The sequence below is a fragment of the Sorex fumeus genome, unplaced genomic scaffold, assembly GCF_029834395.1.
Source record: "Sorex fumeus unplaced genomic scaffold, SorFum_2.1 ptg000141l, whole genome shotgun sequence".
Taxonomy (NCBI): Eukaryota; Metazoa; Chordata; class Mammalia; order Eulipotyphla; family Soricidae; genus Sorex; species Sorex fumeus.
This window is the reverse complement of record NW_026606198.1, coordinates 1,500,229-1,644,407: the sequence shown is the minus strand read 5'-3', so window position 1 is coordinate 1,644,407 and position 144,179 is coordinate 1,500,229. Positions and strand designations below refer to the sequence as shown.

Sequence of the window (144,179 nt, the reverse complement as noted above, 5' to 3'; positions counted from 1 at the left end):
TTCAAAAATCATGTTGGACAAACTGGATGGTCACATGTAGAGGAAACTAGATATTCATACAGAGGATGAAGCTGGACTCAGATATTATATTACACTAAAAATAACTGGAACTTGAGTAAAGACCTGAAACCCTGAGACTCTTATGTGAAAAAGTAAGGAGAGACAGGGGTTTTATAAAACATGATGCACAAGATGGCACAGGAAGAAAGGAAAGGAATAGAAGGAGAGTGAATGTATAAATAAGGGAAAGATCCATGGCACTAATCTTGGTGATGAATTTTTTTGCACAGTCAGCTGATGAAAAACTCAGAAAAGATCTCTAGTTCACACCATACACAAAGATTGATTCAAAATGGATTAAAAACCTCATTAGATCCCAGTCCAGAGAAGGCACTGAAGAGAGTTGGGTCAGAACACTCCATGATCTGACTTTGGAGTTGTTTTTAATGATTCAGCTCCACTGACAAAGAAAAGCAAGACAAGTGCACCATAAGGACAGTGGTGGAGGGTCTTCATCTCTTTGCTGTTTAAATTTGTAAATGCTAATGATATTACAACTATGTTCCCTAAACTATCACCATTAAAAAGTAAAGATATTCATTATAACTGAATGAATGAAAAAAGGACTGTAAAAACACAAAAGGTTTTGGACTAAAAAAAACCCACCCAAACCAACAAACAAACAAAAAATCCCCAAAATAACAGAAACGACAAAAAAACAGCTAAAAAAAAAAAAGGCTCCCAGTTGTGAATGGGAAAAAAAATTTGCACATCATGATTTAAGAGAGCTTAAATCAAGATATAGAGAAACTCACAGATAAATCTCAGAAGAGATCAACAAGCTTAAAAGATGCCTCCAATCATGTTAGGCCGAGTCTCATCCAGGGCATCCCAGAGGGAGGTGGGTGAGCCCACCACCCACCCAAACAGAGCTCCAGCAGCTGAAAACATCCAGAACCCAATCACCACCATGCTCGTGGCCTATCTCCACAGGCTCAGGGTAAGCCTCATCCATGAGCAGGTTTTGTGACTGCAGTCTCCAGGCTCTCACAGAGTTGTGGATGGGTGGCCTTCCCCCATCTCCCTGTTCTTCTGGGAGCTTGGCTATCACACCTATGAACGCCTCTGGTGCCATATAACTCATTAACGGCCATGATCCAGAGATGCACAAGTAAATCTCGAAAGAGATCAACAAGCCGCAGAGATCCCTCTGGACTTCAAAGATTCCATCCAGTTAAAGATGTAATTACGACTGTATCACCCTATTTAAAATTTTGGAAATACTTTAGTGCAAGGCTGCAAATGCAGCTGCTTGACATTTCATACTCTGCTGATGTACCAGGAGTAGCACATCACATTGGATGAGATGTAACGTAGAAGGCAGCCAATCTCAATTAAAACAAAACAAAACAAAATAAAACAAAACAAAACAACTATATATTAGCACACAAGGCTTAACCTGTAACATGTTAGTAATCTCTTATGCAAAGGACTTAATGGATCCAGGGTAAGATATACCAGTCTTCACACACTTTTTTTTAAATTTTTTTTTATTTTTTTTTATTAGTGAAACACCATGAGGTACAGTTGTAGATTTACAATTTTTTGTGCTTGGGTTGATTATACAATGATCAGATACCCATCCCTCCACCAGTGCCCATTTTCTACCACCATGGATAATGTCCCCCCCACCCCCATCCCCCCATCCCCCCCTGCCTCTGTGGCAGGGCAATCCCCTGTGTTCTCTCTCTCCTTTTGGGTGTTGTGGTCTGCAAAAGAGGCATTGAGTGGCAAACATGTTCAGTCCATAGTCCATTTTCGACATGCATCTCCCCTCCTGGGAGGGTCCTCCAAACACCCTTTATTTGGTGTTCCCTTCTCTGTCTGAGCTGCCCTTTCCTCTAGAATGCCCGACTGGCCACTAAGCTATGGAGTAATCCTCCTGGTGCTGATCTCAGCTATTCTTGGGTATTAATCTCATATTTTGTTGCTTTATATCCCCCAGATGAATGCAATCTTTCTATGTCTATCCCTCTCTTTCTGACTCATTTCGCTTAGCATGATACTTTCCATGTTGTACCACTTGTATGTAAATTTCATGACTTCATCTTTTCTAAGAGCTACATAGTACTCCATTGCTTCACACACTTTCTTTTAAGGAAACTTTTTCTTTTATGATTTTTAGCAAATATTTCATAACAAGAAAATAAATTATTTAGGGCTCTGCTATTGAGGGCCGGCTTGGGTGGTGGTTGTGGAAATTGGAAATAATGGTGGTGGGGAGGTGTAATGGTGGTGGGATGGTATTAGAATATTGAATGTTATCAATTATTGTGAACAACTTTATAAAAATAACATTTATAAAACAATCCAAGCTATGTAAAGCACAGAACCTCAGCAGCAACAAAATGGGAAGGGGAGATGAATAGACATTCCCTCAAAAATGAGTACAAACGTAAACATGTTCGTTGTCCTTGATTATCATGGCAGTGCAAATCTAGGCAATAGGGCACTATTGCACATGGGGAGAATGCCCTATTTCAAAAATGCTAATTAAGAACAAGTGCTGGTAGGAATGTGGTGAAAAAGGAACATGTGGTGAGAATTTTAAAGTAGAACTTTCATATGATACGCTTATTGGCATTTATCCCAAGTACACAAAAGCATTAATCTGTGAAGACACAGCATGCCTAGTTCATTGAAGCTCTATCTATAACAGCCAAGGTCTGCAAACAACTCAGATGCCCTATGACAGATAAGTGGATAAAGTCATTGCATATATTTACACTTTGGAACACTATTCAACTTTAAGAAAAAATGAGACCATTCATTTTGCCGCAACTTGATTAAAGTAGAGGGTGTCATGCTCAGTGAATGGAGTTAGCAGGAGAGCAAGGAATAACAGATGATGTCACTTCTATATGGAGTATGTAGAAGAAGTGAGAGAGTTGCAGTGACCAGTGAGATCAGACTCTGAAACTGTCTCTGGACCAGAAGTGACAAAGGCAGGGACAGGCACGAAAAGGGATATTAACTAGTGATGGGTGTGGTGCATTATCTTTGTAAATCTAGAACATGGCTGTGAATTGTTGTAAATCATGATTGTCTCGTTAAAAATAATAAAAATATCTAGAAAACAAAGAGCATAATATACTTCAGAAAAATGAAATTAGAAACTTAATAGAAATCAAAATCGAAAAAAAAAGCTATAGAGAAAGTTAACGAACTCAAACCATTGTTTGAAATACCAGCACGGTTGCTGAAGCTCTTAACAAGAATAAAAAAAGGATTAAAAGATATGAGACAAGTTATCAGTCTACAGAATTGAAATGGAAGATCTCACTATTAACCTCTCTCCTGAAGAAGGTCATAAGAAACTTCTATAAATTTAAAAATCTGAGTGAAATGAACCTTATCCTTGAAAATGAAAAACTATTAAAACATAGCCCAAATAAAAGAGGTAACTGAAGAGTCCTAAACTTTTTAACAGAAAATAAAATCTTATTTACTGTGGCCACACCCATCAGTACTCAGGGCTTACTCCTGGCTATGTTCAGGAATCACTCCTGTGGGCTCAGGGGACCATTTGTGGTGGTGTAAATTGAACTGAGTCATCTACGTGTAAGACAAGTACATTACCTGCTGTACCATCTCTCCAGTCCCAGAAAAATAAGATTTATTTTAGGTGAACTAAATACAGAAGGAAATGAAAAACTAGACTAGAAGTAACAAAAGGACATTGGTGACGTGTCTTTAGTACTATATCAAATCCATTAACATGAACACTACTGTAAACATATGACTGTAACAAATACATTTTTACAGAAAAACTAAATATAAATTTTGGAATGAAAATATGTACTATTTGAAATTTAAGCTTTTAAAAATTTAACATAATGCAGATAACAAGGAACTGAAGTGATAACTGCCTTGCATGCGGTCGACAGAACCTTCCCGGGTTCGATTCTTCCATTCCTCTCGGAGAGCCCAGCAAGATATCAAGAGTATCTTGCCTGCACGGCAAAGCCTGGCAAGCTACCCATGATGTATTTGATATGCAAAACACACTAACAACTAGTCTCACAATGGAGACATTACTGGGCCCGCTCGAGCAAATCGATGAACAACAGGAGGACAGTGACAGTGACAGTGACAGCAGATAACAAGGAAAGAATCAGCATGAAGGAATCCTCATTATTCTCCCTTTTCCCCACTCTTGAAAAAATTAAAAAATAGGGGAGCAATGGCAGGTGGGCCAATGGTGGAGCATTTGCCTTGTATGCATAAGGCCCTGGGTTCCATTCCAGGATCCCACCTCCCCCCAACACACACACACACACACACACTCATATGCCCACGTGCACAAAGGGAAACAGACTGATGCATCACTCAATAGGTTAAGTGTGTGCTTTGCATGCAGGAGGCTTTTGATTGGGTCTCTGGTACCACGTGATCCCCTGAGTCCAGAGCCAAGAGTGACCCCCAGGCAGCCCTGGCTGCGCCCTGCGTACCACCATCACCCTACAAATGAAAAAAAGATAGAAAATTATTGATGAACACAGCACAAGAGTGGTTGCAAAGGAGAATTGTTGGGTAAATGGGGTAAATGGGCAGATTGATTGGTCAGAGATACATAGTTTATATGATGCATATGCCCTGAAGGTAGAATGGACAGAACTGGAACTGTCATTAATATGGTAGTTTTAGGAAGCAGATCTTAGATGCTGAATATCTTAATTTATTTGCTTGTAGTCACACAGTCAAATCATTGCATTGTATGTTTTAAATCATACAGATTTGTCAGTTATATCCCAGTGAAGCTGGAAGAATGCAAAGTCAGTGTTTTGGCTTCCAAGAAGAGCAGTGGGTTAGAGAGGCTGATGGTTAAATCAGCATGCAGATTTGTCCTTTTGGGACCTTGGAACTTGGAGCTGTGTTGTGTTGGGCAAGTTCTGGAACCTTCTGTGGCCTCCCTTTTTCTTGGCAGCTTCACCACCCAGAGTGGTGATGAGATACGGAAGGTCCTCTGTATCTATCTCACTGGACCCACGCTCTGAAGGGAACTGTCAGTGCACAGTGACCCGGGAGGGAACCGTCAGATGGCTCCTCTGAGGGAGAAGATCTGGAGCCCTTTATGGGCGCAGTAGCGGCTGAGAGTGGGGACCATGAAAACGTGGATCCTCCAGCAGGTGTCTGCATGTGGGTGCTTTGGTCTTTAGCTGTTTTCTTTTCTGTTAGTGTCATGTTATAGTAGCTGGGATACCATCTGTCGATGAGCCTGGCTTATTTAAGAGAGTGAACGCACATATTACTTTGAGATGAGTAGTCAGGCTGTTTCCAGAATGTGTTTGACTACACTGACCTGTGTGGAAGAGCAGGCTAGGGAGCTTCCTGGTGGAGGAGGTGACTCCTGTCTTAAATCTTAAAGGAAAAAGGCAGCCTGACACAGAAGTGTGGGTAGAACTTTCAAGGGTCAGACAGAGCATGACTGAAGTGGGTTCAGATTCAGGGATTTGGAGCTGCTGGCCCAGGCCATGAAGGATGTCAGGTCCATGACAAAGAGTCCAGACTTCCTGCTGCATGTGTTAGGATTGGGATCCGTGTCTGGACACTGTTTGCCAACTGTAGCGTTGATGTTGTGTCAGAAGCATGCAGCAGAGTGAAATCAGGGCCTGAGTTGTAGGCAGTGAAAGCCCAGCACAGGGACTATGACTTGACCCACTCACCTTCACAGTTTCTTCTTCTTGAGGTTTTTACAAGGATCAAATGCAGAACACACATTTGACCAGGATCTTGCCACAGTGGCCGGATGGCTTATGTGAATTCGTAGTTAATCATAATATGTCTAATGAACCAGCTTACCCAGACTGTCTGTCAGTTCCAGACCACGGCTGGCCTACTGTGCATTACTCACAGAGTACTTTCATGGACCGGAGTACTTTTTAGGATGAGTTGGCTATGATAGTAATTATCTGTGTTGTATAATAAATGATTCCTCAAATTAGAGGCTCAACAAGAACAATAGCTTCTATTATTTCTCATGGTTGTTGTGTTGGGAATTGAGGTGTTAAGGGACACTGGGCACTTCTGTCTCAGAACTGAAGGCTTGTCTGTGAAGTGGCAGCTTTATGTGGCTGCAAGTTGGTGCTGCTGGTGGCAGTCTCTTCCCCTAGCTCCTCAGAGGGGATCCGAGACATCAGGGCAGAAATCCACACCTTGCCCTCGCCACTCTGTGTTGTCAAACTGAGCCGCTCTGAGCAGCTCTGTGGGCAAAAGTGCCAGGAGGATTAATGATGACGTACTTCACTTTGCAGTCTGGCTTGCCCAATTAAGAGGGTTCAGTGTAATGCTCCTTTACCCGAAGGGCGTTTCTCCCCTGCCCTCTCCTGTCGCAGTCTTTCTGGCTGGCCTCTGGCCGAGACTGTTTTTCTGTGTGTTCTTAAATTGGCATACAAAACCTTTATATTTTTTTCTTTTTCAGTTTTTGGGCCACATCTGGCAGTCCACAGGACTTACTCCTGGCTCTGTGATCCAGGGGCTCTACTGATAGTGCTTAGAGGGATCATATGGGTGCTGGAGATAGAACCTGGGTGGGCTGTTTGCCAGGCAAGTGCTCCTTGCTGTCTTGCTGTCTTGTCGCTGACTCAAGAAGCCTTTGTTTTGCCTTCTATTTTTATTCCAAAGGCAGGCCCCTCTTGCTCACCAACCCACAGGCTGTCTTTAGAGTACATATTTGTCTTTGCGAGGAACCTCACAAACCTCAGAGGCATAGAGAGAAAACTCAGAAAATAAATCTTGAAAAAGATAGCAGTACTAGCTGTTCTCTTTTTGAGTTGCAGTGACTCTGCCTGCTACTTGCCAGTCTGTAGCCACAGATGAGCCACAGGCTGGTTGTCCATCCAAGGGCGTCCTCTTGGCACTGCACTAACCCCCAGGAGAGACAGGAGACTGGGAGCCGTTTTGGCGTCTGTACCAGGGAAGCCCAGCTGGGGACAGACCCAGGCCGCCTTCATGTCACTTGTCCCCAAGCCCAAGCTTTTCCCCTCATGACACAGCTGACCCCTAGGTTCATCTTGGGAAAGCATATCGGATGCCCTGTTGAAGACTCAGGGGAGCCCACCATGGGGGTTTGGTGCCTTTGCTTCATTTTCCAACATCTTCCTGCATTGCCTCCTGTCACCATTGTGGGAAGAAGCACAGCTGCAGCCTCGGGTGTGACAGTCCTGTGAAATCGCATTGGTTCTGGCACTCAGTAGGCATTGTCAGGGCAGGGGACCTGCACATGCTTCTTGCAGTTACACAGTGCGCCCAGTTGGAAGATCCCCCATAGGAATTTAGACGTAGATTTATCTTGACAGCCATTCAGATTGTCCGGAAACGGAAGAAGGACAACACACAATTTAGAGACATCGATTCTGATTCTCATGGGGACATTGTCTAGCTTCTTTTCTTTCAGGAAAAACTATAATTTCAGGCACATGCTGATGCTTTTTGCTGTTGAAGACCATCACATTTATGGTTTAGTCAGTTGGCTGTATGTACCCTGGAGAAATTGATCTTTGTGAGTCTGCTTTCTGGAACAACCCCCTGCCCCATCAGTGGGATAGGTGTGGAATGGGGGTAGCTGGATTCCTGTCACCGTGTCCATGCTACAGTCTGTCATAACTTAGCTTTGTGTTACAAATAAATAACCCCCGACCCCTGCCCAAGTCTGGACTTATGCAGGGATTGAGAGAGTTTGATGACGCAGAAACTCTTGTTGTGGAGACAGGCCAACTTTCACATTCTCTCTTGTTTTCTCCTCTTTTCCAGCCTGCAAGTATTCCTGCCACAAGAAATGTGAAGCTAAGGTAAGGGTCAAGTTACTTTCCCATGGGGCTTTTTATAGTTGAATTGGTCTTTGATGAGTGATACACACAGAAGAGGGACAGTCTTTAGCCACAACCCCAGAAATGAAACTTCTTGAGAAATGGCTACTAAATTCTTTCCCTTAGGACGTATATGTTTCATCTAGGGAATGAGTGGAGGGGCTTAAACATCCATGTTTTTCATTACAGAAAATAACTCTTAAGAATTTGGTTTCAGATGAGAAAGAACAATTTCGTTTGGCCGCGTCTCTGTGTTCTCTCTGTGAGAGATGACCCTTTGTTTCCAATTACTCGACAGGCTGCTTCTTGGGTGCCTTCGGGAGTGAGGGGTCGAAATAGAGGTTCAGGCCATGAATCTGGCCCTGAGACTCTAGTTTCTTTCAGAAGGTGTTTGTGGGTTGGTTGGATTTCAGCCTGTGGTAAGCATCTGGGGACCCAGACTCAGGGTTTGGTTCTTCTGCTTGCAAATTCTCCTGCGAAGTTCTCTTCCCTTTGGAAGCAGTGGGGCCTGCTGGGCGTGGCTGCACATAGGTTTCTGCTGAGGAGGCCTGCAAACACCCTGCACGTGTTAAGTGGGGAGGAAGTGCAGGCTTACCGGGGTTGAGCCCTGGGTCTGCGTCTCTCACACTTTCTAACTTTTTTTTTCTTTTTGAGTCACACCTGACGATGCACAGGGGTTGCTCATGCAGTCAGGAATTACTTCTGGAAGTGCTCGGGGAACTATATGGGATGCTGGGAATTGAACCTGGGTCAGCCATGTGCAAGGCAAATGCCCTACCCACTGTACTATCGCTCCAGCCCCATCTCCCACACTTTCTATGCATGAAGTCTCCTTCAATGCCCAGTGGAGCCAGAGTGCACCATCCTGAGTGCTAGCTGGGAGCCTGTCAGTGGTCCTGAGTGATTTCTTCATGACTGGAGCTTCAGGAAGATGGAGTTTTAGAGCAGTGGTTCTTAAATCACTGGCCTGGGCACTGAGTGTGAACTTGTCATCCTTAGAATTGTGTGGAGGTGAGTCTCCTGGGTTTGATGTGTGGAAAGTTCCCAGCAGGTTCTCTGGGTATCAGATAAAAGGAGCTGGGCAGACAGACCCCTGTGGCTGTGAGCTGGCTTCATGTGGTACATTCTGGACCTGGGAGCTGGGGTCTGCTTTCTCCACCATCCCACCACCCCGGGAGACACATGCAGACATGCATGCAGACGTACGCACATTCATGCAGATGCATGCACTTCACATACATTCATACTTGTGCATGTGCATAAGTCACAGTTGGAGACATACATACTCACGTGTGCATACAGCCATTCACACATGCATTCACGGGAAAACTGCAGGCTCTCCAGGCCTGATTCTGTTTTCTTTTTATAGTAAAGATAGAATGAATTCAGAATTTTATTATGAAGAACATGGAACATGTAGACGTCATGTCTGGCATGGAGTTACTAGTGTTACCCTGCAGCCAGCCTCCAGGCCTTCTCCCAACCCTTTCTGTCGCATTTGTGTTTGGTCCTTGCTTATTGATGTTGCATGGGAGATGGTGTGGTTCTGTAGTCGTTGGTTGGCTGATGGATTTCTCTAGTTAACCAGAGTGTGTGAGTGGATGATCTTGCCTGGACGGGAATTGACCCAAGCCTCCCACATGCAGTGTGAGTGCTCACACCTTTGAGGTATCTCCTGGCTCCCATTTCCTTAGTGACATCACAGTCTTCTTGCTCTCCTGCACTCTCGGATATGGCTTATTTCTAGACCATTCTTTAGTTCTGTCTTGTCCTCAGACACACTCTGCTCTCAGGTATGCTGTGTACTTTTAGTCTAAGTGATTTTGTTGGGGGCTGGAGCGATAGCACAGCGGTAGGGCGTTTGCCTTATAAGCGGCCAACATGGCCGACCCGAGTTCGATTCCTCCGTCCCTCTTGGAGAGCTTGGCAAGCTACCGAGAGTATCTCGCCCGCACGGCAGAGCCTGGCAAGCTACCTGTGACGTATTCAATATGCCAAACACAGTAACAACAAGTCTCACGTTGGAGACGTTACTGGGCCCGCTCGAGCAATCGATGAACAACGGGAGGAGCGTGATCACCGTGATTTTGTTAGAGTAAGAGCCCTTTGTAGTTCCCACATCTGAGGGAATGTTTCAGGTTACAGTAGTTTTTCATACTCTCTGAGCTTTTAGAAATGTCCCTCCAGTCCTGAGCATGGCCTTCCCATGCACACAAGGTGCTTAGACACATGAACAATGTGGCATTTTCTGCATAGCTGGTGTCTCATCCCCACAGTGGGCAGAAAAAGGAGAAGCATCTCAGTATCTGGATGTCATGTGCCATTTCTGCACATATGTGTGTGTATGCACACACACCTATATGCAGAGTGTGTGCATGTAGATAAAATGTGTACATGTGAGTGTATGTGAGTATGCATGTATATATGCACCTTGTACACATCAGTTGTGCATTTGTGCAAGCACCTTGAGTGCGTGAATGTGTGTAAGCACTTTGTGTGTGAGTGTGCCTGTGTCTAAGCCTGTGTTTACATGAGTGTGCATGTGTGCATCTTGTGTATGTGGGTGTGCATTGTATGCACCTTGTGTATAAGAGTGTACATGTATGTGCACCTTGTATATATGAGTGTGTGCACCTTGTGTACATGTGTATGCATTTGTGTGCACTTTGTGTACACGAGTGTGCATGTATGTACCTTGTGTGCGTAAATGTGCTTGTGTGTGCACCCTGTGTACATGAGTGTGTGCACCTGTGTACTTGAGTGTACATGTGTGCACCTTACGTACATTGGTGTGTGTGCACCTTGTGTACATGAGTGTGCGTGTGTGAACCTTGTTTCTCTGAGTGTGTGTGTGTCTGCATGAGTGTCTGTGTGTAAGCACCTCGTGTGTACATGTGTGCCTGTGTGTGCACCTGCGTCTATGAATGTGTGTGTGTATTTGCACCTTGTGTATGTGACAGAGCCTCTTGCTGTGACTGTATGGCTGGCTCAGTTATTTCTGACCTCATGCTTTTAAAAAGTTACTAGTTTGTCAAGGGGTCCCAGCCCCAGTTACTCATGGCGTTGAATTTCTTGGTTTAGAGGTTATTCCCAGAGACTTTACTGTTACTGACTCTGACATTTGTCTTTAATAACTGGTGATTTGCTGGTAGCTAGAAGAAGTTTTATTTTCATTAGACACTGGCAGGAGGGCACTGGTTGCAGCCCTATGGCTCAGTGGCAGGAAGGCCAGGAGCAAGGATGACCATGCCCCTTTTTACTCTGAAGCAACAGTGGCAGTCCCCTTGCCCCCCAAGATGAGCTGAGATGTGGCTCTCAGGTGGTAGGGTCTTTGGTTACCACAGCGTGGGGGTCCTAAATGCAGGTTTGACTGGTTTTCCTGGAACTAGGAAGTGTGAGTATTGCAGACAAATCTAATGTTCTTGCTGGATAGGTGGCCTGACCTGCTGATGGGGTGAACCATGTTCAGCAGGTGCCCTCTGAGTGGGACCCACAGACCTCGTGGACAGACAGTTGAGGAGTGTTTGCAAGGCCTTAGGACTCTGCGAGAAATGTTGCAGCTAGTGGTGGACTCACGATCATCACAGTGGCTCTGTCAGAGGCTCCTCGCCGGGCCTCAGGTACCTCTTGGATAGACCAGAAGCTGTGGCGAAACTGTCTGCAGAATGGGGGCTGAACCTTCGTGGAGAAGGTGGACAGTGAAAGGGAGACGTCAGCCTGGCCCTGATGCCCCAGGGTCATGCTCCCTGGGTTTGGAGCAGCATGAGGCTCTGCAGGTGAGGTCAGGTAGAGCACAGACGTGCCTGGGATCCCAGTGCAGTCTGCTGAAGCGAGGTCAGTCCCCAGAGCCTCCGTTTCTTTATGTGGACAGTGGGTGAATATTCCCATGACCGTGACACTCCTTTGCTGTTAATTTGATAATATTATCTAGGTCTTAGGAAAGCCAAATAATGTATAATTACTGAACGTTTGGGATTCCAGATTGTGGGACTGTGTATGCTCAGGGAGACGCAATGTCTGGGTGCTGTGATTTGGATTATTCCCGACTTGACTCATTGGCAAGGGGAAAAAGGAAGTTTCAGAAATAAAGCTGATTCAGAAGCAGACAATGGTGAGCTGCGCACAGTGGGGGAGGGAGATAGGCCCCCCTCTGTTCCCAGAAGCATGCACTCCCTGTCACTCCTGGTGACAGAAACTCCAGCTTTGCTACTGACGCCCCAGTCATGGCCCTTCCATACCTGCCCTCCCTGGGTAACAGCTCAGGCGTCCTGACCACTGTGTGCCCACCCCACCGCAGGACCCAGGGCTGTCTGGGTGAGCATTCTGGGGAGCCAAGCGGACCAGGCTGTGGGGCTGCTCTGGCCTCAGTTCGTTGGACCCTGCTCTCAGAACTCAAGTGAGGCTTGTGATTTGTCCAGAGCCGCAGTAGCTTCACGGGCCAGTCTCCCTGCCGTGTCTTGTGTGGACACAGCTCTAGATCTTAACTCTGCCATGAAGTTCAGAGTCCAGAGCTGAACTTCTTGGTTCTGGGGGCAGATGCAGCTGCCCGGCTTCTGCAGGTCGCCCTGTTGACTTAATCATTAACTGAAGTCTGGCCATGGGCGTTCATCTCCAGACTGTTTCTTTCTCCAACTCCAAGCCATAACTTGCTGTTGGAGGCTGCTGTGCCCTGGCTGTTTTCAGTGGGTGAGAAATGAATGTCTCTTGTCACAGAGCTCCCACGTGCCACCGGTCGAGGGTTGCTCCGTGCCGCGGTCAAGTTTTTGCTGTTCTCAGTGTTCTTTGTGTGGGTTCTTATTTCCTGGGGTCCCTGGTTGTGCCACCTTGGTGCCACTGTCCGTGGACCCTCCGGTGACCTCTAGCCCTGATAGTGCATCTGGTACAAGGACATGAAGAGGGTGCCCTCACAAAAACGTCTGCTTCTAGGGCCCCCACCCTGCTCCATGTCTCCCCACAAGTTCACTGTCCACCAGTCCCCCCAAGCTTTGTTCAGGTCCTATTCACACCCAGAGTGCACTCTTTGTTGCTCATGTCTCTGATATTTTTGGGGGCGGGAACACTCAGCAATGCTCAGAGCTGACTCCTGGTTCTGCACTTGGAGATCAGTTGTGGCGTTGCTTCGGGACCATGTCAGGTATGGGGATGAAACTCCTATAGGCTGTGTGTGAAGCAGGCACATCTCCTCTGAGACCCCAGCCCTTCTCGTGGGCAGGGACACTTCTCCCCTGAGTCCTTTCCCCTTATGAGCATGAGCTGTCTCCTGTGCAGGTTTAGTCATGAGTACTGGCTTCACCCCCAGACTCTAGCTACAGTGTTGTGAAATGGAGGTGGCTGGGTGCCCCCCAGCCTGAACAATATGAGAATTCTGTGCTGGCTTTTCTTCGTGTCTTTCTTTTACTATTCCCCAAGGTCCCCAGATATACACTCCTAGGAGCATTGTGGCTGGTGTCCCTCTGTGGGGTGCAGCACCCTGTTGTTCCAGCCCCCTGGGGAACGGCTCTGGTGAAAGAACAGATGCAGTTTCCAACCTTGTGTTCCTGATGCTGCAGACGCCCTTTGCTGGCTTCTATTCTGAGGGGCGGTGCCTGCAGGGGGCCTGTGGGTGGAAGGGGTGAGATCTTCTCCACCCCAGACAGTGGCAGGGGAGGCACCTTATGCCTCCTTGCACTGAGGAACCAATTACATTTTAGGTTGAAACATATCTTAGTTTATCTAGCGTAGCACTGAATCGTGGGGCCCAGGTATATAACTCCCTGAGTGTAATTCCCTTCTGTCTAGAGTGCGGCTTCTCAGGGACCAGCAGAGAGTTAAGTCTTCCTGGGGATCTGTTTGCTCTCCTGCCAGATGCTTGCTTGTGCCATAGTGTTGACTGCTGCTTGTTTGTTTTTAAAACCCAGTAGAGCAGTCTTAGGTCATAGCAAAATTGAGAAAATTCGCAGGTACAGATACAGAGAACCCCTTTTAACATCAACTCTCTGCATCTGCAAAGATGCTGCATTTGCTACAGTTGAACCAGTACTGATAGATACTGGCTAAAGTCCATAGGATACATGATGGCTCACTTTCACGTACATCCTGTGGATTTGAATTGTGGCTACTGTTACACTATCATACAGAGTGTGTTTCTGCCCTGAAAATTCTCAATTCCACCTCTCTGTCCCATTGTGGACACCATCCCACTCCAGCCCCACCTGGCAATCTCTGTCTCCATAGATTTGATTTTCTAGAATGAGAGAGAATTAGAATCCTATGCTGGATAGACCTTTCAGATTCATTTGTTTTACTTAGTAATAGGAATCTCTGTCTTTTCATGACCCAAAAGCCTTTTTGTGATGATAGAATTCAATTGTCTTGACAGAGAAGCTTGGTTGTCTGCTAACTAAAGGGCAGCTGGGGAGTTTCCATGCTTTTCATGAATTGAAAAAACTAGTAGGCATTTTGCAGTTCAGTTTTTTGGGGGCATTCTTCCAATCCCTGTTTCCCTAAAGTTCCTTTCCTGGTAGACCGTCCTTACCAATATCTTTCAGACTCATTGCAATCAGAAGAAAAGCCACTTTCCACCCTTCTTACTTTAAGGTCTGTTTTAGGGTTGGAGAGAGAAAACAGAGGGTAAAGAACTTACCTTGCATGTGGCTGACTCAGGTCCAGAAGTGACTCCTAAGTGCAGAGCCAGGAGTAACCCCAGGCACTGCCGGATGTGGCCCTCCCACCCCGTCATGGTTTTTACTTACTAGGAGCTACTGAGGCCAGAATTTGGGGATAAGCCTCATATAGGGAAGCCCTGTCTGGCTCTGGGGGTGCTCTTGTCAGCAAGCATTGTTCTGGAGTGCTATTAAAGGTATTACTATTGGATGTGACTGGGTTTCGGAGGTCTTCAGCTGCTGGGGCTCTGCTTGGGGCGAGGAGGGAAACTCAACCCGCCCCCCCCCACTCCAAGGAGCCCCGGGAGGGGGGACAGCCAGGCACGGGGGTAGGAGACTTTGCGTTGTTCTCTTTTGGGTGCTTGGTTTTATAGTCTCTGGGTCTTGGCTGTTGATGGGATAACATGGGCATCTAGCAGCTGAAGACCTCCGAAACCCAACCACAGCCATGCTTAAGACCACTCTCCACATGCTCGGATGCGCCTCACGCATGAAGGAACCGGCAGAGGAACCCAGGTGTGTGGGACCTGGGGCTGAGATCTCCAAGCCTGCTTGGATCAGGACTGGGCTTCCTCCACCCAGATCCCCCATGTTCCAGTAGCTAGGCAGTTACACCCACCACCTGCCACCCCCCACCCCCGGCGCCATGTAATCCCATCAACGGCCAAGACCCAAAGACTATAAAATCAAGCTCCTGACCTTATTGTCTAGTTTTCGCTCTCGGAGAACCCGGCAGGCTACTGAGAGTATACTGTCTGCATGGCAGAGTTTGGCAAGCTCCCTGTGGTGTATTAGATGTGCCAAAACCCATTAACAATGATGGGTCTCATTCCCATGACCCTGAAAGAGCCTCCAGTGTGGCACTTGCCAAAATATCAGGGCTAAGACGAATGGAGACGTTATTGGTGACTGCTCAAGGAAATTGATGAACAATGGGATGACAGTGGCAGTGACTGTTTGATGTAAGCCTGGTTCTTTCCTTGAACAGGAAATGCCCCAATGGTCTTGACTGTGAATGAGGGCATTGGTTGTGGTTCTTGGAGATTTCTCGGGTTTGTGAGTGGCAAGGATCATCTCAGGGCCATGCATGCAGTGCCTGGTTTACAGCATGGTCTCTTTGCCAGGCTGAATCAGAACCGACAACAGCTCAAAATGATTGTTTTTATTAGTGGCAAAAAATAATTGGCATTGGGGGGATGGGGGTGGGAGGGATATTATCCATGGTGGTGGAATATGGGCACTGGTGGAGGGATGGGTATCTGATCATTGTATGATTGAAACCAAAGCACAAAAAATTGTAAATCTACAACTTTAAAAAAAATAAAATAAAATAAAGGGGAAAAAAATAATTGGCATGTGTGCTTCTTAGTACTATAAAATGATGTTTTGGGGAGTTCACATCTGTCTGTGCTCAGGGCTTACTCCTGACTCTTTGCTCAGGAATCATCCTTGTGGGGCTGAAGGGAACCTATGTAGTGTGGGGGCTTGAATTTAGTCAGCTGCTTGGGAGGCAAGTCCCTTACCCATTGTGCTATCTCTTTGACACTATAAAGTAACACTTTTGAAGTGTTTCAGTTACTTAAATGTGTGCATTATTCTTTAAGAATAGCAGGTGTTGCTTGACCATATTCTGAGAGGCTGACATGACAGATGCTCCGTGTTCTCACATTCATAGAACATGGGACTGGAGGAATGGTTATACTCCACTCCTCCGAGGGACACATGCCCTGGAAGGAAGGCAGATCTGCAGTTCCCAGAGAGATGCTGTGACAGACCTTTGCCAGAACATCCTGGAAGTTGCAGGGCAGACAAACACCACATGCGGGAGGGGCCTCTGGTGTAGGCCAGAGCAACACACAACCAGATGGCAGGCACAGAGGTGGCTGCCACACTGACCCCAGCCTCAGGTGCAGTGTGAGAAGGAAGCTGTCTAAGGCTCTAGGAAGTGTGCAGCTTGTTGGCAGACCGGTGGGGGCAGAACTGCCAGCTGCCAGCCACTTGGTGTCTTGGGATCTTGGCACATGACCTTGGGAGCTCCTTCATTTTCACTGGTGGTATATTCCATTGTTTCTTTGAGCTCCTTATGCATCCTTATCGGTTCCTTTCTAAATTCGTTGTCTGAGACGGTCAATATTACTGCTCTGGTCAACAGGGCAAGCTCTTCACTAACTAAACCTTATGGGTTTCTGTGACCTTTATGACCTTTGTAGTTTGTTGTTGTTTCTTGCATGTTTTTGTGTGATTATGTTCTAATGTTTATGTTTGTTTATGTATGTATGTTTATGCTAAGTTATGGGGCGATGAAGAAATGTGCAACTGTGGAGCAAAGCTGTGCTTCTCGTGTATCAAGGAGGCGAGTTAATGTGACCTCTAAGAAGTGAACAGACATGTCTCAGAGGAAGACAGGCAGGTGGCCACTTGGGTCGTGAGAAAGTACTCACTGTCACTGTATCCTTTGGGAAATCTAGATTGAGATGACAATAAGATCCCATCTCACACACTGAGAATAGCATGTGTCAGAATTAGTGGGGACAGTCTGTGTTGGTGGGGATGTGGTGAAAAAGGAGCTCTCATCCACTGCTGGTGGAAATGCTGTCTGACTTAGCTTCTGTGGAAAACAGGATGGAGTAGAATTGAGTTGCCATATGACCCATCAATTACACTTTTTTTTAAAACTTAGGAGTATTGCTTTTTATTCAGCCATTGGTTAGGCTGATTGAATTGGACATGAACTCCACCTTACTTTTATAAATTTATTTATTGAATCACCATGAGAGCAGTTACAAAGCTTTCGGGTTTAAGTCTCAGTCATACAATGATGAAACACCTGTCCCTTCACCAGTGCCCATTTTCCACCACCATAAACCCCAGTATACCCCCCATCCCGCACCCTCCCCCTACCTGTGGGGCAGATGATTTCCACATTACGCTCTCTCTACTTTGATTACATTCAATATTTCAACACCAGACCCACTATTGTTATTTGAGATTTTACCCCAAACTCAGATCTGCCGAAAAGGCAACAGTAGACAATTTGTTTTCAATTGCTGATCATGAATAACATATGATGTCACACAGCTGCAGTAGTGGCCACATCATTTTGGAATTCCGAAATTTTAACAATTAAATCTGGAGGGATTTCTGCTAAAACCTGCTGGGTTCCGAGATTTGTTCCTGAGTCTCTGAGATCATGGCCATTAAGCAGCTTGATCAGGAGCCAGAGGGGCCGTTTGTGGGTGGTAACTCGGGGTCTCATTGGGGCAGGGAGGAAAGGGCTGGTTCCACCCCTATCCCATGAGGCCCTGCATGTCTCGTCACTGTGGGCCCAAACCTGACTGTCCAATGGCCTCTGGAGAATGGCGGCCACTGAGCTGCCAGGGGGAACAGGATGAGGCACGAAACCTATTCCCACATGGGGTGGCCCGGAGCCGGTAACCTACTGCGAGGACCAGACACATTTCTTCCAAAAGCTGCTGGGTTCCGAGATTTGTTTCTGAGTCTCTTGGATCATGACTGTTAAGCAGCTTGATCAGGAGCCAGAGAGGCCGTTTGTGGGCAGCATCTCAGGGTCTCATTAGGGCGGGGAGGAAAGGGCTGGCTCCACCCCCATCCCGTGAGTCTCAGTGTGTCTCATCACTGCGGGCCCAAACTTGACTGTTTGATGGCCTCTGGAGGATGGTTGACACCGAGCCGCCAGGGGCAATAGCCCAGGGCACGAAATCTATTCCCACCTGGGATGGCCTGGCACCATTAACCTACTGCGGGGACCAGACACATTTCTGCCAAAAGCCGCTGGGTTCTGAGTCTCTAGGATCATTGCCATTAAGCAGTTTGATCAGGAACCAGAAAGGCTTTCCAATTATATAGCTGAGCCGGAGGTGGTTTGTGGGTGTGTCTCCCATATACCTAACTTTTGGCCATTTACTTTCTTGGTACACTTGGCACCAAATTGTTGGGGTCTGGCCAAAGGCACAGTGTCAATTTTAGGGTATCTAGAAGTCTGAAGGCACCATCAGGCTGCTGATGCACTCGCCTCAGAGGTACAGATTGGCCTGCTGGCAGCACCATACCCCTGGCAGCAATTCCACTTTTGGGCATTTCCCCCAAGAAAAAAACAGTCATTCCAAGGGACATATGCCTGTCATTATTCACTGAAGTACCTAGTACAGTAGCTAAGATCAACCTAGGGGTCCAGTGACGATGATTTTGTAGCTTGTTACTTTGCTGTACTAGTTTATTTTCTATGAGATTTTCAGTGGAGTTCTGAGGCCTACTGTATGTAAAATTATGGCATCTACAAATTTTTTTCTTGCCCAATTGTTATGGCATCTACAATTTTTTTTTCTTGCCCAATTATTATGGCAATAATTTCCAAAACTATCTTAAGTTTGAAGTGGACATTCTTGTTTGGTATGTGATCTAAGAGGAAAGATCTCTCTCTCTCTCTCTCTCTCTCTCTCTCTCTCTCTCTCTCTCTCTCTGCCATTGAGAGTTTGTTGTAAATGGTCATTGCTACTTTGAGGCATGATCCTTTTATTACTATTTTCTGAGAATTTTTATCATTAATAATGTCTTTATTGATGGCTATTTGTTATTACTGGTTGGGTCAACTGGGCAAGCTTCTTCTCTAACTGAGCCTCATGAGTTTCTCCATTGCTTTACCATAGTGACCTTTGCAGCATGGAGTTGGTGCTTGTGTGTTTAGGAGCCTATGGTAGAATGTCTTTGTTTATGATGAGTTTTGGAGTGGTGAAGAAATGTACAGCCGTGGAACAAAGCAAAATGTTCTGTATCAGTTGGCATGATTATATAATATTTCTCCCTGGTTTGTGGTATTCTAGCTGTGTCTAGGGCTTCCTCCTGGTTTTGTTCTCAGGGATCGTTCTGGTCTGTGTTCAGAGGACATTATGCAGTGCTGGAAATTGATTGAAGGTAGACCATATGCAAGCAAAGGCCTATAACACGTGTAGTGTTTCTGGCTCATGAGCATAGTGTCTCTGTCTGTCTGAATCATCCCTGTGAGTTTTGTCTTTCCTTTTGTTGATGTGGTGTATTACATTTACTGATTTTCATATATTGAACCATCTTTGCATGTCAGGAATGATTCTCTCTACCTTGCTATGTCATCATTTTTTATATTCTTGGATTTGTTTTGCTAAGATCTTACTAAGAATGGTTGTATTGATGTTTATCAGAGATACCTTTCTGTAATTTTCATTTTAAGTTGTTAATCCTTTCTGCTTTTAGGAAGGGTTTTCATTATAAAACGTTTGGGAAAGCTCGAATATAGACAGTAAAATCTTTCTTGGGAGAAGAAGGATTAGTAGAACTCGCTAATGAACTGTGTGGATCTAGGCCTTTGTTCTTGGGGAGATTTTAAATTACTTTTCCAGTTTCCTTACTTGTGATTGGTTTCTTTAGGTTTTCTAACCCATCCTGATTTCAATCTTTGGAGATCATATGATTGTAAAAATTCATCCATTTCTTCGAGGTTCCTGAGTTATTCTGAATAGAGTTATTCATAATAACCTATGATGCTTTATATTTTTGATGTATTTCCTGTAATTCCTGCTTTTTCATCTTCAATCTGATTTATTTGAATTTTATCATTTTTCTTATGAGTCTAGCTAAGGGCCTGTCAGTCTTCAAAAAATATCAGATCCTGGTTTGACTTTTGCATTTTCTTCTTTGTCATTGATTAATGTTAACCTTGTACTATTTCTTCCTTCTACTTGGTTTGTATTCAGTCTTTCTTATTCTTCTAGTTTCTCAAAGAGTGAGGTTTTGAGCATTTGAACATCTTCCTATTTCCTGGTGAAGGCTGTACACTTTTCCCTTCACAGTGCTTGCTGTGTCTCATAGGTTCTGATACTTTGTATCTTCCTTCTTCAGAGGAATCTTTTTTATTTCTTCCTCACTTTTTGGCCAAATGTTTAACAGTACGTTGTTACAGTTTGCAAGTGTTTGAACTTTCCCTAGTTTTGCTTTATATGGTTAATGCCTATCTTCATCCTGTTATGAAAAGATAACTGCTATGATATTTAGTTTCCTGACTTTGATAACTGCTATGATATTTGATAACTGCTTTGATAACTGCTATGATATTTAGTTTCCTGATTTTAGTTCTCTTCCATGTGGTCGATCTTGAGAATATTCCATGTGCATGGAGAGGAATGAGGGTTCAGCTGGTGAGTGTGGAGGGCCCTATACCTGTCTATCAATTCCAGTTCATCTAGTTCCTCATGTAGGGCTCTTGTTTCTTTACCAATGTTGTGTCTGGTTAATTTACCCAGTGACCCCATGTGACGTTAATGTCCTCCTCTATTGAGTTGCCCTGTATGCTTTGATACACTTTCTTCCCTGCATTTTGTACCTATATGTTAATCAAAGTTGAATCCTGTTGATCTGTTGGCCCCTTAACCAATGCCCACCCCTATCTCTTATTACTCTCTTTAGGTTGAATATTATCGGTCTGATACAAATTATGGGTGGCCCTGTCTTTTTTCAATTTACTACTGGCTTGTGTATTTTCCATCCTTTCATTCTGAGCCTGTGTTATTTTGTGGCTTGTTTAAGGTTATCTGTTGGAAACAGCAGAAAGGTGGATTTTGTTTTCTGATCTATCCAGTTACTCTGTGCCTCTTGATAGAGGAATTTAGCTCACTGACACTTAGATTATTGATATGAAGGAATTTGCTGTCATTTTTCTAGGAGGATTTAGCATTTTGCTGTTTGCATTGAATGTTTTGTTTCTTGAATAGGAAGCCACTCAGTATTCTCTTTGCAGAGCTGGCTTGGATCTAACAAATGCCATCATCTGTTAATTACCAGGTAACGTTTTATATGGCCCTTTAATCTGAGTGACAGCTTTGCAGAGTAGAGGAACTTTTGGTTGAAAAGTTTCTCTACTTTGAATCTGTTATTCCATTTCCTTCTTGCTTATAAACTTTCATTTGATAGACCTAATGTGAATTTTATGTTAAAGGCTTTACCTCTATTGTCACTTTGAGTAATCTGTATTTCTCTTTGGTTCTTGTCATTTTGATTACAGTGTGTCTTGGTGGTATTCTGTTAGAGTTGATTTTGTTGGCATTCTGGTTCTCCTAGATCATTGTAAGAATATTCCTCAGACTGGAGCAGTTCTTAGCTATTACTCTCTCAGACAGACATTATTCTGTTTTCTCTTTACTCTCTTGGAATTTTTATGATTTGGAGATTGTTCCTCTTGCTGTTGGCTATTACGTCTCTCTCTGTGTTTCTGTCTCTGTCTCTCTCCCTCTTTCTCTCTCCCCTTCCTTACATTAATCACGGCAGGCTGGAGCCAGAAAGTGTGATTTTTTTGTAGCACTGTAGCACTGTCATCCAGTTGTTCATCAAGTTGCTTGAGTGGGACTAGTAACGTCTCACAACAAATTGTGAGACTTGTTGTTACTGTATTTGGCATATCGAATACGTCATGGGTAGCTTGCCAGGCTTTGCAGAGTACTGTATTTTCTCCGGGTAATCAGAGAGACTTAATTGTTTTCAGAGTTCAGTGGGAGAATGGAATTTCCTGGAGAATGTGAACCTAATTTGGGATTCCAGGGTCAAGCCTGATATAGAGCACTCAGAAGAAATATTAAAGTAAAACTCTGGCAGGAAGAAAATTATTTAAATAAGTCTTCAATTAATTAAATTTTGTTGACAACATTGACGAGAAATATGACCGACTGGTTCACCACCTCCATGATTATGCGAGGAACACCAAGAGAGAGATAGCCACAAAAAAAAACCCTGTCTTCGAAAATTCTTGAGTTTATTTGCCAACGTGGCTTGGCGCAAGTCTTAGGCAACCGCAAGCGAACGTCTGAGCTCACAAAGCAGTGCTGAGATGCGATAAAGGAAGACCTCAAAGAGAGAAGAGCAGCAGTGCTGGCAGATGTGGCAGAAGCTGGGAAAAGCATTCGCAACCCCTGCCTGTCCTTCGCCAACTACAAGACCAAGATGACTGCCCTCCAATGTCCTGATGGATCTATCACATCTTCCAGAAGGGCAATGAAGAAGATTATCCACGACTTCTACTCAGATCTCTTTGATAGCCACGTCCACCTGCCCACATACCAAATTCCGCATGATGGATATGTCATTCTCAATGTTCTCCCTTCCAAAATCCGACATGCCATTTCATCGGTAAAGAATTGAACAGCACCCGACCCAGACAAGGTCAGACCCGAACACCTGAAGAACCTGCCATCAGTACTCATCAATACACTGGCTTGGCTCTTCACATGTTACCTGTCTGAATGTAAGGTTCCGTCCCAATGGAAAACCAGCTGGACTGTTCTACTGTACAAGAAGGGAGACATCCACGACTTTGGCAACTATTGAGCTGCCTTTGTCTGTCATTTACAAGCTGTTCATTCGAGTCATCCTGAATAGGATTGGCAGAACACTAGATGAAGGACAACCATGCAAGCAAGATGGGTTCCGAAAAGGATTCAGCACGATTGACCATATCCACCACGATAACCAAGCTCATTGAGGTTTTTCGGGAGTTCAAGATGCTGCTCTGCCTAATGTTCATTGATTTAAAGAAGGCCTTTGTTTCTGTTGAGACGGTAGTGGTCATCGAAGCGCTAGCCGAACAGAGCATTCAAATTCAATATATCAAGATCCTTTGTGAGCTGTATTATGGATTCACTACCAGGATCTCACCATTCTACAAAGAAGTGATCATCCATGTCAAGAGAGGGGTTCGACAGGGTGATACCATTTCACTGAAACTCTTCAGTGCCACCCTCGAGAACATCCTGCGACAACTGGAATGGGAAGAATGGTAGTGAAGATAGACGGTTGGCAACTGCACCACCTCTGCTTTGCTGATGATATCATTCTAATAACACCAAACATTAGCCAAGCAGCACAAATACTGGTCAGCTTCGACCGTGAGTGTGGAAAGGTCGGACTACAGCTGAATCTCATGAAGACAGTGTTTATGAGAAACGGTCTCGCTCCTGATGCTCCATTCACTCTCAATGGAATGACCATCTCCGAATGCAACAGTTATGTGTAATGTGTACCTAGGTCAAGAAGTCAACATGACGAATGACCTGGCATCTGAGTTGCCCAGGAGGAAGAGAGCTGTTTGGATCGCCTTCAAGAGTGTCGAAGAAATAGCTAAGAGGACGAAGAACTTCCTGCTCCGGGCACATTTCTTTGATTCCACTGTTCTTCCTGCATTAACATAGAATGTTGATGACCTGGGCCTCAAAGACCTGGGCCCTACGAAAACAGGATGAGAATGCTATTTGGGTCTCCCAAAGTGGAATCGAAAGAACTATGCTTGGAGTATCACGCTTCATTCAAATGAGAGAAAGAATCTGGAGTTCCAACCTCCGTCCATGGTCAAGACTCAGGGATGCTGTCTTATTTGCCAAGTCGTTGAAAATCAGATGGGCTGGATACGTAATGAGATTTGGAGACGACTACTGGACTAGAGCCATTACCGACTGGATTCCACGGGATGTCAAAAGATCACGTGGCCGCCCACCTACAAGATGATCAGACTTCTTTGTCAAGACCCTAAACGATTGGTTTGAGGATCTTCGTGTTCCTAGAACGAGCAGATGCCATTGGAGTACACTAGCACGCAACAGGGATGAATGGAGATGTTATTGGTGCCCGCTTGAGCAAATCAGTGAGTAACGGAATGTCAAGTGATCAAGTGATCAAGTGAAGTCTTCAATGTCTGCATTTTGTATAGTGGTATTGCTGGGTCAGTGACTTTAGGGTCTGGAGGGATCTCTGCAGCTTGCTGATCTCTTTTGAGATTTATTTTTGAGTCTCTGTATCATGGTTAGTTTATTGAGTTTATTTAGCACCAGAGGCAGTTCATGGGCTTGATGCCAGGCACCCGGAAGAATAGGGAGACGGGGGATCTTTTTGTGAGATCCTGGAGATTCAGTTACAAAATCTGCATGCCTGCAGCTAATGTTCTTTATCTGGGACTTGATATCTCTAAAGGTAAGGTAAAGGTAAAGGCCCTCCCATTGATCGTCGATTTGCTCGAGCAGGCCCAGTAACGTCTCCATTGGAGACTTTGTTGTTACTGTGTCTGGCATATCGAATACTCTTGGTAGCTTGCCGGGCTCTCCGAGAGGGGCGGAGGAATCGAACTCAGGTCGGCCATGTTGGCCGCTTGTAAGGCGAACGCCCTACCCGCTGTGCTATATCTGTAACACTGAGAAAGTATATTCTTGTAGAGTTTGGCAAGGTCTGTGGTATTTTGTTTTTGGGCTGAACCTGGAAGTGTTCAGGGTAGACTTTTCACTCTGCACTCAGGGATATTTTTCTCATAATTATAATAAATTATAATAATGGCAATATAGATAGTTGGACAGGTTATCTTTCTCAATAAAGGGCAGATGCAGACATCTTCCGGGCTGGGGTGATAGTACTGAGGGTAGGGCACTTGCCTGGCATGCAGCCAACTTGGGTTCAATCCCAGCATCCGGTATTGTGTGAGCACCACCAGGAATGTATTCTAAGTGCAGAGCCAGGAGTACGCCCTCCCTGAGCATCACTGGGTATGTCACAACCAACCAGCCAAACAAAAATGATCCCCCCCCAAAAAAATCCCAGATATCTTCCCATTTTATTGTTCAGTAATGTAAAAGAAGTGAAAGCTCTGAAATGACGGAAGTGCGCCTTAAGCACTCCGAGATAATGGGGCGGGGAAGCCCACACTCTTCAGAGGACTGGTATCAGAATGTGGTATACTTGAAACCCTGTCATTAATGTTGACAGTGCTGTAAGTTCGGTGTGCATCAGAAGAGTGCCCTGGAGAAATTCCCTGCAGTGAATTGCTGCTCCTAGCAGACAATGGCCCAGTTACCCACACCCTCCCTCCTTATACAGCCCAAAGCCTGGGTGCTTTACAGTTTATCTGCTTCTTCAGTACCCTGATCTAAGCATGAGAGGGAGAGCATCATAGTTGTGATTGTGGTTATTATTTGGGAAAATGAGTGCTAGAATCTTGACTCTGTTATCAGTTTCCTTAGTGCGTATAAAGCGATCTGTTTATTGGACTTAACTCAGCAAATTCTCTTTTGACCTCACTGTGTAGTTGTGTGACTCACCTTTCTTCTCTCCCATGTTTGTGCTTATTTTGCATCTGTGTGATGGTGGGTGGGCTTATTTCTGGCTTGTGTATACTCTTTTAATGTGTTTTAATCACTGGTGATTGGCACTGATGAGGTAAACCACCCTTCCAAGATTCTGCTGTGAACAAGAGTCTTTTTTTTTTAAATGTAGGAGTATTGCTAATTATTCAGCCACTGATTAGGCTGGTTGAATTGGGCATGAGCTCCATCTTATTTTTTTTTTATTGTATGACCGAGACTTAACCCCAAAAGCTTTGTAACTGCTCTCACGGTGATTCAATGAACAAGAGTCTTGATGCCAAAATGGGAGGATTCACTTGTGTACACCTGGGAAATAATAAGAAAAAAAGAAAGGGCAGGTACAGGGATGGAGCTCCCAGTTGTCATTGTGTCTGAACATGCCATGTCTGCCAGGGGTGATTTCTGTGGGATTCCTTGGAGTTCATTCATGGTGAGGATTTGTGGCTACTAAGAAATGTCCAAACCAGAACTTAATTTTCACTGTAAGATGGCAGTCATGTTCAGACCGTTTTACACTATTTTTACGAGATGATTGTGGGAACTGTGGGAAAATGTGCTTTGTTCAAAGTAAAACTTTGTAAGAAACGAGTTTATTGTTGGGGGAACAGTGTGAAACAGGCTATGTAGTACTACTGGAGAACTAAGTTAGAGTTGTGCTTTCATTTGTAGTCACTTTTAATCAAGCTTCCATCTCCAGTAAAAGAGGACCCTCAGCTTTAGAAGTGATTTCTTCCTGGAGAAAAAGCCCTATTCAGTACTGGGGTGTTGCTGTCTAGGGTCTTGACACTTGGTGCAAATACCTTTCCAGATGGAAGTGAAACACCCTAGTTTACATTAGGGCATAAAGCTTTAGGGTGGGCTTATTGTGTGTGTGTGTGTGTGTGTGTGTGTGTGTTTGTACTTGCATGTACGTACACGTACTCACTCCTGCTCCCACTAACTCAGACACACTTGTGCATTAAGTTGCAGCCACCTGTTCAGATCCACCTCCCCTCACTCATTCTCTCTCTCGCGCGCACACACACAGACACACAACTCATGTTTGTACACATGCTTGTGTATTTACTCATATTTTTTCTCACAACCACTTACACATGAATTCACAGTCCTGTGCCTACCTGCACAGACTCTTGGATATTCACAGTTCAGTTACACAGCCAGACACAGACATGCTCGGCAGTCACATAACGTAAAACACGGACACACTCTTAGACTCATGCCACACACTTCTATTTGTACAACCCACTCATGCATACCTGCTCTTATCCACATGCACGCTACACTCACATACGCACACTTGTGCACTCACTCATGCACATATGCTCTCACCACTCACACAGTTGTCACATGTCACATTTGCCTGTTTTTACACATTCATATGTACTCATGCCCACCCCAACACAATCACTCTCGCACCCTCACACTCCCCAGTGTCAGTGTCACATACTCATGTTCTCATCCGCTTACCCCAGGACAACATTCGTAGTCACACTCACTCTTCTGGGGTGTGATCACCTCAGGTGGAGTTGACCTCTGCCCCACTTCCGTTCTCCCTCTGTCTATTCATCTGTCCACCTGTTGGCTCAAACAAGTTGTTAGAACCAGCCCGCTGCAGTGCCACGTAGCCAGGTATGACTGGGTGCAGCACTGTTTGTTTGTGGTTGTCCTGGTAACAGTGATTTGGCTGTGAGCCATGACAAAGCCAGAAAGTATTTCTGGATTGTGCTTCTTTGGGCCTCTTGGAGCTTTTGTTGGCCACGAGTGGGCACTAACTCCTTTCCCTGTTCTTTGTGCTTCAACCTTCCCAGTGCTCCCAACTGAGAAAGAGAGCTTCTTTTGGAGAAAGTGTGCCTTTCTCTGTAGGAATCTCCACATTTCTGGGATTCCGAAACACAGAGCTTCATGTAGCCATGGGCTGCCCACTAGTTTTCCGGGGCCAGATTTAGGGAAACAGTGCTTGACTCTGCTGTGACTTGGATGGCTATGGGCTGGGCATCATTTCTGAACATTCTTGGGCCACTTCCTGGAGCGAAGAAGATTTTTGTTGAGAGTGGTGGCTGCCCAGACCACAGGACACTGCTTCTCTCTCATACCTGGTCGGGTTCTTGAAGGTTCTGAGTCAGGGCTGTGTTGGGCAGGAGAAGCACGCGACCCGCCCACAGCCCACACTGTAGTTCGTGTGCCTGTGATTTTCAGTTTCATCGGAGGGCAGGACTGGGGCCTAGAGAACTGGGAAACGAAGGCTGTGTCAGCTTCTTCCTGGTTAGGAAAGCCGGGCGCCCCAGGGAATGACCAGGAGCCTCGCATTTCCTCCTGTCAAATGAAAGTAGTGGGAGAAGCAGATGGCCATGAGTGTCCACGTGGCCCTGGAGATGGGACAAAGCAGGTGAGCATGCCCTATTGTTACTGACTGACTGAATCCCTGGATAGCCACCTGCAGAGCGGGGATGCGCCACAGATGCGCTGGCCGAGAGCAGGGGTGTGTGATGGATGGGGTGTGAAGCCAGGTGGAAGTGGAACTGCTGCGTGGGCCCCAATGTCCGAGGAAGCTGTCCTGTCCTTTGATCTGACAGGCGTCTCTTGGAAGCCTCTTGGAAAAGTCACTTGCCACTTGATGACGGTGTTTTTTTTTTTTTTATAGTCAGGGTTAATGGAAATATGAATTTTTTCTTACCCATGGGAGACTTTTCTCTCGATTTTCTAAGTTGGTGTTTGTGCGTTTTCCATTGCAGATTCTACTAGGGTTTATTAGAGGTCATCTTTTGTCAGATATTTACTGCATTCAGTAACACTCTGACTGTGGGAATCCAGTAGACTCTCTGAGGGCAGGCTAGAGCAGAGATGAATTTGCAGACTGAGGTGTCTTGCTCAGATGACCGTACCCCGGCTCACTTTTTCAGGAGAAGGACCATTCTGTGGACATATCTGTTGTGTTTACTAAGTGTATCACTTTGGAGAATAGACCCAGTGCCGACGGGATAGAGTGCCAACTGTTAGGCAAGATCCTGAGTGCAAGTTGTAAGCTTTGTATTGCTGTCTCTGAAGGGGGCTTGCTGCCGGGAGTCCAGTCTGTGGCATGTCCTCTGCTTTCCTGGAGGTACCTACCCCTGGGCCAGGTGGGGTAGGGTGGTCTCTCTGTATTCTGGGCTGCAGGAGGTGTGAGCGTCTTTAGCTTCTGACTAGAGCCCTCTATGGCTGGTGTTTCTTTGTCATGGGGGCCTCTCCTTAGTCCTCTCGTGGAGTGTGCATGCTTCTAGACAATGCTTGTTTAAGAAACCATGAACATATTTTATGTTTTAGGACATTACTGCGTTTACAAAGAATTTAAACAGACGGCACAGAGGATTCCCTGTATCCACTGTCTTTTCTTTTGGGGTTTAGGACCATCTTGGTTTGGTACTGTACTTTTGCTACAGTTATAAGGGAATATCGATGCATTCTTGATACATCACATCAGCTATGTAATATTATATCTCAATTTGATAAGATTGAAGTGAGGCTCATAGTGTACATCAGCATTCATTCCCAGTGTTACTCTGGGGATATATATGGCAATATATAATGGCATGTATCTGCCATTACAGTATCACATCAAAATTTTCACTGCCTTGGGGCTGGAGAGATAGCACAGTGGGTAGGGTGTTTGCCTTACATGCAACCAACCCCGGGGGTTTGATTTCCAGCATTCCATATGGTCCCCTGAGCACTAACTCCAGAGTAACTCCTGAGTGCAGAGCCAAGAGTAACCCCTGTGCATGGCCGGGTGTGACCCAAAAAGCAAAAAAAAAAATTTTTCCCTGCCTTAAACATCTGTGTTCCACCAACTCATCATTCCTTACCCCCTCAACACACACACACACACACACACACACACACACACACACACACCACCAACAATAACGACAATAACGACAAAGCAAGCTCTGGCATCCAGTGATCTTTCCCACTTAGGGACGTGCTTTTTATCTGTAAGATGTAGGTTCTTCCATGTCTTTTCATGGCCTGATGGCTCATTTCCCTTTATGAGCTTGGTAATGCTTCATAGTTTTCAAGGACAGGAGCTTGGATTTCTGGCACTTTTTCTATTAGTGTGTCAAACTTAATGCTGCCCCAGGAGTCATGTGTGTGCCCAGTGGTCTGGAAGAATGTCACAGATTTCTTTGGTTGCCGCCATTGTAATTTCTAACTCATTCAAAATTGGTGCATGTTGGTTTTACATGTGTTTGTTCACTTATTCCTTCGTCATTCATCAAATATGACCACATAGATATAAATATAAATACATATCTATTTATGTTCAAGAGGAGGTAAAAGATTGTGTTTCTACTTTCCAGGATTCTTCGGGGTAGAGGCAGTCAACCATCAAACCGGTGGTTCTGGGCTAAGAGGGCTATTATATGTGTTGGATGGGGTTGCTCAGTGGGAGAGATGGGGTGTCAGGAGAGAGGGCCCCTGTCCAGACGGGGTCATGAGTCAGACCCGATGATTTACATGTCCTAGACAAGTGAAAGGCTGTGTATCATGGAACTTTTTACTAAGAGAAGTGAGAGACATATAATTGGTCACCAGGACAGAGACCAAGGTCACCAGCTATCCATGCCAGATTACAGGGAATTAGTCAGATGTCCCGAGATTTCTCCTTTCTCTGCATTTCCAGACAGGAACAACACAAGGCAAGTGAAGGGAACTAAGCATTGGCAGACACAAGGTACTGGCCTGCTCATGACGCAGGTCTGATCCTCCCTTGCACTGAGAGCTTGATATAAAAATGTGGGCACACCTGGCCATGCTCAGGGCTGACTCTTGGCTTAGGGATCACTTTTGACAGGTTCAGGGGACCATAGGGGATGTCAGGGTTCTAGTGCCCTCTCTGCTGTGCTCCCCACTCTGGCACCATTGCAGGTCTTGTGAGGTGGTGACTCACCTCTGTGTCCATGGCTGTGAAGAACAGAACTCCTTGGCATTTCGTTGGAGCCACTCTCCTGTCCTGTCGTACTCAGTTTCTTTCCTTTGGCTGCGACCTCTTTGGGATACTTTCAGCTCCCTTGAGGGTTTGCTCCCTCTGTCAGAGCAGTAGCTTCGACTCACAGAGCTCTTTGGGGGAGCCATGGCTTCTTTGTGCCAGTCCTTTACCTGCTTTCCTTATCAGGAGTGACTTGCACTAGGTTGTAAGAACTTCCTTTTGATTAGCTACCAGCAGGGATTCATTTCCTGGACTCCAGGTTTGCTTTGCTTTAAAGTCCATGTATTCTAGTGATAAACATGTGGGAAAGTGGTCGTGGCATGGTCTCTATTTGGAACACACAATGCAGTGGCTCTAGGTACCAAAAACTCAGATAAATGCTTTGTTTCACTTTAAAGGTAAACATAATGAGAGCGTGTTTTCTTTTTTTTTTCTTGTTTCTGTGAACCACCATTTATTTTTTTCTTTCTCTTTTTTTTTAAAAAACTTTTTATTAGTGAAACACCACGAGGTACAGTTGTAGACTTGCAAATTTTTGTGCTTGGATTTCAGTTATACAATAATCGAATACCCATCCCTCCACCAGTGCCCATTCTCCACCACCACTGATCCCAGTATCTCTCCCTCCCCCCCATCCCCCCCATCCCACCCTGACTCTGTGGCAGGGCATACCCTTTTGTTCTCTGAGAGCCTGTTTTCTTTACCTTGATTTGCAAATATAAGTTTCTATCTGCTTTGTGAATGAAATTTCCTAGTGACCCAGCAGCCACTCACCATTGCAGGCTGCAGGTGAGTTGTTCAGCTTTGATTCTGATGACTTTCTGATTGCTACGTGTCTGCCTTCTCAGTGCACTTCCAAGATAAGAGGGTCCTGAGTACCTTCTTCTACTTATTTTTTTTTTCTTGCAGGTGTGGGGAACACCCGATAGTGCTGGAGGGCTCTGCCCAGTTCTGTGCTTTGGGCTCACTTTTGGTGGTGCTTGGGAGACCGTGTAGCTCCAGGGATCAAGCCAGACTCCCAAGGGCAGAGCATTGCCTAGAGGACCTCTGGCCCAGAGGACCTTCTTATCACAAATCAAAAGTGACTCATTGTGGGATTCATTGCTGCACTTGGTACAGTAGCTAAGATATGAAATCAAACTAGGTGTCCAATGACAGATGAATGGATTTTGAAGATGTAGTATATATACACAGTTTAATACTATGCACCTGCAAGGACCAATGAAATCATGCAGTTGACTGTGATGTGGTTGGAATGTGAAGATACCATGTTGAGTGTACTAAGCCAGAAGAAGAAAAACAACACAGGACGGTCTACCTCACTTATCAGTGGTATATAGAATACTGCGACCACGGTTGACTCCAATGTTTAAAGAGGAGAAGGGCAGAGAAGAAAAAAAAAATCAACGGGGTCAAGAAGAGAATGGGAAGTAATGGGTGAACAGGCTTCAGGGCTTCAGTTATCCCAGTGATATGAGTAAGGGATATACCATATACCCCAAACACAAACTCAACAGAACTCAAAACATGAGCTCTTAAACGACTGGAACTTTGTAAAGTGACTGTCAAATTGACAAGCCGGGATGGGGTGACGGTTGGGGTGGGAGGGAATAAGAGAACCCTGGTGGAGGGAAGCTGACGCTGATGATGGGATTAGTATGCCTAAGGTGGGATATATGCCTAAGATTCATCTACCAATAACTTTGTAAATCACAGTTCTTTAGTAGAACTAAATTTTTAAAAAAGTGACTCCTGGAGATCTAGCAGACACCTCTCCAGCCTCACCTGTGAGAGGAGGCAGGTGTGCATCCCCTCCACACACAGTGCACACTGTGCCCGTGGCGGTGCTGTGCAAAGGTTCCAGAGTTCTGCTAGGAAGTTTCGTGCCTTCTTTCTCCCAGTGTGTCTGATGGTAGAGCAACGGTGGCCTCTAAGCCCAGCACTAAGCCCTTCCCCGTTGCAGCAGGGGATGAGGGGCTTGCTCTGATGGCTGTCCTACCTGTGACTTTCTTCCTGAAATGGGACGTGGGCTAGTACGGGCAGCCCAGCTTGCCTCCTTTGAGCTTCCATGGGCAGGGTGGCATGATGTCAAGGGTCCTGTCTCAATTAGGGAGATGTGATGAAGAGCTTTTACCATTGTTACTCCTCAGAGCAGGAAGCACAGACTTTCTCTGCAGGCTCTGCATTGGCTGTTAACTTTCTAGCAGCATACAGTTCCAACATTTTGGCTTGGCCTGGACCTGCCTCTAGGTAACATAGCTCAGACATCCCCTTGCGAATTACTTGGGCCGTTGTAGGTCTTGTCTTGGCCATTTGAGCCTGTTTCTAGTTCTTTCTTGGTTACCTAAATTGAGTACCTAAATCTCTGTCTGATGCTCAATTGGACATTTACGCGAAGATCACCTTTTAAAATTAAAAAGAAATTACTGTTTTATTTATTTTGAGAGATTAAATAATTCATTTTTATTGAAATGTGAGGCTTATTTAGTCTGGCAAACTCCCCGTGGCGTACCCAATATGCCAAATACCAGTAACAATGATGGGTCTCATTCTCCTAGCCCTGAAAGAGCCTTGAATATGGCACTTTAAAATCTCAGGGCTAAGGCGAAGGAGATGTTACTGGTGCCTGCTCGAGGCAATCGATGAACAACAGGATGATCGTGATCGTGATCGTGAATGTGAGGCTTAGCATAATAATAAAATAAGCAAAATTTACAATTGAACATTGTCAGTGTTGTATTCTAAACCTCTGTGTGTTAGACTTGGCAGATATTATTGTTACCTAGAGAATCAAAGAGCTAATTGCTTAGCTATTGCTGGGGGCAGACTATATTCTTTTGTTTAAAGATTTTTAAAAATTTCATTAATGACCATACACAATTGAGTTTTAGACATAACAGTATTGCAGCACTGATCCCACCACCAGTGTCAACTTCCTCCCACCAAAGTCCCCAGGTTTCTTCCCATCCTCTCTTCTCTTCCAGTCTGCCCTCTTGATGGGCACCTTTCAGTTACTGATAGCTGAGTGTTAGGTTGACTATTTCAACACTAACTAGTCTCATTGCCTTGGCGAGCATATTTGGTGGTTATACTTCGGATCTCATGTTTTCAGTGTCGTTGAGTCTGTGCTTTGGATGTACTGCTCTACAGCTCTCCTCATCACCTGTACATCACCTGGGTCTCCCCCATGCCTTGGCCCCTGTTCTTCCATTACTTCCCTCTCTTAGGTATTTCCTCTCCCCCTTGATTTCTTTCCTTCTCTGCCTTAGGTACCCCTTCCCCTTTCCTATATTGCATTTTACATCCATTTATTCTGCACACCACAGGCAAGTGAGATCATCCTGTGTTTGTTCTTCTTCTGACTTCATTCAGTATATTTTCCAGTTCCAACAAGGTTGCAGCACAGTGCATGGTTTCATCCTTCCTTGCAGCAGCGTAGTATTCCATTGTGGATATACATCACATCTTCATAATCTGTTCATCTGCCATTGAACACTTAGGTTGATTCTATGTCTTATCTACTGAGTGCAGCAATGAATAATGGTGTGTATATGCCCTTTTGAATGAAGGTTTTGTTTTGTTTTTTGTTGGGGAAAATGGGGAAATGTCCCAAAGTGGAATTGCTCAATTCTCTGTTTACTGAAAACTCTCCATACTGCTTTCTACAGGGGATGAACCAGACAACAATCCCACCAGCAGTGGATGAGAGTTTCTTTTTCACCACATCCCCACCCACTCAGATTTTTCCTACTCTTTCTGATATATGTTGTCACTGGTGTGAGATGGTATCCTGTTGTTGTTTTGATTTGGATTTCTCTGATGATAAGTGACGCTGAGCATTTTTTCTTATGCTTACTGGCCATCCCCATCTTCCTCTGGGAAGTGTCTATTCGTTTCCCCTCCCCATTTGTTGATAGGGTTCTTGAATTTCTTTTTATTGATCTTTGTGAGTATTTAATATATCCTGGATAACAAACCTTTATCTGATGTGTTAACTGCAAATATTTTTTTCCCATTCAGTTACCCATCTTTTAGCTTTAGCCCTTGGGTTTTATTTATTTATTTATTTATTTATTTATTTATTTATTTTTGCCATGCAGAAGCTCTTTAACTTTTTTTTTTCCCCTTTATTGTATTTTATTTTTTTTTAAAGTTGTAGATTTACAATTTTTTGTGCTTTGGTTTCAATTATACAATGATCAGATACCCATCCCTCCACCAGTGCCCATTTTCCACCATCATGGATAATATCCCTCCCACCCCCATTCCCCCATCCCCCCTGTCTCTGTGGCAGGGCAATCCCCTGTGTTCTCTCTCTCCTTTTGGGTGTTGTGGTCTGCAAAAGAGGCATTGAGTGGCAAACATGTTCAGTCCATAGTCTACTTTCGACATGCATCTCCCCTCCTGGGAGGATCCTCCAAACATCCTTTATTTGGTGCTCCCTTCTCTATCTGAACTGCCCTTTCCTCTAGGATACCCGGCTGGCCTCTAAGTTATGGAGTAATTCTCCTGGTGCTGATCTCAGCTATTCTTGGGTATTAATCTCATACTTTGTTACTTTATATCCCCCAGATGAATGCAATCTTTCTATGTCTATCCCTCTCTTTCTGACTCATTTCGCTTAGCATGATACTTTCCATATTGTACCACTTGTATGTAAATTTCATGACTTCATCTTTTCTAAGAGCTACATAGTACTCCATTGTGTAGATGTACCAAAGTTTCTTTAACCAGTCATCTGTTCTTGGGCATTCAGGTTTCTTCCAGTTTCTGGCTATTGTAAAGAGGGCTGCAATGAACAAACAAGTGCAGATGTCACTTCGACTATACATTTTTGCCTCTCTGGGATATATTCCCAGGAGTGGTATTGCTGGGTCAAATGGGAGCTCAATTTCTAATTTTTTGAGAATCGTCCATACTGTTTTCCAGAAGGGCTGAACCAGTGGACATTCCCACCAACAGTGAAGGAGTGTCCCTTTCTCGCCACATCCACGCCAGCATCGGTTGCTTTTGTTCTTTTGAATTTGGGCCAGTCTCTGAGGTGTGAGATGGTATCTCATTGTGGTTTTGATCTGCATCTCCCTGATGATTAATGATGTAGAGCATTTTCTCATGTGCTTTTTTGCCATTCGGATTTCTTCTTTGAGAAAGTTTCTGTTCATTTCATTGCCCCATTTTTGGATGGGGTTGGATGTTTTTTTCTTGTGGAGTTTAACCAGTATTTTGTATATCCTGGATATCAACCCCTTGTCAGATGTGTATTCGGTGAATATCCTTTCCCATTCTGTAGACTGTCTTTGTATTTTGGTCACTGTTTCTTTGGAGGTGCAGAAGCTTCTTAGTTTAAGATAGTCCCATTTATCTATCTCTGTTTTCACTTGCTCGGCCAGTGGCGTGGCATCTTTGAAGATACCATTAGCTTCAATGTCATGGAGGGTTTTGCCAGCTTTATCTCTCTATGCCAAGAGCTCTTTAACTTTATGTAGTTCCAATTATTTATTTTTTATTTTGTTGTCTTTGCCATTGGTATCAGATCATTGAAGGCAACTTTGAGATCCAAAACTTGAAATGTCTGTCTTCCTATTCCTCAGTGTACTTTATACTTTCTGATCGGATCCAGAGGGCTCTTGGAGGAACCTTGTAGGTCCAGGTGACCTAACCTGGCGTGGCAGAAATGATGGACTGGAATGCAGGTTGGCACCCTGGATATACTTGGATGACAAAAAAGACATGCGTCAGCTTTCTGGGAGGCTGCATAGGGTCCCAGAGGGCCTGGGAGAGGCGTATTGGGTCCAGGAGATCCAGCTCAGGGTGGTGTGGCAGATAGTGCAGAAATGGCTCTCTCATCGTCACTGTGATCTGGATTTCCCTAAGGTTAAAGTGACACTGAGCACTTTTTCATGGCCCACTGGCCATCTGTCTGTCTTCCTCTGAGATGTGTCTGTTCAATCCTTGGAGGTCACTGTAACTCGCCTCCTTGAGACTTGAGAAACTTGGGGCTGAGAAAGTGAAGGAGCTTTCAAGGTTATGTGCCAAGATCCCAAGACACCAAGAGGCTGGCAGCTGGCAGTTCTGCCCCCACCGGCCTGCCCACAACTGCATACTTCCTGGAGCCTTAGACAGCTTTGTTGACGCTGCTTCAAGTTTAAAGTGCCCCATTTTAGAGTCAAGGAAAACGTCGTTCTCCCAGCTCTAGAGGAAACCTGTTGCAATGTAGTGTGTGGGCTTTTAGACCCCGCGTTGGTATTTCTGAGTGTCTGTCCCTCAGGTGTTCTCAGAAGGGGATGTGATACAGACATCGGAGCATGAGTAGGTAAGTGGCTTCTCCAAGGAGATACCCAGGGGTTGGGGTGGGGTGGGGTGGGGGCACTGAGCAGGCTGTGAAGTCGGTGGGCACGCACAGGGATCCATAAAGCAGCTCTGTTCCCGTCCCTCCCATCCCTGCCTGTGTGTACTCTGTGTCCAGGGCAGCTCACCCGCTTTCCAGGCTCGGGAAGAGATCCCTGTTTCCTTCTCATGCTACACCTGAGACTGTGGTCAGTGTGGCAGCCACCTCTGTGCCTGCCTTCTGGTTGTGTGTTGCTCTGGCCAACACCAGAGGCCCCTCCTGCACGTGGTGTTCGTCTGCCCTAGGACTTCCAGGATGTTCTGGCAAAGGTCTGTCACAGCACCTTTCTGGGAACTGCAGATCTGCCTTCCAGGGCATGTGTTTCTCGCAGGAGTGGAGTATAATTTCCAGGTCCCAGTCATGACTTCCGTAGGATTTGATCAGTTCCCAGAGCATCTGGTGGTGCTCTGCTCTGCACAGGCCTTTGCCAGGCAGGATGACTTCCGAACCGTCCAGGGTATTTGGGACCCATGAGAGTCCTGCAGTTGTTTTTATCTTCGGGTGGATTTCTGGGAGCTGCTCTTGCATGACTTTCCTGGTGACGTGTGCGTCTTGTTCATTGCAATGGCATTCACAAGTGTGGCATGAAGTTCGATTGAATGCCCAATTATACAGAAATGGCAGGTAGTGGGGATGGGGAGACAGACTGCCTTTGTGAAGATTAATAACTTAGCTCAGGGAACATGCAAGAAAACTCTGCCATTCCCGAGTGCCTGTATGATGGGAAACCACAGCTTTTGGCTGGAACTTATTAGCAAGGAGAGAAAAATAATTGGTGGAGCGTGTGCCCTGTGGGATGCTATGCCGGCGTATGCCTGGGAAGTGTCCTGAACCACACAACCCAGCAGGTGTTCCTGTGATGGGTGGGCCCCCACGAAACTTCGGTGTGTGAGCTGCACCAGTGGGTGCTGCCGTGTATGTGAGGCATCTGGAGATTTGGGTGGCAGTGACCTGGACAAGTTGCAGCTGCACCTCACCTGCACTTCCTCTTAGAACAGGGTTTGTTATTTCATAGGTTGGATGCATCACTATTGTTTTAGAAATTATGGTCCTTGAGATCAGTGAGGTGGTCAGGCTCTTTACCACTGAGTTGTGCGTATGTTCCAACTTTTTTTTTAATGTTTATTTATTTATTTATTTATTTTGCTTTTTGGGTCACACCCGGCGATGCACAGGGGTTACTCTTGGCTCATGCACTCAGGAATTACTCCTGGCGGTGCTCGGGGAACCATATGGGATGCTGGGAATTGAACCCGGGTTGGCTGCGTGCAAGGCAAACACCCTACCCGCTGTGCTATCGCTCCAGCCCCTCCAACTATTTTTGTAGCCCTGCATGTGGACATCAGCCACCAGTGCTCCTGCATCCATGCAGGTAGAGTTCAAGGTCGCATTCAGGCTACCAGACAGCTATGTGACCTTGAACCAGAGCCTCTTTCTCTGGGCTGCACTTGGCTCTTCCTGTAAAGTGCGAGTGCTCCCTTTTTCTTTCCAGGTAGAGATGAAAAGAAATACATGAAAGTTCTTAGCACTGGCCACGGCACATAGTTCAGAATGGGGAAGGCATTGTTCATTGAATCCAAGAGGGCAGACAATACTGGCCTTTCAGTTCCTGCACCTTGCTGGCTCTTTTTGTTCTTGATCTTTGTTCTTTTGACATGTGGTGGGAGAGAACCAGTTTGGTTGGTAACAGATTGTGCCATCTGCTGCATGCCCATGGGGCTGTGCAGCAGCTCCTTACCAGATCGTCATTCTGGTAACCATGCCAGACCTCAGAGGACGCCCAGCGCCTTATAGAGGAGGTCGGGGCTGAGGAGTGGAGCTTGAGCGTCTCTGGTTGGTAGCCGGTGCGTTGCAGGGTCTTTGTTATGACTTTGGTCTTCTATTGCTATTTGAGGCAGAGTATTTGTTTCCTCTGCCTTGTAGGGCCTTTCAGACGCCATCCAAGGGAGTTTGCAGGTGCAGGTGTGCCTTTTGCTGGGTCACTGTTGATCGCACATTATTAAGACTGCCAGGTTTGTGGCAGCGCAGTGGTTTCTGCTCCTGGCGGGCCTGGAGCAGCTGTTCTGGAAGAGACCCCCTGTTCTTCTCATTGTGGTCACTGTCCTTGATAAGGGCTGTTTCTTGGGAGGTCTTCAGGGTGCCAGGGTAAGCCCTCACCTGGCTTCCAGTCCTCACTCAGACATGGGTGCCTTGTGCTCAGCCAAGCCAGTGCAGGAGAAGTTGCAGAAGAATATTTTCCTGAAATCTGAGTCACTGAACTGGTCCTTTCTCCTGGTTTAATAAAAGTGTAGGCAGTGGCTGGTTTGAAACCTGCCAGAGGTTTGGAGTCAGATTATACAGGCTGATGCTGGGATTTTCACCCTGGGTTCACTGACCTACACCTTTGTATCTGTGTGTGTCATAAGTATTTGTGGTGTATGTTTATGTGTGCACATTTGCACTTTGAACAGGTGTGTATAATGTGGTCAGGTGTGTGTTTGACTGCTTTCCTTAGTGTATTTCCATATATGTAGGTTGCACACCTGTCCAAGTCTCCATGGTATATGTGCATATCTATATGTGCATTAACAGTGCACATATGTATATGTGTGTCTTGGAATGCAACTTTAATATCCTTTTCTTAAATTCACAAAGGTGGAAGAATTGATTGATTTGTGAGGTTAACCCAAGGGCCGTTGTGACTTTGTTTTGGTTTTGGACCACACGTAGCAGTGTCAGGGTTACTCCTGGCTCTGCACTCAGGAATCACTCCTGATGGTGCTTAGGTGACTATATGGGATGCCGGGATTGAACCCAGGTTGCCTGTGTGAGCCATGCACTCACTTTGCTATATTATTTCTCCAGTCCCAAGCTATGATTCTTTAGGGCACAGCACATGAGCTAATGTTGTTCACGGTGCATTTCTCACTCATGTTTTATGACAGATTGTCTCAAAGGTATTAAATCATTTCAGAAAAAAATGCTTATTAAGTTAAATAATTGGAAGTTTGAGATGAATGAAAAGGAATCTCCTTTAATGCAATTCCTTTTAATTCTGTTGTATAATTAGATAGCAATAACATATTTCAAGCCTTCTACCTGTCAAGCATATATTTCAAGCCTTCTTTCTATCTGGCAATCATTGGGTGAGAGCCTTGTAAGGAAGATGCATTCACCAGTATGGTTTTTTTATATCCTGCATATGAGAGAGATAATTCTCTTTAAGTCTCTCTGACTAACTTCACTCAGCCTGAGAGACTCTCTAAGTTCCACTTTGTATCGGCAGATTTCATGCATTTATCTTTTTTTTTTACAGCCGAGTAATATTCCACTGTGTATATGTGTCATAGTTTCTTTATGCAGTCATATATTCTTGGAAATTTGGGCTATTTCCAGAATTTGGCTATTGTGCTTTCTTTAAGTTTAAGAGGGAAATCTCTTCACAAATTAAGGAAAATAAAACCACTCAGCTTCATAGTAAACCTTTTGTGGAAGACTTTCTGCAGGTAGAGGAACAGTGAAGACAGCTCAGCAATGAACATACATTGTCTTCTCACCTGATGATGAGCACAGAACCTGGCCAAGGAGCCAAACCCACCCAGCTCTTAGCAGCAACATATGCCTGTCCTTGCATTGTTTGCCGGTTACTGGCATTCCTACCATCTCCATGACCATGAGTGTGGTTTCCATGAGTGTAGGAATCAGAGCTGAGTTCCTAAGGATCTGCTTACTAACTATTGTGGGCTTCGGGTGCTTCTCATTGTGGCCTAACCCTGTCTTGGAGTCCCACTTATGCCTGGGTGCTTTGGTGTGATGGCACCAGTTCTAGAGATAACCGTTGATTCCACATGGAACACACTGGTACACAGTAGCTCCATCCAAGGTCCTTAGAAAGATGGTTTCAGTGAATGTCTGACCCCAGGGCCAAAGGGTAGAAACCTGGGTCAGGTTTCTCTCTTTGCTTCTTTAGCAGTCACACGTGTTAAAGACACTTAACACATGGCAGTGATCATGTGTGTTGATAGTAACAATTAGTAAAAAGGAAAAATGAAATGCTGAATTTTTCTTTAATGTCTTGAATTGGGGCAGACTATATGAAAACGTGGCAGTTCAGATCTCCAATCAGCAGATGCAGTGTATTGGCACAACATTTAATCACGTGAATATATTTTACTTTCAAGAGGATGCCCACAAAAGAATGCATGCATTAGAAACTCCTTCTCGCAGGAACGGCCAAATTTCTGATTGGGAACAAAGATGTGGGGTGGGAGTGGCACTTGCTTTCTGTTTTGGAGTCCAAGTTTCTAGATTTAGGTTCGTGCTAGTGTCTAGGTGACCTCGGTTTTCAGTGTTTTCTTTTCCCTCCCTAAATGTAGGGATGTATGTACAGTGTCATCCTATACCTCAAAAAGTCATTCAGGGAACCAGTGGCCTAGGGCAGTTTCTTTCCTCAGCTTCTGGGCGTACCATGAGCTTCTAGGAATGTCCCCATTTGTCTCTCAGGGTCTGAGCCTGTGGGCCACAGGGCTGCTCATTCTGAAAACCAGAAGTACCAGTAGTTCATGACCTTATCACGATCTCATCCCCTAATTCTCCTCATTCAAACGAAATAACAGGTTTGTTGACAGTATGTACTTGCCCTAGAGAATCAGAAGATAATGTCTGTAAAAATAATGAATAGTAATTTTGCCCTTACTGAAAACTATTTTTCATTTGAAGACTCCAAAAATAGAAAATTATACATAGTTGTTTGGGCTTCTTTTGCATTAGTGAAAAGACTCTCACTTAGCTGGTACTTTTGTTTTCCAGCAGTGTTGAATATGTCCCACCTGGTCCAGTGGTAGGAGCATGTGGTGTTCTGTTTCTGCAAAGAGCTGGGGAGCTTTTAAAAGTTACCTTGGATCTAGTTTAAGCAACATGTAATCATATGACATCGAACTGAGATGTCTTTCCTTATACATATCATAGACTTTAAAAACTCCTTTCAGAAAATGAAAGTAAAGCTTAGCTTTCTTAGGGGAATGCCCGGAGCCAACTCATACAGAAAATTCACAAAGAAAAGCAATCAAGCATTTAACCTCTTCTTTCATGACCTGTATCTCAGGATTTCCAAATACACAGCTTAAAGGGGGGCACAGTTCATGTAGCAAAGAATTCTGGTTGACAGATATTTAGAAAGTGATAGAATAGTGCCAGGTTATGGACAGCTAATCACTGTAGGCAACAACAATGACCCTCAGTAACCTTCATGGTCTTAAAGAGGAAGCTGGTCCGGTCATGTGCCACCAATGAAAGGACAGACTGCACCTGTGCTGAGTCCCTGCCAGAAATCCAACCAGAACCATGGAAAGCTCAGACCTGCCCTTGATGGAAACACAGGGCTAGAAAGTCTGCAATGTGATTCCAGCAGGGTCAGTGAAGCCCAGAATGGAAATTCTAATAAGCGCAGAGAACCTCTACTATAGTTTTAAAATTAATTGCAGTAGAACTAAGAACTTATATTGCAAAGAAATTGTAGACACACATTAAAGGAGAAACATATATCTTTTGTGTTTTTGAGGTACATACCAAAGAGTAAAATTGCTGGATCATCTGAAATTTCTGTTTTTTAAAATTTTTTGACAAGTATTTATACTGTTTACCATAGAGGCAGAACTAGATACAGTATCATTAACACGTTAAAACAAGTTTTAACAAACTTGTAATGTGTGGATTCTGATCCAAAACACCAGACAAAAATAAAAGATCCATATCAAAACAAAGAAAGAAAACCTTCAAGAGATACATCTGAACATGTATAGATCAGTGTTTTCCGGTTGGGGATCATGATCCAGAGGGACACAGATGAAAATCAAGTAAGTGAGGGTTCCCTGGCATGGGACTGTAGAGACACTGACAGCCCAGGGTGCAGGTGCACAGGCTGGGAAGGCACAGCACTGGGTGAGGGGGATTGCTGGCTTCCCTGGATGATGACAAGGGATCAGTATCAACAGTATTGGTCTTTTGTTCTATTAAAAATATATTCTCTCGGCCTAATCAATGGCTGAATAAATAGCAAATACTCCTACACTAAAATTAAAAAAAAATTAAAAAAATAAAAAATAAAAGTGCATTCTCTCAAAGTGCATACTTAAGTATTTATGGACCAGGTGAGGTGGTGTCTGGGGTTGACTTTAAATGACTTTCTTGGACTAATTCACCCACGTCTAAGGTTTCAGCTCTTTGGACTACAGATTCATTTCTGTGCTATAATTGCATTATAAATCTATAGCAGGTTGGAGTATTTAGAGCCATTTCCCATAATGGGAATTTGGGATAGCTATTTAGTAATATTTGCTTGGTTATATTTCATTGTGTTATAGACTCTTGATGGTATGAATCTTAGCTTTGCAACTTACTGTAATGTGAACTTGGGCAAGTTGCTTCATAAATTATGTTTGTGGAACACATACACACACACACTCACACACGCAGTGACGTTCTTGTGGGTGGTGAGGGTGCTATTTAAAACTGTGGGTGCCATTCTCTTGGGAATGATGGCTAAAGAGCCTGCAAGATTCTGATAACCAGGACTCCCAGGCCCCATAGCATGGCACTGTTGTGTCAGGGGCAGTTGATGTTACCAGGCATGACTGTGACAATAGTGACTGTAGTTGTTTTTATTATTAGGCAGATTGCCTACTAATTTATCATTATTATTATTATTATTATTATTAAGCAGATTGCATCTTTCCTATCTGGTGGCTTAAGACGCATGAGACTGTCTGACCTTCCTTACTGGAGACTGATGATATCTAGAGAGATATTGTGCCTGCCTGAAGGAGAGTTTCATAGAAAAATCTGCTTTTAAACAATCATTCCATGCCATGGTTTGTTTCAAAGTAGCCAAAGTGCATCTCACTCTTTTTTCTGGGAAAACTCCCTAAAGGGCTTACCTTTTAATGTGATTTGCTAATGGAGAGAAATCAGGCAAAGCTTGGGTAAGACCTTGGGTGTGTAATGAAGAACTGTGGATGCTTAAGAATTAAAATTGAACTTAGATTTGTATGAGATACTGAGCTTCCTGGCACTTTTGCTGTTGTGGTTGTTCCCAGGGTGATTGGTGAGACACTAAGTGATGGTGAAAACCAGGAATTCTTGAATAAAGGCAGCCCCCTATGGGGAGGAAAAGTTTTTAATATCAACTAAGCAATACACTAATAGCCCAGACCAGTATTTCCCAAAGAATGATCCTGGAGCAGAATCAGCAATAAAAACTTGAGAAGCTGAAGAATGTTCTCTGGCCACAGCCTGCCCCTGTGATTCTGAATTCTTGTTGGGGGCGGTAAACCTCTTACACTGTTTCTTTTACTTGGTCATTTCCTATTCCCTTACTTTGTTTCTATATACTCCACATTTCAGTGAGATTATCCAGCATTTCCCCTCTAACTTATTAACATCATACCCACTAGCTTCATCAAAGTTATGATGAAATATGGCTTTTCTTTTTGTAGCCAAGTAACACTCCACTGTGCATGTATGCCATGATTCCTTTACTCACTCATGGATTGTTGGGCACTTAGGTTTCCAGTCTTGGTTATTGTATGTAGTACTGAAATTAACACAAGGGCTGCATATATCTTTTTGAAAATGCATCTGTGTTCTTGAATTACATGCCAAAGAGTAAAATTGCTGGGTCATCTGAAATTTATGATTTTAATTTTTGACAAATGTTCAGACCGTTTTTCAATGAGACAGAACTAAACACAGTCACAGCAGTACCTTATTCATCACAGTCCCCAGCCCTGGGTGTTTCTGGACTATTTTTGAGTGTTGCAGAATTTATTTTTCCTTAGACTTGAAGGGAGAAAGTTCTTTAAGGATTTGTATTTTATAAAATGCACTTGTGCACATGTGTTTATTGCAGCATTGCTCACATTAGCTAAAATCTGGAAACAAACCTAACATCCAAGGCTGGATAAAGAAATTACACACACACACACACACACACACACACACACACAAAATGGAATACTACTTGGCTATAAGAAAAGACAAGATAATGCAATTTGCCAGATGTGGATGGAACTGGAGGGTATCATGTTGAGAAAAGTCAGCCAGAAGAGAGACAGATACAGAATGACAGGTCTTATATATGGAATATAAACACCCATAGGAAGAGAACAACAAATGACCCAAAGCAACAGAATTTGAGAACTGGTCTACAGAATGGAGCTTACCAGGGACATGATGCATGGAGAATGTGGTAGAAGTCTGGTGTTGGAATGTTATATGCATGAAACCCTGCCATTGTCAGTATTGTAAAATTGTGAACCACAGTGGCTAAAATAAAAGAGAAAAAAAGACATTCTCTGGACTTGGGGTGAGCTTTGGTTAAAGATCGTATCTTTGGTACGTGTGTTTTGACTCCTGGCACACAAACATGAGTGCATGCTCACAACCCCTCTCCCCCATTCTATATAAAGAAACGGAGTCACATACGAATACTATGGCTAGATTTGACTACAGTCATTATGCTTTTAATAATGTTACTATGACAGATTTATTATTTGAATTAGAAAAAAGTCTTGAAGATGATTGAAAATTTTCTTATTCAGTCACTGTGAATGTTATTTCTAATAGCGTTTCAGAGATACAATGTTCTGAGGTGTCCATGTGTCTGACAGGGTCCCAGTGAGCCAGTCTTTCCTCCTTTTTCTGATGTGCGTATCAGAAAGACACTCGGGCGCTTTTTGTCTTTTTAGAGCCTATTCTGAGCGATTCTTGTATTAGTTCAAGAGATCACAATGGGAAAAATCCATGGGGTGACTTTTTGGGTGCTAGAGAAATCATGAAGTTGCTGATGAGGCGAGAACTCAGTGTAGAGCCTAGCTCTGCCATTCTAGTTGTGATGAGCTTCAATTTTGAGCTTCTGTTTTCCAGGTGTTCCCTTGGCTCTTTTTCCCATTGGCAGTGCAGAGGGCTGAGAGTTCCCAACTGAGGAAGCTGCTGTAAGAGCTAGCCGAGAGAACGCACAGAAGCAGCTTGATGAGCTAGAAGCATCATTTAGACGTTCATCAGTCTGGGCGATGTTGTTCTACTGTTAGTATTTCTTCATATGTCAATATGATGACAATCACTTGCAAGTCACGTGCTATTTACTTCCATATGTCATTTAAGGTGAGCAGTATTTGTAGGTGGTTATTGAATGAAACAGCAGCAGATCGTGGAATCCTGTTTATTTTTCTTTGGATTTAATCATGTCTGAAAATAGACAGAAGTGGCTGTCTGTATTTTATGTTCTGATCTGCCCTTTCTTTTAAGTTGAGTGAAGGGACTGTGGTTTCCCCACCTTGTTTGCATGATGTTAACTTAAAATGAATTCCCTAAAACTACCTATTGGGGTTTCCATGAAGTGCAATGAAGCTTAAAGCTTCTCCTGAGGTACTGTTGCCCTGGGTCTTGAAACTGTCTTCCATACCGCAGTTAAATCAGGCCTCTGGTGATTTTGCCATTCCCTGTCTAGGGAATGCCATGGAAGCAACACGAGACCGCTATGTTCAGGCTCACATTTTATGATTTGTACGATGATTAGTTAAGCTCCGCAGGGACAGCTGCCAGTGTGTCTGGCACGAGTGGGTTAGGGAGCCACCACCATGGCTGTTGGTAACCTCCAGGCTGAGCGGAAGCTTTGAAAGGATGCCTCTATGTGTGCAATGTTTCCAGGTCTGCCCTTTGATAGACACCAGGTGGACTTCGGATCTTTTCACCCATGTGTGGGGGCAGTCGGACCTTGCGCCAGAGCACCTGGACTCTGACCTTGTACACTGTGACTTGGGTTCTAGTGGTGAGACTGCTACCTTGGAGAGGTCAGTTCAGTGCCATAAAGTTGGTTTCCTTCACCTGTGAAGAGGAAACTCTTTGAGTGAGGATTTGAGAAATCTCATACAAGTGATTTTTGTCCATTGTATCCTGTGTAATTAAAAAATGAATATGGAACTGCGGTACTGTCTTGCTGCCTGTGGTTGGTGGTCTCGGGCTGCTTCCCACACCCTGGATAGCCAATGGCAATGGGCAGACGGAGGAAACGAGGGACAGGCTGGTTTGTGATCAGTTGCAGTTTGTTCAAATCTGGTCTCCCTCTGCCTCCTTCCAGTCTCACCCACTCCTGTGTTCCTCCTCTGTCCCCCTTGATTCTCCTCCTCCTCCTCCTCTTCCTCCTCCTCCTCCTCCTCTCTTACAGCCTTAAGTTATATTTCCAAATCATGAGGGGTGGGGGTAGCAATTACACATAGGTATGATCAACAGATGGAAAATCCTTCCTTCAGAAGAAACTTCTTCTAGGACAAATTCTCATCCAGCAAGATGACCTGCCTAAGGGCAAAATACCACCTAGGGATGTGTTTCTCCTTTCCTTAGTTCAACAACCATTTAAACATTCATTCTAATTCTACTTCTTAATAATACTATCGCTGGAGCGATAGCACAGCGGGTAGGGCGTTTGCCTTGCACGCAGCCAACATGGCCGACCCGAGTTCGATTCCTCCGCCCCTCTCGGAGAGCCCGGCAAGCTACTGAGAGTATTCGATATGCCAGACACAGTAACAACAAAGTCTCCAATGGAGACGTTACTGGGCCCGCTTGAGCAATAATACTTATCATTTTGTATAGACACAGTAGGAGATACATTAAGCTTGTAGGGCGGCTCTCCTGGGGACATTTGACTATAGATCCCAGAATACAGTGCTGCTCATGCCAGATTAGTCTTTCCTAACCCTAGCAGGGTCCTAATCCAATTGTTACTCTTTGGATCATGACAGAATTTGTTCCTGACCATGCTCTTATATTTAAGTATTATGGCGCTTTGGCCAAGCCCATTTCGATGCCAGGGTAGCTCACAGCTTACCCTGGGTCCATCCAGTCCCTTGTTCGGACCCTGCTTTTGTCATGCTAAGAACTGAGGGCAACTGAGGCTTAAGTCAAGTAGCAGATGTCCAGGAGTAAATATTATTCTGAGTCAATTAACTCCCAAGTTACAAAAACACAGCATTAGCTGTCTTCCTGTGTCTATACATAAAGGACACTGCTCTAAAGTAAACTATGCAAAAGGACATAAGGGAAAGAGAAAAGCAATATTTCACTTACAAATAAAAACCGAGAATCCTTAGAAGCGTTACAAGTCAACAGAGTCTGATTTGGGGATAAAGGTGATTGACCGGTTGGGGAAGCAGAGCACAGAGAAGAAGTTACAGATAAACATAGAGGAATAGGAGTTCCTCGGGAGCACTGTGATGGGTATAACCCAGAAAATTTAAACTCCCTGCAGCCAAGGAGAAAGGATAAACCTTTGTTATCCTACAGTATCCTATTACATATGTGGAAGATTGTCGTTATTTTGGGGTGAGAATCAGTGTGTAGATGGCTGCTTGCATAGTTGATCCAAGAAGACTGTCTCCTTGGTTCATCAGGGTCCTTTGGATATTTGACAAAGGTGTTCTAAAAAAAAACAAAAGAAAGAAACCTTTCTTGTAGTCTCTTTTTTCTTTTTTCCTTTTGGCTTTTTGGGTCATACCTAGTGATGGTCAGGGGTTATTCCTGGGTCTGCTCTCAGGAGGTGCTCTGGGGACCATATGGGACGCTGGAGATTGAACCTGTGTCGTCCGTGTATAAGACAAAACGCCCTGCCTGCTGTGTTATCGCTCCGGCCCCCTTCTTTGTAGTCTTAGATAGGTTTATGTTATGTAAACTACCTTCCTTCCTTCCTTCCTTCCTTCCTTCCTTCCTTCCTTCCTTCCTTCCTTCCTTCCTTCCCCCCTCCTTCCCTCCTTTCCTACCTCCCTCCCTCCCTCCTTCTTTCCTTCCTAGGGAAGCAGGCCTGATGCTGCTCAGGGCTTCCTCTTACCTTTGTGCTCAGGGATCACTTCCGTTGGTGCTCAGAAGACCATATAAGATCCTGGGGATCAAACTGGGATGGGCCACATGGTTAAGTGGACTTAACCCCTGGACTCTCTCCACTTCCTTCGGTGCTCATCCTTAACCCTGTACTATCTCTCAGGCACTGGTCATGTTTCTGGATGTTCTTCTCATCCTACCCACATGACTTTGGAGGCTGGCAGTGGGAGGGGTGTGTACTCCCTGCAGCAAGACTCAGACTTACCCACAGACATATTCCAGGGTATGTAGCTGGTCCACTGAGTGGCCCCACTAAGTTGTCTGCTGTGTTGTGATCCTCCGAGAAATTTTGCTGCCACTACTATGAAACATCCTCCACTCCCCTTAGTGCAGCTTTTTCACCCTCAGGGTGTGATCTGACCACCTTCCTGGGTTTTATTCTCCTTGAGGTCAGGCTGAACATCTCCTTCTCTCTTTTTGCTGCCCTGTGCGTGTTCTGGAAGCATCTTCCTTGCACCCTGGACTTTGCTTACACTGGGCATCTCCACATGACCTTCTCCACTCTACCCAGGTCCCTTTGGGAGCTGCTGTTCTGTGCCTTTTCTTCCCCGCGGCCCCTTTTCTGGCAGATGCTTCCCACCTCGTGTACCCTGCAGACTGTCCCAGATTTTGCAGCAGGAGGTGAACTGTTTCCTTTCTGCCAGTCCATTATAGATACACACAGTGATTTTGCTTTTTTAAAAAATAAATTGGATCTTAACTCCTTGTGTATGCAGCATCTCTAGGACTGGTTCATGTTTAATTCAATTTGAGTTGTCATCGTACCTGCATTCAATGTATTGTGCTGGGGTAACTGATTCCGTTCTGAAAAACACCTTTTTGCTGTTTGGCTTGTGAAATGAATTAAAACTGAGAAAAACTGTGATGGGTTTGAGACTATAGGACAAGGGACTGGAGACTCCGCCCAGCAGACCTGCCTGTCCCTTGTCCCCCACTTCCCTGAGGTGGAGAGATGCGGTTGCACGTGTATTTCCAGGAAGAGACCCTGCCTTTCCCTCTGGCCTGGTTGTACCTTCCTGAGCAGTGCCTACTGTGGCCTTCTTCCCTCCTCGGGACAGGCCCCGGGGCAGGGCTTGGAGTGGAGTCTCGCTGCTTGCTTCAGTGTATACCCCACATCGTTGGCTCCGACCTCCCCTTGTCAGAGATGCTGGGTACTGCTTGCGAGGCACAGTTGGATGCTTGCAATGCAGCATCACAGTCTAGCATGCCTGGTTTTGATTTGAACACCCTCTGGTGCAGGGCACAACAGCTGTTGACAGACATTGGTGAGTTGGCTGAGACAGTCCTGCGGTCAAGGGCACTCGGCTGGCAGGGACCTCTTCAGGCCATCTCTGGGCCATAATGGTTCCAAGCCAAGCTCCTTCGTGATTTACCTTGAAGCCTCGGCTCTGCCCTACCCTTCTTGGTATCGTCGGGAAGGTGTAGGTAGTCCCAGCGGCACAGCGCTATCTTCCCTGGGATGTGACCCGCACTCAGGGAGCTCGCCGCAAGCCTTTCAGAGTCCCCAGTGCCAGTGCTGTCTCGGAGGCCCTGTCTGTACACTTGACTCTCCTGGAGCTGTCATTGGGAGGACTCGGCGCCAGGGCAGGGCAGTGAGCACCCCTGGAGTAGAATCGCCTTCCTGCTGCCGAAGCCCTCTTTGCCGAGAACCTTCAGTGGTCAGCCTTCTGCGGGCAACATCCAGAAGCTTCTTCCTCAGAAGAGCTTGCCCTGCTGTGGGGCTACTGGTGTCCTCTGGGATGGCACCTCCTTCGTTCCTGCTGGCAGTGGCCCTGCTGGCCATTCAGTGCCATTTCCCAGTGCTCTGGGTCTCCAGGCTCGGTATGCTGTGTACCAGTGGGGAGTGAGAACTTCTAGGTAGCACAGGAGTCTGGTCTGTCCCTCAGCCTGTGTGTGGTTGTCTTCCTGCTGTCATCTTGTGGGGTGTATGAGGTGAACTAGAACCTTCTCCTTGCAGACTCGACTTCCCAGGATCATTCCCCCTGTATTTCAGGCCATGGCCCTCAACTAACGGCCTCTCATGTAACAATGACACACTTTGTCCTACACTGAAGCACCTTGCACCTTGCTTCGGGCTTGTAGCTATATTCCTGTCTTAGAAGCATCTACCTCTGTTCCAGGTTACGGCCCATCACCTTCATTCTCTGGCATTCCCTTGCAGTGCCCTGTGTGGATATTTCCACCGTCAGGAGTAAAGGGTGATTGTTTCTCACTTGACTCCTTGTAGAGCCGGTCCATAGACGTTTATCACTATTTCTGCAGAGATGAGTGAGCATCAGAGCCATGAACATTGGGGGAGCAGCTTCCTGTGGAAGAGCTGTAAGGCCCCCCAATCCCTCCCGAGCCCTTGGATCTTGCTGTTAAAGCATGCAGCACTGTGCTGCACTTGACCGTAGTTCAGTGTTAGGGTCTGCCCCAGCCTAGGGACACAGCCTCCAAGAGTGGTCCTAGAACTTTCCCTACCAGTCCGAACTCTGGTGCCCGTCAAATCCATCCTCCACAGGAGGAGCCTGGACTTAGTCTTGGACACCCCAGGCAGCCAGAGGTCAGTGAGGAGCAGGAGGTTTGCTGCCTGATGAGGTACAGGTCAGGCTGACAGTGTAGTTCCAGGGCAAGTCCAGCAAAGGGGACTTTCTGCACTGAAGCACTTCCTCGACTCCTTTCTGCCCTCAGTTCTGGATTCTTCAGGGTCCTGCACTCGCATTCATGCTGTAGCTTGGTTCTGAGAGGGTAAGAGTGACTGTAAATTGACAGCATGGCTTTAGAGGAGAGTGCTTTCATGTCCATCTTAGCATGTGTCGATGCTTCGGGGGTTGAGGCCTTGCAAGTATTGGTGAGCACACTACAGAGTCAATTCCACGCTCACGAGGTCCCTCCTGGTGTGGAGTGAGTAACAGACTGGAAGAGTCTTCAGCAGAGCCCAGAAAGGCTACAGTGTGTGAGGCATCTCCCAGTCCTGTGGAGAAACCCTTGGTGAAGTCCTGTGCAATGGCCAGAGGACATACATGGTGTGTGAACTGTAAGCAGGGCACTCTGGAAAAGTGAGTTTTCTTTTTTTGTTTTTCGTGTGTGTGTGTGTGTGTGTGTGTGTGTGTGTGTGTGTGTTTGTGCGGAGCACCCTGTGATGCTCAGGGGCTATTCCTGGTTTTGAGATCAGGAAGTACTCATGGTTGCACTCGGGACTATTTGGGGTGCCAGGGATCAAATCCAGATTGGCTGCGTTCAAGGCAAGCACCTTACCCACTATCTCTCGAGTGCCTGGAAAGCTTGGTTTTCATGGTTTAGCCCACAGTCTGGTATTCTGGACTTTGGTTTCAGTCACTTTGAGACTGTGACCACTAATGGTGATCTGGCTTGTTATTATCTGAGAAGTATATAGTGCCATGTGACCAGTTATTAGACATATAGTGTGGGAATTTTCCATGTGATATGACTTCTAAGAAGAAGAGATAAAACTGTCTTCCTGTCTGGGAGCCATTGGGATTTAGCCTGTACTCATAACTGTTGTTTTGGGCAATCCCCATCAGAATGCAGAACCTGGTTCTAAAGTTCAGGGAGTGAACTTTGGGGCTTCCGTATTCTCCCTTGGGTTTCGGGTGCCTTTGAGGGGGCTCACATGTCTTCATGAAGACACTGCTAGTGCTGAGTCATGTTACATGCCAGGGAACCAGAAATGAATGTGATAGATATTTTTCCTCAGTGATCAATCACACCATAACATGGGGTAGTTAAGTAGTGTGCACTTGCATATGAGTATGTAGAAATAAGCACATATATTTTGGGAAAAAAACAATTAAAATTTGAATAGACTACAGAAAAAGTGAGTAATGATGAGAATGAATAATGATCTAATTTTGGGAGCAGAGGAAACAAGATCTGCCCACATGGCGTTTTCCTGGCTTCTTTGTGGCTGAAAGTTGAAGAACAGCTTTCTTGTTTCACTGTAGAAACGGCAAGTTGTCTGTTGAGTGCCAGTGAGAGGTTAATGCTGATGTGGAGTCAGTGACTGGAATCTGCACATGTGTTAGCCATAAAGGCTCTGCCCCAGCCCACCCAGACTGCTCCCCGGAGCTTCCTGGCCTAAGACATTTTAGTTGCATGTGGAGTTGCAGATCTGAAGTCAGTGTTGAATAGCTCTGGGTGTGGGGTGGGTTACAGGGCTTTTAGATCACCCTTGGACTGGGCACCCAGGAGGTCAGGCCGCTAAGAGTGCTCAATGAGCCAGCCCAACGGTGGAGGCTCCTGATACTCTCAGTTCCCTTCAGGGGTTCCCTTTGTAGCACCCCACAGAAGGAAGAGGTGCCTAGCCCAACATGATCAAGGCTGCCTTTCCTTCCTGTCTCTAGTTAGAGCGGCAAGTATGCCTCCTGGTGGAGAAGGTCAGGCTGCTGCCCCGAGAGGGTAGCTGCGGCCACTCAGGTTTGTGCCGTTGGCAGCAGGGGCAAAGGGTTCTTCAGACTTCCCTCTCTGCAAGCCCCAGCTATCAGCATCCTATGACCCTTCGCCTCTCCTGCCTGGAGCTTTTTCTTCTTGTTGGGCTTCCCCTAGGTTGGTCAGTTTCACCTCCTACACGCAGGCTTCCCCTAGGTTGGTCAGTTTCACCTCCTACACGCAGGCTTCCCCTAGGTTGGTCAGTTTCACCTCCTACACGCAGGCTTCCCCTAGGTTGGTCAGTTTCACCTCCTATTCGCAGGCTTCCCCTAGGTTGGTCAGTTTCACCTACACGCAGGCTTCCCCTAGGTTGGTCAGTTTCACCTCCTACACGCAGGCTTCCCCTAGGTTGGTCAGTTTCACCTCCTACACGCAGGCTTCCCCTAGGTTGGTCAGTTTCGCCTCCTACACGCAGGCTTCCCCTAGGTTGGTCAGTTTCACCTCCTACCCGCAGGCTTCCCCTAGGTTGGTCAGTTTCACCTCCTACCCCAGGCTTCCCCTAGGTTGGTCAGTTTCACCTCCTACACGGAGGCTTCCCCTAGGTTGGTCAGTTTCACCTCCTACACGGCAGGCTTCCCCTAGGTTGGTCAGTTTCACCTCCTACACGGAGGCTTCCCGGTTCCTCCTAGAATTGCAGACTCTTGGAGGGAACCGGGACTCCAAAACAGTATGTGATGTCCTGTGCAGGGAACAGGACGCCCCTGAGGGAAATGGGTATGCAGGTCCTCACTGGCAGGTGTGAAAGGTTCTCAGCTACAATTTGTCTTGGAACCTCTTCATCCCCATCTCCCTCTGTTTTAGAGGCAAATGGAAGGAGAGCTTTCACTGTTCTTTCCTGTGGAACCCATCTGCGCCAGGCCAGGTAGATACCTGGGGTATTGGCCAGTCTGGCTGCTTTTGATTTCCAGCCTCTGTCTGTATTTTGCAGCAGTCTCAGCCACAGGTCTGGGTAAGCCAGTTGGCTGAAGGCGGCAGGAGGTCTGCCCCCACCCCCCTGCACCCCTCCCCCTGCCCAAGGAGGCGTTTCTCTGCTTCCCTGTGGTATGGGGCGGGGAGGAAGGGCTAAGCATGTCAGATGGGGGGACCAGGGGTGCCCTGGGCTGCTGCTTGGCTTTTGTTCTTGCATGGACTTCTGAGGGCAGAGTGCACGTCCTTTGGTCCTCCCGGGTGGACGCAAGGGCCTGGGCATCCTTGCCCAGGGTCACGGTAGAGGAGGCTGCGCCCACGTCTCTGCCCTTGCTGCGGGTGGCCATGCGGCCGCCTGGAGGGTGCACGCTCGGGGCTTCCGCACACCGCCACCGCCCACAGGTAAGTGGGTGCTGGATTCCGAGCCCAGGGTGGGTGCTAGGGCAGCACAGGATGTCTGTGTGCAGGGGCGCCCGGGTCTGAGCTCGCTAGTGCTCCCTACACATGTGTGCTCCCTGCTCCCGACACGTGTGTGCCCTGTGCTTGTGCTCCCTACACATGTGTGGGCTCCTTGCTCCCTACATGTGTGTGCCCCATGCTCGTGCTCCCTACACGTGTGTGTGCTCCCTGCTCCCTGCTCGTGCCCCAGGGTCCCTGCGCTCGCTCTTGTTCACACAGGCCCTTGCGTCTGGATGTGCGCTTTCTTTGTTTCGGGCAGTTTATTTTTGTTTTGTGCCAGACCCAGAGGTGCTTGGGGGACCCAGTGGGATGCCCGGCTTGGCCCATGCCAGGCTAGTGCCCCGCCCACCGCTCTATCTCGGGCACTATTTGTACACTGTTTGCCTGAGGATCCTAGTGCCTGCTCTTTGCACCATGTGTGCTCGCTGTGGAGGGTAGGGGCAAGTGTGTGTGTGTGGGGGGGGGGGGGGTGGGCCAAGGGGAGGCCATGGCTCAGGCTTGGCTTCTAGTGGAGCTATCTCCTGCATGAGCTGGGCATGTTCCCCGCATGGAAGGAGCACATTGTCCTTCCACAGGCTTGCTGAGAAATTCACTTCATTCAGAGGAACAGAGTTAGCGGGTGCTGTGAGAGGGCATGTTGGGCGAAGCCATGCTGCGCGAGGGTGTGCTGTGTTGTGAGAGGGTGTTCTGGGTGAAGGTGTGCTGTGAGAGGGCGTGCTGTGCTGTGAGAGGGCGTGCTGTGTGAGGGTGTGCTGTGAGAGGGTGTGCTGTGAGAGTGCGTGCTGGGTGAAGGTTGCTGTGAGAGGATTGCTGTGAGAGGTTTGTGAGAGGGCTACTGTGAGAGGGTATGTTGTGAGAGGGGTGCTGTGAGAGGGGTGCTGTGAGAGGGTTGCTGTGAGAGGGGTGCTGTGAGAGGGATGCGGGGTGAGGGTGTGCTGTGTGAGGGTGTGCTGTGAGGAGAGGGTGTGCTGTGAGAGGGTGTGCTGTGAGAGGGTTGCTCTGAGAGGATGTTGTTGTGAGAGTGTTGCTGTGAAAGGGTTGCTGTTGAGAGGGCTACTGTGAGAGGGTGAGCTGTGCGGGTATGCTGTGAGAGAGTTTCTGTGAGAAGGTGTGTTGTGAGGGTGTGTGTTGTGAGAGGGTTGCTGTGAGAGGACTACTATGAGAGGGTATGCTGTGAGAGGGTTTCTGTGAGAAGGTGTGTTGTGAGAGGGTGTGTTGTGAGAGGGTTGCTGTGAGAGGACTACTATGAGAGGGTATGCTGTGAGAGGGTTGCTGTGAGAGGGTGTGCTGTGTGAGGGTGTGCTATGTGAGGGTTTGCTGTGGGAGGGTGTGCTGTGAGAAGGTGTGCAGGGTGAGGATGTGCTGACATCCTCACCCAGGATGTGAACAGCACAAGTTCACAGGTCACAGTACAGACTGTGCCCCTGGGAGTGCCTTTCCGAGTTTGAATGAAACTCAGCAGAATCTAGAGGTCGGTTGTTTCCCTTTATTTGAGTCTAATCATCAGGCATTTATCCCGTTCCTTTCTGGGGATATTTTTCAGGTCTGAGGAGAGAGAAATATTAGCTGCTTTACTCATTTTGAGTTGCAGTGTGTTCTGCTATTTAGTCTCACAGCCTAACGTGGTTTCTGGAAAGCTCTGAACTGTTGTGTCAGGGATGGCCTCACGACTGGGCTTGTTTTGGGCAGGAGAATCTTGTGGTATCACAGGTGAATGGGGCTATTTAACTCCAAAGGCTCGTTTGTTTGCTCAGACTGCCTCTTCGAAGGCTGCTGAAGGTTCCCTCTGGTGGGTAGTATACACTTGCCTGGATTTTCTCCCCCAGAGGAGCACAGAGCCTGGATTGTGCTGATGTAGCTGCTGCCTTTGTGTGGGCAAGTGTTTTTGCTACTGCAGCAAACAGCCTAGAGAACTAACAGAGAGGTCTGTGCAGTTGCATTTCCACAGAGCTGAGCCCAAGGCTGCCCTTTGGCTCTCTTGGGGAGCCCTTCCTTGCTCATAGATTTTTTCTTTCTCTCTGAAAGAACCCTCACAGTCAAGACCGGTGCTAATGACCGTGCACCCCTCAGGGAGTCCTTGTGGAACCAGCAGCTCTGTTCTCTGCTGCTAACAATTAAATGCAATTTAGATTCCTGGCTGAGCCCGAGGAACACTGCAGCCGCTCGGCTCCCCTCCCCCACGCCTGGGCCACCTCTCAGGGAGAACTGAAAGCGCAGACCCAGGTGGAAAGGAAGGCGGGCTAATCCTGCCTCAGTTCACAGTGGAGACGTTATGTACAGATGCAGTGCGAGCAGATGTTATTACACTATCTGAAATGAATTCCTCTGGACTGCAGCAACCTCTCCACCACCCCTCTGCTCTTTCCTCCCGCCAGTCTAGCTGTGGCTACGGGCAAGACAAAACACAGAACACAGCGCCTCTTTCTCCTGGCTGGAATCGAGATATTTGTAAGAGATACCAGGCCCCAGTACCCTGGATTCACAGATCGCAGCCGTTTGTTCAGATATTGAGAGTTCACTGTTTGCTCTACTCCAGGCGCTTTGCAGGGATGCCGAGGGCCCCAGGGAAAGACGCTTACGTCTTTCCCTGTGGAAAATTGCAGTCGAACATGGGAGAGAAAGCTTATAGACAAATAACTACAAAAGAGGGTGAGCGAGGTCTCTGTCAGCTGGGGGTTAGAGAGGATTGTGTGTCAGGCACACACACAATCCTCTGTCTGAAAGTCTGAAAGTCTGAGGTGGGCAGAGACTGGATCTGAACGCTTACTCCGGATCTGCTCACTGTGTGACCCTGTTTGGAGCAGTGGTGGTCCTGATTTTTTTTTTAAATTTTATTGAATCACTGTGAGATAGTTACAAGCTTTCATGTTTGGGTTACAATCTCACAATGATCAAACACCCATTCCTCCACCAGTGCACATTCCCCACCACCAGTATCCCCCGTATACTCCCCCACCCTTACAAACCCTCCCCCTGCCTCCATGGCAGACAATATTCCCCATACTCTCTACTTTTGGGTATTATGGTTTGCAATACAGACACTGAGAGGTTTGGTCCTTTATCTACTTTCTGCACACATCTCCCATCCCGACCGGTTCCTCAAGCCATCATTTTCTTCGTGATCTCTTCTCTGTTCCAGCTGCCTTCTACCCTTTGCTCATGAGGCAGGCTTCCAGCTATGGAGCAATCTTCCTGTCCCATGTATCTACTATCCTTAGATGTCAGCCTCATGTTTTGTTGTTTTATACTCCACAAATGAATGCAGTCCTTCTATGTCTGTCCCTCTCTGACTCATTTCACTTAGCATGATACTCTCCATGTCTATCCATTTATGCGCAAAGTTTATAACTTCATCTCTCCTGACAGCTGCATAGTATTCCATTGTGTAGATGTACCAAAGTTTCTTTAACCAGTCATCTGTTGTAGGGCACTTGGGTTGTTTCCAGATTTTAGCTATTGTGAAGAGTGCTGCAATGAACATATAGGTACTGATGTCATTTCCACTGTGCTTTTTTGCATCCTCGGGGTATATTCCTAGAAGTGGTATTGTGGAGGGTCTATGGAAGTTCAATTTCTAGCTGTTGAAGAAATGTCCATATTGTTTTCCAGAAAGGCTGGACTAGTGGTCATTCCCATCAACAGTGAAAGAGTGTCCCTTTTTCCCCACATCCACACCAGCACTGCTTGCTTTTGTTCTTTTGAATGTGTGCCAGTCTCTGGTGTGAGATATCTCATTTTTTTTTTAAAGTTTTATTAGTGAAACACCATGAGGTACAGTTGTAGACTTACAAATTGTTGTGCTTGGGTTTCAGTTATACAATGATCGAGTACCCATCCCTCCACCAGTGCCCATTCTCCACCACCACTAATCCCAGTATCCCTCCCATCCCCCATTCCCCCATCCCATCAAAAATGGAGTGACAAAATGAACAGAAACTTTCTCAAGTTTTGATTTGCATCTTCCTGATGGCTAGCGACATGGAGCATTTTTTCATGTGCCTATTGGCCATTTGTATTTCTTTTTTTGAGGAAACTTCTATTCATTTTTTCTCCTCCCCCCCATTTTTTTTCTTTTTGAGTCACACCCGGCGATGCTCAGGGGTTACTCCTGGTTTTGCACTCAGGAATCTCGCCTGGAGGTGCTTGGGGGACCATATGGGATGCTGGGAATCGAACTCAGGTCGGCCGTGTGCAAGGCAAATGCCCTACCTGCTGTGCTATTGCTCCAGCCCCCTCCTCATTTTTTGATGGAGTGGTCCTGCTTGTGGTGTGGAGGACCCTGCTAATATTGTGAGCTTCACTGTAGTCGCACACTCCTCTTTTTGCAGGCATTGAATATAGAATCCCCACTATCAAAATACGTGCAGTTGCTCTGCAAGATACCAAACACGAATGAATGAATAAAGCATATAACAACAGTGCCTTTCATGCATATAAAATCATTTATTATGTAGTGGTGGCCCAGCTGCATATTCAAGTCATTGGGGGTACTTTGAGAAAAAAATGTCTGGCTCCACCTCCAGATAATCTGATTCAATACGTTTTGGATAGAACTGTTTTAAAAATTCTGCTCAAATGATTCTCATAGATTACCAGTGTTTGCAGCTGGTATGTGGTAGAACATTGGTTGATTTATAATAGCTCCTTTTTTGGTTTGCTTTGTTTTGGGGCGACAGCTGGCACTACTCAGGGCTTGCCCCTGCACTCAGGAATCATTCCAGGCAATGCTTGAGGGACCCTACTCCCATATGCTGGGTATTGAACCCAGGTTGGCTGCAAGAAAGGCAACCTTACCCACTGGACCCACCTTACCCACTGTGGGTTCTCTCCTGTTCCATGTAATAGCTCCTTTAATAGGCTGGAGGGGTAAAGTTTTTGTTTTATTGTTTTAAATTTCTTTGGAGAGTGACTGATTTTCTCAATAGCACATACAGAGCTCCTTCAGGTTGGTGGGCTTTGATCCACTGCAGAATGCTTTCTTCATCTGATTGACAGGAGACATGTGACTAAGAGACAAGACAATTGTAGGTCTGCTGAGGCACTTGAAATGGGCAGGAAGGACATGATCATTTTAATAGAAAACTACAAGTTGCTAGCATCCCAGAACGATTAGTTTGTGTAAAGCTTTCAAAGTGGGAATGTCATAACAGGTTCTTTTTCAGAATCAGGTCTGCTAATTCCTGCCTATCAGTAGTTCCTTCTGGAGAGACTTGTAAAGGCTGCCTGGGGATGAAAGCCATGACTGATTCTTTATAGCTATTGTAGGTGAGGGAATAAGGAGCATACATATATGCTGTCTTTGATAGATCTCAGGGAAAAATTGGCTTTGTTGAAAATTAGAGCTTAATGTGTATTTTCAAAACCCTGTGCTTGTTAAAAGGATCTGGTTGCAACTAGTTTGGTGTCTTTACACTAAAGGCGTATATAATGAACAAGTATTAAATTTCACAGTTAAGCATATGCAGACATTGCCAGTTGTTTTGGTAATCCTAAATATCTAAATTTTGCAAATTAAAAAAAAGCCCGCAAATTAAAAAAAGATATTGTTGAGATTGTATAGGGAAGAATTGCATCTTAATTATATTAAATCTACCAATACATGGACATGATCTATCTCTCTATTAGATCTTAATCTCTTCACACAATGTTTTTAGGTCTTGCTAGATTTTTTTTTTAACATAGCATTTTGTGTGCTATTGTAAATGGCAATCCTATAGGATTTTAACTTGTAAATGCTTATGTAAAAATGAAGTTTTCATATTGATCTTGTGCCCACTTCGCAAAGCTTATTTATTCTAGGTGCATTCAAAATAGTCTTTTGAAATTTATTGGGTCAGTGTGAATTACAAAGTTATTCATTATGTTGGGTTGATAGTACAGCAGAGAGGGCATTTGCCTTGCAGTTGGCCCACCCAGGTTCTATCCTTGTCATCCCTTATGGTCCCCAAAGCACCCCTAGGAGTAATTCCTGAGTGCAGAGCCAGGAGTTACCCCTGAGTTATCACTGGGTGTGGCCCCAAAACCAAACTAAACAAAATTAAAGTTATTTATGATTGAATTTCAGGCATACAGTGTTCAAGCATGATTTCCTTCCCCGTGTCTACTTCCATGTCTCCAGTTTGCTTCCGCCTTCAGAGTGTGCCTCTATGGCAGGCACTTTTTCCTTTTAGGTTTTGTGTTTTGCTGAAAGGGAATCATGCATGCCTTCGTTTGGTACCCGTTCTTGACAAGAGTGACCACTTTCCCCATCATTGTCACAGTGGTCCTATCCTAAGCCCCTTACCCCGCTATGGCATGTTTCTTACTAACGACCAATTCTCTAGCCCTTCATTTCTATTGTCTTTGAACATTAATCTCCTATTGTGTTTCTTTATTTCTTGCAAATAAGTTAGATCATTCTGTGCCCTTCCTCTGACTCATTTCACTTAGCATGATACTCTTCAGGCCCATCCACATAGGAGCAGATTTCACGATTTCATCTTTTCTAGTAACTGTAGGATTCCATTGTGCATATGTATTACAGCTTCTTAACCCAGTCATCTGTTCTGGGGCGCTTGGGTTATTTCCAGAATATGGCTATTGTGAATAGTGCTGCATGATCATAGTAGCGCAGATGTCTTTCCTGCATTGTGTTTTTGTGCCCTCGAGATATATTCCAAGGAGCGAAATTGCTGGGTCATATGGAATCTCAATTGCTATTTTTTTGAGGATGGTCCATATTGTTTCCCAAAGAGGCTGGACCATTCGACCTCCCCACGAGCAGTTTCACCTCTTTAGTTAAGAAGATTCCTAGGTACTTGATGTTCGGAGGCCAAGTTGTGGATGGGATTGTATTTTTGATATCGTTCTTCTATTTTATCTTTTGCATATAAAATAGATGTATGTAAACTATTTATATTACACTTCTCCACATAGAAAATCATGTCATTACTAACAAGTCAGTTTTACTTCCTCCTTTCCCAATTGGATGCTTTTTATGCTATTTTCTTATTAAAATGACAATGTTAAGCAGAAATGTTGTTTTAGATATATCCTTGTCCTGTTGCTGAAGTTAACAAGAAAGTAGTTAGTTTTATTAAGCATGTAAGATTTTGCTGTAAAATTTACATGGATGTTTATCTAGCTGAAGAAGTCTTATTCTCTTTCTCTTTGAGGTTTTTAGAAAAAATAAGGAATATGGAAAAAATTAGAAGTAAGGAATCATAGAGGTATTCTTATCCCCCTCCCCCCGCTGCTTTGATATCATTATTCTTCATTTTTAATATATAATGTTTTAAAAAATGTTTCATACATTTTATGTGTTTTTTAGATTTCAGATATGAAGATAATTCTCTTCCCTCCATCTTGTTCAGAAGTGGAAGTTCCTAAAGATAAAAGTCTATTCCATAGTTTAACATTGTTTTATTTATTTTAAGTGCTATATTACCAATATCTTTCCATGGTTATTTCATTATTACTAGATATGTCTTGTCTTTAATATAGGCCTTCGGACAGAAAAATGTAAAATATGAAGCACACAGATTAATGATTTTAAATAGGTATACCTCCTGGGTAACTCCATTCAGCAAATTGCCTTCATCCCAGAAAGTTTTCTCATGCCCTTTCAGCCAGCCAGTTAGTCTCGAGAGGTAACTCTTATTTACCCTGAAACACAGAGCTGTCAGCTCACTCAGCCCTGTGCTGTGAAGGAAATCATTCACTGTGTGCTCTGGAGTCTGACTTCTTCGCTCAGCGTGACGATGCGTTTGATGTTCACCCTTATCATTACCAGTAGCTCGCTCTCTGTACCCCTTAACAGTATTCCATTGTATGAATGCCATGGGTCGGTCACTCGGTCTTCTGATGGAGGGTTCTTTCCTGTTTGGAATGCTCTGCATGAGGTGGTTGTGACTATCGTTATACAAGTCCTTCGTGGACTTTATCTTTAGGGATGTAAATGCTGATTTTATGTGCATGTGTATGCATGTATTTCATATATATGTTTGGTCATAGACAAAATATAAGAAATTGTCAAACCATTTTTCATTGTAGTTTTACCATTTCCTGGTAGAGCCTGGCAAGCTCCCCATGGCATATTTGATATGCCAAAAACAGTGACAATAAAGGGTCTCATTTCTATAACTCTGAAAGAGCGTTCAATACAACACCGTTGGGAAGGAAGAGTAAGGAGAGGCTGCTAAAATCTCAGGGCTGGGATGAATGGAGACATTACTGGTGCCCGCTCAATCCATGATGGGATGACAATGATACAGTGACAGTTTTACCATTTGTTTCACATTCTTGGTAACATTTCACCTTCTGAATTTAACTCTTTTGTTGGTATGTTATGGGCTCACTGAATCTATATGGGTATGTTATAGAAATCTGTTATTCACTGTCACATATTTGCAAATAGGTATATTGATGGGATATTTATTTCCTTTCTAAGGCAATCTGAAATTTTACAAGATTGTCACATATGATTGAGTCTTAACTCTACAAACATTAGTCGGGTAGATGAATGGCTCATTTCCAAGTTATAATGTGTATAGGAACGTAAAGTAAAGGCCCTCCCGTTGATCATCGATTTGCTTGAGCGGGCCCAGTAACGTCTCCATTGGAGACTTTGTTGTTACTGTGTTTGGCATATCGAATACGTCACGGGGAGCTTGCCAGGCTCTGCCGTGCGGGCGAGATACTCTCGGTAGCTTGCCGGGGTCTCCGAGAGGGGCGGAGGAATCGAACTCGGGTTGGCCATGTTGGCTGCGTGCAAGGCAAACGCCCTACCGCTGTGCTATCGCTCTGGCCTAATGTATAATTTGATGCTATTCCAGACTTAAGGACCATACATCTTATCCTGGGGTCTACAGTGAACTACCCCTCTGTTCAGAGTACTCATGGCTCAGGGGACTGAGGAGCCAGGAGCATCAGAATTACAGTAATTCTGTTCACTTAGTCATTTCGTTCAGAGGAAAAGCACTAGACTCCTGGGAGTGGTGGGGGTACTTTGGTCATGGACAGAAGTGGTGCCTATTGGTTTCCAATCTGGAATGAATCCATCATCCTGTGAGGCTCCTGCTGCTGCCACCCTGGCCATGTGACCCTGGGCCAGTCTCAGCTCCTGTGTAGGCTGTGGCATGGAGAACACCAAAAGGGTGCCCTGGACTCTTCTGCAGTCCCAGTGCTCCTGGCTTCTCCTAGGTGTGTGACCTACTTCCTATTGTAGGTCTTCACAACTCTGCTAGGTTTCTTATCTCTTGAAAGAGAAAAGGAAGAAACAACTACTGAATTAAAGTGCTAATGATTTTTTTTATTTTATGTTTTTCAGTCAGAAGAATTTACTTCAAGTGTGCACAGCTTTAAGAATAAGACTTCTAAAAAATCCAAAGTTTGTGGGATTTGCAAGCAAATTATTGATGGTCAAGGGATTTCATGTCCAGGTGAGTCCATTTTGATCATTTCTTACCTCATTGAAGTAGAAGCAAGCAAGCTAACAAACAGAAACCAAAATTAAAAAAATCACGGAATTCCCCTCCTCAGGCTGTGTTTATCCCTTACTGGGCTCACTGGGCAGACACGACTGTATTTACACAGAATGTGACCCTGAGGAATTTGTTCCAGAAAGAGCAGTTACTCAATTACACGGGAGAGCAAGTGCCAGTTTATGACTTACCTCGTTGTCGGCACTGTGGTGAACACAGGTGGTTCACTCTTTCGTTCTGACCTCTTTCCAGTTTGCAGGAGAGAATTCTTTACCTCTTTCACAATTAGTGCTCGAAGTGTTCATGCCCCTACGTCTCTAGTTGGGCACCACCTCTGCTAGTAACCAGTCAAAAGCTTCACTGTTTGATTCTTGAACTCCTGGTAATTTATGCATCGTCACCTGTTAGAACTCTCCCTTGTCAGGCTGCTGTGATGGTTACTCTTTCTGATGCATGGGCCATTCTCATGGGGTTAGATCCATGCCCTGAACTGGCTGCTCCACACATAAGCAGGTCATGGGTATTGGCCACGATGGCTTAGCTGTCATCCAGTGGAAGGACTGCTTGGACGACAGCTTTGTCCCCAAGGCTGACAAAGGGTTGCGATGCATAATAATTTTGTTGGAAGAGTCATCTTTCCTTGTCTTTTCTATAAGTGAAGCTTGACTTGACTGCTTCTTTCAGTTTCTTCCGATCACTCACTAGTCTAGTTTCCATCGAAAATCCTTTCACAGATCCTACCCAGTTCATGCGTAGATGAGCTAATGGATGGCCTGGACAGGAGCGTGTGGCACTCAGTTGGTGTTGAGAATTGTGAGGTACGGGGGGATTTGGCCCCAAGGTCAAAGATTCAGAGTCAGATCAGGTGTCAGAAGAAATGGGAGATGTGTCAGAAGAAATGACTGGAAAGGAAATGATCGAAACAGCGTCATAGAATGTGCAAAGGTGAAACTGTAAGAGAGAAGACAAGGGAAATCAGAGCTGAAAAAAGGAACATAAAGGAGGCAAGATAGAAAATGGAATGGAGGATTTTTTTTCGGTAAGAAATATTTGACAATGGTTTTATTGATTCAGTTACCCAAATGCAAGGTAAGCGCTAGTTGGAAGAAAAAGATGTGCGAGATGAATCCTGTTTCTGCAGCATTACAGGCTTTCCTGTGAGAACTCTGAGTTGTGGGTACTGACTGGCCACTCCTGTGCTGGAGGGAAGCACTCTGTCTTTATGACCATCACACTCCACAAGTTGAAGATTTAGAGTAGATGGGCCTGTCAGATCTTATGTTTTCTAGTGCTTCATGCCTCGTGCTCTGTGTGAACCTCAGGAAGTACGGGACACAAAGCAGTGAGTATGGCTTTGGGAAGACCTCTGCTTGACCTCTGGCTCCTGTATTGGGTCGCTGGTTAATAGGGATATGTAGGGGCGGGCGCTCTGAGGAAAGAGTAGGGAGAAGCGGACGAGATCCTTGGAGCCCATCTCTGACTTGGTAGTGAGTGTAGAACGTTAAAGAAAAGGTTCCATCTGACAAGCAAGAAAATGGTGACCTGAATTCTGAGACTCCCGGAGACTTTTGGAAGAATAGCAGTTCTCTGACTACTCTAATAATGTCAGGGTTTCAGAGCCAGACACTAGGTAATTTCTTCTGTGGCAGGAAAGTTCTTAGCATTGATTTTGGAAATCCCCTAGTGACAAGAAGAGCTGATGTAAGGAATGCAGATGCTCACGTGGAGACACTGCACAGGCAGGAGGGTCTGTGGTGCTGAATCTGGAGAAATGCAGAAGCGCAGTAACTGGGTGCTGGGTCAGGTCTGGGCCGGGGACAGACAGGCTCCTGGCAGGAGTCTCCAGCGGAGTCAGCTCAGAGCAATGCACTGTTGACTTTTCTATTTGACACTTTGCCAGTGTTCATTTTTGTAAGTTGGTGGATCAAAGTGGCATCTATGCCTTTATTACCGTTTTCATTCATTGGTTAGCATGGACGTGGTGCATCTAAGAAATCCCAAAAGTGATATCTTTGGCATTTATTTCTGTAATCTGAAAATTACAGAATTCTTGATTTCTAGAAATTTTATATATATATCTCGGAGAGCCTGGCAAGCTATTCTTGATCTCAGCTATTCTTGGGTATTAATCTCATATTTTGTTGCTTTATATCCCCCAGATGAATGCAATCTTTCTATGTCTATCCCTCTCTTTCTGACTCATTTCGCTTAGCATGATACTTTCCATGTTGTACCACTTGTATGTAAATTTCATGACTTCATCTTTTCTAAGAGCTACATAGTACTCCATTGCTTCACACACTTTCTTTTAAGGAAACTTTTTCTTTTATGATTTTTAGCAAATATTTCATAACAAGAAAATAAATTATTTAGGGCTCTGCTATTGAGGGCCGGCTTGGGTGGTGGTTGTGGAAATTGGAAATAATGGTGGTGGGGAGGTGTAATGGTGGTGGGATGGTATTAGAATATTGAATGTTATGAATTATTGTGAACAACTTTATAAAAATAACATTTATAAAACAATCCAAGCTATGTAAAGCACAGAACCTCAGCAGCAACAAAATGGGAAGGGGAGATGAATAGACATTCCCTCAAAAATGAGTACAAACGTAAACATGTTCATTGTCCTTGATTATCATGGCAGTGCAAATCTAGGCAATAGGGCACTATTGCACATGGGGAGAATGCCCTATTTCAAAAATGCTAATTAAGAACAAGTGCTGGTAGGAATGTGGTGAAAAAGGAACATGTGGTGAGAATTTTAAAGTAGAACTTTCATATGATACGCTTATTGGCATTTATCCCAAGTACACAAAAGCATTAATCTGTGAAGACACAGCATACCTAGTTCATTGAAGCTCTATCTATAACAGCCAAGGTCTGCAAACAACTCAGATGCCCTATGACAGATAAGTGGATAAAGACATTGCATATATTTACACTTTGGAACACTATTCAACTTTAAGAAAAAATGAGACCATTCATTTTGCCGCAACTTGATTAAAGTAGAGGGTGTCATGCTCAGTGAATGGAGTTAGCAGGAGAGCAAGGAATAACAGATGATGTCACTTCTATATGGAGTATGTAGAAGAAGTGAGAGAGTTGCAGTGACCAGTGAGATCAGACTCTGAAACTGTCTCTGGACCAGAAGTGACAAAGGCAGGGACAGGCACGAAAAGGGATATTAACTAGTGATGGGTGTGGTGCATTATCTTTGTAAATCTAGAACATGGCTGTGAATTGTTGTAAATCATGATTGTCTCGTTAAAAATAGTAAAAATATCTAGAAAACAAAGAGCATAATATACTTCAGAAAAATGAAATTAGAAACTTAATAGAAATCAAAATCGAAAAAAAAAGCTATAGAGAAAGTTAATGAACTCAAACCATTGTTTGAAATACCAGCACGGTTGCTGAAGCTCTTAACAAGAATAAAAAAAGGATTAAAAGATATGAGACAAGTTATCAGTCTACAGAATTGAAATGGAAGATCTCACTATTAACCTCTCTCCTGAAGAAGGTCATAAGAAACTTCTATAAATTTAAAAATCTGAGTGAAATGAACCTTATCCTTGAAAATGAAAAGCTATTAAAACATAGCCCAAATAAAAGAGGTAACTGAAGAGTCCTAAACTTTTTAACAGAAAATAAAATCTTATTTACTGTGGCCACACCCATCAGTACTCAGGGCTTACTCCTGGCTATGTTCAGGAATCACTCCTGTGGGCTCAGGGGACCATTTGTGGTGGTGTAAATTGAACTGAGTCATCTACGTGTAAGACAAGTACATTACCTGCTGTACCATCTCTCCAGTCCCAGAAAAATAAGATTTATTTTAGGTGAACTAAATACAGAAGGAAATGAAAAACTAGACTAGAAGTAACAAAAGGACATTGGTGACGTGTCTTTAGTACTATATCAAATCCATTAACATGAACACTACTGTAAACATATGACTGTAACAAATACATTTTTACAGAAAAACTAAATATAAATTTTGGAGTGGAAATATGTACTATTTGAAATTTAAGCTTTTTAAAATTTAACATAATGCAGATAACAAGGAGCTGAAGTGATAACTGCCTTGCACGCGGTCGACAGAACCTACCCGGGTTCGATTCTTCCATTCCTCTCGGAGAGCCCAGCAAGTTATCAAGAGTATCTTGCCTGCATGGCAAAGCCTGGCAAGCTACCCATGATGTATTTGATATGCCAAACACAGTAACAACAAGTCTCACAATGGAGACATTACTGGGCCCGCTCGAGCAAATCGATGAACAACAGGAGGACAGTGACAGTGACAGTGACAGCAGATAACAAGGAAAGAATCAGCGTGAAGGAATCCTCATTATTCTCCCTTTTCCCCACTCTTGAAAAAATTAAAAAATAGGGGAGCAATGGCAGGTGGGCCAATGGTGGAGCATTTGCCTTGCATGCATAAGGCCCTGGGTTCCATTCCAGGATCCCACCTCCCCCCAACACACACACACACACACACACACACACACTCACTCATATGCCCACGTGCACAAAGGGAAACAGACTGAGGCATCACTCAATAGGGTAAGTGTGTGCTTTGCATGCAGGAGGCTTTTCATTGGGTCTCTGGTACCACGTGATTCCCTGAGTCCAGAGCCAAGAGTGACCCCCAGGCAGCCCTGGCTGCGCCCTGCGTACCACCACCACCCTACAAATGAAAAAAAGATAGAAAATTATTGATGAACACAGCACAAGAGTGGTTGCAAAGGAGAATTGTTGGGTAAATGGGGTAAATGGGCAGATTGATTGGTCAGAGATACATAGTTTATATGATGCATATGCCCTTAAGGTAGAATGGACAGAACTGGAACTGTCATTAATATGGTAGTTTTAGGAAGCAGATCTTAGATGCTGAATATCTTAATTTATTTGCTTGTAGTCACACAGTCAAATCATTGCATTGTATGTTTTAAATCATACAGATTTGTCAGTTATATCCCAATGAAGCTGGAAGAATGCAAAGTCAGTGTTTTGGCTTCCAAGAAGAGCAGTGGGTTAGAGAGGCTGATGGTTAAATCAGCATGCAGATTTGTCCTTTTGGGACCTTGTAATTTGGAGCTGTGTTGTGTTGGGCAAGTTCTGGAACCTTCTGTGGCCTCCCTTTTTCTTGGCAGCTTCACCACCCAGAGTGGTGATGAGATACGGAAGGTCCTCTGTATCTATCTCACTGGACCCACGCTCTGAAGGGAACTGTCAGTGCACAGTGACCCGTCAGATGGCTCCTCTGAGGGAGAAGATCTGGAGCCCTTTATGGGCGCAGTAGCGGCTGAGAGTGGGGACCATGAAAACTTGGATCCTCCAGCAGGTGTCTGCATGTGGGTGCTTTGGTCTTTAGCTGTTTTCTTTTCTGTTAGTGTCATGTTATAGTAGCTGGGATACCATCTGTCGATGAGCCTGGCTTATTTAAGAGAGTGAACACACATATTACTTTGAGATGAGTAGTCAGGCTGTTTCCAGAATGTGTTTGACTACACTGACCTGTGTGGAAGAGCAGGCTAGGGAGCTTCCTGGTGGAGGAGGTGACTCCTGTCTTAAATCTTAAAGGAAAAAGGCAGCCTGACACAGAAGTGTGGGTAGAACTTTCAAGGGTCAGACAGAGCATGACTGAAGTGGGTTCAGATTCAGGGATTTGGAGCTGCTGGCCCAGGCCATGAAGGATGTCAGGTCCATGACAAAGAGTCCAGACTTCCTGCTGCATGTGTTAGGATTGGGATCCGTGTCTGGACACTGTTTGCCAACTGTAGCGTTGATGTTGTGTCAGAAGCATGCAGCAGAGTGAAATCAGGGCCTGAGTTGTAGGCAGTGAAAGCCCAGCCACAGGGACTATGACTTGACCCACTCACCTTCACAGTTTCTTCTTCTTGGGGTTTTTACAAGGATCAAATGCAGAACACACATTTGACCAGGATCTTGCCACAGTGGCCAGGTGGCTTATGTGAATTCGTAGTTAATCATAATATGTCTAATGAACCAGCTTACCCAGACTGTCTGTCAGTTCCAGACCACGGCTGGCCTTCTACTGTGCATTACTCACAGAGTACTTTCATGGACCGGAGTACTTTTTAGGATGAGTTGACTATGATAGTAATTATCTGTGTTGTATAATAAATGATTCCTCAAATTAGAGGCTCAACAAGAACAATAGCTTCTATTATTTCTCATGGTTGTTGTGTTGGGAATTGAGGTGTTAAGGGACACTGGGCACTTCTGTCTCAGAACTGAAGGCTTGTCTGTGAAGTGGCAGCTTTATGTGGCTGCAAGTTGGTGCTGGCTGGTGGCAGTCTCTTCCCCTAGCTCCTCAGAGGGGATCCGAGACATCAGGGCAGAAATCCACACCTTGCCCTCGCCACTCTGTGTTGTCAAACTGAGCCGCTCTGAGCAGCTCTGTGGGCAAAAGTGCCAGGAGGATTAATGATGACGTACTTCACTTTGCAGTCTGGCTTGCCCAATTAAGAGGGTTCAGTGTAATGCTCCTTCACCCGAAGGGCGTTTCTCCCCTGCCTTCTCCTATCGCAGTCCTTCTGGCTGGCCTCTGGCCCAGACTGTTTTTCTGTGTGTTCTTAAATTGGCATACAAAACCTTTATATTTTTTCCTTTTTCAGTTTTTGGGCCACATCTGGCAGTCCACAGGACTTACTCCTGGCTCTGTGATCCAGGGGCTCTACTGATAGTGCTTAGAGGGATCATATGGGTGCTGGAGATAGAACCTGGGTGGGCTGTTTGCCAGGCAAGTGCTCCTTGCTGTCTTGCTGTCTTGTCGCTGACTCAAGAAGCCTTTGTTTTGCCTTCTATTTTTATTCCAAAGGCAGGCCCCTCTTGCTCACCAACCCACAGGCTGTCTTTAGAGTACATATTTGTCTTTGCGAGGAACCTCACAAACCTCAGAGGCATAGAGAGAAAACTCAGAAAACAAATCTTGAAAAAGATAGCAGTACTAGCTGTTCTCTTTTTGAGTTGCAGTGACTCTGCCTGCTACTTGCCAGTCTGTAGCCACAGATGAGCCACAGGCTGGTTGTCCATCCAAGGGCGTCCTCTTGGCACTGCACTAACCCCCAGGAGAGACAGGAGACTGGGAACCGTTTTGGCATGTGTACCAGGGAAGCCCAGCTGGGGACAGACCCAGGCCGCCTTCATGCCACTTGTCCCCAAGCCCAAGCTTTTCCCCTCATGACACAGCTGACCCCTAGGTTCATCTTGGGAAAGCATATCGGATGCCCTGTTGAAGACTCAGGGGAGCCCACCATGGGGGTTTGGTGCCTTTGCTTCATTTTCCAACATCTTCCTGCATTGCCTCCTGTCACCATTGTGGGAAGAAGCACAGCTGCAGCCTCGGGTGTGACAGTCCTGTGAAATCGCATTGGTTCTGGCACTCAGTAGGCATTGTCAGGGCAGGGGACCTGCACATGCTTCTTGCAGTTACACAGTGCGCCCAGTTGGAAGATCCCCCATAGGAATTTAGACGTAGATTTATCTTGACAGCCATTCAGATTGTCCGGAAACGGAAGAAGGACAACACACAATTTAGAGACATCGATTCTGATTCTCATGGGGACATTGTCTAGCTTCTTTTCTTTCAGGAAAAACTATAATTTCAGGCACATGCTGATGCTTTTTGCTGTTGAAGACCATCACATTTATGGTTTAGTCAGTTGGCTGTATGTACCCTGGAGAAATTGATCTTTGTGAGTCTGCTTTCTGGAACAACCCCCTGCCCCATCAGTGGGATAGGTGTGGAATGGGGGTAGCTGGATTCCTGTCACCGTGTCCATGCTACAGTCTGTCATAACTTAGCATTGTGTTATAAATAAATAACCCCCGACCCCTGCCCAAGTCCGGACTTATGCAGGGATTGAGAGAGTTTGATGACGCAGAAACTATTGTTGTGGAGACAGGCCAACTTTCACATTCTCTCTTGTTTTCTCCTCTTTTCCAGCCTGCAAGTATTCCTGCCACAAGAAATGTGAAGCTAAGGTAAGGGTCAAGTTACTTTCCCATGGGGCTTTTTATAGTTGAATTGGTCTTTGATGAGTGATACACACAGAAGAGGGACAGTCTTTAGCCACAACCCCAGAAATGAAACTTCTTGAGAAATGGCTACTAAATTCTTTCCCTTAGGACGTATATGTTTCATCTAGGGAATGAGTGGAGGGGCTTAAAAATCCATGTTTTTCATTACAGAAAATAACTCTTAAGAATTTGGTTTCAGATGAGAAAGAACAATTTCGTTTGGCCGCGTCTCTGTGTTCTCTCTGTGAGAGATGACCCTTTGTTTCCAATTACTCGACAGGCTGCTTCTTGGGTGCCTTCGGGAGTGAGGGGTCGAAATAGAGGTTCAGGCCATGAATCTGGCCCTGAGACTCTAGTTTCTTTCAGAAGGTGTTTGTGGATTGGTTGGATTTCAGCCTCTGGTAAGCATCTGGGGACCCAGACTCAGGGTTTGGTTTTTCTGCTTGCAAATTCTCCTGCGAAGTTCTCTTCCCTTTGGAAGCAGTGGGGCCTGCTGGGCGTGGCTGCACATAGGTTTCTGCTGAGGAGGCCTGCAAACACCCTGCACGTGTTAAGTGGGGAGGAAGTGCAGGCTTACCGGGGTTGAGCCCTGGGTCTGCGTCTCTCACACTTTCTAACTTGTTTTTTCTTTTTGGGTCACACCTGACGATGCACAGGGGTTGCTCATGCAGTCAGGAATTACTTCTGGAAGTGCTCGGGAACTATATGGGATGCTGGGAATTGAACCTGGGTCAGCCATGTGCAAGGCAAATGCCCTACCCACTGTACTATCGCTCCAGCCCCATCTCCCACACTTTCTATGCATGAAGTCTCCTTCAATGCCCAGTGGAGCCAGAGTGCACCATCCTGAGTGCTAGCTGGGAGCCTGTCAGTGGTCCTGAGTGATTTCTTCATGACTGGAGCTTCAGGAAGATGGAGTTTTAGAGCAGTGGTTCTTAAATCACTGGCCTGGGCACTGAGTGTGAACTTGTCATCCTTAGAATTGTGTGGAGGTGAGTCTCCTGGGTTTGATGTGTGGAAAGTTCCCAGCAGGTTCTCTGGGTATCAGATAAAGGGAGCTGGGCAGACAGACCCCTGTGGCTGTGAGCTGGCTTCATGTGGCACATTCTGGACCTGGGAGCTGGGGTCTGCTTTCTCCACCATCCCACCACCCCCGGAGACACATGCAGACATGCATGCAGACGTACGCACATTCATGCAGATGCATGCACTTCACATACATTCATACTTGTGCATGTGCATAAGTCACAGTTGGAGACATACATACTCACGTGTGCATACAGCCATTCACACATGCATTCACAGGAAAACTGCAGGCTCTCCAGGCCTGATTCTGTTTTCTTTTTATAGTAAAGATAGAATGAATTCAGAATTTTATTATGAAGAACATGGAACATGCAGACGTCATGTCTGGCATGGAGTTACTAGTGTTACCCTGCAGCCAGCCTCCAGGCCTTCTCCCAACCCTTTCTGTCGCATTTGTGTTTGGTCCTTGCTTATTGATGTTGCATGGGAGATGGTGTGGTTCTGTAGTCGTTGGTTGGCTGATGGATTTCTCTAGTTAACCAGAGTGTGTGAGTGGATGATCTTGCCTGGACGGGAATTGACCCAAGCCTCCCACATGCAGTGTGAGTGCTCACACCTTTGAGGTATCTCCTGGCTCCCATTTCCTTAGTGACATCACAGTCTTCTTGCTCTCCTGCACTCTCGGATATGGCTTATTTCTAGACCATTCTTTAGTTCTGTCTTGTCCTCAGACACACTCTGCTCTCAGGTATGCTGTGTACTTTTAGTCTAAGTGATTTTGTTGGGGGCTGGAGCGATAGCACAGCGGTAGGGCGTTTGCCTTATAAGCGGCCAACATGGCCGACCCGAGTTCGATTCCTCCGTCCCTCTTGGAGAGCTTGGCAAGCTACCGAGAGTATCTCGCCCGCACGGCAGAGCCTGGCAAGCTACCTGTGACGTATTCAATATGCCAAACACAGTAACAACAAGTCTCACGTTGGAGACGTTACTGGGCCCGCTCGAGCAATCGATGAACAACGGGAGGAGCGTGATCACCGTGATTTTGTTGGAGTAAGAGCCCTTTGTAGTTCCCACATCTGAGGGAATGTTTCAGGTTACAGTAGTTTTTCATACTCTCTGAGCTTTTAGAAATGTCCCTCCAGTCCTGAGCATGGCCTTCCCATGCACACAAGGTGCTTAGACACATGAACAATGTGGCATTTTCTGCATAGCTGGTGTCTCATCCCCACAGTGGGCAGAAAAAGGAGAAGCATCTCAGTATCTGGATGTCATGTGCCATTTCTGCACATATGCGTGTGTATGCACACACACCTATATGCAGAGTGTGTGCATGTAGATAAAATGTGTACATGTGAGTGTATGTGAGTATGCATGTATATATGCACCTTGTACACATCAGTTGTGCATTTGTGCAAGCACCTTGAGTGCGTGAATGTGTGTAAGCACTTTGTGTGTGAGTGTGCCTGCGTCTAAGCCTGTGTTTACATGAGTGTGCATGTGTGCATCTTGTGTATGTGGGTGTGCATTGTATGCTCCTTGTGTATAAGAGTGTACATGTATGTGCACCTTGTATATATGAGTGTGTGCACCTTGTGTACATGTGTATGCATGTGTGTGCACTTTGTGTACACGAGTGTGCATGTATGTACCTTGTGTGCGTAAATGTGCTTGTGTGTGCACCCTGTGTACATGAGTGTGTGCACCTGTGTACTTGAGTGTACATGTGTGCACCTTATGTACATTGGTGTGTGTGCACCTTGTGTACATGAGTGTGCGTGTGTGAACCTTGTTTCTCTGAGTGTGTGTGTGTCTGCATGAGTGTCTGTGTGTAAGCACCTCGTGTGTACATGTGTGCCTGTGTGTGCACCTGCGTCTATGAATGTGTGTGTGTATTTGCACCTTGTGTATGTGACAGAGCCTCTTGCTGTGACTGTATGGCTGGCTCAGTTATTTCTGACCTCATGCTTTTAAAAAGTTACTAATTTGTCAAGGGGTCCCAGCCCCAGTTACTCATGGCGTTGAATTTCTTGGTTTAAAGGTTATTCCCAGAGACTTTACTTTTACTGACTCTGACATTTGTCTTTAATAACTGGTGATTTGCTGGTAGCTAGAAGAAGTTTTATTTTCATTAGACACTGGCAGGAGGGCACTGGTTGCAGCCCTATGCCTCAGTGGCAGGAAGGCCAGGAGCAAGGATGACCATGCCCCTTTTTACTCTGAAGCAACAGTGGCAGTCCCCTTGCCCCCCAAGATGAGCTGAGATGTGGCTCTCAGGTGGTAGGGTCTTTGGTTACCACAGCGTGGGGGTCCTAAATGCAGGTTTGACTGGTTTTCCTGGAACTAGGAAGTGTGAGTATTGCAGACAAATCTAATGTTCTTGCTGGATGGGTGGCCTGACCTGCTGATGGGGTGAACCATGTTCAGCAGGTGCCCTCTGAGTGGGACCCACAGACCTCGTGGACAGACAGTTGAGGAGTGTTTGCAAGGCTTTAGGACTCTGCGAGAAATGTTGCAGCTAGTGGTGGACTCACGATCATCACAGTGGCTCTGTCAGAGGCTCCTCACCGGGCCTCAGGTACCTCTTGGATAGACCAGAAGCTGTGGCGAAACTGTCTGCAGAATGGGGGCTGAACCTTCGTGGAGAAGGTGGACAGTGAAAGGGAGACGTCAGCCTGGCCCTGATGCTCCAGGGTCGTGCTCTCTGGGTGTTGGGCAGCATGAGGCTCTGCAGGTGAGGTCAGGTAGAGCACAGACCTGCCTCGGATCCCAGTGTAGTCTGCTGAAGCGAGGTCAGTCCCCAGAGCCTCCGTTTCTTTATGTGGACAGTGGGTGAATATTCCCATGACCGTGACACTTCTTTGCTGTTAATTTGATAATATTATCTAGGTCTTAGGAAAGCCAAATAATGTATAATTACTGAACGTTTGGGATTCCAGATTGTGGGACTGTGTATGCTCAGGGAGACGCAATGTCTGGGTGCTGTGATTTGGATTATTCCCGACTGCTGGTTGACTCACTGGCAGGGGGAAAAAGGAAGTTTCAGAAATAAAGCTGATTCAGAAGCAGACAATGGTGAGCTGCGCACGGTGGGGGAGGGAGATAGGCCCCCCTCTGTTCCCAGAAGCATGCAGTCCCTGTCACTCCTGGTGACAGAAATTCCAGCTTTGCTACTGACGCCCTAGTCATGGCCCTTCCATACCTGCCCTCCCTGGGTAACAGCTCAGGTGTCTTGACCACTGTGTGCCCACCCCACCGCAGGACCCAGGGCTGTCTGGGTGAGCATTCTGGGGAGCCAAGCGGACCAGGCTGTGGGGCTGCTCTGGCCTCAGTTCGCTGGACCCTGCTCTCAGAACTCAAGTGAGGCTTGTGATTTGTCCAGAGCCGCAGTGGCTTCACGGGCCAGTCTCCCTGCCGTGTCTTGTGTGGGCACAGCTCTAGATCTTAACTCTGCCATGAAGTTCAGAGTCCAGAGCTGAACTTCCTTGGTGCTGGGGGCAGATGCAGCTGCCCGGCTTCTGCAGGTCGCCCTGTTGACTTAATCATTAACTGAAGTCTGGCCATGGGCGTTCATCTCCAGACTGTTTCTTTCTCCAACTCCAAGCCATAACTTGCTGTTGGAGGCTGCTGTGCCCCGGCTGTTTTCAGGGGGTGAGAAATGAATGTCTCTTGTCACAGAGCTCCCACGTGCCACCGGTCGAGGGTTGCTCCGTGCCGCGGTCAAATTTTTGCTGTTCTCAGTGTTCTTTGTGTGGGTTCTTATTTCTGGGGCCCCTGGTTGTGCCGCCTTGGTGCCACTGTCCGTGGACCCTCCGGTGACCTCTAGCCCTGATAGTGCATCTGGTACAAGGACATGAAGAGGGTGCCCTCACAAAAACGTCTGCTTCTAGGGCCCCCACCCTGCTCCATGTCTCCCTACAAGTTCACTGTCCACTAGTCCCCCCAAGCTTTGTTCAGGTCCTATTCACACCCAGAGTGCACTCTTTGTTTGTTGCTCATGTCTCTGATATTTTTGGGGGCGGGAACACTCAGCAATGCTCAGAGCTGACTCCTGGTTCTGCACTTGGAGATCAGTTGTGGCGTTGCTTCGGGACCATGTCAGGTATGGGGATGAAACTCCTATAGGCTGTGTGTGAAGCAGGCACATCTCCTCTGAGACCCCAGCCCTTCTCGTGGGCAGGGACACTTCTCCCCTGAGTCCTTTCCCCTTATGAGCATGAGCTGTCTCCTGTGCAGGTTTAGTCATGAGTACTGGCTTCACCCCCAGACTCTAGCTACAGTGTTGTGAAATGGAGGTGGCTGGGTGCCCCCCAGCCTGAACAATATGAGAATTCTGTGCTGGCTTTTCTTCGTGTCTTTCTTTTACTATTCCCCAAGGTCCCCAGATTTACACTCCTAGGAGCATTGTGGCTGGTGTTCCTCTGTGGGGTGCAGCACCCTGTTGTTCCAGCCCCCTGGGGAACGGCTCTGGTGAAAGAACAGATGCAGTTTCCAACCTTGTGTTCCTGATGCTGCAGACGCCCTTTGCTGGCTTCTATTCTGAGGGGCGGTGCCTGCGCCTGTGGGTGGAAGGGGTGAGATCTTCTCCACCCCAGACAGTGGCAGGGGAGGCACCTTATGCCTCCTTGCACTGAGGAACCAATTACATTTTAGGTTGAAACATATCTTAGTTTATCTAGCGTAGCACTGAATCGTGGGGCCCAGGTATATAACTCCCTGAGTATAATTCCCTTCTGTCTAGAGTGCGGCTTCTCAGGGACCAGCAGAGAGTTAAGTCTTCCTGGGGATCTGTTTGCTCTCCTGCCAGATGCTTGCTTGTGCCATAGTGTTGACTGCTGCTTGTTTGTTTTTAAAACCCAGTAGAGCAGTCTTAGGTCATAGCAAAATTGAGAAAATTCGCAGGTACAGATATAGAGAACCCCTTTTAACATCAACTCTCTGCATCTGCAAAGATGCTGCATTTGCTACAGTTGAACCAGTACTGATAGATACTGGCTAAAGTCCATAGAATACATGATGGCTCACTTTCACGTACATCCTGTGGATTTGAATTGTGGCTACTGTTACACTATCATACAGAGTGTGTTTCTGCCCTGAAAATTCTCAATTCCACCTCTCTGTCCCATTGTGGACACCATCCCACTCCAGCCCCACCTGGCAATCTCTGTCTCCATAGATTTGATTTTCTAGAATGAGAGAGAATTAGAATCCTATGCTGGATAGACCTTTCAGATTCATTTGTTTTACTTAGTAATAGGAATCTCTGTCTTTTCATGACCCAAAAGCCTTTTTGTGATGATATAATTCAACTGTCTTGACAGAGAAGCTTGGTTGTCTGCTAACTAAAGGGCAGCTGGGGGGTTTCCATGCTTTTCATGAATTGAAAAAACTAGTAGGCATTTTGCAGTTCAGTTTTTTGGGGGCATTCTTCCAATCCCTGTTTCCCTAAAGTTCCTTTCCTGGTAGACCGTCCTTACCAATATCTTTCAGACTCATTGCAATCAGAAGAAAAGCCACTTTCCACCCTTCTTACTTTAAGGTCTGTTTTAGGGTTGGAGAGAGAAAACAGAGGGTAAAGAACTTACCTTGCATGTGGCTGACTCAGGTCCAGAAGTGACTCCTAAGTGCAGAGCCAGGAGTAACCCCAGGCACTGCCGGATGTGGCCCTCCCACCCCGTCATGGTTTTTACTTACTAGGAGCTACTGAGGCCAGAATTTGGGGATAAGCCTCATATAGGGAAGCCCTGTCTGGCTCTGGGGGTGCTCTTGTCAGCAAGCATTGTTCTGGAGTGCTATTAAAGGTATTACTATTGGATGTGACTGGGTTTCGGAGGTCTTCAGCTGCTGGGGCTCTGCTTGGGGCGAGGAGGGAAACTCAACCCGCCCCCCCCCTCCAAGGAGCCCCGGGAGGGGGGACAGCCAGGCACGGGGGTAGGAGACTTTGCGTTGTTCTCTTTTGGGTGCTTGGTTTTATAGTCTCTGGGTCTTGGCTGTTGGGATTACATGGGCATCTGGCAGCTGAAGACCTTCGAAACCCAACCACAGCCATGCTTAAGACCACTCTCCACACACTTGGATGCGCCTCACGCATGAAGGAACCGGCAGAGGAACCCAGGTGTGTGGGACCTGGGGCTGAGATCTCCAAGCCTGCTTGGATCAGGACTGGGCTTCCTCCACCCAGATCCCCCATGTTCCAGTAGCTAGGCAGTTACACCCACCACCTGCCCCCCCCCCCACCCCCGCGCGCCATGTAATCCCATCAACGGCCAAGACCCAAAGACTATAAAATCAAGCTCCTGACCTTATTGTCTAGTTTTTGCTCTCGGAGAACCCGGCAGGCTACTGAGAGTATACTGTCTGCATGGCAGAGTTTGGCAAGCTCCCTGTGGTGTATTAGATGTGCCAAAACCCATTAACAATGATGGGTCTCATTCCCATGACCCTGAAAGAGCCTCCAGTGTGGCACTTGCCAAAATATCAGGGCTAAGACGAATGGAGACGTTATTGGTGACTGCTCAAGGAAATTGATGAACAATGGGATGACAGTGGCAGTGACTGTTTGATGTAAGCCTGGTTCTTTCCTTGAACAGGAAATGCCCCAATGGTCTTGACTGTGAATGAGGGCATTGGTTGTGGTTCTTGGAGATTTCTCGGGTTTGTGAGTGGCAAGGATCATCTCAGGGCCATGCATGCAGTGCCTGGTTTACAGCATGGTCTCTTCGCCAGGCTGAATCAGAACCGACAACAGCTCAAAATGATTTTGTTTTTATTAGTGGCAAAAAATAATTGGCATTGGGGGGATGGGGGTGGGAGGGATATTATCCATGGTGGTGGAATATGGGCACTGGTGGAGGGATGGGTATCTGATCATTGTATGATTGAAACCAAAGCACAAAAAATTGTAAATCTACAACTTTAAAAAAAATAAAATAAAATAAAGGGGAAAAAATAATTGGCATGTGTGCTTCTTAGTATTATAAAATGATGTTTTGGGGAGTTCACATCTGTCTGTGCTCAGGGCTTACTCCTGATTCTTTGCTCAGGAATCATCCTTGTGGGGCTGAAGGGAACCTATGTAGTGTGGGGGCTTGAATTTAGTCAGCTGCTTGGGAGGCAAGTCCCTTACCCATTGTGCTGTCTCTTTGACACTATAAAGTAACACTTTTGAAGTGTTTCAGTTACTTAAATGTGTGCATTATACTTTAAGAATAGCTGGTGTTGCTTGACCATATTCTGAGAGGCTGACATGACAGATGCTCCGTGTTCTCACATTCATAGAACATGGGACTGGAGGAATGGTTATACTCCACTCCTCCGAGAGACACATGCCCTGGAAGGAAGGCAGATCTGCAGTTCCCAGAGAGATGCTGTGACAGACCTTTGCCAGAACATCCTGGAAGTTGCAGGACAGACGAACACCACATGCGGGAGGGGCCTCTGGTGTAGGCCAGAGCAACACACAACCAGATGGCAGACACAGAGGTGGCTGCCACACTGACCCCAGCCTCAGGTGCAGTGTGAGAAGGAAGCTGTCTAAGGCTCTAGGAAGTGTGCAGCTTGTTGGCAGACCGGTGGGGGCAGAACTGCCAGCTGCCAGCCACTTGGTGTCTTGGGATCTTGGCACATGACCTTGGGAGCTCCTTCACTTTCACTGGTGGTATATTCCATTGTTTCTTTGAGCTCCTTATGCATCCTTATCGGTTCCTTTCTAAATTCGTTGTCTGAGACGGTCAATATTACTGCTCTGGTCAACAGGGCAAGCTCTTCACTAACTAAACCTTATGGGTTTCTGTGACCTTTATGACCTTTGTAGTTTGTTGTTGTTTCTTGCATGTTTTTGTGTGATTATGTTCTAATGTTTATGTTTGTTTATGTATGTATGTTTATGCTAAGTTATGGGGCGATGAAGAAATGTGCAACTGTGGAGCAAAGCTGTGCTTCTCGTGTATCAAGGAGGCGAGTTAATGTGACCTCTAAGAAGTGAACAGACATGTCTCAGAGGAAGACAGGCAGGTGGCCACTTGGGTCGTGAGAAAGTACTCACTGTCACTGTATCCTTTGGGAAATCTAGATTGAGATGACAATAAGATCCCATCTCACACACTGAGAATAGCATGTGTCAGAATTAGTGGGGACAGTCTGTGTTGGTGGGGATGTGGTGAAAAAGGAGCTCTCATCCACTGCTGGTGGAAATGCTGTCTGACTTAGCTTCTGTGGAAAACAGGATGGAGTAGAATTGAGTTGCCATATGACCCATCAATTACACTTTTTTTTAAAACTTAGGAGTATTGCTTTTTATTCAGCCATTGGTTAGGCTGATTGAATTGGACATGAACTCCACCTTACTTTTATAAATTTATTTATTGAATCACCATGAGAGCAGTTACAAAGCTTTCGGGTTTAAGTCTCAGTCATACAATGATGAAACACCTGTCCCTTCACCAGTGCCCATTTTCCACCACCATAAACCCCAGTATACCCCCCATCCCGCACCCTCCCCCTACCTGTGGGGCAGATGATTTCCACATTACGCTCTCTCTACTTTGATTACATTCAATATTTCAACACCAGACCCACTATTGTTATTTGAGATTTTACCCCAAACTCAGATCTGCCGAAAAGGCAACAGTAGACAATTTGTTTTCAATTGCTGATCATGAATAACATATGATGTCACACAGCTGCAGTAGTGGCCACATCATTTTGGAATTCCGAAATTTTAACAATTAAATCTGGAGGGATTTCTGCTAAAACCTGCTGGGTTCCGAGATTTGTTCCTGAGTCTCTGAGATCATGGCCATTAAGCAGCTTGATCAGGAGCCAGAGGGGCCGTTTGTGGGTGGTAACTCGGGGTCTCATTGGGGCAGGGAGGAAAGGGCTGGTTCCACCCCTATCCCATGAGGCCCTGCATGTCTCGGTCACTGTGGGCCCAAACCTGACTGTCCAATGGCCTCTGGAGAATGGCGGCCACTGAGCTGCCAGGGGGAACAGGATGAGGCACGAAACCTATTCCCACATGGGGTGGCCCGGAGCCGGTAACCTACTGCGAGGACCAGACACATTTCTTCCAAAAGCTGCTGGGTTCCGAGATTTGTTTCTGAGTCTCTTGGATCATGACTGTTAAGCAGCTTGATCAGGAGCCAGAGAGGCCGTTTGTGGGCAGCATCTCAGGGTCTCATTAGGGCGGGGAGGAAAGGGCTGGCTCCACCCCCATCCCGTGAGTCTCAGTGTGTCTCATCACTGCGGGCCCAAACTTGACTGTTTGATGGCCTCTGGAGGATGGTTGACACCGAGCCGCCAGGGGCAATAGCCCAGGGCACGAAATCTATTCCCACCTGGGATGGCCTGGCACCATTAACCTACTGCGGGGACCAGACACATTTCTGCCAAAAGCCGCTGGGTTCTGAGTCTCTAGGATCATTGCCATTAAGCAGTTTGATCAGGAACCAGAAAGGCTTTCCAATTATATAGCTGAGCCGGAGGTGGTTTGTGGGTGTGTCTCCCATATACCTAACTTTTGGCCATTTACTTTCTTGGTACACTTGGCACCAAATTGTTGGGGTCTGGCCAAAGGCACAGTGTCAATTTTAGGGTATCTAGAAGTCTGAAGGCACCATCAGGCTGCTGATGCACTCGCCTCAGAGGTACAGATTGGCCTGCTGGCAGCACCATACCCCTGGCAGCAATTCCACTTTTGGGCATTTCCCCCAAGAAAAAAACAGTCATTCCAAGGGACATATGCCTGTCATTATTCACTGAAGTACCTAGTACAGTAGCTAAGATCAACCTAGGGGTCCAGTGACGATGATTTTGTAGCTTGCTGCTTTGCTGTACTAGTTTATTTTCTATGAGATTTTCAGTGGAGTTCTGAGGCCTACTGTATGTAAAATTATGGCATCTACAAATTTTTTTCTTGCCCAATTGTTATGGCATCTACAATTTTTTTTTCTTGCCCAATTATTATGGCAATAATTTCCAAAACTATCTTAAGTTTGAAGTGGACATTCTTGCTTGGTATGTGATCTAAGAGGAAAGATCTCTCTCTCTCTCTCTCTCTCTCTCTCTCTGCCATTGAGAGTTTGTTGTAAATGGTCATTGCTACTTTGAGGCATGATCCTTTTATTACTATTTTCTGAGAATTTTTATCATTAATAATGTCTTTATTGATGGCTATTTGTTATTACTGGTTGGGTCAACTGGGCAAGCTTCTTCTCTAACTGAGCCTCATGAGTTTCTCCATTGCTTTACCATAGTGACCTTTGCAGCATGGAGTTGGTGCTTGTGTGTTTAGGAGCCTATGGTAGAATGTCTTTGTTTATGATGAGTTTTGGAGTGGTGAAGAAATGTACAGCCGTGGAACAAAGCAAAAGTGTTCTGTATCAGTTGGCATGCTTATATAATATTTCTCCCTGGTTTGTGGTATTCTAGCTGTGTCTAGGGCTTCCTCCTGGTTTTGTTCTCAGGGATCGTTCTGGTCTGTGTTCAGAGGACATTATGCAGTGCTGGAAATTGATTGAAGGTAGACCATATGCAAGCAAAGGCCTATAACACGTGTAGTGTTTCTGGCTCATGAGCATAGTGTCTCTGTCTGTCTGAATCATCCCTGTGAGTTTTGTCTTTCCTTTTGTTGATGTGGTGTATTACATTTACTGATTTTCATATATTGAACCATCTTTGCATGTCAGGAATGATTCTCTCTACCTTGCTATGTCATCATTTTTTATATTCTTGGATTTGTTTTGCTAAGATCTTACTAAGAATGGTTGTATTGATGTTTATCAGAGATACCTTTCTGTAATTTTCATCTTAAGTTGTTAATCCTTTCTGCTTTTAGGAAGGGTTTTCATTATAAAACGTTTGGGAAAGCTCGAATATAGACAGTAAAATCTTTCTTGGGAGAAGAAGGATTAGTAGAACTCGCTAATGAACTGTGTGGATCTAGGCCTTTGTTCTTGGGGAGATTTTAAATTACTTTTCCAGTTTCCTTACTTGTGATTGGTTTCTTTAGGTTTTCTAACCCATCCTGATTTCAATCTTTGGAGATCATATGATTGTAAAAATTCATCCATTTCTTCGAGGTTCCTGAGTTATTCTGAATAGAGTTATTCATAATAACCTATGATGCTTTATATTTTTGATGTATTTCCTGTAATTCCTGCTTTTTCATCTTCAATCTGATTTATTTGAATTTTATCATTTTTCTTATGAGTCTAGCTAAGGGCCTGTCAGTCTTCAAAAAATATCAGATCCTGGTTTGACTTTTGCATTTTCTTCTTTGTCATTGATTAATGTTAACCTTGTACTATTTCTTCCTTCTACTTGGTTTGTATTCAGTCTTTCTTATTCTTCTAGTTTCTCAAAGAGTGAGGTTTTGAGCATTTGAACATCTTCCTATTTCCTGGTGAAGGCTGTACACTTTTCCCTTCACAGTGCTTGCTGTGTCTCATAGGTTCTGATACTTTGTATCTTCCTTCTTCAGAGGAATCTTTTTTATTTCTTCCTCACTTTTTGGCCAAATGTTTAACAGTACGTTGTTACAGTTTGCAAGTGTTTGAACTTTCCCTAGTTTTGCTTTATATGGTTAATGCCTATCTTCATCCTGTTATGAAAAGATAACTGCTATGATATTTAGTTTCCTGACTTTGATAACTGCTATGATATTTGATAACTGCTTTGATAACTGCTATGATATTTAGTTTCCTGATTTTAGTACCCTTCCATGTGGTCGTTCTTGAGAATATTCCATGTGCATGGAGAGGAATGAGGATTCAGCTGGTGAGTGTGGAGGCCCTATACCTATCAATTCCAGTTCATCTAGTTCCTCATGTAGAGCTCTTGTTTCTTTACCAATGTTGTGTCTGGTTAATTTACCCAGTGACCCCATGTGACGTTAATGTCCTCCTCTATTGAGTTGCCCTGTATGCTTTGATACACTTTCTTCCCTGCATTTTGTACATATATGTTAATCAAAGTTGAATCCTGTTGATCTGTTGGCCCCTTAACCAATGCCCACCCCTATCTCTTATTACTCTCTTTAGGTTGAATATTATCGGTCTGATACAAATTATGGGTGGCCCTGTCTTTTTTCAATTTACTACTGGCTTGTGTATTTTCCATCCTTTCATTCTGAGCCTGTGTTATTTTGTGGCTTGTTTAAGGTTATCTGTTGGAAACAGCAGAAAGGTGGATTTTGTTTTCTGATCTATCCAGTTACTCTGTGCCTCTTGATAGAGGAATTTAGCTCACTGACACTTAGATTATTGATATGAAGGAATTTGCTGTCATTTTTCTAGGAGGATTTAGCATTTTGCTGTTTGCATTGAATGTTTTGTTTCTTGAATAGGAAGCCACTCAGTATTCTCTTTGCAGAGCTGGCTTGGATCTAACAAATGCCATCATCTGTTAATTACCAGGTAACGTTTTATATGGCCCTTTAATCTGAGTGACAGCTTTGCAGAGTAGAGGAACTTTTGGTTGAAAAGTTTCTCTACTTTGAATCTGTTATTCCATTTCCTTCTTGCTTATAAACTTTCATTTGATAGACCTAATGTGAATTTTATGTTAAAGGCTTTACCTCTATTGTCACTTTGAGTAATCTGTATTTCTCTTTGGTTCTTGTCATTTTGATTACAGTGTGTCTTGGTGGTATTCTGTTAGAGTTGATTTTGTTGGCATTCTGGTTCTCCTAGATCATTGTAAGAATATTCCTCAGACTGTAGCAGTTCTTAGCTATTACTCTCTCAGACAGACATTATTCTGTTTTCTCTTTACTCTCTTGGAATTTTTATGATTTGGAGATTGTTCCTCTTGCTGTTGGCTATTACGTCGCTCTCTGTGTTTCTGTCTCTGTCTCTCTCCCTCTTTCTCTCTCCCCTTCCTTACATTAATCACGGCAGGCTGGAGCCAGAAAGTGTGATTTTTTTGTAGCACTGTAGCACTGTCATCCAGTTGTTCATCAAGTTGCTTGAGTGGGACTAGTAACGTCTCACAACAAATTGTGAGACTTGTTGTTACTGTATTTGGCATATCGAATACGTCATGGGTAGCTTGCCAGGCTTTGCAGAGTACTGTATTTTCTCCGGGTAATCAGAGAGACTTAATTGTTTTCAGAGTTCAGTGGGAGAATGGAATTTCCTGGAGAATGTGAACCTAATTTGGGATTCCAGGGTCAAGCCTGATATAGAGCACTCAGAAGAAATATTAAAGTAAAACTCTGGCAGGAAGAAAATTATTTAAATAAGTCTTCAATTAATTAAATTTTGTTGACAACATTGACGAGAAATATGACCGACTGGTTCACCACCTCCATGATTATGCGAGGAACACCAAGAGAGAGATAGCCACAAAAAAAACCCTGTCTTCGAAAATTCTTGAGTTTATTTGCCAACGTGGCTTGGCGCAAGTCTTAGGCAACCGCAAGCGAACGTCTGAGCTCACAAAGCAGTGCTGAGATGCGATAAAGGAAGACCTCAAAGAGAGAAGAGCAGCAGTGCTGGCAGATGTGGCAGAAGCTGGGAAAAGCATTCGCAACCCCTGCCTGTCCTTCGCCAACTACAAGACCAAGATGACTGCCCTCCAATGTCCTGATGGATCTATCACATCTTCCAGAAGGGCAACGAAGAAGATTATCCACGACTTCTACTCAGATCTCTTTGATAGCCACGTCCACCTGCCCACATACCAAATTCCGCATGATGGATATGTCATTCTCAATGTTCTCCCTTCCAAAATCCGACATGCCATTTCATCGGTAAAGAATTGAACAGCACCCGACCCAGACAAGGTCAGACCCGAACACCTGAAGAACCTGCCATCAGTACTCATCAATACACTGGCTTGGCTCTTCACATGTTACCTGTCTGAATGTAAGGTTCCGTCCCAATGGAAAACCAGCTGGACTGTTCTACTGTACAAGAAGGGAGACATCCACGACTTTGGCAACTATTGAGCTGCCTTTGTCTGTCATTTACAAGCTGTTCATTCGAGTCATCCTGAATAGGATTGGCAGAACACTAGATGAAGGACAACCATGCAAGCAAGATGGGTTCCGAAAAGGATTCAGCACGATTGACCATATCCACCACGATAACCAAGCTCATTGAGGTTTTTCGGGAGTTCAAGATGCTGCTCTGCCTAATGTTCATTGATTTAAAGAAGGCCTTTGTTTCTGTTGAGACGGTAGTGGTCATCGAAGCTCTAGCCGAACAGAGCATTCAAATTCAATATATCAAGATCCTTTGTGAGCTGTATTATGGATTCACTACCAGGATCTCACCATTCTACAAAGAAGTGATCATCCATGTCAAGAGAGGGGTTCGACAGGGTGATACCATTTCACTGAAACTCTTCAGTGCCACCCTCGAGAACATCCTGCGACAACTGGAATGGGAAGAATGGTAGTGAAGATAGACGGTTGGCAACTGCACCACCTCTGCTTTGCTGATGATATCATTCTAATAACACCAAACATTAGCCAAGCAGCACAAATACTGGTCAGCTTCGACCGTGAGTGTGGAAAGGTCGGACTACAGCTGAATCTCATGAAGACAGTGTTTATGAGAAACGGTCTCGCTCCTGATGCTCCATTCACTCTCAATGGAATGACCATCTCCGAATGCAACAGTTATGTGTAATGTGTACCTAGGTCAAGAAGTCAACATGACGAATGACCTGGCATCTGAGTTGCCCAGGAGGAAGAGAGCTGTTTGGATCGCCTTCAAGAGTGTCGAAGAAATAGCTAAGAGGACGAAGAACTTCCTGCTCCGGGCACATTTCTTTGATTCCACTGTTCTTCCTGCATTAACATAGAATGTTGATGACCTGGGCCTCAAAGACCTGGGCCCTACGAAAACAGGATGAGAATGCTATTTGGGTCTCCCAAAGTGGAATCGAAAGAACTATGCTTGGAGTATCACGCTTCATTCAAATGAGAGAAAGAATCTGGAGTTCCAACCTCCGTCCATGGTCAAGACTCAGGGATGCTGTCTTATTTGCCAAGTCGTTGAAAATCAGATGGGCTGGATACGTAATGAGATTTGGAGACGACTACTGGACTAGAGCCATTACCGACTGGATTCCACGGGATGTCAAAAGATCACGTGGCCGCCCACCTACAAGATGATCAGACTTCTTTGTCAAGACCCTAAACGATTGGTTTGAGGATCTTCGTGTTCCTAGAACGAGCAGATGCCATTGGAGTACACTAGCACGCAACAGGGATGAATGGAGATGTTATTGGTGCCCGCTTGAGCAAATCAGTGAGTAACGGAATGTCAAGTGATCAAGTGATCAAGTGAAGTCTTCAATGTCTGCATTTTGTATAGTGGTATTGCTGGGTCAGTGACTTTAGGGTCTGGAGGGATCTCTGCAGCTTGCTGATCTCTTTTGAGATTTATTTTTGAGTCTCTGTATCATGGTTAGTTTATTGAGTTTATTTAGCACCAGAGGCAGTTCATGGGCTTGATGCCAGGCACCCGGAAGAATAGGGAGACGGGGGATCTTTTTGTGAGATCCTGGAGATTCAGTTACAAAATCTGCATGCCTGCAGCTAATGTTCTTTATCTGGGACTTGATATCTGTAAAGGTAAGGTAAAGGTAAAGGCCCTCCCATTGATCGTCGATTTGCTCGAGCAGGCCCAGTAACGTCTCCATTGGAGACTTTGTTGTTACTGTGTCTGGATATCGAATACTCTTGGTAGCTTGCCAGGCTCTCCGAGAGGGGCGGAGGAATCGAACTCAGGTCGGCCATGTTGGCCGCTTGTAAGGCGAACGCCCTACCCGCTGTGCTATATCTGTAACACTGAGAAAGTATATTCTTGTAGAGTTTGGCAAGGTCTGTGGTATTTTGTTTTTGGGCTGAACCTGGAAGTGTTCAGGGTAGACTTTTCACTCTGCACTCAGGGATATTTTTCTCATAATTATAATAAATTATAATAATGGCAATATAGATATTTGGACAGGTTATCTTTCTCAATAAAGGGCAGATGCAGACATCTTCCGGGCTGGGGTGATAGTACTGAGGGTAGGGCACTTGCCTGGCATGCAGCCAACTTGGGTTCAATCCCAGCATCCCGTATTGTGTGAGCACCACCAGGAATGTATTCTAAGTGCAGAGCCAGGAGTACGCCCTCCCTGAGCATCACTGGGTATGTCACAAAAACCAACCAGCCAAACAAAAATGATCCCCCCCCAAAAAAATCCCAGATATCTTCCCATTTTATTGTTCAGTAATGTAAAAGAAGTGAAAGCTCTGAAATGACGGAAGTGCGCCTTAAGCACTCCGAGATAATGGGGCGGGGAAGCCCACACTCTTCAGAGGACTGGTATCAGAATGTGGTATACTTGAAACCCTGTCATTAATGTTGACAGTGCTGTAAGTTCGGTGTGCATCAGAAGAGTGCCCTGGAGAAATTCCCTGCAGTGAATTGCTGCTCCTAGCAGACAATGGCCCAGTTACCCACACCCTCCCTCCTTATACAGCCCAAAGCCTGGGTGCTTTACAGTTTATCTGCTTCTTCAGTACCCTGATCTAAGCATGAGAGGGAGAGCATCATAGTTGTGATTGTGGTTATTATTTGGGAAAATGAGTGCTAGAATCTTGACTCTGTTATCAGTTTCCTTAGTGCGTATAAAGCGATCTGTTTATTGGACTTAACTCAGCAAATTCTCTTTTGACCTCACTGTGTAGTTGTGTGACTCACCTTTCTTCTCTCCCATGTTTGTGCTTATTTTGCATCTGTGTGATGGTGGGTGGGCTTATTTCTGGCTTGTGTATACTCTTTTAATGTGTTTTAATCACTGGTGATTGGCACTGATGAGGTAAACCACCCTTCCAAGATTCTGCTGTGAACAAGAGTCTTTTTTTTTTAAATGTAGGAGTATTGCTAATTATTCAGCCACTGATTAGGCTGGTTGAATTGGGCATGAGCTCCATCTTATTTTTTTTTTATTGTATGACCGAGACTTAACCCCAAAAGCTTTGTAACTGCTCTCACGGTGATTCAATGAACAAGAGTCTTGATGCCAAAATGGGAGGATTCACTTGTGTACACCTGGGAAATAATAAGAAAAAAAGAAAGGGCAGGTACAGGGATGGAGCTCCCAGTTGTCATTGTGTCTGAACATGCCATGTCTGCCAGGGGTGATTTCTGTGGGATTCCTTGGAGTTCATTCATGGTGAGGATTTGTGGCTACTAAGAAATGTCCAAACCAGAACTTAATTTTCACTGTAAGATGGCAGTCATGTTCAGACCGTTTTACACTATTTTTACGAGATGATTGTGGGAACTGTGGGAAAATGTGCTTTGTTCAAAGTAAAACTTTGTAAGAAACGAGTTTATTGTTGGGGGAACAGTGTGAAACAGGCTATGTAGTACTACTGGAGAACTAAGTTAGAGTTGTGCTTTCATTTGTAGTCACTTTTAATCAAGCTTCCATCTCCAGTAAAAGAGGACCCTCAGCTTTAGAAGTGATTTCTTCCTGGAGAAAAAGCCCTATTCAGTACTGGGGTGTTGCTGTCTAGGGTCTTGACACTTGGTGCAAATACCTTTCCAGATGGAAGTGAAACACCCTAGTTTACATTAGGGCATAAAGCTTTAGGGTGGGCTTATTGTGTGTGTGTGTGTGTGTGTGTGTGTGTGTGTGTTTGTACTTGCATGTACGTACACGTACTCACTCCTGCTCCCACTAACTCAGACACACTTGTGCATTAAGTTGCAGCCACCTGTTCAGATCCACCTCCCCTCACTCATTCTCGCGCGCGCACACACACACAGACACACAACTCATGTTTGTACACATGCTTGTGTATTTACTCATATTTTTTCTCACAACCACTTACACATGAATTCACAGTCCTGTGCCTACCTGCACAGACTCTTGGATATTCACAGTTCAGTTACACAGCCAGACACAGACATGCTTGGCAGTCACATAACGTAAAACACGGACACACTCTTAGACTCATGCCACACACTTCTATTTGTACAACCCACTCATGCATACCTGCTCTTATCCACATGCACGCTACACTCACATACGCACACTTGTGCACTCACTCATGCACATATGCTCTCACCACTCACACAGTTGTCACATGTCACATTTGCCTGTTTTTACACATTCATATGTACTCATGCCCACCCCAACACAATCACTCTCGCACCCTCACACTCCCCAGTGTCAGTGTCACATACTCATGTTCTCATCCGCTTACCCCAGGACAACATTCGTAGTCACACTCACTCTTCTGGGGTGTGATCACCTCAGGTGGAGTTGACCTCTGCCCCACTTTCGTTCTCCCTCTGTCTATTCATCTGTCCACCTGTTGGCTCAAACAAGTTGTTAGAACCAGCCCGCTGCAGTGCCACGTAGCCAGGTATGACTGGGTGCAGCACTGTTTGTTTGTGGTTGTCCTGGTAACAGTGATTTGGCTGTGAGCCATGACAAAGCCAGAAAGTATTTCTGGATTGTGCTTCTTTGGGCCTCTTGGAGCTTTTGTTGGCCACGAGTGGGCACTAACTCCTTTCCCTGTTCTTTGTGCTTCAACCTTCCCAGTGCTCCCAACTGAGAAAGAGAGCTTCTTTTGGAGAAAGTGTGCCTTTCTCTGTAGGAATCTCCACATTTCTGGGATTCCGAAACACAGAGCTTCATGTAGCCATGGGCTTCCCAATAGTTTTCCGGGGCCAGATTTAGGGAAACAGTGCTTGACTCTGCTGTGACTTGGATGGCTATGAGCTGGGCATCATTTCTGAACATTCTTGGGCCACTTCCTGGAGCAAAGAAGATTTTTGTTGAGAGTGGTGGCTGCCCAGACCACAGGATACTGCTTCTCTCTCATACCTGGTCGTGTTCTTGAAGGTTCTGAGTCAGGGCTGTGTTGGGCAGGAGAAGCACGGGACCCGCCCACAGCCCACACTGTAGTTCGTGTGCCTGTGATTTTCAGTTTCATCGGAGGGCAGGACTGGGGCCTAGAGAACTGGGAAACGAAGGCTGTGTCAGCTTCTTCCTGGTTAGGAAAGCCGGGCGCCCCAGGGAATGACCAGGAGCCTCGCATTTCCTCCTGTCAAATGAAAGTAGTGGGAGAAGCAGATGGCCATGAGTGTCCACGTGGCCCTGGAGATGGGACAAAGCAGGTGAGCATGCCCTATTGTTACTGACTGACTGAATCCCTGGATAGCCACCTGCAGAGCGGGGATGCGCCACAGATGCGCTGGCCGAGAGCAGGGGTGTGTGATGGATGGGGTGTGAAGCCAGGTGGAAGTGGAACTGCTGCGTGGGCCCCAATGTCCGAGGAAGCTGTCCTGTCCTTTGATCTGACAGGCGTCTCTTGGAAGCCTCTTGGAAAAGTCACTTGCCACTTGATGACGGTGTTTTTTTTTTTTTTTTATAGTCAGGGTTAATGGAAATATGAATTTTTTCTTACCCATGGGAGACTTTTCTCTCGATTTTCTAAGTTGGTGTTTGTGCGTTTTCCATTGCAGATTCTACTAAGGTTTATTAGAGGTCATCTTTTGTCAGATATTTACTGCATTCAGTAACACTCTGACTGTGGGAATACAGTAGACTCTCTGAGGGCAGGCTAGAGCAGAGATGAATTTGCAGACTGAGGTGTCTTGCTCAGATGACCGTACCCCGGCTCACTTTTTCAGGAGAAGGACCATTCTGTGGACATATCTGTTGTGTTTACTAAGTGTATCACTTTGGAGAATAGACCCAGTGCCGACGGGATAGAGTGCCAACTGTTAGGCAAGATCCTGAGTGCAAGTTGTAAGCTTTGTATTGCTGTCTCTGAAGGGGGCTTGCTGCCGGGAGTCCAGTCTGTGGCATGTCCTCTGCTTTCCTGGAGGTACCTACCCCTGGGCCAGGTGGGGTAGGGTGGTCTCTCTGTATTCTGGGCTGCAGGAGGTGTGAGCGTCTTTAGCTTCTGACTAGAGCCCTCTATGGCTGGTGTTTCTTTGTCATGGGGGCCTCTCCTTAGTCCTCTCGTGGAGTGTGCATGCTTCTAGACAATGCTTGTTTAAGAAACCATGAACATATTTTATGTTTTAGGACATTACTGCGTTTACAAAGAATTTAAACAGACGGCACAGAGGATTCCCTGTATCCACTGTCTTTTCTTTTGGGGTTTAGGACCATCTTGGTTTGGTACTGTACTTTTGCTACAGTTATAAGGGAATATCGATGCATTCTTGATACATCACATCAGCTATGTAATATTATATCTCAATTTGATAAGATTGAAGTGAGGCTCATAGTGTACATCAGCATTCATTCCCAGTGTTACTCTGGGGATATATATGGCAATATATAATGGCATGTATCTGCCATTACAGTATCACATCAAAATTTTCACTGCCTTGGGGCTGGAGAGATAGCACAGTGGGTAGGGTGTTTGCCTTACATGCAACCAACCCCGGGGGTTTGATTTCCAGCATTCCATATGGTCCCCTGAGCACTAACTCCAGAGTAACTCCTGAGTGCAGAGCCAAGAGTAACCCCTGTGCATGGCCGGGTGTGACCCAAAAAGCAAAAAAAAAAATTTTTCCCTGCCTTAAACATCTGTGTTCCACCAACTCATCATTCCTTACCCCCTCAACACACACACACACACACACACACACACACACACCACCAACAATAACGACAATAACGACAAAGCAAGCTCTGGCATCCAGTGATCTTTCCCACTTAGGGACGTGCTTTTTATCTGTAAGATGTAGGTTCTTCCATGTCTTTTCATGGCCTGATGGCTCATTTCCCTTTATGAGCTTGGTAATGCTTCATAGTTTTCAAGGACAGGAGCTTGGATTTCTGGCACTTTTTCTATTAGTGTGTCAAACTTAATGCTGCCCCAGGAGTCATGTGTGTGCCCAGTGGTCTGGAAGAATGTCACAGATTTCTTTGGTTGCCGCCATTGTAATTTCTAACTCATTCAAAATTGGTGCATGTTGGTTTTACATGTGTTTGTTCACTTATTCCTTCGTCATTCATCAAATATGACCACATAGATATAAATATAAATACATATCTATTTATGTTCAAGAGGAGGTAAAAGATTGTGTTTCTACTTTCCAGGATTCTTCGGGGTAGAGGCAGTCAACCATCAAACCGGTGGTTCTGGGCTAAGAGGGCTATTATATGTGTTGGATGGGGTTGCTCAGTGGGAGAGATGGGGTGTCAGGAGAGAGGGCCCCTGTCCAGACGGGGTCATGAGTCAGACCCGATGATTTACATGTCCTAGACAAGTGAAAGGCTGTGTATCATGGAACTTTTTACTAAGAGAAGTGAGAGACATATAATTGGTCACCAGGACAGAGACCAAGGTCACCAGCTATCCATGCCAGATTACAGGGAATTAGTCAGATGTCCCGAGATTTCTCCTTTCTCTGCATTTCCAGACAGGAACAACACAAGGCAAGTGAAGGGAACTAAGCATTGGCAGACACAAGGTACTGGCCTGCTCATGACGCAGGTCTGATCCTCCCTTGCACTGAGAGCTTGATATAAAAATGTGGGCACACCTGGCCATGCTCAGGGCTGACTCTTGGCTTAGGGATCACTTTTGACAGGTTCAGGGGACCATAGGGGATGTCAGGGTTCTAGTGCCCTCTCTGCTGTGCTCCCCACTCTGGCACCATTGCAGGTCTTGTGAGGTGGTGACTCACCTCTGTGTCCATGGCTGTGAAGAACAGAACTCCTTGGCATTTCGTTGGAGCCACTCTCCTGTCCTGTCGTACTCAGTTTCTTTCCTTTGGCTGCGACCTCTTTGGGATACTTTCAGCTCCCTTGAGGGTTTGCTCCCTCTGTCAGAGCAGTAGCTTCGACTCACAGAGCTCTTTGGGGGAGCCATGGCTTCTTTGTGCCAGTCCTTTACCTGCTTTCCTTATCAGGAGTGACTTGCACTAGGTTGTAAGAACTTCCTTTTGATTAGCTACCAGCAGGGATTCATTTCCTGGACTCCAGGTTTGCTTTGCTTTAAAGTCCATGTATTCTAGTGATAAACATGTGGGAAAGTGGTCGTGGCATGGTCTCTATTTGGAACACACAATGCAGTGGCTCTAGGTACCAAAAACTCAGATAAATGCTTTGTTTCACTTTAAAGGTAAACATAATGAGAGCGTGTTTTCTTTTTTTTTTCTTGTTTCTGTGAACCACCATTTATTTTTTTCTTTCTCTTTTTTTTTAAAAAACTTTTTATTAGTGAAACACCATGAGGTACAGTTGTAGACTTGCAAATTTTTGTGCTTGGATTTCAGTTATACAATAATCGAATACCCATCCCTCCACCAGTGCCCATTCTCCACCACCACTGATCCCAGTATCTCTCCCTCCCCCCCATCCCCCCCATCCCACCCTGACTCTGTGGCAGGGCATACCCTTTTGTTCTCTGAGAGCCTGTTTTCTTTACCTTGATTTGCAAATATAAGTTTCTATCTGCTTTGTGAATGAAATTTCCTAGTGACCCAGCAGCCACTCACCATTGCAGGCTGCAGGTGAGTTGTTCAGCTTTGATTCTGATGACTTTCTGATTGCTACGTGTCTGCCTTCTCAGTGCACTTCCAAGATAAGAGGGTCCTGAGTACCTTCTTCTACTTATTTTTTTTTTCTTGCAGGTGTGGGGAACACCCGATAGTGCTGGAGGGCTCTGCCCAGTTCTGTGCTTTGGGCTCACTTTTGGTGGTGCTTGGGAGACCGTGTAGCTCCAGGGATCAAGCCAGACTCCCAAGGGCAGAGCATTGCCTAGAGGACCTCTGGCCCAGAGGACCTTCTTATCACAAATCAAAAGTGACTCATTGTGGGATTCATTGCTGCACTTGGTACAGTAGCTAAGATATGAAATCAAACTAGGTGTCCAATGACAGATGAATGGATTTTGAAGATGTAGTATATATACACAGTTTAATACTATGCACCTGCAAGGACCAATGAAATCATGCAGTTGACTGTGATGTGGTTGGAATGTGAAGATACCATGTTGAGTGTACTAAGCCAGAAGAAGAAAAACAACACAGGACGGTCTACCTCACTTATCAGTGGTATATAGAATACTGCGACCACGGTTGACTCCAATGTTTAAAGAGGAGAAGGGCAGAGAAGAAAAAAAAAATCAACGGGGTCAAGAAGAGAATGGGAAGTAATGGGTGAACAGGCTTCAGGGCTTCAGTTATCCCAGTGATATGAGTAAGGGATATACCATATACCCCAAACACAAACTCAACAGAACTCAAAACATGAGCTCTTAAACGACTGGAACTTTGTAAAGTGACTGTCAAATTGACAAGCCGGGATGGGGTGACGGTTGGGGTGGGAGGGAATAAGAGAACCCTGGTGGAGGGAAGCTGACGCTGATGATGGGATTAGTATGCCTAAGGTGGGATATATGCCTAAGATTCATCTACCAATAACTTTGTAAATCACAGTTCTTTAGTAGAACTAAATTTTTAAAAAAGTGACTCCTGGAGATCTAGCAGACACCTCTCCAGCCTCACCTGTGAGAGGAGGCAGGTGTGCATCCCCTCCACACACAGTGCACACTGTGCCCGTGGCGGTGCTGTGCAAAGGTTCCAGAGTTCTGCTAGGAAGTTTCGTGCCTTCTTTCTCCCAGTGTGTCTGATGGTAGAGCAACGGTGGCCTCTAAGCCCAGCACTAAGCCCTTCCCCGTTGCAGCAGGGGATGAGGGGCTTGCTCTGATGGCTGTCCTACCTGTGACTTTCTTCCTGAAATGGGACGTGGGCTAGTACGGGCAGCCCAGCTTGCCTCCTTTGAGCTTCCATGGGCAGGGTGGCATGATGTCAAGGGTCCTGTCTCAATTAGGGAGATGTGATGAAGAGCTTTTACCATTGTTACTCCCCAGAGCAGGAAGCACAGACTTTCTCTGCAGGCTCTGCATTGGCTGTTAACTTTCTAGCAGCATACAGTTCCAACATTTTGGCTTGGCCTGGACCTGCCTCTAGGTAACATAGCTCAGACATCCCCTTGGGAATTACTTGGGCCGTTGTAGGTCTTGTCTTGGCCATTTGAGCCTGTTTCTATTCTTTCTTGGTTACCTAAATTGAGTACCTAAATCTCTGTCTGATGCTCAATTGGACATTTACGCGAAGATCACCTTTTAAAATTAAAAAGAAATTACTGTTTTATTTATTTTGAGAGATTAAATAATTCATTTTTATTGAAATGTGAGGCTTATTTAGTCTGGCAAACTCCCCGTGGCGTACCCAATATGCCAAATACCAGTAACAATGATGGGTCTCATTCTCCTAGCCCTGAAAGAGCCTTGAATATGGCACTTTAAAATCTCAGGGCTAAGGCGAAGGAGATGTTACTGGTGCCTGCTCGAGGCAATCGATGAACAACAGGATGATCGTGATCGTGATCGTGAATGTGAGGCTTAGCATAATAATAAAATAAGCAAAATTTACAATTGAACATTGTCAGTGTTGTATTCTAAACCTCTGTGTGTTAGACTTGGCAGATATTATTGTTACCTAGAGAATCAAAGAGCTAATTGCTTAGCTATTGCTGGGGGCAGACTATATTCTTTTGTTTAAAGATTTTTAAAAATTTCATTAATGACCATACACAATTGAGTTTTAGACATGACAATATTGCAGCACTGATCCCACCACCAGTGTCAACTTCCTCCCACCAAAGTCCCCAGGTTTCTTCCCATCCTCTCTTCTCTTTCAGTCTGCCCTCTTGATGGGCACCTTTCAGTTACTGATAGCTGAGTGTTAGGTTGACTATTTCAACACTAACTAGTCTTATTGCCTTGGCGAGCATATTTGGTGGTTATACTTCGGATCTCATGTTTTCAGTGTCGTTGAGTCTGTGCTTTGGATGTACTGCTCTACAGCTCTCCTCATCACCTGTACATCACCTGGGTCTCCCCCATGCCTCGGCCCCTGTTCTTCCATTACTTCCATCTCTTAGGTATTTCCTCTCCCCCTTGATTTCTTTCCTTCTCTGCCTTAGGTACCCCTTCCCCTTTCCTATATTGCATTTTACATCCATTTATTCTGCACACCACAGGCAAGTGAGATCATCCTGTGTTTGTTCTTCTTCTGACTTCATTCAGTATATTTTCCAGTTCCAACAAGGTTGCAGCACACTGCATGGTTTCATCCTTCCTTGCAGCAGCGTAGTATTCCATTGTGGATATATATCACATCTTCATAATCTGTTCATCTGCCATTGAACACTTAGGTTGATTCCATGTCTTATCTACTGAGTGCAGCAATGAATAATGGTGTGCATATGCCCTTTTGAATGAAGGTTTTGTTTTGTTTTTTTTGTTGGGGGAAATGGGGAAATGTCCCAAAGTGGAATTGCTTGGTCATATGGCAACTCAGTTCTTTGTTTACTGAAAACTCTCCCTACTGTTTTCTACAGGGGATGAACCAGACAACAATCCCACCAGCAGTGGATGAGAGTTTCTTTTTCACCACATCCCCACCCACTCAGATTTTTCCTACTCTTTTTCATATATGTTGTCACTGGTGTGAGATGGTGTCCTGTTGTTGTTTTGATTTGGATTTCTCTGATGATAAGTGACGTTGAGCACTTTTTCTTATGCTTACTGGCCATCCCCATCTTCCTCTGGGAAGTGTCTATTCGTTTCCTCTCCCCATTTGTTGATAGGGTTCTTGAATTTCTTTTTATTGATCTTTGTGAGTATTTAATATATCCTGGATAACAAACCTTTATCTGATGTGTTAACTGCAGATTTTTTTTTCTATTCAGTTACCTATCTTTTAGTTTTAGCCCTTGGGTTTTATTTATTTATTTATTTATTTATGTTTGCCATGCAGAAGCTCTTTAACTTTATGTAGTTCCAATTATTTATTTTTTATTTTGTTGTCTTTGCCATTGGTATCAGATCATTGAAGGCAACTTTGAGATCCAAAACTTGAAATGTCTGTCTTCATATTCCTCAGTGTACTTTATACTTTCTGATCGGATCCAGAGGGCTCTTGGAGGAACCTTGTAGGTCCAGGTGACCTAACCTGGCGTGGCAGAAATGATGGACTGGAATGCAGGTTGGCGCCCTGGATATACTTGGATGACAAAAAAGACATGCGTCAGCTTTCTGGGAGACTGCATAGGGTCCCAGAGGGCCTGGGAGAGGCGTCTTGGGTCCAGGAGATCCAGCTCAGGGTGACAGATAGTGCAGAAATGGCTCTCTCATCATCACTGTGATCTGGATTTCCCTAAGGTTAAAGTGACACTGAGCACTTTTTCATGGCCCACTGGCCATCTGTCTGTCTTCCTCTGAGATGTGTCTGTTCAATCCTTGGAGGTCACTGTAACTCGCCTCCTTGAGACTTGAGAAACTTGGGGCTGAGAAAGTGAAGGAGCTTTCAAGGTTATGTGCCAAGATCCCAAGACACCAAGAGGCTGGCAGCTGGCAGTTCAGCCCCCACCGACCTGCCCACAACTGCATACTTCCTGGAGCCTTAGACAGCTTTGTTGACGCTGCTTCAAGTTTAAAGTGCCCCATTTTAGAGTCAAGGAAAACGTCGTTCTCCCAGCTCTAGAGGAAACCTGTTGCAATGTAGTGTGTGGGCTTTTAGACCCCGCGTTGGTATTTCTGAGTGTCTGTCCCTCAGGTGTTCTCAGAAGGGGATGTGATACAGACATCGGAGCATGAGTAGGTAAGTGGCTTCTCCAAGGAGATACCCAGGGGTTGGGGTGGGGTGGGGTGGGGGCACTGAGCAGGCTGTGAAGTCGGTGGGCACGCACAGGGATCCATAAAGCAGCTCTGTTCCCGTCCCTCCCATCCCTGCCTGTGTGTACTCTGTGTCCAGGGCAGCTCACCCGCTTTCCAGGCTCGGGAAGAGATCCCTGTTTCCTTCTCATGCTACACCTGAGACTGTGGTCAGTGTGGCGGCCACCTCTGTGCCTGCCTTCTGGTTGTGTGTTGCTCTGGCCTACACCAGAGGCCCCTCCCGCACGTGGTGTTCGTCTGCCCTAGGACTTCCAGGATGTTCTGGCAAAGGTCTGTCACAGCACCTTTCTGGGAACTGCAGATCTGCCTTCCAGGGCATGTGTTTCTCGGAGGAGTGGAGTATAATTTCCAGGTCCCAGTCATGACTTCCGTAGGATTTGATCAGTTCCCAGAGCATCTGGTGGTGCTCTGCTCTGCACAGGCCTTTGCCAGGCAGGATGACTTCCGAACCGTCCAGGGTATTTGGGACCCATGAGAGTCCTGCAGTTGTTTTTATCTTCGGGTGGATTTCTGGGAGCTGCTCTTGCATGACTTTCCTGGTGACGTGTGCGTCTTGTTCATTGCAATGGCATTCACAAGTGTGGCATGAAGTTCGTTTGAATGCCCAATTATACAGAAATGGCAGGTAGTGGGGATGGGGAGACAGACTGCCTTTGTGAAGATTAATAACTTAGCTCAGGGAACATGCAAGAAAATTCTGCCATTCCCGAGTGCCTGTATGATGGGAAACCACAGCTTTTGGCTGGAACTTATTAGCAAGGAGAGAAAAATAATTGGTGGAGAGTGTGCCCTGTGGGATGCTATGCCGGCGTATGCCTGGGAAGTGTCCTGAACCACACAACCCAGCAGGTGTTCCTGTGATGGGTGGGCCCCCACGAAACTTCGGTGTGTGAGCTGCACCAGTGGGTGCTGCCGTGTATGTGAGGCATCTGGAGATTTGGGTGGCAGTGACCTGGACAAGTTGCAGCCGCACCTCACCTGCACTTCTTCTTAGAACAGGGTTTGTTATTTCATAGGTTGGATGCATCACTATTGTTTTAGAAATTATGGTCCTTGAGATCAGTGAGGTGGTCAGGCTCTTTACCACTGAGTTGTGCTTATGTTCCAACTGCTTTTTTTTTTAATGTTTATTTATTTATTTATTTATTTATTTTGCTTTTTGGGTCACACCCGGCGATGCACAGGGGTTACTCTTGGCTCATGCACTCAGGAATTACTCCTGGCGGTGCTCGGGGAACCATATGGGATGCTGGGAATTGAACCCGGGTTGGCTGCGTGCAAGGCAAACACCCTACCCGCTGTGCTATCGCTCCAGCCCCTCCAACTATTTTTGTAGCCCTGCATGTGGACATCAGCCACCAGTGCTCCTGCATCCATGCAGGTAGAGTTCAAGGTCACATTCAGGCTACCAGACAGCTGTGTGACCTTGAACCAAAGCCTCTTTCTCTGGGCTGCACTTGGCTCTTCCTGTAAAGTGCGAGTGCTCCCTTTTTCTTTCCAGGTAGAGATGAAAAGAAATACATGAAAGTTCTTAGCACTGGCCACGGCACATAGTTCAGAATGGGGAAGGCATTGTTCATTGAATCCAAGAGGGCAGACAATACTGGCCTTTCAGTTCCTGCACCTTGCTGGCTCTTTTTGTTCTTGATCTTTGTTCTTTTGACAAGTGGTGGGAGAGAACCAGTTTGGTTGGTTACAGATTGTGCCATCTGCTGCATGCCCATGGGGCTGTGCAGCAGCTCCTTACCAGATCGTCATTCTGGTAACCATGCCAGACCTCAGAGGACGCCCAGCGCCTTATAGAGGAGGTCGGGGCTGAGGAGTGGAGCTTGAGCGTCTCTGGTTGGTAGCCGGTGCGTTGCAGGGTCTTTGTTATGACTTTGGTCTTCTATTGCTATTTGAGGCAGAGTATTTGTTTTCTCTGCCTTGTAGGGCCTTTCAGACGCCATCCAAGGGAGTTTGCAGGTGCATGTGTGCCTTTTGCTGGGTCACTGTTGATCGCACATTATTAAGACTGCCAGGTTTGTGGCAGCGCAGTGGTTTCTGCTCCTGGCGGGCCTGGAGCAGCTGTTCTTCTCATACTGGTCACTGTCCTTGATAAGGGCTGTTTCTTGGGAGGTCTTCAGGGTGCCAGGGTAAGCCCTCCCCTGGCTTCCAGTCCTCACTCAGACATGGGTGCCTTGTGCTCAGCCAAGCCAGTGCAGGAGAAGTTGCAGAAGAATATTTTTCTGAAATCTGAGTCACTGAACTGGTCCTTTCTCCTGGTTTAATAAAAGTGTAGGCAGTGGCTGGTTTGAAACCTGCCAGAGGTCACATTTGGAGTCAGATTATACAGGCTGATGCTGGGATTTTCACCCTGGGTTCACTGACCTACACCTTTGTATCTGTGTGTGTCATAAGTATTTGTGGTGTATGTTTATGTGTGCACATTTGCACTTTGAACAGGTGTGTATAATGTGGTCAGGTGTGTGTTTGACTGCTTTCCTTAGTGTATTTCCATATATGTAGGTTGCACACATGTCCAAGTCTCCATGGTATATGTGCATATCTATATGTGCATTAACAGTGCACATATGTATATGTGTGTCTTGGAATGCAACTTTAATATCCTTTTCTTAAATTCACAAAGGTGGAAGAATTGATTGATTTGTGAGGTTAACCCAAGGGCCGTTGTGACTTTGTTTTGGTTTTGGACCACACGTAGCAGTGTCAGGGTTACTCCTGGCTCTGCACTCAGGAATCACTCCTGATGGTGCTTAGGTGACCATATGGGATGCCGGGATTGAACCCAGGTTGCCTGTGTGAGCCATGCACTCACTTTGCTATATTATTTCTCCAGTCCCAAGCTATGATTCTTTAGGGCACAGCACATGAGCAAATGTTGTTCACGTTGCATTTCTCACTCATGTTTTATGACAGATTGTCTCAAAGGTATTAAATCATTTCAGAAAAAAATGCTTATTAAGTTAAATAATTGGAAGTTTGAGATGAATGAAAAGGAATCTCCTTTAATGCAATTCCTTTTAATTCTGTTGTATAATTAGATAGCAGTAACATATTTCAAGCCTTCTACCTGTCAAGCATATATTTCAAGCCTTCTTTCTATCTGGCAATCATTGGGTGAGAGCCTTGTAAGGAAGATGCATTCACCAGTATGGTTTTTTTATATCCTGCATATGAGAGAGATAATTCTCTTTAAGTCTCTCTGACTAACTTCACTCAGCCTGAGACTCTCTAAGTTCCACTTTGTATCGGCAGATTTCATGCATTTATCTTTTTTTTTTACAGCCGAGTAATATTCCACTGTGTATATGTGTCATAGTTTCTTTATCCAGTCATATATTCTTGGAAATTTGGGCTATTTCCAGAATTTGGCTGTTCTGCTTTCTTTAAGTTTAAGAGGGAAATCTCTTCACAAATTAAGGAAAATAAAACCACTCAGCTTCATAGTAAACCTTTTGTGGAAGACTTTCTGCAGGTAGAGGAACAGTGAAGACAGCTCAGCAATGAACATACATTGGCTTCTCACCTGATGATGAGCACAGAACCTTGCCAATGAGCCAAACCCACCCAGCTCTTAGCAGCAACATATGCCTGTCCTTGCATTGTTTGCCGGTTACTGGCATTCCTACCATCTCCATGACCATGAGTGTGGTTTCCATGAGTGTAGGAATCAGAGCTGAGTTCCTAAGGATCTGCTTACTAACTATTGTGGGTTCGGGTGCTTCTCATTGTGGCCTAACCCTGTCTTGGAGTCCCACTTATGCCTGGGTGCTTTGGTGTGATGGCACCAGTTCTGGAGATAACCGTTGATTCCACATGGAACACACTGGTACACAGTAGCTCCATCCAAGGTCCTTAGAAAGATGGTTTCAGTGAATGTCTGACCCCAGGGCCAAAGGATAAAAACCTGGGTCAGGTTTCTCTCTTTGCTTCTTTAGCAGTCACACGTGTTAAAGACACTTAACACATGGCAGTGATCATGTGTGTTGATAGTAACAATTAGTAAAAAGGAAAAATGAAATGCTGAATTTTTCTTTAATGTCTTGAATTGGGGCAAACTATATGAAAATGTGGCAGTTCAGATCTCCAATCAGCAGATGCAGTGTATTGGCACAACATTTAATCACGTGAGTATATTTTACTTTCAAGAGGATGCCCACAAAAGAATGCATGCATTAGAAACTCCTTCTCGCAGGAACGGCCGAATTTCTGATTGGGAACAAAGATGTGGGGTGGGAGTGGCACTTGCTTTCTGTTTTGGAGTCCAAGTTTCTAGATTTAGGTTCGTGCTAGTGTCTAGGTGACCTCGGTTTTCAGTGTTTTCTTTTCCCTCCCTAAATGTAGGGATGTATGTACAGTGTCATCCTGTACCTCAAAAAGTCATTCAGGGAACCAGTGGCCTAGGGCAGTTTCTTCCCTCAGCTTCTGGGCATACCATGAGCTTCTAGGAATGTCCCCATTTGTCTCTCAGGGTCTGAGCCTGTGGGCCACAGGGCTGCTCATTCTGAAAACCAGAAGTACCAGTAGTTCATGACCTTATCACGATCTCATCCCCTAATTCTCCTCATTCAAACGAAATAACAGGTTTGTTGACAGTATGTACTTGCCCTAGAGAATCAGAAGATAATGTCTGTAAAAATAATGAATAGTAATTTTGCCCTTACTGAAAACTATTTTTCATTTGAAGACTCCAAAAATAGAAAATTATACATAGTTGTTTGGGCTTCTTTTGCATTAGTGAAAAGACTCTCACTTAGCTGGTACTTTTGTTTTCCAGCAGTGTTGAATATGTCCCACCTGGTCCAGTGGTAGGAGCATGTGGTGTTCTGTTTCTGCAAAGAGCTGGGGAGCTTTTAAAAGTTACCTTGGATCTAGTTTAAGCAACATGTAATCATATGACATCGAACTGAGATGTCTTTCCTTATACATATCATAGACTTTAAAAACTCCTTTCAGAAAATGAAAGTAAAGCTTAGCTTTCTTAGGGGAATGCCCGGAGCCAACTCATACAGAAAATTCACAAAGAAAAGCAATCAAGCATTTAACCTCTTCTTTCATGACCTGTATCTCAGGATTTCCAAATACACAGCTTAAAGGGGGGCACAGTTCATGTAGCAAGGAATTCTGGTTGACAGATATTAAGAAAGTGATAGAATAGTGCCAGGTTATAGACAGCTAATCACTGTAGGCAACAACAATGACCCTCAGTAACCTTCATGGTCTTAAAGAGGAAGCTGGTCCGGTCATGTGCCACCAATGAAAGGACAGACTGCACCTGTGCTGAGTCCCTGCCAGAAATCCAACCAGAACCATGGAAAGCTCAGACCTGCCCTTGATGGAAACACAGGGCTAGAAAGTCTGCAATGTGATTCCAGCAGGGTCAGTGAAACCCAGAATGGAAATTCTAATAAGCGCAGAGAACCTCTACTATAGTTTTAAAATTAATTGCAGTAGAACTAAGAACTTATATTGCAAAGAAATTGTAGACACACATTAAAGGAGAAACATATATCTTTTGTGTTTTTGAGGTACATACCAAAGAGTAAAATTGCTGGATCATCTGAAATTTCTGTTTTTTAAAATTTTTTGACAAGTATTTATACTGTTTACCATAGAGGCAGAACTAGATACAGTATCATTAACACGTTAAAACGAGTTTTAACAAACTTGTAATGTGTGGATTCTGATCCAAAACACCAGACAAAAATAAAAGATCCATATCAAAACAAAGAAAGAAAACCTTCAAGAGATACATCTGAACATGTATAGATCAGTGTTTTCCGGTTGGGGATCATGATCCAGAAGGACACAGATGAAAATCAAGTAAGTGAGGGTTCCCTGGCATGGGACTGTAGAGACACTGACAGCCCAGGGTGCAGGTGGACAGGCTGGGAAGGCACAGCAGTGGGTGAGGGGGATTGCTGGCTTCCCTGGGTGATGGCAAGGGATCAGTATCAACAGTATTGGTCTTTTGTTCTATTAAAAATATATTCTCTCGGCCTAATCAATGGCTGAATAAATAGCAATACTCCTACACTAAAATTAAAAAAATTAAAAAAATAAATAAAAAATAAAAGTGCATTCTCTCAAAGTGCATACTTAAGTATTTATGGACCAGGTGAGGTGGTGTCTGGGGTTGACTTTAAATGACTTTCTTGGACTAACTCACCCACGTCTAAGGTTTCAGCTCTTTGGACTACAGATTCATTTCTGTGCTATAATTGCATTATAAATCTATAGCAGGTTGGAGTATTTAGAGCCATTTCCCATAATGGGAATTTGGGCTAGCTATTTAGTAATATTTGCTTGGTTATATTTCATTGTGTTATAGATAGACTCTTGATGGTATGAATCTTAGCTTTGCAACTTACTGTAATGTGAACTTGGGCAAGTTGCTTCATAAATTATGTTTGTGGAACACATACACACACACACACTCACACACGCAGTGACGTTCTTGTGGGTGGTGAGGGTGCTATTTAAAACTGTGGGTGCCATTCTCTTGGGAATGATGGCTAAAGAGCCTACAAGATTCTGATAACCAGGACTCCCAGGCCCCATAGCATGGCACTGTTGTGTCAGGGGCAGTTGATGTTACCAGGCATGGCTGTGACAATAGTGACTGTAGTTGTTTTTATTATTAGGCAGATTGCCTACTAATTTATCATCATTATTATTATTATTATTTTTATTATTAAGCAGATTGCATCTTTCCTATCTGGTGGCTTAAGACGCATGAGACTGTCTGACCTTCCTTACTGGAGACTGATGATATCTAGAGAGATATTGTGCCTGCCTGAAGGAGAGTTTCATAGAAAAATCTGCTTTTAAACAATCATTCCGTGCATGGTTTGTTTCAAAGTAGCCAAAGTGCATCTCACTCTTTTTTCTGGGAAAACTCCCTAAAGGGGTTACCTTTTAATGTGATTTGCTAATGGAGAGAAATCAGGCAAAGCTTGGGTAAGACCTTGGGTGTGTAATGAAGAACTGTGGATGCTTAAGAATTAAAATTGAACTTAGATAAAATTGACTTATTAAAAAACTTATTAAAATTGTATGAGATAGTGAGCTTCCTGGCATTTTTGCTGTTCTGGTTGTTCCCAGGGTTGATTGGTGAGACACTAAGTGATGGTGAAAACCAGGAATTCTTGAATAAAGGCAGCCCCCTATGGGGAGGAAAAGTTTTTAATATCAACTAAGCAATACACTAATAGCCCAGACCAGCATTTCCCAAAGAACGATCCTGGAGCAAGATCAGCAATAAAAACCTGAGAAGCTGAAGAATGTTCTCTGGCCACAGCCTGCCCCTGTGATTCTGAATTCTTGTTGGGGGCCGCAAACCTCTTACACTGTTTCTTTTACTTGGTCATTTCCTATTCCCTTACTTTGTTTCTATATACTCCACATTTCAGTGAGATTATCCAGCATTTCCCCTCTAACTTATTAACATCATACCCACTAGCTTCATCAAAGTTATGATGAAATATGGCTTTTCTTTTTGTAGCCAAGTAACACTCCACTGTGCATGTATGCCATGATTCCTTTACTCACTCATGGATTGTTGGGCACTTAGGTTTCCAGTCTTGGTTATTGTATGTAGTACTGAAATTAACACAAGGGCTGCATATATCTTTTTGAAAATGCATCTGTGTTCTTGAATTACATGCCAAAGAGTAAAATCGCTGGGTCATCTGAAATTTATGATTTTAATTTTTGACAAATGTTCAGACCGTTTTTCAATGAGACAGAACTAAACACAGTCACAGCAGTACCTTACTCATCACAGTCCCCAGCCTTGGGTGTTTCTGGACTATTTTTGAGTGTTGCAGAATTTATTTTTCCTTAGACTTGAAGGGAGAAAGTTCTTTAAGGATTTGTATTTTATAAAATGCACTTGTGCACATGTGTTTATTGCAGCATTGCTCACATTATCTAAAATCTGGAAACTAACCTAACATCCAAGGCTGGATAAAGAAATTACACACACACACACACACACACACACACACACACACACACACAAAATGGAATACTACTTGGCTATAAGAAAAGACAAGATAATGCAATTTGCCAGATGTGGATGGAACTGGAGGGTATCATGTTGAGAAAAGTCAGCCAGAAGAGAGACAGATACAGAATGACAGGTCTTATATATGGAATATAAACACCCATAGGAAGAGAACAACAAATGACCCAAAGCAACAGAATTTGAGAACTGGTCTACAGAATGGAGCTTACCAGGGACATGATGCATGGAGAATGTGGTAGAAGGTCTGGTGTTGGAATGTTATATGCATGAAACCCTGCCATTGTCAGTATTGTAAAATTGTGAACCACAGTGGCTAAAATAAAAGAGAAAAAAAGACATTCTCTGGACTTGGGGTGAGCTTTGGTTAAAGATCGTATCTTTGGTACGTGTGTTTTGACTCCTGGCACACAAACATGAGTGCATGCTCACAACCCCTCTCCCCCATTCTATATAAAGAAACGGAGTCACATACGAATACTATGGCTAGATTTGACTACAGTCATTATGCTTTTAATAATGTTACTATGACAGATTTATTATTTGAATTAGAAAAAAGTCTTGAAGATGATTGAAAGTTTTCTTATTCAGTCACTGTGAATGTTATTTCTAATAGCGTTTCAGAGATACAATGTTCTGAGGTGTCCATGTGTCTGACAGGGTCCCAGTGAGCCAGTCTTTCCTCCTTTTTCTGATGTGCGTATCAGAAAGACACTCGGGCGCTTTTTGTCTTTTTAGAGCCTATTCTGAGCGATTCTTGTATTAGTTCAAGAGATCACAATGGGAAAAATCCATGGGGTGACTTTTTGGGTGCTAGAGAAATCATGAAGTTGCTGATGAGGCGAGAACTCAGTGTAGAGCCTAGCTCTGCCATTCTAGTTGTGATGAGCTTCAATTTTGAGCTTCTGTTTTCCAGGTGTTCCCTTGGCTCTTTTTCCCATTGGCAGTGCAGAGGGCTGAGAGTTCCCAACTGAGGAAGCTGCTGTAAGAGCTAGCCGAGAGAACGCACAGAAGCAGCTTGATGAGCTAGAAGCATCATTTAGACGTTCATCAGTCTGGGCGATGTTGTTCTACTGTTAGTATTTCTTCATATGTCAATATGATGACAATCACTTGCAAGTCACGTGCTATTTACTTCCATATGTCATTTAAGGTGAGCAGTATTTGTAGGTGGTTATTGAATGAAACAGCAGCAGATCGTGGAATCCTGTTTATTTTTCTTTGGATTTAATCATGTCTGAAAATAGACAGAAGTGGCTGTCTGTATTTTATGTTCTGATCTGCCCTTTCTTTTAAGTTGAGTGAAGGGACTGTGGTTTCCCCAGCTTGTAGGTTTGCATGATGTTAACTTAAAATGAATTCCCTAAAACTACCTATTGGGGTTTCCATGAAGTGCAATGAAGCTTAAAGCTTCTCCTGAGGTACTGTTGCCCTGGGTCTTGGAACTGTCTTCCACACCGCAGTTAAATCAGGCCTCTGGTGATTTTGCCATTCCCTGTCTAGGGAATGCCATGGAAGCAACACGAGACCGCTATGTTCAGGCTCACATTTTATGATTTGTACGATGATTAGTTAAGCTCCGCAGGGACAGCTGCCAGTGTGTCTGGCACGAGTGGGTTAGGGAGCCACCACCATGGCTGTTGATAACCTCCAGGCTGAGAGGAAGCTTTGAAAGGATGCCTCTATGTGTGCAATGTTTCCAGGTCTGCCCTTTGATAGACACCAGGTGGACTTCGGATCTTTTCACCCATGTGTGGGGGCAGTCGGACCTTGCGCCAGAGCACCTGGACTCTGACCTTGTACACTGTGACTTGGGTTCTAGTGGTGAGACTGGAGACTGCTACCTTGGAGAGGTCAGTTCAGTGCCATAAAGTTGGTTTCCTTCACCTGTGAAGAGGAAACTCTTTGAGTGAGGATTTGAGAAATCTCATACAAGTGATTTTTGTCCATTGTATCCTGTGTAATTAAAAAATGAATATGGAACTGCGGTACTGTCTCGCTGCCTGTGGTTGGTGGTCTCGGGCTGCTTCCCACACCCTAGATAGCCAATGGCAATGGGCAGACGAAGGAGGAAACGAGGGCCAGGCTGGTTGGTGATCAGTTGCAGTTTATTCAAATCTCGTCTCCCTCTGCCTCCTTCCAGTCTCACCCACTCCTGTGTTCCTCCTCTGTCCCCCTTGTTTCTCCTCCTCCTCCTCCTCCTCCTCCTCCTCCTCCTCCTCCTCCTCCTCCTCCTCCTCCTCTCTTACAGCCTTAAGTTATATTCCCAAATCATGAGGGGTGGGGGTAGCAATTACACATAGGTATGATCAACAGATGGAAAATCCTTCCTTCAGAAGAAACTTCTTCTAGGACAAATTCTCATCCAGCAAGATGACCTGCCTAAGGGCAAAATACCACCTAGGGATGTGTTTCTCCTTTCCTTAGTTCAACAACCATTTAAACATTCATTCTAATTCTACTTCTTAATAATACTTATCATTTTGTATAGACACAGTAGGAGATACATTAAGCTTGTAGGGCGGCTCTCCTGGGGACATTTGACTATAGATCCCAGAATACAGTGCTGCTCATGCCAGATTAGTCTTTCCTAACCCTAGCAGGGTCCTAATCCAATTGTTACTCTTTGGATCATGACAGAATTTGTCCCTGACCATGCTCTTATATTTAAGTATTATGGCGCTTTGGCCAAGCCCATTTCGATGCCAGGGTAGCTCACAGCTTACCCTGGGTCCATCCAGTCCCTTGTTCGGACCCTGCTTTTGTCATGCTAAGAACTGAGGGCAACTGAGGCTTAAGTCAAGTAAACAGATGTCCAGGAGTAAATATTATTCTGAGTCAATTAACTCCCAAGTTACAAAAACACAGCATTAGCTGTCTTCCTGTGTCTATACATGAAGGACATTGCTCTAAAGTAAACTATGCAAAAGGACATAAGGGAAAGAGAAAAGCAATATTTCACTTACAAATAAAAACCCAGAGTCCTTAGAAGCGTTACAAGTCAACAGAGTCTGATTTGGGGATAAAGGTGATTGACCGGTTGGGGAAGCAGAGCACAGAGAAGAGGTTACCGATAAACATAGAGGAATAGGAGTTCCTCGGGAGCACTGTGATGGGTATAACCCAGAAAATTTAAACTCCCTGCAGCCAAGGAGAAAGGATAAACCTATGTTATCCTACAGTATCCTATTACATATGTGGAAGATTGTCGTTATTTTGGGGTGAGAATCAGTGTGTAGATGGCTGCTTGCATAGTTGATCCAAGAAGACTGTCTCCTTGGTTCATCAGGGTCCTTTGGATATTTGACAAAGGTGTTCTAAAAAAAATAAAAGAAAGAAACCTTTCTTGTAGTCTCTTTTTTCTTTTTTCCTTTTGGCTTTTTGGGTCATACCTAGTGATGGTCAGGGGTTATTCCTGGGTCTGCTCTCAGGAGGTGCTCTGGGGACCATATGGGACGCTGGAGATTGAACCTGTGTCGTCCGTGTATAAGACAAAACGCCCTGCCTGCTGTGTTATCGCTCCGGCCCCCTTCTTTGTAGTCTTAGATAGGTTTATGTTATGTAAACTTCCTTCCTTCCTTCCTTCCTTCCTTCCTTCCTTCCTTCCTTCCTTCCTTCCCCCCTCCCTCCCTCCTTTCCTCCTTCCTACCTCCCTCCCTCCCTCCTTCTTTCCTTCCTAGGGAAGCAGGCCTGATGCTGCTCAGGGCTTCCTCTTACCTTTGTGCTCAGGGATCACTTCCGTTGGTGCTCAGAAGACCATATAAGATCCTGGGGATCAAACTGGGATGGGCCACATGGTTAAGTGGACTTAACCCCTGGACTCTCTCCACTTCCTTTGGTGCTCATCCTTAACCCTGTACTATCTCTCAGGCACTGGTCATGTTTCTGGATGTTCTTCTCATCCTACCCACATGACTTTGGAGGTTGGCAGTGGGAGGGGTGTATACTCCCTGCAGCAAGACTCAGACTTACCCACAGACATATTCCAGGGTATGTAGCTGGTCCACTGAGTGGCCCCACTAAGTTGTCTGCTGTGTTGTGATCCTCCGAGAAATTTTGCTGCCACTACTATGAAACATCCTCCACTCCCCTTAGTGCAGCGTTTTCACCCTTAGGGTGTGATCTGACCACCTTCCTGGGTTTTATTCTCCTTGAGGTCAGGCTGAACATCTCCTTCTCCCTTTTTGCTGCCCTGCGCGTGTTCTAGAAGCATCTTCCTTGCACCCTGGACTTTGCTTACACTGGGCATCTCCACATGACCTTCTCCACTCTACCCAGGTCCCTTTGGGAGCTGCTGTTCTGTGCCTTTTCTTCCCCGCGGCCCCTTTTCTGGCAGATGCTTCCCACCTCGTGTACCCTGCAGACTGTCCCAGATTTTGCAGCCGGAGGTGAACTCTTTCCTTTCTGCCAGTCCATTATAGATACACACAGTGATTTTGCTTTATAAAAAAATAAATTGGATCTTAACTCCTTGTGTATGCAGCATCTCTAGGACTGGTTCATGTTTAATTCAATTTGAGTTGTCATCGTACCTGCATTCAATATATTGTGCTGGGGTAACTGATTCCGTTCTGAAAAACACCTGTTTGCTGTTTGGCTTGTGAGATGAATTAAAACTGAGAAAAACAGTGATGGGTTTGAGACTATAGGACAAGGGACTGGAGACTCCGCCCAGCAGACCTGCCTGTCCCTTGTCCCCCGCTTCCCTGAGGTGGAGAGATGCGGTTGCACGTGTATTTCCAGGAAGAGACCCTGCCTTTCCCTCTGGCCTGGTTGTACCTTCCTGAGCAGTGCCTACTGTGGCCTTCTTCCTTCCTCGGGATAGGCCCTGGGGCAGGGCTTGGAGTGGAGTCTCGCTGCTTGCTTCAGTGTATACCCCACATCGTTGGCTCCGGCCTCCCCTTGTCAGAGATGCTGGGTACTGCTTGCGAGGCACAGTTGGATGCTTGCAATGCAGCATCACAGTCTAGCATACCTGGTTTTGATTTGAACACCCTCTGGTGCAGGGCACAACAGCTGTTGACAGACATTGGTGAGTTGGCTGAGACAGTCCTGCGGTCAAGGTCACTCGGCTGGCTGGGACCTCTTCAGGCCATCTCTGGGCCATAATGGTTCCAAGCCAAGCTCCTTTGTGATTTACCCTAAAGCCTGGGTTCTGCCCTACCCTTCTTGGTATTGTCGGGAAGGTGTAGGTAGTCCCAGCGGCACAGCGCTATCTTCCCTGGGATGTGACCCGCACTCAGGGAGCTCGCCGCAAGCCTTTCAGAGTCCCCAGTGCCAGTGCTGTCTCGGAGGCCCTGTCTGTACACTCGGCTCTCCTGGGGCTGTCGTTGGGAGGGCTCGGCGCCAGGGCAGGGCAGTGAGCACCCCTGGAGTAGAATCGCCTTCCTGCTGCCGAAGCCCTCTTTGCAGAGAACCTTCAGTGGTCAGCCTTCTGCGGGCAACATCCAGAAGCTTCTTCCTCAGAAGAGCTTGTCCTGCTGTGGGGCTACTGGTGTCCTCTGGGATGGCACCTCCTTCGTTCCTGCTGGCAGTGGCCCTGCTGGCCATTCAGTGCCATTTCCCAGTGCTCTGGGTCTCCAGGCTCGGTATGCTGTGTACCAGTGGGGTGTGAGAACTTCTGGGTAGCACAGGAGTCTGGTCTGTCCCTCAGCCTGTGTGTGGTTGTCTTCCTGCTGTCATCTTGTGGGGTGTATGAGGTGAACTAGAACCTTCTCCTTGCAGACAGGCAAGTGATGGAGTAGGCGTAGGAGTAGGTATAGGATCACCCTGTGTGAGCCCAGGAACCCCCTTTCCCACTGATCTTCCCCCCTTCCCCCCAGCCCTCCCAGGTGCTTCCTAGGAGTAACAGCCTGGACCTGGGCCATGCTGACATCTGTCTGGCCAACCACCTGCAGGCACACAGCCGCTGCTGAATGCCCTTCCCCCAGGAAGTCTCTCAGGACACTGCCGTCTCCCATTAGATCTGCTTGGGAGAAGACTGCTGGCAAGGACTGAGGGCAAGCTGCCTCCCCTGTGGGTCCCCGTGGGGAGAAATATGCTCGTTGGAGCGATAGCACAGCAGGTAGGGATTTCCCTTGCACGTGGCCCATGCCGCCGACCCGAGTTCGATTCCTCCACCCCTCTTTGAGAGCCCGGGAAGCTACCGAGAGTATCTTGCCCAAACAGCAAAGCCTGGCAAGCTACCTGTGATGTATTCGATATGCCAAACACAGTAACAAGTCTCACGATGGAGACGTTACTGGGCCCGCTCGAGCAAATAGATGAACAACGGGAGGACAGTGCTACAGTTCTACAGATTAAGTGATACAAATAAACACGTATGTGCAAGGTGCATCTATGACATGAGCCCCCGTGAAGCTTCTTCTTAATTTGGGGACATAACTGACAGATGTACTTAATAAAATACTCTATTTATGTAATAAATATATGCAAATGTGCGTCCTCCCTGTCTTGATGGGCTGCTCTTCCTTTTCCTCCTGGGATGAGCGTCCAGTCTCAGCAGACGGGAGGGGACCGGGCCTGGGGCTGAAGCCGCCCTTGCCCAGGGCCCCCGGATGTCCAGCAAGCCCCTTTTGCTGTGGGCCTCAGGCACAGCAGAGCAGGTATCTTTAGGCGCCCACTGACATTCCAAGGTGCCCATTCTGTCTGTTTTGAGCTGGCGTTTGTGTTTGGTTCTGGGTTTTGCATCAGTTTAAGTGTTAAATTTATTGGCTGAGTCCTCTGTAATTGCATTTCTTTGGTTTTGACCTAAAATCAGCTTCCAGGAATTCTGTTTGGAATGAGGTAGAAGGAAGGAAGTGGAGAGGCACTGAGGGGGATGGAGGAGGGGTATAGGCAGATGAGCTGGGGGGGGGGGGAGGCAGTCGCTGTACACAGATGCAGAAGAGGGACACAGTTCTAGACTGCCCTTTCTGGAACCCACCGTGGGCGTCTGTCCCCAGGCGTCTGGGGGTGCTGGTACTTCCTCCCTGTGAGGCCACAGCCCGAGCAGTCTCCTGCTCTGTGCAGCCCCAACTGGTCTCCCCGGGTTCCCGCAGGCTTTGGCAGGGCTGCCCTCAGCCCGAGGCCAGCAGTGTCCTGTCCTGGCGCAGGCATGCGTGCTGCACCGGGGCCTCTGCTTAGCCGGGCTGGCCGCGCTGCGTGCTCTGGTGCCACACACAGCCCTGAGTCAGTTTGCCTGGCTTCCTGCTCTGCTGCCACACTCCCTGGTGCCTGGAGAGGCACGCCTGAGCGAAGCCGGACAGAGCACGTGGTCGGAGGAAGCTGCCTCTGGACAGAAAAGCGCTGGGCTGGACTGTGAGTTCCCCGAACACTCTGCTGTGCTCCCAGGACTGCCCCACACTTGGCTCTGGTGTGGCTCGGCAGGAAGGAGCTGGACTCGGCTCCAGCCCGGAGGCTGCCTGTTCAGTCACCTGCCCTGGGGACTGCTGACTTTCTGGAACTGCAGGTCTGCCAGCCTCTTCTGAGGGCAGGGGGTTCTTGATTGTCAAAGCTCCCATCCTGCCTTTCTGGAACTTCCTGTCTTCAACCCTGCTGATCTGCAAGCCTTCAGCACCCTCCTTTTCCCATATGGTTCATGCAGCCTTCTCCCCTCTGGCAGACAGGCGGGCTTTCCTTCCTTCCCTGACTCCCTCCCTCCCTCCCTTTCTCTCTCCCTCCCTCCCTCCCTCCCTCCTTCTTTCCAGAGCCCTTGCTTCTCATAGTTGAACATGGGGGCCCCGTGTTCAATTCTAGCAGGCATATTTGTTCTAGCAGTTCACGTGACAGCTCACCTTTAAGTACATTTAGAAAATTCACTGTGGACTGTTCTGATAATGCATTTGTGTCTGCCTTCTCGTTCTAGAAGGGAACGGTCTGCTAGCTGGGGACTTCCTTGCTTTCTCTGAGTCTTTTCTCACGTGCTGTTAGCACTGCAGCCCCAGCTGGCTCTGTTCCAGCGTGTGCCTGGGGCCTGATCTCTGCCCGGCACCTAATATTTACTGCGTGGATGATAACTTCTCACTGTTCTCAGTACTTCCCACGTGTCTCATGATCCGTTTTCCTACTCAGTCCCAATACCTCCGCTTCCCGGACGGGGAAACTGAGTCCCAAAGTGGTTGGATAAGTTCTCCAAGGGCCCAGCTCTGTGGGCTCCATAGCCTGCGCACTGGACCCTGTGTCCATGCCAGGAGGTAGCAGAAGTGTGAAAGGATAAGCATAGAAAAGCCTCTCGGCTTGTCAGTCGAATGTGCAAGATTGTTGCTTAATTTTTTTTTTTTTTTTTTTGCTTTTTGGGTCACGCCCGGCGATGCTCCGGGGTTACTCCCGGTTCTGTACTCAGGAACCACTCCTGGCGGTGCTTGGGGGACCATATGGGATGCTGGGAATCAAACCCAGGTCAGCTGCTTGCTAGGCAAATGCCCTACCCGCTGTGCTATTGCTCCAGCCCCAGTTGTTGCTTAATTTTACTTGAACTTTTTCTTGTTGCGGTTTTGGCTCACACTGACCAAAGGTGCTCAGGGGTTCCTCCTGGCTCTGCATTCAGGGATCCCTCCTGGCAGGTTTGGAGACCATGTCGGGTGTGGGGACCACCTGTGGCCCACAGATGCTTTATTACTGTACTGTCTTCTCTGGCCCCTGGTTACTGCCTTTTCAAAAAGGTTTGTTTATGTTTTTTTTTTCTTGATTATTTTTTAGGGAAATAAAATCACACACGCAGGGGTGTTTTGGTTGGTCTAGTTGATTCGTCCCGGAGTCCTCCGCCTGGTAGCTATGAACTGTGCCCCTCACCAGGCATTATTGTTGGTGGTGGTGTTGCTGTTCTTCCCCCTCCTCCTCCTCTCCTCCTCCTCCTCCTCCTCCTCCTCCTCCTCCTCCTCCTTATGCAAATATTCCTTTTGTTCCTGTTTGCAGAACTAGTCCCTGCATGGGTGTCAGGTCTGGTTAGTACAGCCAGAGCAGACATGGCCTGGTGACTGGGGAAGCTGATTGTTCTCTCTGTATTTCAACCCTTTCAAGATTCCTGGTACGGCACTCCCCCCCCCCCCCAACTACCACCACCACCACCATCACCACCACCCCCAAAAAAGAAAGTAAATTCTCATTTCTCTGCACTTAACCCTAAAGCCCGAAAGAGCAGGGAGAGAGGTGGAGAGCAGGGGCCAGATGTAAAGGCAAGCCAGGCTACAGTGGGTTGTGTCCAGTGCTCAGTGATTGCCCGGAACAGAGGAGAGAAGCACAGGACACCCCTGCTGCTCCAAGTTCCCCCTCCCTGTTGGGGGAGCAGCGTGGGGTGTCCATGAAATTCTTGGCATGCGGTGCAACAGGAGAACGCATTAGGAACATGGGTGTCGATCATGCTTGGGCAGACAGAGCATGGGGTGTGAAAGCCACTTGTACAGCCAGCCGTGTGGAGCCGAGTCATGGCCTCAGTGTGCCTGCTTGTCTGAAGCGGACTGACTTCTCCTGAGCCAGTTTCATGGCTTCCACGGGGCCTTGCCAAGACCCAGAGAGCCGCTTCTTTGCTTCCTGCTCCTCTTCTGGATGGTATGTCTGTTTAGACACACAGAGACTTTCTTCAAATGAACTAAATGTAAGTGTTAGTAAATGGTACCCTGTGCCTTTTAAAATGACGGGGCCGTCACTCAGGCTTTCAGAGAGGTGGGCTGTTGACCTCTCTGGGGCTTGCTTGCAGGGTGCTGCTCACAGCTTGGCATTTCTGCCATGCCTTCCAGGAAGATGTAGAGCTTAGGTAAGAACTCACACACTAGGTATTTCTGTGCAGTCATCAAGAGTGGTGGGGTAGATGGGACCTATTGAAGGAACACTTGCGTGGGGAGGTGATATCCGAGCTACACGTGCTAGGGTACAGAGGAGGTGAGTGAGTTGGGTGCAGGGCAGAAGGGAACCCATGCTAGAGGCTTTCTGAGAGGTGGAGGGCTGGAAGACGAACGGTTAGCTGACTAACTAACGGTTAGCTGACTAATGGCCTCAGGCCAGACCAGACTCTGCATGTGTGAGAGTACCTGTTCCCTCCCCAGGTGACACGAGAACACAGCTTACTGAGTGGTTCTCATTCAGACGCCTTTTCCCTCCTCCTCCCGTTTCTTTCTTTCCATTTTGTGGTTTACCAGAGAACAGGAGAGACTGCCCTCATAGGTCACAGTGAGTGAATAGTAAAGCATCTGCTCTTGTTGGCCTTATTCTGGCTGGTATGCAGGACACCTTGGCCAGTGTTTTCCACAGGAACCGTGCAGGGAAGGATGGACTTACCTCCCGATGTTTGGTAGGAGCCACAGAGCAAGTGGGTTCATTGTCCAAGGTCACCTAGCTGGACAGGGCCTGGTGACGTGGCATAATCAGGGCCACTACTCCTGGCTTTGTCTTCCCTTTGGCTTTCCCTGCTGCTGAACAATAAAGGGATGAAAGGTACTGTGGAGTCATTGTGTGTGTGTGTGTGTGTGTGTGTGTGTGTGTGTGTGTGTGTTTGCTATTATCACCACCCCAGCCTGTCCTGACTTAGTTTTGAGACCTCCAGGGGGTCCTTCAGGCTGTACTTGGGAGCTGAGTTATCTAGTAGGAGCCTGTAGGCAGGGAGTCATCAGCCCCTCAGTGCTCACTGGAAATGCTGATGTCAGTTGAGGCTGAGCCCTGGCTGTTGGTCCCTGAGACTGCAGTAGGGGCAGTTTCTCTCTTCCTAAAGTGAGTGCCACACCACTTTTCCTGCCACCATCACCTTTTGCATCTCTAAGGTCTTTGCTGTCACTGCCTCATTCTTTGGAAAGTTGGTTATATATAGTGGCCACAAGTTAGAGTTGTTGTCTGTGAAGGAAACGGCAATGTGGATCTGGATTATCGATGTAGGATGTTTGCAGGAGAGAAGTTGGAGCCATTGTGGCCTTCTTCCAGCTCTGCCTGTCTCTTCTGTCTGTCTCTGGAAATGGCCCTGAGCTGTCTGCAGACACTGGGAGGGGGGCAAACCTGCCACTGCAGCGATGACAAGAAGGGGTGACGGGCGTGCGAGGTAGAGGCACTCAGAGTCTGATCCTGCCTGGCAGGGCTTCTCTGCTTTCCTGCTGACCAAACCAAAGGCAAGATCAGTTCTTGGCCACACAACAGCTATCTGTCAGGAGACAAAGCCAGAGATCTGAAAGGTGGAAGTAGGATGGGCTGAAAATGGCACAGAGAAGCCCCAGAGTTTCAGGTACATCAGGGACTGCGTCTGAGCACTCGAGGACATTTGGACTGCTTGTCACAGGAGGAGGCAGTGGGCCAGCTCAGGAGAAGTGCCACTATCAGAGACCCAGAGGGACCTCCGTGGGCAGTGAGCTTGCTCTGCCTCTTGCTGTCATTCTAAAGCAGACTCACGGGCCTGTGTGTTCTCTGGCTTTCTGCTGCCTCTGAGGGCATTGCTCAGCACTCCAAGCTCATGGAGCCTGTGCTGTCTCCCATTCTGCCCCTGGGTCTGATGCTTGGGCGACCTCCCTGGGAAGAGGTGAGTACTTTGTGGCAGGCAGACGTTGGAAGGAGAGCTGCCCTGTAGGCCTGTGGATTCTCTCCCTGACCTACTCGCAACCTTACAGTGGAGACAGTTTAATGCTGATGACCTCACTGAAGTTGGATATCTTGATCCAACATTCTGTAGCTGAAAGTGGAACTCTCATCCTACCAGCTCATCCCTCAGCCAAATTCTGTGGAAATATTTTACTTACAAGAGTCATCAGTCTTCGCTGCAGCACTGTTCCCAGAAGCCACAATGTGGAAACAACCCCTGTGTCCAAGAACAGACGAGTGGACCAAGAAACTGGTCTATCTATTCGATGGAATATTACTCAGATAGCAGACAAGATGAAGTCATGCAATTTGACGCTGTGTGGATGGATCTGGAGAATATCATACCGAGAGGAGTGAGTCAGAAGGAGAGGAAGAGATGCAGAGATCTCACACACGAGATCACGATCATGATCACAATCATCCTGTTGTTCTTTGATTGCCTCGAGCAGGCACCAGTAACGTCTCCTTCTTCCTAGCCCTGAGATTTTAAAAGAGCCATTTCAATGCTCTTTCAGGGTTAGGAGAAGGAGACCCATCATTGTTACTGGTATTTGGCATATTGAGTATGACATGGGAAGTTTGCCAGACTCTGCCGTGCGGGCAGGATACTTTTGGTAGCCTGCCAGGTTCTCCAAAGGAAAAATAAAATAATAAGATGTCGCGCGGCCGCAGATGCGGCCACGTGCTTCCAGGAGCTGGGTTTTATAGTCTCTGCATCTTGGCCGTTGATGGAACCAACCTGGCGCTGGTGGCAGCTGGTGGGTGTGATGCCTACCTACTGGAAGATGGGGGTCTGGGTGGAGAAGGCCCAGTCCCAATCCGAGCAGACTTGGAGATCTCTGCCCCAGAACCCGCATGCCTGGGTTCCTCTGCCAGTTCTTTCATGCATGAGGCCTGTCCGGACATGTGGAGAGTGGTCCCAGCATGGCCGTGGCTGGCTCCAGAGGTCCTCAGCTGCTGGGACTCTGCTTGGGGTGGGGGGGGGGAGAGAAACTCAACCCTCCCCCCTCCAAGAGGCCCCGGTGAGGACAGCCAGGCGTGGGGGCAGGAGACTCATGAGATATGGAGAAGTATGGTAGGGCAACAGCTGCCCACAGGCAGCAAAACCAGAGACCTGGTCTGCAGGAGAAAGCGTGGGGGGCGGTGGGGGCGGGGAAGTGCCCTCCCATTAGCAGCATGGCAAACCTCAGCACCTAAAATAGCACTGTAGCACTGTCCTTCTTTTGTTCATCGATTTGCTGGAGCGGGCAGCAGTAACGTCTCCATTGTGAGACTTGTTGTTACTGTTTTTGGCATATTGAATATATCACAGGTGGCTTGCCAGGCTTTGAAGCGCCTAAAATAAAATTTAAAAAGGTAAAAAGGTAAAGGCCCTCCCGTTGATCATCGATTTGCTCGAGCGGGCCCAGTAACGTCTCCATTGGAGACTTTGTTGTTACTGTGTCTGGCATATCGAATACGTCACGGGGAGCTTGCCAGGCTCTGCCGTGCGGGCGAGATACTCTCGGTAGCTTGCCGGGCTCTCCGAGAGGGGTTGAGGAATCGAACTCGGGTCGGCCATGTTGGCTGCGTGCAAGGCAAACGCCCTACCGCTGTGCTATCAAGAAAAAAATTGAATTATCATTAAAAATGACAAAAATAGGGGCTGGAGAGATAGCACAGTGGGTAAGGCGTTTGCCTTGCACGTGACTGACCCGGGTTTGATTCCCGGCATCCCATATGGTCCCCTGAGCACTGCCAGGAGTAACTCCTGAGTGAAGAGCCAGGAGTAACCCCTGTGCATTGCCGGGTGTGACCCAAAAAGCAAAAAAATAAAAATAAATAAAAAAATAAAAATGACAAAAATAATCTACCCAGATACCTGTGAGTGATATGTCAGTGAGAGTCCACCTGTAGATCCAGGCCTGAGACTCTCTGTGCTGATTCCCGACCTGTGTCTGTGCAGCATGGCCTGGGCAGGATTGGCCAGATGTTCATACATAATTGGATCCCCTGTGACACTGGATCCCCGTTTCGAAGGCAGTCTTTCATCTACACCCAGCTAAGCATGCATTTTGTTTGTTGGGGGTGGGGTGGGGGTGGGAATCCGGACAACTAACAGTGTTCAAGGCTTACTCCTGAGGGTCCTCAGGAATCCAGGGATCATGCCTAGAGGTGCTTGGGGGACCATTTGTGGTGCTGGGGGTTAAGCTTGGTTGGTTGCACAAAAGTGCCTTACCTGTTGTACAACCCTCCCCCTGCCTCAGCTCTCTTAAGAGAAATGTGTGTTGTCAACATACAGAATCTCCTGGTGGTTGCAGTCTTTTCTTGAAATATTGCTCTGGAAGGGCCTGTGTTCCAGGACTGCAAAATTGTGAATTACGGGGCAGCTGTTGCTGCAGAATTCTGATGCTGGTCCTGCCTCTGGTATAAAAGCCGCTCCAATATCAAGAGAAATGCACATTGAGAATTTTAAACCTGTCCTTCATCACCCTTTCCCCATATACTTTCACTCAAAATTCCAAGTATCTTGATTAGGGGAGGAAAGAGGATCTTCAACTCACTCTGTCAGTTGACTTTAATGCTTCGGGATCCGTTATTTGGTAGAGAGAAAGGTAAAAGTGGAAGGAGTGGTTTTGGAAGATAAACATGGGTGGTCTGAAAGATGAGTTCAACTCCTTAAAGAGCTTTGCATGGTGCTCTTTAAGAGGTTGCTCAGTGAATATAGGGTGCTGTACCTCCTACAGAGGCTCTGGGTTCACCCTGAAACTCAGATTCTCATCAGGAGCCCCTGCTACACCTTGTGTTGTTTCCATGTACCTTTCTAAGGGTTAATGAAGACCTACTATGGGAAGGGCTATCACTGTAGAACTGTCCTTTGACCCGGGACACCCACAGAATCTTTTTCATTTTTGTTTTTGTGAGACCATGCGGTACAGTTGTAGACTTACAAATTTTTGTGCTTGGGTTTCAATTTTACAATGATCCAATACCCATCCCTCCACCAGTGCCCATTTCCCACCACCACGGATCCCAGTATCCCTCCCACCCCCCATCCTCCCCATCCCACCCTGCCTCTGTGGCAGGGCATTCCTTTTTTTTTTTTTTTGCTTTTTGGGTCACACCCAGCAATGCTCAGGGGTTACTCCTGGCTTTGCACTCAGGAATCACTCCTGGCGGTGCTCGGGGGACCATATGGGATGCTGGGAATCGAACCTGGGTCGGCCGCGTGCAAGGCAAACGCCCTACCCGCTATACTATTGCTCCAGCCAGGGCATTCCCTTTTGTTCTCTCTCTCCTCTTGGGTGTTGCACCCACAGAATCTTTCCAGAGTATGTGTGATGGGCAAACCTTTGCCAGTGACAGAGAGTTGTATCATTCAAGGGTGTGTGTTTCACCTACCTTAACCAGTGAATGAAAGCAGATTGTATTAAAAACCTAGGTGGTCTTTTTCTAACAAAAAGATCACTTTGTACCTCAAAAGGAAAACTGTCACTGTCACTGTCCTCCCGTTGTTCATTGATTTGCTTGAGCGGGCCCAGTAACGTCTCTATTGGAGACTTTGTTGTTACTGTGTTTGGCATATCGAATACATCACGGGTAGCTTGCCAGGCTCTGCCATGTGGCCAAGATACTCTCGGTAGCTTGCCGTGCTCTCTGAGAGGGGTGGAAGAATCGAACTCGGGTCAGCCATGTTGGCTGTGTGCAAGGCAAACGCCCTACAGCTGTGCTATCACTCCAGCCCTCAAAAGGAACAAAGGATTTCAAAGCTGTGTCAGTCCTTGGGCTAGTCACTATTCCCAGGTAGAGGCTTGGAGCAGAGATGTTTTACATCAGAGGAGGCTGGTGCCTGGGGCTGGACCTGAGAGGACACAGGAGGCCTGTCGTTGCTGTGACCACTGCTGCTGGCGCCCGAATGAAGCGCATGGAGCCACAGTGCCATCTTGGTTTCCCTGGTGCAGGTCTGGATGCAATTGCTCTCTCCTCTATCCTTTCTTTTTTCCTCTGGGCACCTTCAGAGGCTACAGGTGTGATAAGCAGGTACCAAAAAGAACACAGGGGGAGGGAGGCTCAGCTAGGCAGACGTGGGCAGTGCACCCCATCTGGAGATCAGGCGAGAGGACAGTGTGGTGCTTCTAGTTGGGGTGGTCACTGCAGAGAAGTGGGCCCTGGGTTGGATGCGTAAGCCCTTCTTATACACCTGCCGCTCTGGGCTCTCAGTATAGCGACTTTCTTAGACGTCTTCCATGAAGTTGGGTGTAAGCTTCTCATCACTGCGAGTCAGTTGGCACATGTTTCAGTAAAACATGTGTATCAGGGGCTGTCCCAGAGCGGCGGTGCTTGGAAAGGTGAGCAGAGACATCAGGCCCCTGTTACCTTCCTGCTCTGCAGAGGGCTGTGCAAAGGCCCCACTCTTCCTCCTGGCCCTGCGGTGTCTCTTGTTTTTTGAGGGCATACAGAGCTTTCTGGACAGCTGTGGGCTTCAGCCAGGCAGCTCTGGCTCCTGTACACTGTTCCGGTTTCCAGATGAATCCCCTGATGAAAATTGTTTCCTGTGAGGGGATTTCAGTCAGAAATTGACTCCGAAGGGGCAGGGGCTGCTCCGTCCCCTGACTCGGCCGCACTGCTCCCCTTAAGTTTGGGTGTCTAACGTTACAATTTGGTTTGACCCTGGCACAGACCAGGCAGGACTGACTAGGCTGGTGTGAAAAGTGTCCATAGTTTGGTGTCAGAAGTTGCCGCAGTGCCTTTCCTGTGTGATTGAGACAACTTAGTCTTTCTGAAGGATACTTCCTTCAACTGGGGTTCAGCAGAGGTGCTTTTCTCCAGGGTGTTCCGTGGAACCAGGTGGGGCACTCTTTGCTGACCTTCACCTATTAGCAGCAGTATGGGGGTGGGGTGGGGATCACCTTGCAGAGGGAGTCCAGAGGGAACCCTGGTATGCAACTGGGTAGCTGGAGGGACCTAGGCCCTTTGGCTTGAGGAATCTGCCCGTTGCTATGGAATGAGGAGCCAGAGGGCAGGAAAAGGGTGCAGGACTGCTTTTCTCTCCGTCCTGTGGGGTTCCTGCTGAGAAGGTGGGTGGGCTGGCCCCTTTTGACTCCCTTAGTCTTACTCTTCCTGGGCCTGTCCTGACGACAGTGGTCCCTCCTGCACACAGGTTGTTTTCGAGAAGCAGCCAGTCCCACTTTAGGGCCTTCGCACAAGCCCTGCCTGCAATGCCCTCTCAGCACATAAGCCCCTTTGCTCTTCCTTCCACGATAGGGGCGCATGCCCCAACAGAGGGACCATGTGAGGCCTTGCCAACATGAGTATCAGGCAGTGGGTGCTGGCAGTTCCAGCTCTTGTCACTGGGGCAGGGGAATGGGGCTGAGAGGTGTGATGGGCTGAAGAATCACTCCTACTGTGCATGGTTCATGTGCATTCATTTGGAACCAGGGCTTGTTTGTATGGTGGGAATTGACCTAGGGTACAGTTGTGTGACTGCAGAGGAAACGAAGTGGGAGCGGGAGTTTCAGCCTGGCTTTCTGAGTGCGTCTAGTGCATGCGAGCATGGGTAGGGATTTGCGTGCATGGATTTGCTTCATTATCTCCGTTCATCTAGCTGATGTCCATCCATGCTGGGCACACTGAACAAGGCTTCTTGGGGCAAGGGACAGTCAGGGATCTCCAGGGAAGATTCAGGGCTCTGGGACAGCTGCAGGACAGACACTGCCCTGAGAAAGCCTCTTCACTGCTCTCCTGGGTGCTGGCGTTTCTGGGAACCTGGAGGCTACCCAGTGCTTTGTCTTGAAGGCAGGCAGAGTTGTGTATCTGTGAGATAATGATGGGGACACTAGGAAAACAAAAATGGCTCGGGTGAGCCTTCAGGCAGAGAGAGGAGAGGGCACGTGGAGGAGCCTTTGGGAGGTGACTCCACTCTCTCCTTGCAGCTCACCTGCGGCGGTGTCAGGAGTGACTGGGAAACCCTTGGATATCACTGGTGCTGGGTCTGGGCCTGGAGGCCCTTCACACTCTGAGGTGTGGCTGGCTTCTCTCCTGCTTGGCGTTGGCACTTAATACTTGCACATCTTGGTGGGTCTGAGTCTGCATTTTCTTCTTGAACAGGCCAGAGGATTTGGAAAATTCTCAATTATGGAATCAAGTCCCTTGGAGCTAGTTAATAGTTAAGGGTGGCTCTGGGGGTCATTGTCTGCTTAAAATGTAGTGGTATGTGCCGTTTCATGCTGTGTGCTCATCTCCTTACAGATTATGTGCTTGGGGCATCTTGCATTCACAGTGGTGTGGATGGAAATCAGGAGCTAGGCGCAGGGGGCCAATCGAACTCATTATTGGGTCTGTGCCAGAGACACTGGTTCTGAAACACTGGGCTAGACTGAGTGCAATGAACAGGCACATCGGGGCTTTGGATGGTCACTGTGTTGGTCAAGGAGGAAGTACAGTCATTTTGAGAAGGGTGGCCTGCAGCCCTGCAGTGGCCAAGACCCTGACCCTTCCCCTGAGGAGCACGGGGGCCCCTCTGAGCCACTGCTGCCAGCTGCCCATGGCTGCCCTCAGAGGGCCAGAGACAGGCTAGTTTCGATGTCCAGTGTTCTCTGCCTCTGGTTTCTTCAGGGCTAGCACTTGGCTGAATTCTTTATCAACTCTTGTCTCTGAAATAATTGGGCCTTTGGTTAGTATTGGCACTCGGTTTTGGTAACAACCACCATTATCTGCAGAGCTGTGACATTTCCTGTTGGATCCCTTCAACTCATTTAATCCAGGCATGTGATGGAAATCTGAGGCTGTTCCATAAACAATTGTCCAGTGTATAGGGTTGTTCATATAGACCAGAGGCTCACAACTTATTTGACTTACTGTTCCCTCATTAAAAATCAATTAAAAATCATTCTGAAGCTCCTTGAAAATCCACCTTCTTTTATTTATTTTTTGTTTCATTTTGGGTTTTTTTGGCCACCCCCATTTTGCTCAGGGCTTGCTCCTGGCTCTGTGCTCAGGGATCATTTCCGGCGGTGCTTCAGGGCTATATGCGGTGCCAATGGGGACTCAAACCCAGGCTGGCCAAGAGCATGGCAAGCATCTTCTTGGTGCAGTTGTATCTGGCCCTGGAAACTACCTCTTTGAACAAGGTCGCAGAAGGCATCTTGATTGTTCCAGAGCTCCAGGGAGAGGAGTTGGAGTTGTCCAATAATATAGATGAATTTTGTGAGTGATTTTCCCAGAAAATGATGCTTGCATTGCCAAGTCACCTGCTTCCCGTGTTTTAAATGCTTTTCATCTGTTTTGTCAGGCTGTCCTTAAGATATTAGATTGGTGCATGTCTCAGGTTATTATTCCAAGTCATTCTTGGAGAAGGTGCTCAGAGCTCTTTGGCCGAGTGCACAGCTGGGGAAAGAGCACCTGGAGTGGTCAGGGAGGAGGGAGACAGCAGCCGAGTCCACCCTAGCGACTGATGGGGTGACAGATGTCATAGCCAGAACGCCCTTACAAACTCTTAAAAAAACCCAAAAACCAACCAACAGCAAACCTTTTTATATTTTATCTTTGCTTTTCCAGTAGCTGCAGCCAGATCTCATTGTTCATTGTCTTTCTGCTCTGAGACATAAAGGTTTGGAGCTGAACTCTGAGAAGGTCAGCGGAATCTGTGAGGCAGCCCTCAGTACTACGGGCTTGCTAGGGACTGTGGCCATGGGAGTTTGGGGGACCCGCACCCTTGGAGGGCAGCACCTGCTCCTATTGTCTGGGGGCAGGGAGCTGTGGTAGGTGAGGTCCACACCGCAGGACTGAGCTGCACAGCCCCAGTGCCACTGTGACAGGCCCTGGGAGGTCCTGCTGGGCATGTGGAAGACGGCCGGCTGTGTCCATGGTGTGAGGAGGCGCTGAGCCAGTCTGTGAGTGGAGGATGCTCCCGCCAGCCCTTCTGTGTAGTACTGTCTCAGGTCACTGGTTCAGACATGGTCTGGCCAAGTGTGGACTGTGTTGGCATCAGGAAAACCGTCGCTCTCCATTCGGCATTGGGTTTCCTGTCTTGTTCCCTTGTTTCATATTCTTGAAGTCCTGGGGACTCCAAGTGAAGTCAGGACTGCGAGGTTATGTCTGAGAAGGGTCCTGAGGTCCAGGTTGGAATGGGGGTGGGGGATGGAGAGCCAGCGTCCCCAGGTCCTGCTGCACTTTTAACTCAGATCACTCACTGGGTGTGGACTCAGGATGGTCCAGACGCAGGGTCCACAGACACAGTGGCCTAGAGGGAATTCCCAGAGAATGGAGAGGAAGGAGGCAGGTGGGCGGAAGGGCATCAAGGCCTGTGGAGGTTCTCTGGGGTCCTCCTGCCCTGCCTGCTTCCACAGGCCCTCACCCTTCCTCCTGAAATGTGGGAGTTGACTCTGACTCACACAGTTGCTGGTGCAGCTCCTGAGACAGTGACCAGAACCACTCTTCGGTATCATCTGAATGCCAGGATGGGACTTTACGCATGATGTAGCCCATTTAGACATGGAGACACGTGCATGCACAGCGGTGTGAGAGCAGAAGAGACATGTAATCTCTCATTTCAGCCTCCTTGTTGGTTAAGGTTTGAAACAGAATGAGTAGATATAATCAAGAATCCTCTTGCAGGTGAACTCGATCGATAGCCATGCTGATGGTGCCAGCACTGACAGAGATCTCCCGGGTCTGACAGACAGTTGCCTGTGCTCAGTGACTAACTGTCCTCACTGTGTCACCACAGAAGTCTGTTCTGCAGCTGCTAGTTAATAGCATTGGGTCACTTGAGGTCCTCGGTTCTCGGGGCTGAATATCCTCATTCGCTCTGGACACTAGCAGGTGATAACCACGGCAGTAGCCAGAGTGTTTGAGTTCCCATTTATGATTAAACCGGCAGCAGCTGCCTTTGTTCCCTCTCAATGGGACCTGCTGTGTGTGACTGGCCGGCGATGGGGACATCTGAATGATCGTGTTTGCTGTTTGCAGGTTCTGCGGCTTCCCCTGCCACCTGCAACTCTCATTTGTCACAAACCGCTCAGGTGAGTCTGTGTGTCTGTTTCTTTGTCCCAGTTTCTTCTCCGGTCTCTGACTTTGAATTTACCCCTAGAGTTAGGTACTACTATTTGATAATCTAGTTCTCTTTTCATCTCAAAAATTAATTGGGGTGTAGTTCAGCAGTAGGGCACTTGCTTTGCATGTATAAGGCCCTGAATTAAATCCCCCAAATAAAAAGTAACTGGGAGGCATCACACACTATATTCATGCTGCTTTTCCTGGCGGATGCATCCTCCTGCTCTTATATGCCCCATGTAGTGGGTAAATCTTGTCTTTCAGTCAGCAGCTATACTGCCATGGCTCGATTGTGAAGAAGAAAATTCTGGGAGGAGGTTCTACTAGATTCTTAATTGAAGAATGTGTCCCTGAAGGGCTGCCATCAGGGACATTATCCATTTTTTTTTAGCTCATTGTGCAAAAATTCAGATTAAAAAAAAATTTTTTTTTGGTGGGGCACACCCAATGGTGGTCAGAACTTCTTTCTGACTCTACACTCAGGGATTACTCCTGATGGTGCTCAAATGGGATGACAGGAATCGAATCCAGGTTGGCCACGTGCAAGGCAAGTGCATTACCTACTGGACTATTGCTTGGGCCCTTGATCTGATTTTTAATGTCATCAGAACCGGCTTCCTTCCATGTCTGGCTCATCGGGAGAGAAAACTCAGATGCAGGGGTGCATTGGAGAAAAGTTCATGCATCCCTCTGATTTAATGGTGGCTGTGATTGTCATGGGTTGGACATTTTCCTTTTGTCCTGCCACCACCTGGAGCATTGCAGATATGGGCCTGAGTAGTGAACCTGTGGTCCCTGTGCTGAGGGCGGCAGGACGGGAAGCCCTGCAGGGCGTAGCCATGGTTTCCCAGACCCTGGGACTCCTCTGCTCTTGACAGCGGTATCCGTCCTCCTCTTACTCCTTTCTGGGCCCGGAGCTCGTCAGTAAGTGTCTCTCCCAGGGAAGTGAGGGTCCTTCCACTGCCTGCTCCGCTTGCCTCAGGGGGTCTCATTTCCTGTGGTTGCTTCAACACTCACCCCTCAAGCTGCAGGTGGACAAGCTGGTCTGTCTCTGCTGGCATATTTCCTCTCCCCAAGGTGCTTCTTGCAGCTGTTGACTGACACTCAAAGCTGGGACAGGTGCTCTGTGGCTACTGCTCTGACCTTCCTCCTGGCCAGGCTGGCCCAGAGTCCGCAGCTTGCTGGCCAGCCTCTTCTTAGTTTTCCTGACTGCTGGCTTGCCTTGTCCCAGCTGAGCCTTGAAGGAAATGAAGACTTCTTCCCTCTAGAGGGAGGAACAGTTGAGAGAGGAAATTTCAGGCCTTGATGCGTGTCCCCTGCCCTGTGCCCAGAGATGGTGACCTGCACGTCCTGTGTGGCTCCTGGCCCCGTCTCACAGAGTCCCTCTCTCCAGGTTGCCAGCTCTGAGTTGCACCATGGAAAACAGCCACGAGCTGGACCTCACTTACATCACTGAGCGCATCATTGCCGTGTCCTTCCCTGCGGGCTGCTCGGAGGAGTCCTACCTGCATAACCTGCAGGAGGTCACGCGCATGCTGAGGTCCAAACATGGGGACAACTACCTGGTGAGTGGGGGCCGTGGCCGAGACGGTGGTTGAGCAGGTATTAGCTGCCCTCGCCCCAGGCACCGTGTGGGGGTGACTGCAGCCCACCCACCTCTGACCTCTGAGTCCAGCAGCGTTTGCAGGGTTTTGGCGTGCACCAAGAATTGTGCAGGGACTCCTGTCCCCTTGGACGTGACAGGGAAGCGTCACTGTTCTGCAATGTGGCTGCCCCACCATCACCATGTGGGGGACCCCCACCCTGTCTTGCTTCCCCAGCTCCAGCACACGGCCTCAGACTGTCCCCCTGGCTGGCAGGCAAAGTGCCACCTCCCTCCTGTAACTGGAGGGTCATGTGAGTGTCCCAGAACCCGGTGGCTAGTGCATGGGTCTGAGGAGCAGTGTGGAGGGCGCTGTCTCATGCCAGGATCTGCCACGTGTGCCCCGGAAGACCTGGTATCTGGTGGCGGTGGCACTGTCCTGCTCACTTTCTCGTGTGGTGATCCCTGTGGGGTGAGTCAGCCTTCGGTCTGCCCTGACCTCCCTGTGAGACGCAGCTCGTCTTCCCCCTCTGTCCACATGTTCGTCCCAGAGGACTGCATGGCCCTGTCAGACTTCTGCAGCCTCTGTTGGGCCTGAGCTGGTGACCATGGCCGGCTGGAAGAGCTGTGGCCCTGGGTTCCTCTGGGAGGAGGACGTGTGTGAAGGCCCACCCGGCCCTGTTCTGAGTCTCCACTGTCCGTTTCTTAGAACTTTGCCCCACCCCCATGCCTTCCTGGGTAGTCACCTACTCCAGTCCACAGAACTCTGATCACCCACAGTCCACAGAGACCCTGGCAGGGCCCAGGGCTGCCATGTACTGGGCTAGGGTCGGCCAAAGTTCTTTCCAGACCATTCAGGGCCTCCTTGGGGCAGAGTGCCCTTGCACCGTCCTGTGAGGGAGAATCATGGTCTGTTTTGAAAGAAAGGCTGAAACTGGGTTGTGCATCTCCTGAGCTGCGAAGCCTGTGAGAGTGAATCCCCCTCAGACCATGGCTAAGAGGATGAGGCCCGCTCAGAAGGGAAGCTGGGGCCCTTGTTTAGTGGCGCCATGGCTGGGGCTTCTCTCCACTCTGATCAGCATCTGGCTCTGAAGTGACGGGGGCCTGGAGCTGGATTTCTACCCCCCTCATGCTCCCATGAGTTTCTCTTTAGCTCGCTCAGGATGTGCTTCGTCCGGGCTTGGCGCGTGCGCCCTGCTCGGCTGTGCGTGTTGGTGACTCAGCAGGCTGTGCTCTGTGCCCCTGCTTGTGCCGGGTTGCTCCTGGGCAAGCTAGACTTCTCTTGCCACCTGGAAATGCCTGTTCTATTTTGTGTTTATTTCACGATAATTACATTTCTATACGTTTCAATTTTTTGCAGGTATTAAACCTTTCAGAGAAGAAGTATGACCTGACAAAGCTTAACCCAAAGGTATGGACGTGGCAGTTTTGTTCTGTTTCATAAACTATCCATGGACATTGTTTCTGCTGCAAAAGCTTCAAACTTTGTGTGATGTGACTCAGTAGTAGGTTAAGGGTTGGTCCTGGTAGGGATTCTTGTTTAAATGAAATACTGCTTTTTTGGTTTGAAATAATTATAAATTCACAGGAATTTGCAAAATGAACATAGAGATTTCCCTATATTCTTGACTAGGTATCCCCATGGTCACACCTTGCATGTTCAACAGTAACATAGCAACATCTGGAGTGCCAGAGAGTTGAGCCTATGTTGTTTGCAAGCAACCTACCCATTGTACGAGTGCAAAAGCCACGAATTGCATTCAGCCATGGGAGTTTTATGGGGGTAGGGGGTTGGGGAGGAGGGAGAGAGAGAGAGAGAGAGAGAGAGAGAGAGAGAGAGGGAGAGAGAGAGAGAAGACCATTGGGCAAGCTATGGTATCTCTGTTCGCACACAGTTGACCCATGTACTTCAAGTGTTTGAACTGTGTAGGCCTATGTTTATGGGGATCTTATAAGCAGATATCATAAACTTAAGGTATTGATAAATAAAGGACAAAACTGCAAATGTACGTTTTTTAATGATTTCTCTCTCCCTCTTTTGGGGTTGGGGGACACACCCAGCAGTGCTCAGGGATCACTACTCACTCCTGGCAGGCTTAGGGGACAATATGGGGTGCCAGGGATTAAACCCGGGTCATCCACATGCAAGTGCTACCTGTTGTGCTGTCACTGTGGACCCTCTTTATGATTTTCTTGATAATGCTTTCTTTTCTCTAGCTTACATTATTCCATGAGTACAATAATCTTGTATTACAATGCAAAAATACTTGTCTTTAGCTTTTAGTTGGCAAGACTTAGTTGTTCAAGATTATATTTATAGTATAGAATAATAATACTATAATAATACAATAATATAGTATAACTATATTTCATATGTTGAAATATTTTCCAACCATTATGATAAAGCAAGTAAGAAAACAGGGGCTAGAGAGAGTACAGCGGGTAGCCTTGCATGTGGCCAACTAAGGCTGGGTCTCCAGCACTTGGAATTATGGTCGCCTGACTATACCAGGAGGGACCCTGAGCACCAAGCCAGGAGAAGACTCTGGCCCCCCAAACACAATATTCACCAAAAACAAACAAGCAGTTAGTGGCCTGTTTTAATGCTAGCTGAACGCAGGATTTATGCTTCATGTGCTTCAACTGTGCCAAATTTTGACTTAGAAGTATTTCAAAGGGATTCAACAATGTTAACAACTATGACCTCAAGGAAGTGCAAGGGGGTTATGAATTTTCCTGCTTTCTGGCAGTTTTCTGTGTTTTCTGTGAATTTATGCTATTTCTGTTGCCTTTATGTTAAGGTTCCTCTGAACCCTTTAATTAGAGGGGACAGGAAAGGGAGTAGTGATCAAAAAGTGTCCTAGGATCTGCATGTGCAGGTCCGGATGCTTAGAACTGCTAGTCTCATGGCAGATCCACTGAACTCTTCTCACATAACTCATGTCAGACCCACTGAACTCCTCTCACACATGACTCATGTCAGATCCACTGAGCTTCTCTCATATATGACTCATGAAGGTACACTGAGCTTCTCTCACACATGACTCATGTCAGTCACACTGAGCTCTTCTCACATGAGTCATGTCAGACCCACTGAACTCCTCTCACATATGACTCATGTCAGTCACACTGAGTTCCTCACATGACTTATGTCAGCCACAGTGAGCTTCTCTCACACTTGACTCATGTCAGTCACACTGAGCTCCTCTCACATGACTCATGTCAGACCCACTGAGCTCCTCTCCATTGACTCATGTCAGACACATTGAGCTTCTCTCAGACATGACTATGTCAGTCACACTGAGCTTCTCTCACATGACTCATGTCAGTCACACTGAGCTTCTCTCATGTGACTCATGTCAGTCACACTGAGCTCCTCTCACACGACTCATGCCAGACACACTGAGCTCCTCTCACATGACTCGTGTCAGTCACACTGAGCTCCTCTCACATGACTCATGTCAGACACATTGAGCTTCTCTCAGACATGACTATGTCAGTCACACTGAGCTTCTCTCATGTGACTCATGTCAGTCACACTGAGCTTCTCTAACATGACTTGTGTCAGTCACACTGAGCTCCTCTCACATGACTCGTGTCAGTCACACGGAGCTCCTCTCACATGACTCATGTCAGACACATTGAGCTTCTCTCAGACATGACTATGTCAGTCACACTGAGCTTCTCTCACATGGCTCATGTCAGTCACACTGAGCTTCTCTCATGTGACTCATGTCAGTCACACTAAGCTTCTCTAACATGACTCATGTCAGATCCACAGAACTCCTCACATGATTCATGTCAGTCACACTGAGCTCCTCTCACACGACTCATGTCAGACACACTGAACTCCTCTCACATGACTCATGTCAGACACATTGAGCTTCTCTCAGACATGACTATGTCAGTCACACTGAGCTTCTCTCACATGACTCATGTCAGTCACACTGACCTCCTCTCACGTGACTCATGTCAGACACATTGAGCTTCTCTCAGACATGACTATGTCAGTCACACTGAGCTCCTCTCACATGACTCATGTCAGTCACACTGAGCTCCTCTCACATGACTCATGTCAGACACACTGAACTCCTCTCACATGACTTGTGTCAGTCACACTGAGCTCCTCTCACATGACTCATGTCAGACACACTGACCTCCTCTCACGTGACTTATGTCAGACACATTGAGCTTCTCTCAGACATGACTATGTCAGTCACACTGAGCTCCTCTCACATGATTCATGTCAGTCACACTGAGCTCCTCTCACATGACTCATGTCAGTCACACTGACCTCCTCTCACATGACTCATGTCAGACACATTGAGCTTCTCTCAGACATGACTATGTCAGTCACACTGAGCTTCTCTCACATGACTCATGTCAGTCACACTGACCTCCTCTCACGTGACTCATGTCAGACACATTGAGCTTCTCTCAGACATGACTATGTCAGTCACACTGAGCTCCTCTCACATGACTCATGTCAGTCACACTGAGCTCCTCTCACATGACTCATGTCAGTCACATTGACCTCCTCTCACATGACTCATGTCAGACACATTGAGCTTCTCTCAGACATGACTATGTCAGTCACACTGAGCTCCTCTCACATGACTTGTGTCAGTCACAGTGAGCTCCTCTCACACGACTCATGTCAGACACACTGAGCTCCTCTCACATGACTTGTGTCAGTCACTCTGAGCTCCTCTCACACGACTCATGCCAGACACACTGAGCTCCTCTCACATGACTCGTGTCAGTCACACTGAGCTCCTCTCACATGACTCATGTCAGACACATTGAGCTTCTCTCAGACATGACTATGTCAGTCACACTGAGCTTCTCTCATGTGACTCATGTCAGTCACACTGAGCTTCTCTCATGTGACTCATGTCAGTCACACTAAGCTTCTCTAACATGACTCATGTCAGATCCACAGAACTCCTCACATGATTCATGTCAGTCACACTGAGCTCCTCTCACACGACTCATGTCAGACACACTGAACTCCTCTCACATGACTCATGTCAGACACATTGAGCTTCTCTCAGACATGACTATGTCAGTCACACTGAGCTTCTCTCACATGACTCATGTCAGTCACACTGACCTCCTCTCACGTGACTCATGTCAGACACATTGAGCTTCTCTCAGACATGACTATGTCAGTCACACTGAGCTCCTCTCACATGACTCATGTCAGTCACACTGAGCTCCTCTCACATGACTCATGTCAGACACACTGAACTCCTCTCACATGACTTGTGTCAGTCACACTGAGCTCCTCTCACATGACTCATGTCAGACACACTGACCTCCTCTCACGTGACTTATGTCAGACACATTGAGCTTCTCTCAGACATGACTATGTCAGTCACACTGAGCTCCTCTCACATGATTCATGTCAGTCACACTGAGCTCCTCTCACATGACTCATGTCAGTCACACTGACCTCCTCTCACATGACTCATGTCAGACACATTGAGCTTCTCTCAGACATGACTATGTCAGTCACACTGAGCTTCTCTCACATGACTCATGTCAGTCACACTGACCTCCTCTCACGTGACTCATGTCAGACACATTGAGCTTCTCTCAGACATGACTATGTCAGTCACACTGAGCTCCTCTCACATGACTCATGTCAGTCACACTGAGCTCCTCTCACATGACTCATGTCAGTCACATTGACCTCCTCTCACATGACTCATGTCAGACACATTGAGCTTCTCTCAGACATGACTATGTCAGTCACACTGAGCTCCTCTCACATGACTTGTGTCAGTCACAGTGAGCTCCTCTCACACGACTCATGTCAGACACACTGAGCTCCTCTCACATGACTTGTGTCAGTCACTCTGAGCTCCTCTCACACGACTCATGCCAGACACACTGAGCTCCTCTCACATGACTCGTGTCAGTCACACTGAGCTCCTCTCACATGACTCATGTCAGACACATTGAGCTTCTCTCAGACATGACTATGTCAGTCACACTGAGCTTCTCTCATGTGACTCATGTCAGTCACACTGAGCTTCTCTAACATGACTTGTGTCAGTCACACTGAGCTCCTCTCACATGACTCGTGTCAGTCACACGGAGCTCCTCTCACATGACTCATGTCAGACACATTGAGCTTCTCTCAGACATGACTATGTCAGTCACACTGAGCTTCTCTCACATGACTCATGTCAGTCACACTGACCTCCTCTCACGTGACTCATGTCAGACACATTGAGCTTCTCTCAGACATGACTATGTCAGTCACACTGAGCTCCTCTCACATGACTCATGTCAGTCACACTGAGCTCCTCTCACATGACTCATGTCAGACACACTGAACTCCTCTCACATGACTTGTGTCAGTCACACTGAGCTCCTCTCACATGACTCATGTCAGACACACTGACCTCCTCTCACGTGACTTATGTCAGACACATTAAGCTTCTCTCAGACATGACTATGTCAGTCACACTGAGCTCCTCTCACATGATTCATGTCAGTCACACTGAGCTCCTCTCACATGACTCATGTCAGTCACACTGACCTCCTCTCACATGACTCATGTCAGACACATTGAGCTTCTCTCAGACATGACTATGTCAGTCACACTGAGCTTCTCTCACATGACTCATGTCAGTCACACTGACCTCCTCTCACGTGACTCATGTCAGACACATTGAGCTTCTCTCAGACATGACTATGTCAGTCACACTGAGCTTCTCTCACATGGCTCATGTCAGTCACACTGAGCTTCTCTCATGTGACTCATGTCAGTCACACTGAGCTTCTCTAACATGACTTGTGTCAGTCACACTGAGCTCCTCTCACATGACTCGTGTCAGTCACACGGAGCTCCTCTCACATGACTCATGTCAGACACATTGAGCTTCTCTCAGACATGACTATGTCAGTCACACTGAGCTTCTCTCACTGACTCATGTCAGTCACACTGACCTCCTCTCACGTGACTCATGTCAGACACATTGAGCTTCTCTCAGACATGACTATGTCAGTCACACTGAGCTCCTCTCACATGACTCATGTCAGTCACACTGAGCTCCTCTCACATGACTCATGTCAGACACACTGAACTCCTCTCACATGACTTGTGTCAGTCACACTGAGCTCCTCTCACATGACTCATGTCAGACACACTGACCTCCTCTCACGTGACTTATGTCAGACACATTGAGCTTCTCTCAGACATGACTATGTCAGTCACACTGAGCTCCTCTCACATGATTCATGTCAGTCACACTGAGCTCCTCTCACATGACTCATGTCAGTCACACTGACCTCCTCTCACATGACTCATGTCAGACACATTGAGCTTCTCTCAGACATGACTATGTCAGTCACACTGAGCTTCTCTCACATGACTCATGTCAGTCACACTGACCTCCTCTCACGTGACTCATGTCAGACACATTGAGCTTCTCTCAGACATGACTATGTCAGTCACACTGAGCTCCTCTCACATGACTCATGTCAGTCACACTGAGCTCCTCTCACATGACTCATGTCAGTCACATTGACCTCCTCTCACATGACTCATGTCAGACACATTGAGCTTCTCTCAGACATGACTATGTCAGTCACACTGAGCTCCTCTCACATGACTTGTGTCAGTCACAGTGAGCTCCTCTCACACGACTCATGTCAGACACACTGAGCTCCTCTCACATGACTTGTGTCAGTCACTCTGAGCTCCTCTCACATGACTCATGTCAGACACATTGAGCTTCTCTCAGACATGACGATGTCAGTCACACTGAGCTTCTCTCACATGACTCATGTCAGTCACACTGAGCTTCTCTAACATGACTCATGTCAGACCCACTGAACTCCTCACATGATTCATGTCAGTCACACTGAGCTTCTCTCACACGTGACTTATGTCAGACACACTGAGCTCCACTCACATGACTTGTTTCAGTCACACTGAGCTTCTCTCACACGTGACTCATGTCAGACACACTGAGCTCCACTCACATGACTTATGTCAGTCACACTGAGCTTCTCTCACACATGACTCATGTCAGTCACACATGACTCATTTCAGACCCACTGAGCTCGCTCACACATGACTCATGTCAGACACACTGAATCTGAATCCTCTAACATGCCTGACTCATATCTGACACAATAAGCTCCTATCACACACACGACTCATGTCAGACCCACAGAGCTCATGTCACACCTGACTCATTTCAGAGCCATTGAGGTCTTCTCACACATGACTCATGTCAGACCCACTGAGGTCCTCTATATGGAACTCATGTCGGACTCAGTGAGCCCTCTCACACATGATTCATCAGACCCACTGAGCTCCTCACATGTGCTATGACTCATCAGACCCACTGAGCTCCTCTCCCACATGACTCATGTCAGATCTGTGAGCTCTTCAGCACAGCACAGAATTCTCTCTGTGATGTGCTGTGATCAGTGTTGAAGGTTCTCCCAGAAGATGTTTGTTCTAGACACGTGCCCTCTGGCTGCTCCCAGATGCTTCCTGGGCATGCCTTCTGCATTTCTCCAAACTGTGATTGCGTCTTTTAAGAGGAATTTGGCAGCAACTATGGCCAAGAATTTGGCTGGGAGTCAGGGGCCTGGAGGGTAGGGTTCCTGGAGTCCCCTAGGGTTCCTGACAGTCAGTCACCATCCTTATATGCCCCACAGGCCAAAGGGCTGGTTCCATCTGAACCCTGATCCTCACAGAGCGAGAGACTACACTCGGAAATGGAGGATTCGTGGCCTCTGACCTGGGGACTGGGCAGCTGAGCAAGGGGAGGCCGGGCGCCTGGAGCCTCACACTCAAGCCTGCATCTCAGAGAGAGGTCATCGCCAATCTGAAAGGACTCGTGCGATGCCCCTGAGTCCTGTGGTTCATACACACCTGAGAGAAGCAACAGAGAGTGCCCAGGTCCCAGGAAACAGCAGAGTCCCCGATGCAGAAATGCTCTGGAGGACCCCTCAGGCTCTCTCTCACTCAGAGCCCCGGAGGCAGAGGGTCTCCAGGATCCACCTCAGAGACACATGCAATGACACCCCAGTCCACAGGGCGATGGGCTTGAGTCTCTTACACCCCATGACCCTATACCTGGAGCTCAGATCCTGGCCCAGAGTCCCCCTGCTCTCTGTGTGGCGCCCCCTGTGGCTGCGGGCGGTAGTGCAGTCAGGCAGGGCTGGGCAGTGGAGCTGTGAGGCCCAGGGACCCTTTCTCAAGCATTCAGTTGTTTGCTTCCATGGAAAGGAGATAAAGCAGGAGAAGGAGGCAAAGGGGAGCAGCTGTGACTCTCTGCCAGAGAGGGAGTAGAAGGTGCCCTGACCAGTGAGAATGGACAGAGGAGTGGAATTGCTCCATGGGACATGGAGCAGGAGGTACATGAACGTTCTGGTGGAGCGGCTGCTGGACCGTGTCAGAACGGGGGAGGCTGCGTGAGCCTGATGGAAGAAGGGTCCTCTGTATGCAAACTCCTAGCCCCTTCCCTAATCTTGCACCCCCAGAGTGCTGACACCTGTCCCTGCAGGGCCTTTCTGAAGCCCTTCTGAATGTGACCAGGGAAATGTACTTCTTTTTCTTTCTTAAGAAAGGAAAAGAGAAGAAAGGAAAACAAAAGAAAAGAAAGAAAAGGTAAAAAGGAAGCCCCCATGGGCAAAGCAAGAGGGATTTGCAGAGGGCGGGTGGGGGGGAGGCAGAGGGCGGGTGGGGGGGAGGCACAGCTGACGGGGACGCGGGCGAGGAAGCCTCGCTGCGAGGCGGGGCGGGATCTCTTGGGGGCGGGGCCTCGGCCGCGCGCAGGCGCAGGCGCAGTCAGGCTCAGGTCGCCGCCTCCGCGCCACTGGGTCGCCGCTGCGCGTGCGCAGAAACTGCGCCGCGCGCGCCGAACCAGGTCCCCGCTGCCGCCGCCGCCCCCGCTGCCGCCGCCGGTACCTGCCGCTGATGCTCCCCGGCGCTCCTCTCGCAGCGCCTCGCTCTGTCCTCTTGTCCCCCGGCTGCGGGACGCCCTCCCCGGCCTCCGAGCTGCCGCACCGCCCTCCCGTCCTCAGCGCTTCGCCCAGCGCCCCGGGAACGGCGCCGCCCCCACCCCGCCAACGGCTCCTTTCCGGACGGTCCGGTTAATCCGCACTATCAGAATTACTTAGTTTATTTTGCTTTTTGGGGGGTCACACCCGGCGACGCTCAGGGCTTCCTCCCGGCTCTGCGCTCGGGAATTACCCCGGCGGTGCTCGGGGGACCCTGTGGGATGCTGGGAATCGAACCCGGGTCAGCCACGTGCAAGGCAAACGCCCTCCCCACTGTGCTCTCACTCCGGCCCCCCAGAATTGCTTTACGAATTTTAGTTTTGGGGCCACACTCTGCCTGCGTGGAACCACTCTTGGCGGGCGTTGGGGACCATGTGGGGTGATGGGGCTCCAACCTGGGGTCGCCATGTGCACGGCAAGTGCCCTACCCACAGTGCTATTGGGGTTTTTCTTTGTCCCAGAATTATAATTTGAAACAAAATCATATTGTAGCCGGATATCTTACACTTTTTTCTACATGTGACCTCATTTCACCCAAGGCACTTATGCACAATCCAGGCATATCAAACATTTAGTATCACGGTGATGGTCACGGTCCTCCCGTTGTTCATCAGTTTTTTCGAGCGGGCCCAGTAACATCTCCATCTCCATAGTAACTTCGTGGGCTGGAGCAATAGCGCAGGTAGGGCATTTGCCTTACAAGCAGCCAACATGGCCGACCCGAGTTCGATTCCTCCGCCCCTCTCAGAGCCCGGCAAGCTACCGAGAGTATCTTGCCAGCACGGCAGAGCCTGGCAAGCTACCCGGGATGTATTCAATATGCCAAACACAGTAACAGTAAACATTTAGTAATAATTACAAATTTATTGTGAAACTCGTTTTGCTACATTTACATTTGGTTATGCAACCCCATACTGTGTCATGACCATATGGGACGATGATCTGTTTTAAGAAGCTATGCTCTATAGTCATATCAGTTTTATTGGGTGGTCCATTGGCTATGTACTTGCCTTACTTGGAAACGAGAACTTGATTGTTCTCTATTTTGTTGTAAGCGGACAGATTGCGGTATTCATTCTCTTTTAGTTATATATATTTTGCTTTTTCTTGGGTCACACCCAGCGATGCTCAGTGGCTACTCCTGATTCTGCATTAAAGAATTACTCCTGGTGCTCAGGGGACTCTATGGGATGCTGAGGATCGCCGTGTGCAAGGTATATGCCCTATCCGCTGTACTACCGTTCCCACCAGTTAATTTTTTAGATTAGAGTTTTGTCTTGATATTTCTTGATAATATAAAATTGGAAGTCCTAAACAAAAATGATTTTTTTAATTTAAATTTTTCTTCCTTTACAACTGAGAACACTTCTGATAAGATTGATGCAACAAAAAATAGATGCCTGTATGTTCACTGAATAGTGAAAGATTTAGCTATCTAAGAAAAGCTATCTGATATAGCCCTTAGGTAGTATTCAAATGGTTTAGAATAAGTACAATTGATTATGATGCATATTTTAAAAGTGTTAAAAACCTTTAATTATACCTCTGCCAAGTTTTAAAATTGCTGTACTTAACACATTTTGGAGGCAATTTTATGTCACCTTCAGTGTTTAATGTTTATTTAAAGCAAGGCATAGGAATAGAAGAAGAAACAGGCGGCTCTTACTTGTTTTTCCCCTCTCAGTGTGGAGAATTTTCGGAAACTATCACAACTAGGTAGTATACTCTGTCTCTTCTGAAAAGTAACCACAGACACGTATACTTGTTTTTATTTGTAGTGCCAGTCCTCCATCTGGAAGTGAAGAGGAAGCTGCTGAAAATGGTGTACCTAAACCGGTAACATAAGGCTTTGGAATTCAGTCGCTTCCGTATTTAAAATCTGTAGATTTCTAGTTAAGAAGAAAGTCTAAATTTAGCTAGACTTTGGAGTATCCTGCACAATCTGGTTGTCAGGTATTTTTATTTGATGCACAGTGAAAAGAAATAGTGGGAAGGTATTCAGATGAAATAGAGTGTGTGCGGAGGTTTATTGCTTTCATTTGAGTTCTGTTAGATTATCACAGTTCTTTTAAAAAATAATTGGTTTTTTTGGTTTTGTTTTTAAGCAAGATGTTATTTATATGTTGGTCTCTGACCTCATTCACCTTCAAAGTGATGTTTTGCAGGATTAATTTACCATGGTCTTTTGGAGATTTTAATATATTCAATTATGGAGCGATAGCACAGCGGGTAGGGCGTTCGCCTTACAAGCGGCCAACATGGTCGACCCGAGTTCGATTCCTCCGCCCCTCTCGGAGAGCCTGGCAAGCTACCGAGAGTATTTGATATGCCAGACACAGTAACAACAAAGTCTCCAATGGAGACGTTACTGGGCCCGCTCGAGCAAATCGACGATCAACGGGAGGGCCTTTACTTTTTTTACTTTATTTCTATGAAACAAGGAGATTGGTACTCTGCAGGATTAAACTTGTCCTGGTAAAAATGTTTTTCCTAGGTTCATGTTTTTCCGTCTTTTTCAGACTCTGGCCCCTTCCAGCCTTTTGTTCCACATGTGGCCTGGTGGCCTGCCCTCTCCTGCTAATGGTCCTCTAGTCTCCTACTTTCTCCCACCCATGGGAATTCTGCCCGTTGCCCCTTGGAACATCCTGGTCTCATACTGTCTCTTATTGATAAATACTGGTTTAAATGGTGCTTTTTTGAAGTTAACTAATAGGATAGTATGGACAAAATAGCTGTTTAGAGCCAGAATAACACTTTCCTAAGTATGCTGATGTTTTTTAGTTTTTCAGATAAAATATATTCCCAGTCATTATGTGGCAAGACCTCTTCTAGCTATAAATGAATGCCATGACTGGTGAACTCTTTGGTAACATTTTGTTGCTTTTCAACCTAACACTGTGCCCAGTATGATTTTTTTTTTCTTTTCGGGTCACACCTGGTGATTCAGTAGCTCTGCACTCAGGAATTGATCCTGGCAGTGCTCAGGGGACCATATGGGATGCTGGTAATCGAATCCAGGGTCAGCCGTGCTCAAGGCAAATGCCCTCCCTGCGATGCTATCGCTCCAGCTCCATAATTAATTTTTCACTCTTATCTTCACATTCCTTTTGCCAAAAGTTCTTCAAATACCTACTTTTTATGGTTCTATCCGCTGGATATCTTAGCACATTCCCTTAGATCTTTTTTGCAAGAGAGAAACCTTTAAATATAAAGATATATTAGGCAGTCATAAAAAAACTTCTTGAAAGCGTCTTTTTTCACTTTTTTAGGTTTTAAAACACTAAAGTTACAAAGAAGAAATGGAAACATTGGTTTCATAACTCTAAAGCCATAGATGAAACAAATTGGTTACTTTTTCAGATACTAGACGTTGAAGGTGGATTATTGAATGTATTTTATTACTGTTTATGTTGGTATAGAAAGTGACTGAAAATGAATATGATAGTGACAGTGACAGTGATGATGATGAGGATGATGTTCATGTCACTATCGGAAACATTAAAACGGGAGCACCACAGTATGGGTAAGTTTTTAAATTTTAAATTTCAAGTCTTCTGGTGCAGGGGATGCAGGGAATTGATCCCAGGACCACATACATGTGAAGTATGGACTCTCCCACTGAAGTACATCCTTTACTCCTTTAACTAACAGTTCTGTATCAAAAACTGGGTGCCATTATTAAGACGTTAGTGATAGATTCTGTTGGTTTTACATTTTTTATCATATCATGATATGAAAGCATTCTTATTTAAGTTTTACTTTCAGTTGCTAAAACTTGTACATCTTAAACATTCTTATAAGAAAAAAATGAAAACTGTGATGATGAATGTTAACTTGCTGTGATTAGCATTTTACAGTTTATATATATATGTATATGTATATCAAGTCATGTTGAACACCTAAAACAAATACTTTGTTATTTATATCTCAAAAAATATTTAGCCATGGAAAACATTTCCTTCCTAATGGTGAATTGAATTATAAA

The 144,179-nt window shown here is 46.3% G+C and overlaps 1 protein-coding gene across 1 annotated transcript; it reads left to right on the top strand.

Annotated features, from left to right (window-relative positions):
• The first annotated feature begins 72,188 nt into the window (after positions 1 to 72,188).
• On the top strand, positions 72,189 to 139,829 carry LOC130015907 (tensin-3-like). The gene is made up of 5 exons (XM_056106650.1): positions 72,189 to 72,199; positions 128,497 to 128,549; positions 129,974 to 130,145; positions 131,523 to 131,573; positions 139,676 to 139,829. Exons 3-5 carry the CDS (start codon positions 129,996 to 129,998, stop codon positions 139,718 to 139,720), a joined length of 246 nt encoding a protein of 81 aa, XP_055962625.1. The 5' UTR covers positions 72,189 to 72,199; positions 128,497 to 128,549; positions 129,974 to 129,995; the 3' UTR covers positions 139,721 to 139,829.
• Positions 139,830 to 144,179: the final 4,350 nt, after the last annotated feature.

Excerpts from the sequence above, each read along its gene's own strand:
- LOC130015907 (XM_056106650.1), top strand. The coding sequence starts at position 129,996 with ATGGAAAACAGCCACGAGCTGGACCTCACTTACATCACTGAGCGCATC. Across the intron at positions 130,146-131,522 it reads AACATGGGGACAACTACCTG|GTATTAAACCTTTCAGAGAA; the intron begins GTGAGTGGGGGC and ends AATTTTTTGCAG. Across the intron at positions 131,574-139,675 it reads TGACAAAGCTTAACCCAAAG|AGTGCTGACACCTGTCCCTG; the intron begins GTATGGACGTGG and ends TTGCACCCCCAG.